General features: G+C 42.0%; 3 protein-coding genes across 3 annotated transcripts in view; 2 read left to right on the top strand and 1 right to left on the bottom strand.

Moving 5' to 3' along the window:
* Positions 1-2283, bottom strand: part of LOC101732922 — a 4970-nt gene extending 2687 nt beyond the window's left edge. Inside the window, exons 1-2 of the mRNA XM_031901828.1 lie at positions 702-2283; positions 1-359 (exon numbers count right to left, since the gene is read on the bottom strand). The exon at positions 1-359 is cut by the window's left edge and continues 2687 nt beyond it. Of these exons, the coding sequence (XP_031757688.1) occupies positions 1-359; positions 702-2196 (1854 nt within the window). The 5' untranslated portion in view covers positions 2197-2283. The remainder of the gene's footprint in view (positions 360-701) is intronic.
* An 8417-nt stretch (positions 2284-10700) lies between these two features.
* Positions 10701-13782, top strand: LOC116411010 (vomeronasal type-2 receptor 26-like; the record flags this gene model as incomplete). Its single annotated transcript, XM_031902773.1, has 2 exons — positions 10701-10746; positions 12884-13782. Coding segments are annotated over 2 exons (945 nt in total), but the record flags the coding sequence as incomplete, so codon positions are not given.
* A 33830-nt stretch (positions 13783-47612) lies between these two features.
* LOC116411009 (vomeronasal type-2 receptor 26-like) lies at positions 47613-104303 on the top strand. The gene is made up of 5 exons (XM_031902772.1): positions 47613-47897; positions 56705-56929; positions 99855-99935; positions 101092-101215; positions 103411-104303. Exons 1-5 carry the CDS (start codon positions 47613-47615, stop codon positions 104301-104303), a joined length of 1608 nt encoding a protein of 535 aa, XP_031758632.1.
* Positions 104304-144179: the final 39876 nt, after the last annotated feature.

The raw sequence follows: 144179 nt of genomic DNA, 5'->3' as shown, positions 1-144179 counted from the left end.
ACTGATTGCTGTCTCCTCAGAGGGTGATGATTTCAGACCATCATCTACATAAAAGTCTCTCTCAACAAATTGTGTGACATCTCTGCCATAGTCAACTTCTCCTTCCTGGGCAGACCGTCTGAGCCCATATATGGCCACTGCAGGGGAAGGGCTGTTTCCAAACACATGCACTTTCATGCGGTACTCTAGGACATCTTTCGCTGGATCATTGTCTCTGAACCAGAAGAATCTCAAGAAGTTCCTATGATCTTCTCTCACAAGAAAGCTGTGGAACATTTGCTGGATGTCTGCTATAAAGGCAATAGGGTCTTTGCGGAAACGTATGAGTACCCCCAAGAGTTTGTTGTTGAGGTCTGGACCTGTTAAAAGTACATCATTTAGGGAAACACCGTCATATTTGGAACTGGAATCAAACACAACTCTGATCTGACCTGGCTTCTTTGGGTGGTATACTCCAAAGATTGGCAAGTACCAGCATTCTTCTTTCCTTGTAATACTAGGAGCAGTTTCTGCATGACCATTCTCAAATATTTTTCCCATGAATGTAAAGAAATGTTCTCTCATCTCTGGTTTCCTTTGGAATGTGCGAGTGAGGGAAGTGAAACGTTTGAATGCCTCTTCTCTGTTATTAGGAAGGGAACGTCTATGTGGTTTGAAAGGAAGTGGGGCTACCCAGCTGTTAGCATTGTCTTTACACATACCTTGATCCATGATTTCCAGGAAGATTTTGTCCTCTATGGAAAGGGAAAGTTGATTGTCATTTTTGGATCTCTGGAACACGTTGCAACCCAAATGATCATCATCCTTAGCGCAGGGATAGCTCTCTCCTAAGAGGTTGGTTAGATAAGCGTTATTCTGAATCTCTTTAATCAGAAAGCGATTTGGACATGGTTGAAAAAGAGAAGGGCGGCCATTCTCTAATGTGTTAGTATACAGAGTGTTGATGTTGGTTGGTCTGTGTACATCTCCCAGGCATACATCACCTATGATGACCCATCCAAGGTCTAGCTTCTGAGCATAAGGTGCATTGTGAGGACCATTTATCTGGTCCCTTGCTTTGTGGACCCGTAGGATATCTCTTCCAAGAAGAAGCATTATCTGGGCCTTAGGGTCAAGTTCAGGGATTAAGTGCGTTATACATTTCAAGTGTGCATGGTGCAGTGCTGCATCTGGTGTAGGGATCTCAGTCCTATTATCTGGTATCCGACTGCACTCAGTTATAGGTGGCAAAGGCAAGCATATTTGTCCATCTATGGACTCTACTTGGTAGCCAGATGCCTTCCTCCCTGCTGTCTCAATAACTCCTGCACAAGTCTTTAAGGAGTAAGGAATGCTTGGGCCTTTGATATTGAATAAATCAAAGAAGGCTGGACAGGCTAGAGATCCATTACTCTGATCGTCCATGATTGCATAAAGTCTAATAGCTTTATCCCTTTGGCCTTTCGGGTATACTTTGACTAAGCAGATTTTGGAGCAGGATCTGCCACCTATGGCTCCTTTGCAGACTTCTGTACATTGTGAAGTGACCTCTGGTGTAGTTGTAGCAGTGTCACCTTCCTCCCCGCCATGCTCGCTAGTACCCTTGTTGTGAGGTAATGTCCACGGGGCTGGCCCAGGGTGTAATGCTGTGTTGTGGTGTGTGCTGTCACATTCTGTGCATTTTACACTGACCTTACAGTCCTTGGCAAGGTGAGATGTTGATGAGCAGCACTTGTAGCAGATGTGGTTTTCCTTTAGGAAGGCTTTGCGGTCATCTATGGACTTTCCTCTGAAGGCTCTGCATTTCAGAAGAGGGTGAGGCCTTTGGTGTAGGGGACACTGCTTACCAGGGTCTTTGTTGTTTGTCTCCTCCTGAGAGCTGTCAGCAGATCTGTGGAAAGAACCTGAAGAGGAAACATTAGTTTTGTGAACTGTTACTGCTTTGCGAGTATTAGGTACTGAATGGGTGGCATGTGGCAGAGTGAGATCAAAACTGGGGTCATTCCTCATCTTGGCTTGCTGGTATACAAAGTCCACAAACACAGTGAAGGGGGGAAATGTGACATTGTATGTTTGTTTGAATTTAGACCCATGTGCCATCCACCGTTCTTGCAAGTTGTAGGGTAGCTTTTGCACTATGGGGTTAACACCTCTGGCTGTGTCCAGGAATGCAAGTCCTGGTAAGTCTCCTTCGGCTTTAGAAACCTGAAGTTCCATTAACAGGTCACTTAGTTCCCTAAGTTTTTGGTAACCTTTATTGGATATTTTAGGGAAATCATCAATTCTTTTGAAGAGGGCATTCTCTACTACCTCTGCTGAGCCATAACACTCATTAAGTCTGTGCCAGATCATTTTGAGACCAGTCTCTGGGTGGTTTATGTTGATCACCCTGATCCTTTTGGCATGCTCTGCAGACTCAGTGCCTAAGTATTTGATAAGTAGGTCTATCTCCTCACTGTATGATAGGTCTAAGTCTCTGATCGTGTTTTGAAAGGAGGATCGCCAGGCTCTGAAGCCTTCTGGGCGGTCGTTAAACTTTACAAGTCCTTTGGTGATTAACTCACGCCGGGCAAAGAACTTGGCAAAGTCCATTGTGGCCTGGTTGGCACCATGGTAGGTAGGTGGATGAGTGTTATAGTGAGAAGGTGTTGTGTAATCATACCTGTCTGGAGGTTCTTCTTTAGGCTGACTTGTGACATACCGCCTTAACATATCAGAGGAAGTAGTTGTAGGGTTACCCGTAGGCTTGGGTACCCAGCTGATGTGGGTGCCATAAGCAGGATCATTTTGCTCTGCGTTACCTCTCTGGTGCACTTGTGACTTGCTGCTGACTTCTTGAGTCGTATAGCATTGTTGGTCTGGCTCTCTGGTAGCGCGTTGACCTGGTTCTTGTGCTGAAAGAGAATCTGTGTTTTGTTTGGAATGCTGCTGGACATACTCAGAGGTGCGCTGCAGTGGGTCTTGACCTTCAATCTCTAGATCTGGTGCCCTGCTGTGTCTTTCGCTGTCAGGGTATATGATTGCCTCTAGAGCTTCTGCTTCAGCTATGGCTGCTGCAGCTTCCCTCTCTATGGCCAGCTTTTCTAGAGACGCTTCTAAGCGTGCATTCTCTGCTTCTAGGCGTGCTTTTTCTGTTTTTGCCTCCATCTCCCTTTCTGCAAAGGAGACTCGGGCCTTGGCTGCTTCTGCCTTCGCGCGGGCAATTGCGGCCGCATTGATGACAGATGAGCGCTGGGAGGAACCCGAGACTTGGGACCTTGTTGTTAGTGAGGGTGTCCGTTTCTGTGACATTATACAATAATGGAGAAGTCTTCAGCCTGCTGTAGCTGCTGTGGCTTCTCTGGGCTACCGTGACTTAGTAGCAGTGGCTGAATTTAAAGATTGCCTGCACTTGCAGTGTAGCTCCTAGCTTGTCCTGCCTGCTGTGCAGCCGTTGTTTCACTGTTCTGTCCTCCCTACGTATTACCCTGGGGCAGTGTGTAGTTCGACATACAGTTAAACTCCTCCCTTCATCAAGTCAATGAGACGGGTTGGTAGGCTTCATTTTATTAACAAAGGGGAAGGTGTGAAACTGGGGAAACAGAAATATGACAGCATTTACTATACAGCATGATAAGTACAGTAAACAAACATTATGGTTTATACATGTACAAACACATAAAAGATGAGAGGCATCTGAGTGGGGGTTAAGGCCTAGATACCTGGGTAAGAACAGATGTGCCCTGAAGTGACTGCACATAAACAATTATAAACCACATTAAGGTATAAACATGGAAGATATATGTTTGTATTATTAACCTAGGGGTTGGGGATGGATGATACCTACCAACGATGCTTCCACGGGGCTGGATTGGGTAGGATTATGCAGGATTGCTATTGCACTGTTAATGCTGCTAAGATGGCAGCTATACTGAACCTTTTCCTGTATTACCCATGGTCACATGGTAAAGTACGGTAGGCTGAAAAGGACATTTCTTTAAACAATCAAAACATATACCTCAAGAAACCACAAGGTGGTGCAATAAAACAATAAAACAGTGCTGGAGGCATAACACCTGTCTTTATTTGTTTACACCAAGATCAGTTACGGCGCCATGGATCCAGTATTTAATGACAGAACCCAGTTCCCATCATTCTACAGAACTATCCCCAATGAGGAGGCAGAAATGGATGGGATTGTGCAGATACTGAAGCACTTTGGCTGGAAATGGGTCGGACTCATTATATCAGATGATGCCACAGGGTACAGAGCCCGGGAAAGGATAAGTAAGGAACTTGTCAGTAGGGGGGGCTGTTTGGCCTTCTCTGCTTTAATTACGTTTCCTTTTGATTTTCCTAAGGAGATTAAGAAGACCACTGTGATTGTCCTGTTTATTAGCCGGGAAACCAACCTTGTATACTTATCTTCTCTTTACGACCTCCCCCCAAAGTTATGGATCACCACTTCCTTTATATACAATGTTATAATGCTTAATGACCAGGAGATGGAATTCACATTAAATGGCTCTTTGTCCCTGTTGATCCAGGAAGGAGAGATCCCCGGCTTTAAGCAGTTCTTCTATACATTTTCTCCTAATAACTACCCCAACAATGCACTGATTGCATATACATGGCACTTGTTATTTGTATGCCCTTTCATAGACATCCCCATGTCTGTAACGAAGGAAACCTGCCCAGGGAATGCGACTTTCAGTGAGGCAGATGTATCAGTGTATGGGAATCACCATTACAGAGTGACTTATAGAGTTTACACTGCAGTCTATGCACTGGCGCGCGCCCTGCACAATCTCTACTCTGCTCAGCCACCGGCCAATCACTGGGGCAAGTTAGAAAGTCTGAAACATAAAGTAAAACCCTGGCAGGTAGGTGCACCTTCCAAGCTGTACATTTAAGTGTTTGTTTTGTATAGATTTGCTAAACCAACTATTAGATAACAACAATGTATATTTTGTATATTAATTTTAAAAAACTGTAGTTTGTATACATTTACTAAAAGACAGTTACTATATATATTTATACATATATATAAAATGTAGAGTAGGTCGGCACTCACCATAATTCAACAATGAACGCCTGGGTGCAGTCCTCAATACGTAGACAATCAATCAAAAGATGGGCCGCTCCACACAGGACTTATCACAAAACTCAATAGTTTATTGAAGAATAGTGAAGAACTGACGTTTCGGCTACTCCTGTAGCCTTTATCAAAGTTAACACACACATAAAAAACTAGACTTAAATACCCAGTGTGGCGGGAAACACAGGATTGTGACGTAAACATGATGTGCATTACACTGCTATATACGAGTTATATACATCAAAGTGAAGAACAACAAAGTGTCAAACGAAATCACCATGTATAAAATACAAATACATTAATATACAAGAAATATTCATTGTTGTTTCATTTATGTTCGTAGAATAAATACTGGTCATTATAAATGTCCGTAAGCAATGGTTAGCCATGTGCTTAATATTGTGTGTCCTTCGAGTTCATTTTCTGCTAAAAGAGTAATAAACAATTCATCAACATTTTATAACATTTCAGAAAAACCAAATAGATAGCGCCTTGTGCGTTAAAGAAGCAACAGAATAACCAGACAGCAAGGTTCCGTAAATACACATAACACTTGACAGAGAGTTAACGATGGTGCACATATCAACAAGACCAGGGTATGGATCATGAACATACATTAATCTTAATTGAAACAGTATGACAGAGAAGGTTTAGTTACCTTGTGGGTAGTGGTTCCTGCTGCCATAGTAGGTGCGCCCAATGTATACTTGGTAGGAAGGTAAATGAAACACCATCGGTGTCGCTGTCAAAAATTAGCGTGCCAGATGGGAGATAGGCAGAGAGGTGAATAAAGCCAGCTGTAGAGATCGTAAAAAATACATGCTGTGCACCAGAAACTTCATGTCAAAGGGTGCAGTGGTAACTGTTCGTAGCTATACGTCATCCCTGAGGCCTTTGGAGAGAGTCTGCTTACGATCACATAAGGCTCTATTGTGTTTAACATTTCACACAGCCATACGGGAGAGGTGTAGTACCTTATACAGCATCCCGGTGTGGCTCCTTTTACAGCACTGTGGCTGTGTAAGGCGCTCTGCCGGGCTGGCGCGTTCTCCTACTTTAGTTCGCGCCGGCCGGCAGATGCGCTCTGGTATGGGCCCACACTTCCGGGTTCGGCGGGGACGGCACGGCGGTACTGCGCATGCGCGATGATGCGCGGACATGCGCAGTTGCGCGCCTTGAAGCTTTGGGTGCCATCTTTGTACAGGTTTTTAGTTCTTCTGGTTCCTTTTTGTTTTGGCGCCAAAATACTGCTATTTAAACCCCTTCCTTCAGTGTTTCATTGCCCAAGCTGGCTTCTGGTTTATTGTCAGTACCTGCTTAAGCATTTTGGTTGTCGTTTCTGGTTTTGACCTTTGCCTGTACCCTGACCACAATTTCTGCCACCTGCCTCGACCTTTTGCCTGTGCCCGACTACGATTCTCACTACCTGCCTTGACTTGTGCCTGTACCCCGACTACGATTTTGCCTTGCCTTGCCGGTACCCCCGTTTTTGTCTGAACTCTGAAAGTTTGCAGGACCCCAGCTTGGACCGCAGCAGAAAGTTCCGGGGCCCCAAAAGGGCATCGGTGAAGACCGGGAAGGGCTGGGAGTTCCTGTTATACCGTAAGAGCCAGACTTTGCATCCAGCGCTCGCACACTGGTTCCTACCTAACTTGAATGTTACAGGCTGCTAGAAACAGGAGTTTAGCATGCCCATAATAAATCAAAATTAATCAAAATAAATCATATATATATATATATATATGGGGCAAATCATCTGACCATATCAGTAGAGTTTTGGATGCCTTTTCAGGGGGGAAGGTCATGTTAGATTTCATTTTTAGTATTAGAAAATTATTTTTTTTGACAAAGTTTGGAATCGGTTCCCTTTATCAATTAACTAATTGCCTCTGTTCTGATTCTATCTCTAACTTGGCATTAAAATGCTGTTTGGTTGCTGGGGCCAGCAATACATGACAACACAAAGCAGATTGTGTGTTGACATTATTGGATGTGGCACAATAAAACTATCTGATAAATTTCTATAAATTATAAATAGTGATGAACAAATCTGTCTAGTTTCCCTGAAAAATTCACAAAACACAACTTTTTTGACACGACCAAAACTGTTCCTCGCTCCAAAAAGTTGCATTTTGTGAGTTTTTTGCTGATTTGCAATCTTTTAGAAGTTTCATGAATTTTTCAGTGAAACGCTGAAAATTTCACAAAACGCATTATTTTCACGCAACTGTAACTTTTTTGGCTTGACTGTAACTTTTTTTGATGCAAACACAACTTTTTTTCTCACTCAAAAAAGTTGCGTTTTGTGATTTGTTTTTGCCATTTTGTAAATTTTACAGCAGTATTTGCAATCTTTTAGAAGTTTCATAAATTTTTCAGTGAAACACTGAAAATTTCACAAAACGCATTTTTTTCACGCAACTGTACCTTTTTTGGCGTGACTGTAACTTTTTTTTTACACAATCACAACTTTTTCTTCACTCAAAAAAGTTGCAATTTGTGAACTTTTTGACATTTTGCTAATTTTTCAGCAGTTCCATGAATTTTTCAGCAAAACGCTGAAAATTTCACAAAACGCAACTTTTTTGACGCAAGTATGACGCAACTGTAACTTTTTTTGACGCAACCACTTGACAATTTTTTTAAACAGCACATTTTGCAAAAAAAATTCTCCAATGGCGAAAAATTTTGCTCATCACTAATTCTAAACTAAGATTTTAGTTTTTACCCAAAATCTCATTTGTATGGTGTATGAAAACAATATTCCTTAGGCAGTTTCCATTGAAACTTTTTCTTGTCCACTATATAAATCATGCCCCCCCCAACAACAAAGCAAGAAGAGGGGGATTTCGGTGTGAGGTGTATAAACTCTTAGTTACGTCTCTGGCTAATCTGTATATACAGGTCACTTTGCTCCAGTTTAAAGGGAAACAAGATAGAAAAAGAGACTTGTGCTAAAATAGTTGTAAAAGCATAGTCTGATCTACTAAAGACATAAAATCTTATTTGAGCCTCAAACCAGACCAAGACCATTGGGTCTCCTGCCTCACTGGCTTCTTGGCAGGAGGAATCCAGGGCGCTACATCATCATAAACAGAAACAGGCCAACCGTATATTTAATCTCACCCGTATTACACTTTGTTATATTCTGATACACTTGGATAGCTGAACAACTGTCACTAAAATCCATGTGTTCTAGATTAATTTCTTATCTACTATGCCACCATTTGTATTGTTCAGTATTTGTGTTTCTGTTGAATAGTGATGACCGAATCTGTCCCGAAAAATTTGAGAATCTTTCAAGAGATTCGCGAAATGGATGAAAATGTATTAATTTTTTTTAATAATTATAACTATTTATTTTGACGCCCACGACAATTTTTGGACCTGCTGCAAATTTTTTCATCCGTTTTGCGAAACAATCCGCCAATGGTGAAATGCGTAAATTCATGCCTGGTGAAACATTTCGCCCATCACTACTCTTGAATATTTGTATACACCAACACTGTGAAAAATGTTTGAAGTCAGAACCACTCCCTACCTGTGCATCAAAACCTAGTTGTTAACTTGATGGGATAATAAGTAATAAAACAAATTTAATTCCCAGAATTCCTACTGCTTTGCATGCAAGTGAGGTGGAGCTTTAGTGACTGGCGGGGCTCTCCCCATTACTAATGTGCTTGTTCATTCACAAACAAAAACTTCTTTCTTTCCCAGATAAACCAGTTTGTGCGCAATGTGACCTTTACCACTTTTCCCAATGACACCCACTCCTTTGACAAATACGGGGACCCACCGGCACAGTTTAACATCATAAAGTTGCTTTTCTTACCGGGGGATCGTTCTGTTATAACAAAAGTTGGAAACTTTAATGTATCAGACCACGGCACGCAATTTTATATCAATAACAGCGCTGACTTGTGGGGCCCACACTTCAACATGGTAATGTCCTGATTCCCTACACTGGCAAAACTACTATACTACTATGATAGTTTATATAAATAAGCTTCTGTGTATCCAAGGGAGCAGCCATTTAGTATGAAACAGGAAAGGCCCAGGTTACCCAGCAGATAATGGCTTTGATCTGACTTCATTCCTATTCACTCCTGTTGAACTTTGGCCAAGCATTCCAGTGGTACTTAGGAATTCAATTACAGTATTGGCCAACTTGTATTATTCAGTCTGTTTTAATCAGTGTGGCAATAATCCTGTGAACCTCTACCTTGGACTTTGGGTGTGATTTTCCCCGTATGGGCCTGGGGGAGTGTTAGGTGGTTTGGGTATATGGTTAGGGATGACTGTAGCCTGGACACTGCCCTGTTCATCATTAAATGCACAAAACTTTGCACTTGGCATCACAATTGTAAATGAGCCCTATAGTAATTTATTTTGAGATGAATAAGATGATAAATATAATTTCACCCTTTCCAAAACACCTAATTGTAGTGTCTTTGCCACCAACTTATTTAGCCATCTTTTAACTGTTGTCTATAAAAAGCCACACCCTTGTCCTTTGGTTTACTGAATTTCCCTTTTTTTAAAAAAAATAATTACCGTATATACTCGAGTATAAGCCGAGTTTTTCAGCCCCAAAAATGTGCTAAAAAATGAACCCTCGGCTTATACTTGAGTCAGGAGGAATACACGCCGTTTTTTGTTTTTTTTAAAAAGCCTGACCTGCACAAGCCCCTCCGGCGATTGCAGCCCCCTTCAGCTTCGCCAGCACTGCTAGGCACCCTAGGCTACCTAACAGTATGCTCTTCTTCGAGCCTGGGCGGAAGTGGGCGGAAGTGGGCGGAAGTGACATAACGCTCCCCTTCTTGCCCACTTCTCTTTTGGGACCAGATGGCCAGTGATTCCCACCAACCCACCAGCCACTAATAGTGCCTTCTTTTGTGCCCCAGGGAGGGAGTGATGCCCCTGCAGTATCAAGGTACAGTTACAAGTATTTTTGGGAAACTGCAGCCAACAAAGAACTCTGTCTACCACCATCATCTTATCCATTACCTGCACATAAAAAGTAAAGTAAACATAAAGGGACATATGGCTAGCATGAAAATTATAATTGTGATGATAATTGTGTGTGACAATTAGACAGCTGAATTATTATTACTAGTTAGGCTTAAAGTTATGGTGATATTTACTGAGTCTCAATTAATGTCATTTTATTGGTATTTATTATTTATATTTATTTATATATTTATTGGTATTTATTATTTATATTTATTTATATATTTATTGGTATTTATTTTGGTTATTGAAACTTAGCAGTAGCTGCTGCATTTCCCACCCTAGACTTATACTCGAGTCAATAAGTTTTTCCAGTTTTCTTAGGTAAAATTAGGTACCTCGGCTTATATTCGGATGAGCTTATACTTGAGAATATACGGTATCATCTTTACATTCATATTTTATGTAATTTTCCATGTGGGTTGTTTCCCCATTAATGATATGGAAGTGACAAATGTAAAACAGCTTTCATTTCCTGAACAGCGATTTTGTATACTCAGCATGTTGTATATGTTCTGATCCATGACTTGCTGTGTCTTTGTATATTACAATACAGACACCTGAGCTGCTCTGCAATGCACCTTGTGCCCCGGGATATAGAAAGTCTAAAATAGAAGGGGCGCCATCTTGTTGTTATGACTGTGTCCCGTGTGTAGATGGGGAAATATCCAACACATCAGGTAGGAGACAAATCTGGATGCTGAAGATGGCAAATCATTAAAGAGAAGAAACATTGACCATCAGGGAGTGCAAATTGTCTTTATTGAGGGTAGACATCTCTAAAAGGCATGGGTAGCTACAAAATGAAAGCAGTTCTGCATGTAATACAGACTCATTGCTCTAGGGTGAAGCTGAGATGCCCAGAAGGAGGCAAAGTTATGGCACAATAAACATGGCTACTTGATTAGCAATCTGAGTACTGAAAGCTAAACATTTGTGGGGGTGCAAAAGCGTAAGAACTATATAGATGTATGCAAATAGGTGCTTGAAGTAGAAATCTGGAGTATTGGATATTGTTTAGAAACAGAATTTAAAAGTTACTTTTTTATTCAAGATTCAAGATTCAAAAAACTTTATTAATCCCAAAGGGAAATTGTTTATGCTTGGTTACAGGTGCTCCCAATTACCAAAGATAATAAATAAATTTAAACAAACCCTTCCAAAAACATATTACACGGATAATAAATACCTAAAAACCTTCATAAAACAATAAATACCAACCTACAAACAACCACTTATGGGTATTATATATGTGTATGAAATACAGAGAGAGAGGAATTATAAATTTTTATAGCCGTAGGGAGAAAAGATCTCCTGTGTCGCTCTGTAGAGCACCTAAAAGTAATTAGTCTCTGGCTAAAACTACTCTTCTGCTCAGCAAAAACACTATATAGCGGGTGAGAGGGATTATTCACAATGGATTGTACTTTACATAAAATCCTTCTCTTAGCTATTGCATCCACCGAGTCAAGCTCCATGCCTAGCACAGATTGTACCCATAAACATTCTACTGCAGCAACGATGCAAAGAAGTAGAAAGGAGATGGTCCGTAGAAAAGATTTCTATCCTCATTTATTAATTGCTCAGTGATTAACCTGAATGAAGTATAATTTATGAATAATTCCTGTTCTCTTATTGGAATATAAAAATAATACAAATACTGGGCACTGCGGTCAGATATTGGAATACACAGAAGAGCACATTGGAAAAATTTTATTACAAATTCATAAACTTAATGAAAATAGAACCATTGAGGCCAAGTGAGCGGATCTTCTCCCGATATCCCCACCTATAGGTGGGTGATATTACACTAATTTGGTTGTTTGCCTCTTGGGCCAGTTGTTGGTCGGGCAGGCCCATCATTAGTGCCCATACATGGGCCAATAAGCTGCCAAATCGGTCTAAAGGACTGATATTGGCACCTAGAATCATCCCGTGTATGGCCACTTTTCTTGGTTGGACATGTCCAGAAAGGTATTTCATGCTCCACATCTACAATCCCATCCATCTTGAATAAACTATTATGGGAGGGCAAAGGTTTTGCTCACCTTCACTTCAGGCAGATTCACAGTTGGGAAGAGTATTGGAATTGGGACTCCCTAGTCTTCATAAATGGGAGGCACCATATGTTTTGTCTCTTTAGATTTACACTTCCAAAGAAAGTTGATGTTTGTTAGAGGCAAGAAGCCTTAGTAAGGGCTGGGAGTGGAGAAAGGCATGAGATATGAAAAGTGTTAACCCTAAGGAAAAAGTAGTGGCTGCAGGAACCCTGTGCATGAGGACCTCTTAGTGATAGCCTAGCTCCTACTATAGTTAATCCCAGGGGAGTAAGATAGTCAGGTCTAGTGAGTAAGATCATTAAATACAAGGCTCCAGCTGGGAGAGAGTGTCCGATGTAACCAATGCTCTACATGTAACTGATGCTCTACGTGTAACTGATGCTCTACGTGTAACTGATGCTCTACGTGTAACTCATGCTCTACATCAGCTTAGTGGAGAGCTAGTTCTGGGCTGTTATTAGCATAACAACTATTGATTCCTGATTGTTTAACAGTTGTTAAAAATAATAAATCAGTGTAACCTGGTTGCATGTCTTGTCTTGCTTTTCGAAGATTTATAATTTATATCTATGTTGCTTTGCCCAGCCTTTGGCTGCTTACAAGAACATCACTCTAAGTCCAATACTAAAAAGCAAACAAAAAAAGAAAGAAGAGAAAAGGGAAGAAAGAATCATTTGGTTCTTGGTAAATGGAATTGGTTTTGAGATTTGTATTTAAATATAAAATATATGTCTTACCTTATATATGTTATTTTCAGATGCTCCAAGTTGCTTCAGATGCCCTGGGTATGAAATGTCCAATAAACAGAGAACTGCTTGTGTTCCCAAAATGATAAACTACCTTTCCTATGAGGAGACTCTGGGGGCCAGTTTGGCTTCCATTGCCTTGGTGCTCTTCCTCACAACTTCTGCAGTACAGGGAGTTTTTGTGAAATATTGGGAGACTCCTATAGTGAGAGCCAATAACCGAAATCTCAGCTGTCTCCTCCTCATCTCTCTCATGTTGTGTTTCCTCTGCACTTTATTATTCATTGGGCGCCCAACTCAGATATGTTGTCTCCTCCGACAAGTAACATTTGGGGTTGTATTTACTATTTCTGTTTCTTCTGTGTTGGCTAAAACTCTCACAGTTATTATTGCCTTCAATGCCACAAAGCCTGGGAGCAAGCTGAAGAAGTGCATCAGCTCTCAAGTGCCTATTGTATTTGTGACTATATGCTCTTTGGGCAAAATTGGAATCTGTTTAATCTGGATGGCCTTTGATCCCCCATTTCTGGAAGTTGATATATTTTCTGAGAGGAACACCATTATTTTACAGTGCAATGAGGGATCTGTTACTTTCTTCTTCTGTATAATTGGATATATAGGAACGTTGGCCCTACTAAGTTTCATTGCTGCATTTCTAGCCAAGGATTTCCCTGACCGATTTAATGAGGCTAAAAACATCACTTTCAGTATGTTGGGGTTCTGTAGCGTGTGGGGGGCATTTGTCCCTGCATACCTGAGCAGTAAGGGCAGTAGAATGGTGGCAGTTGAGATATTTGCCATCTTATCCTCCAGTGCTGGGTTATTGGGCTGTATATTTGCCCCAAAGTGTTACATTATATTTCTCAGGCCTCAACTGAACACAAAAGTAACTGTTTGCCGAATTCACTAAGCTTGTTGCTTTAAAAAAATTAATAGTTTTAAGTTAAAACCGTTATACTATTCATTTTAAATGAGGTTATGATGTCTACATTCAAATCAAATTTTTACAATCTCCCCAGAGCCAGTGGATGAATTGGTATTATAAATAATTAAAAAGTTTGGGTCATGATTTAAATAACTTTTGATTATTTACTTTATTTTTTCAACTGTGTTTTTATTTATTTTTCACGTTTAAAACACAAGTACAGGTATAGGACCACTTATCCAGAATGCTCGGGACCAAGGGTTTTCTGGATAAGAAGTCAACTAAAAAATCAATAAAATAATAATTAAACCCAATAGAATTATTTTGCATCCAGTAAGGATTGATTATATCTTAGTTGGGATCAAGTACAGGTACTGTTTTATTATTACAGAGAAAAGGGAATCATTTAACCATTAAATAAACCCAATAGGGCTGTTCTGCCCCCAATAAGGGGTAATTATATCTTAGTTGGGATCAAATACAGGTACTGTTTTATTATTACAGAGAAAAGGGAATCATTTAACCATGAAATAAACCCAATAGGGCTGTTCTGCCCCAATAAGGGGTAATTATATCTTAGTTGGGATCAAGTACAGGTACTGTTTTATTATTACAGAGAAAAGGGAATCATTTAACCATTAAATAAACCCAATAGGGCTGTTCTGCCCCCAATAAGGGGTAATTATATCTTAGTTGGGATCAAGTACAGGTACTGTTTTATTATTACAGAGAAAAGGGAATCATTTAACCATTAAATAAACCCAATAGGGCTGTTCTGCCCCCAATAAGGGGTAATTATATCTTAGTTGGGATCAAATACAGGTACTGTTTTATTATTACAGAGAAAAGGGAATCATTTAACCATGAAATAAACCCAATAGGGCTGTTCTGCCCCAATAAGGGGTAATTATATCTTAGTTGGGATCAAGTACAGGTACTGTTTTATTATTACAGAGAAAAGGGAATCATTTAACCATTAAATAAACCCAATAGGGCTGTTCTGCCCCCAATAAGGGGTAATTATATCTTAGTTGGGATCAAGTACAGATACTGTTTTATTATTCAATACAAAAGGGAATCATTTAACCATTAAATAAACCCAATAGGACTGTTCTGCCCCCAATAAGGGGTAATTATATCTTAGTTGGGATCAAGTACAGGTACTGTTTTATTATTACAGAGAAAAGGGAATCATTTAACCATTAAATAAACCCAATAGGGCTGTTCTGCCCCAATAAGGGGTAATTATATCTTAGTTGGGATCAAGTACAGGTACTGTTTTATTATTACAGAGAAAAGGGAATCATTTAACCATGAAATAAACCCAATAGGGCTGTTCTGCCCCAATAAGGGGTAATTATATCTTAGTTGGGATCAAGTACAGGTACTGTTTTATTATTACAGAGAAAAGGGAATCATTTAACCATTAAATAAACCCAATAGGGCTGTTCTGCCCCCAATAAGGGGTAATTATATCTTAGTTGGGATCAAATACAGGTACTGTTTTATTATTACAGAGAAAAGGGAATCATTTAACCATGAAATAAACCCAATAGGGCTGTTCTGCCCCAATAAGGGGTAATTATATCTTAGTTGGGATCAAGTACAGGTACTGTTTTATTATTACAGAGAAAAGGGAATCATTTAACCATTAAATAAACCCAATAGGGCTGTTCTGCCCCCAATAAGGGGTAATTATATCTTAGTTGGGATCAAGTACAGGTACTGTTTTATTATTACAGAGAAAAGGGAATCATTTAACCATTAAATAAACCCAATAGGGCTGTTCTGCCCCCAATAAGGGGTAATTATATCTTAGTTGGGATCAAATACAGGTACTGTTTTATTATTACAGAGAAAAGGGAATCATTTAACCATGAAATAAACCCAATAGGGCTGTTCTGCCCCAATAAGGGGTAATTATATCTTAGTTGGGATCAAGTACAGGTACTGTTTTATTATTACAGAGAAAAGGGAATCATTTAACCATTAAATAAACCCAATAGGGCTGTTCTGCCCCCAATAAGGGGTAATTATATCTTAGTTGGGATCAAGTACAGATACTGTTTTATTATTCAATACAAAAGGGAATCATTTAACCATTAAATAAACCCAATAGGACTGTTCTGCCCCCAATAAGGGGTAATTATATCTTAGTTGGGATCAAGTACAGGTACTGTTTTATTATTACAGAGAAAAGGGAATCATTTAACCATTAAATAAACCCAATAGGGCTGTTCTGCCCCAATAAGGGGTAATTATATCTTAGTTGGGATCAAGTACAGGTACTGTTTTATTATTACAGAGAAAAGGGAATCATTTAACCATGAAATAAACCCAATAGGGCTGTTCTGCCCCAATAAGGGGTAATTATATCTTAGTTGGGATCAAGTACAGGTACTGTTTTATTATTACAGAGAAAAGGGAATCATTTAACCATTAAATAAACCCAATAGGGCTGTTCTGCCCCCAATAAGGGGTAATTATATCTTAGTTGGGATCAAGTACAGATACTGTTTTATTATTCAATACAAAAGGGAATCATTTAACCATTAAATAAACCCAATAGGACTGTTCTGCCCCCAATAAGGGGTAATTATATCTTAGTTGGGATCAAGTACAGGTACTGTTTTATTATTACAGAGAAAAGGGAATCATTTAACCATTAAATAAACCCAATAGGGCTGTTCTGCCCCAATAAGGGGTAATTATATCTTAGTTGGGATCAAGTACAGGTACTGTTTTATTATTACAGAGAAAAGGGAATCATTTAACCATGAAATAAACCCAATAGGGCTGTTCTGCCCCAATAAGGGGTAATTATATCTTAGTTGGGATCAAGTACAGATACTGTTTTATTATTACAGAGAAAAGGGAATCATTTAACCATTAAATAAACCCAATAGGGCTGTTCTGCCCCCAATAAGGGGTAATTATATCTTAGTTGGGATCAAGTACAGGTACTGTTTTATTATTACAGAGAAAAGGGAATCATTTAACCATTAAATAAACCCAATAGGGCTGTTCTGCCCCCAATAAGGGGTAATTATATCTTAGTTGGGATCAAGTACAGGTACTGTTTTATTATTACAGAGAAAAGGGAATCATTTAACCATTAAATAAACCCAATAGGGCTGTTCTGCCCCCAATAAGGGGTAATTATATCTTAGTTGGGATCAAGTACAAAGCACTGTTTTATTTTTACAGAGAAAAAGGAAATCAATTTTAAAAATCTGAATGATTTGATTAAAATGGAGTCTATGGGAGACAGGCTTTCCATAAATCGAGGCTTTCTGGATATCGGGTTTCCGGATAAGGGATCCCTTACCTGTACAATGTTTACAGAAAATCAAGCATACATATACATGTTTAGCAAAATACAAAGTTATGCTTTCTAAGAGAAAGATAAACGGGTCGGCTTTCGCATCTTTTGAAAGAGTTGGTAACATTATGTGGTACAAGGTTGATAATGTATTTATTTTAGATGCACCATGGTATTCCCTCTTGGGAGTGATATAAGCTTAATTTCCCCTTTTTTACTTTTGACTTTATTTTGCACTTTTCCTCAAGACCTTTAGGCCCATCTACGGGAATGGCCACGTCAAGGGTTTCCTTACTGTTTCTATCGGTCTTGGCCCTGTAATTCAGCATAGTAAGCCTTCCCCATAAACCAGTCCTCTGCTACCATCAAGGTTATGCCATGAGATAGGGCTGGTAAAGATTATTTACTTTTTATGATTGAATTGTGGTTACTAGCATAGTTTGCATATTTAGATCCCATCATTCACAGCGTATTAGGATATTCTTAGTTGTAAATGTGTATTTATAACACAAATAAAAAAATCTTTTTCAGTATCTATTTCAATATATGAAAACTAAATTCAAGGGGCAGATTTTTCAAAGTCCGAGTTTCAGATTTTTAAAAGTACGATTGGCAAAAATTCGGATTAAATACGAAAATTTCTGATTTGCGTTAATTGCACGAAAAAACATCGTGGTACAATCCGAATGTCGTGGAAATTAACGAAAATATCATGGAAAATACGTACAGTACTATAAATTAGAAAAAAATACAAATTTTTCTTAATCATACACAATCGTGCTTTGATGAATGTGCCCCCAAGTGTTACACATTTTTCATTTAGATCACTGTTGAAACAGAGATTTTCTGTTTATAATTTGTTTTGTAATAATGTTTAAATATAAAAAAATTTTTAAAAAAATTCTAAAAATGCAGAGTCATTACCTCCTTTAAAGTATTCAGTTCATACCCCAGATTATATAAGTGCAACTCTACTATCATTTTATTTTTATTTTTCACCAATGAGAAAGAGGACAGGGAGCCAACACCCGATGTGACTAGACGTCTCCTAAAAGAGCTCCGTGCAGGGGAAGCTTCTAAACACTTGGGGCAAAGCCTAACATACGGGCAACCCATACCAAACAACCTCTAATCGACCCACAATATGGGCAAAGCAAAAAAGAAAGCGTCACCGATGAAAATGACAGCGTTTTACCCGAAAACAGGTTCGCAAGCAGACGCATACTCCTCATCCCAAGATGGCGCCGACTCTAACAGCAGCAGTCCGGTGTGCACCACAGAGGGTACAGGTATAGTAGCGCAAAGCTTAGCGACCACAAATACACAACCCAACATTACTCTGCCTATACTAAAAGACTTACTTACCTCACTTAGATCGGACATCCAGGCCGACTTTAAAAGTGCAATGGCGGAACTTAACCATGAGGTTAGGCAACTAGAGGGCCGCACCGACCACCTGGAAAATAAAATGGCGGAACTTGTAAGCTCCCATAACGAGCTCATAGACGCAAACAGCACATTAGAAAATGAAGTAAATAACCTAACAAATAAACTGGCTGATATAGAGGACAGAAACAGGAGAAATAACCTCAGAATAAGAGGTGTACCGGAGCAAATAAAAATGGAGGAGTTAAACCACTACCTCACAGAAATGCTCCAAACTTTACTGCCACAAGTAAAATCTGAACATATGCTAGAGGACAGAGCCCACAGACTACCCCGCAATAAAAATGCACCCCCCGGTGCACCCAGAGAAGTCATATTAAGACTTCACTTCTACCATGTAAAAGAATTAACGTTAAACGCCTTCCGCAATAAACCAGAACTGCCAGACAAATATGCTACACTCCAATGCTACCCTGATCTGTCTGCACACACTATGAAAAAACGCAAAGACTTTGCACAAGTAACAGCAATACTGAGAGAAGCAGACATACCATACAGATGGCTATTCCCAGTAAAGCTAAGAGTAGTGTATAAAGACACGCCATACATAATGGATACTCCACAGCAAGGGAAACATCTGCTAAAACAGTGGTCACTACTACCTCCACAAGAAACACCGCAAAAACAACCACCAAAAAAGCAAAGACTTCAACAGGAATGGCAAACTATTAAAAACAACCACAAGAGGGCCCCAAACATAGGCACAATACTAGAGCAAGCTGACCAGGAAAACAACGAAAATACCTGAGTCTCAACACAAACTTAGAATGCTCACAGAATAATGCTATGACCCCACAAGGATACCATTTACGCTATCCTCCCCTGCACCAGCGTTAATAAGACTATCAGTCGCACCCCCCACCTTGGCTTGAGAGAACCAGTGAATAACTTCAGACACAAAGCAAAAAAAATTAATGTCTGCAATCAGGAACTGGTTAAAATCGAGCCACACTATACGATACCGGAGAAGTATTGTTGTAAATATGTTTAAATGTGTTAATAATATGTTTTCTTTACTTTTAACCCCCTCTACTCTACTTACCCTACCTGCTCCTCCCACCCCCTCCCCCCATGCCTACACCAACGTCTCCAACTATGCCGACAACAAGGAGCTCAATGGCAGCGAGCACAAAGAAACCACCAACAGTCAACCGACCCCAGAACCGCGGCAGACCAACACTTCCAAGGCCGGTGAGTACAACCTATGCACCACAAACAATCCACAATCATGGCATTTACAATAACCACTCTAAACGTAAATGGCCTGAACAGCCCCAACAAGAGATCCCAACTCATACACTGGGCCAAACGAGAAAAACCGAAAATTCTATGCATACAAGAGACTCACTTAATAACAGGGCAACCAACCAGACTCACAAATAAAGAATATCCCAACCAAATCTATGCAAATAGTCCCATAAAGAAAAAGGGAGTAGCAATTTGGTTCCACAAGACATTGACTCCACAAATAACCAAAGAACATCCTGACCCGGAAGGCAGATACCTTATTATACTAACGCAAATTATTATACTAACACAATAGCTTCAGTATATGCCCCAACAACAAAACAGTCAACATTTTATCGGAAATTCTTTAAAGAACTAAACAAACTAAAGCAGGGACGCATAATAATAGGAGGTGACTTCAATATACCTCTACAACACCAAGTAGATACAAAATCAGAAAAACAAAAGAATGCGAGGCCAGAAACCTCTACCCATGCTTTAAATCTAAAGAAACACCTAAAAAACCAAGCCTTATACGACGCTTGGAGAGAATGCAACCCTAAAGAAAAAGACTTTACATATTTCTCCTATCCACATGCAAGATACTCGAGAATAGACTACATATTGGTCGACAAAACCACTCTCCAGCACTTAACCAAAGCACATATTGGAACAAGAACCTGGACAGACCACGCTCCAGTTACAATTTCCATTAAACTCAGCCAAACAAATCCTTCAACCTCACACTGGAGACTAAACGAATCCCTATTAAATAATAATACAATAGTACAAGAATGCAGCCAAATATTAAAAGAATACTTTTCACTGAACTCAACTCCAGACATCTCGCAACCTACTCTATGGTGTGCGCACAAAGCAGTCATTAGGGGTCAACTCATCAAAAGCGCATCCCTAAACAAGAAACAAAGGGAACAAACAATGCTAGACCTTACTAAACAATTAAATGAACTGGAAACACAAAATAAAGCACAACCCAGGCCTCAGACAACAAAACTAATCAGATCCACAAAGGGAAAAATCCACAAACTAGAACTAACCAAAATAAACTTCCAACTACGAAAACTGAAACTCAACTATTATACAAAAGGAAACAAAGCCTCCAAACTTCTAGCAAAAATTCTACAGCAAAAACAACAATCCCAATCCATAGACCACATACTGGATAACACAGGAGACAAAATCACAAACCCTAAAGCAATTGCAGACGCCTTTGCTACCTACTACTCAACTGTGTACAACTTGGAAAAAGACTCAAACACTCCACAACCACTACAACAAGAAATACAAACCTTTCTCCTCAAAGCCAAACTACCGCAAATATCCCAAGACCATCTTGACCTCCTAAATGCCCCTATACAACCAATGGAAATACAAACGGCAATACATACAACCCCACCAGGGAAAGCACCAGGCCCGGACGGACTCCCTACTATATACTACAAAACATTCCAAGCAATCCTACTCCCGCACCTGACCCAGCTTTTCAATCAAATCTTCCAACAAGGAAACTTCCCAGAAGAGATGCTAAAAGCCACTATAACCACCATACCTAAACCAGGGAAATCCCCCACACAATGTCCAAACTTCCGCCCTATATCTCTACTTAATTGTGACCTAAAGATCTACGCAAAAATACTAGCAAACAGAATAAAAGAGATACTACCCACAATAATTCACCAAGACCAATCAGGGTTCACAAAAGGCAGACAAGGTCCAGACAACACTAGAAAACTATTATCACTAATAGAAAAAGCCAACCACCAAAAAATGCCTGTAATACTGCTTGCCCTTGATGCCGAAAAGGCCTTCGATAGAGTCCACTGGCAATACATGACAAATACCCTTAAAGCCTTCGGACTCCAAGGAAATATACTACGCGCAATATCGACACTGTATTCCAAACCCACAGCACAAGTCACCAACATGGGATTCCTCTCCAATCCATTCCAGATAACCAACGGGACGAGACAAGGATGCCCTCTCTCCCCACTAATTTATAACATAGTCCTTGAACCTTTAGCCAAAACAATCAGAGACTCTACAGAAATAACAGGAATCAAAGCAGGAGCAACTGAACACAAACTAGCACTATTTGCTGACGACATCATCCTAACCCTGTCAAACCCAAAACAATCAGTTCAAAACGCCTTCAAAATTCTAGAAAACTACAGCCAAATCTCCTACTACAAACTGAACATAACTAAAACACAAGCCCTCCCACTAAACCTATCCAAACCAGAGCAAAACAACTTGAAAAAAGACTATTCCTTCCAATGGAAACAGGAAACCCTAACCTATCTGGGAATTGAACTAGCAAACAATATCCCCAATACGTACAGCAACAACTACCCAAAACTATTAAAGCAAATACAGTCACAACTGGAAAACTGGAAACCACTATACATATCATGGCTAGGTCGAATGGCAGCAATAAAAATGATGATTTTACCTAAATTACTTTACCTATTCAGAACCTTACCTATTATGCTACCCCAAACTTTCCTCCAGCAGACCCAAACAACAATAGACACATTCATATGGAGCGGAAAGAAACCAAGAATAAAACGCAAACACATGCAACAGCTCACAAAAGAAGGAGGTTTTGGAGTCCCCAGTATAGAGAATTACTACAAGGCTGCAATCTTAGAACAATTAGCTATGTGGAACCTCTCCCCTGACCACAAACACTGGCTACAAATAGAACAGGAAAATATACAACCACTCACACTACAACAACTAATGTGGTCCGAAAAACCTCTGCAATTAACAAAAGGCAAAACCATTTATCACACAACAATCACGGCACTAAAGATCTGGACCCAGCAAAAAAACAAAAAACACATCCACAACTTTCCAGGGAAACTCTCACCTCTTAACACTCTAGAAACAAGGATTCCCAATCTATCCATATCTAACTGGAACCACTTAGGCATCTTAAATCTGGAACAATTGATAACAAACAACACAATGAAATCATACGAAGAGCTACAAAAAGAATACCAACTACCGAAACATGACCTATACAAATATCTCCAAATCCGCCATCTACTCACCCCCTACCTAAAAAACATACCAGACCAACAAACCGAATATGAAAAGTGGTGCTTCACCAAAGCAGGCAAAAAGAAAGGACTATCTAAAATATACCGTATACTACTATCCAACGAAAGCGATGAAAAACCAATACACATCCAAAAATGGGAAAAAGACCTCAATGCAACATTTACCCAAGCACAGTGGCTCCAAGCAGCCAATGCAGCCTACAAACACTCCCAATGTACCAATCACATAGAAAACCAAAGGAAAATCCTCTACAGATGGTACAAAACACCCTCAATCCTTCACCAGATATACCCAACGACCTCCCCAAAATGTTGGAGATGCAATAATGAAAAAGGGACACTAATACACATTTGGTGGGAATGCCCCAACATTGCCCCCTTCTGGACAGCAGTCTCGCAACTTCTATATGACACAATGAACCTGCATATCCCATTAACTGCACCACTAGCACTCCTCAACCATGGAATCCAGGACTTACCCCAAGACCTACAAAAGCTCACATTTCACATCTTAACCTCAGCCAGACTACTAATTCCCAGACTTTGGAAAACAAGCACTATCCCAACCAAAGAGGACTTAATCCACCTTACGGACTCTAACCTCACATATGAGCAACAAGCACCTCGACACTCCGTAAAAACAACAAGCAAAGATAAAGCCACTCAACATATATGGCGAACCTGGACTAAAACAAACATGAGCATCACTTAACCCAACAACTAAAATAAACAAGAGACATGGAAATGCACACAGCGAACAGCACCCATGCTAACCTCCCCCCGCCAATAGAAAAAGGAAAAAAGGAAAAAAGAAAAGAACAGAAAAGCAAGAACCAAATCAGCAATAAAGAGACATCACTACCAGGCACGGAACCCCCCGCCTCTCCCTTCCTCCTCTCCTCCCCAAACTCACCTCTACTACCTCTCTCAATCCTTTCACCCCAAGTTCGTATTGATGTATATCACATGCAAAGAAAATGAATAAAAATCTTTAGTTAAAAAAAAGAGAAAGAGGACAAGTGGTCTAATTACCTTTGCAACATTTTAAATCAAGTAAAAAGACCCAAATTAACCAAGTTAATAAGGAATACTTAACATCTGTGACATAATCAACATTTGCTATGTAAATATATAGTGAATAAAGTTCCCCCTATTGTAACATATAGGGATATTATAAGCCCCCGAGGAGTTCCTTATAATATATAGTGAATAAAGTACCCCCAATTGTAACATATAGGGATATTATAAGTCCCCGAGGAGTTCCTTATAATATATAGTGAATAAAGTGCCCCCTATTGTAACATATAGGGATATTATAAGCCCCCGAGGAGTTCCTTATAATATATAGTGAATAAAGTACCCCCAATTGTAACATATAGGGATATTATAAGTCCCCGAGGAGTTCCTTATAATATATAGTGAATAAAGTACCCCCTATTGTAACATATAGGGATATTATAAGCCCCCGAGGGGTTCCTTATAATATATAGTGAATAAAGTACCCCCTATTGTAACATATAGGGATATTATAAGCCCCCGAGGAGTTCCTTATAATATATAGTGAATAAAGTACCCCCTATTGTAACATATAGGGATATTATAAGCCCCCGAGGGGTTCCTTATAATATATAGTGAATAAAGTACCCCCTATTGTAACATATAGGGATATTATAAGCCCCTGAGGGGTTCCTTATAATATATAGTGAATAAAGTACCCCCTATTGTAACATATAGGGATATTATAAGCCCCCGAGGGGTTCCTTATAATATATAGTGAATAAAGTTCCCCCTATTGTAACATATAGGGATATTATAAGCCCCCGAGGAGTTCCTTATAATATATAGTGAATAAAGTGCCCCCTATTGTAACATATAGGGATATTATAAGCCCCCGAGGAGTTCCTTATAATATATAGTGAATAAAGTACCCCCTATTGTAACATATAGGGATATTATAAGTCACAGAGGAGTTCCTTATAATATATAGTGAATAAAGTGCCCCCTATTGTAATATATAGGGATATTATAAGACCCCGAGGAGTTCCTTATAATATATAGTGAATAAAGTACCCCCTATTGTAAAATATAGGGATATTATAAGTCACCACAGTTCCATCACCACATAAAAGCACAAGGCCGAAGGCACAGAGGCGGGGCAGAGAATTGCTTTCACTTTCCATTCAGCACTTCGTAGGTGTCACTGCCCTCCTCACTTCCCCCTCCCTCCTCAACATCTTATTGTGTAGTCAGTGCATGGGCATTGGCATCAAATCCCCCATTTTGGCCCATAAACAAAATTTTGATGTATAGTGTAGTGCAGGGTTTTCTGATCAGCTTTGGTTGAGCCAGGGGTGTGGATTTACATACAAATCATTAGGGTTGAAGAAAACCCTGCACTACACTGATGAGCCCCAAGAAGGGTGAACCTGGTCTGTAGTTGGGAATCTGATCAGCTATTACCCTGGCTTCTGCTTTAAATACCCAGTGGGTGAGCTTTAGCCTATAGGATAAACCCATGTGCTTAAGGGTAAATGCCCATACCTGATGCACTCTTACCTTCCAATTTGTACCTGTATGTTACCCAACCACTTAGACTGTAAGCTCTACGGGGCAGGGACCTCCTTCCTACTGTGTCTCATACCACATGGCACTTATTCCATGTGCATTTATATATATATTTATTGTATTTATTTATTATAACACATATCCTCCCTGTGTGTAATTGTGTATATTGTAAGATTGTACAGCGCTGCGTACCCTTGTGGCCTTTTATAAATAAAGTTATACATACATACATACATACATACATACATACATACATGTAAATATAATTTTCTTGGAGCTCTTTGGGATTAGTTCCCAGAATTCCTTTTGTTAGTTATTTGTTAGACCGCTTCAAGTTTGTTTTAGGTTGGTTTTAATCCTTAAATTTACCTCTTATAGCCTGCCTAGTGTGTGTATGGAACTGGTAAATTGTGCCCTTTCTCAATGGTAGTCCCCTAGTTATTTGGACAGCTATAAAGGGTCCTTATTGTAATGTGAAGTAAGTCCCTGTTCCTGGGTCATAGCATGACCTTTTGCATTTCCACAGTTTGGCCATAAGGTGGCACTGTGTGGTATAAAAGGCTGAGCAGCCATGAGGCTCTCTACCTGAACAAGCAGGTGGGGAGATATTGTATAACCTGGATATAGGTAGGCCCAGAGAGATTAAGCAGCTTCTGTAATAGGTCACACTAGGGGGCCTATTTGATCGTAATGTGCATATTTTCTGTGACTTTTCCATATAATTGCGCGACTTTTTCGTATTTTGCGTGACTTTGCAAAAAAACTTATGCGAGTGCCATTGAGCCCTATGGGAGAGTTTCCTTGGGCCAAGTTGGAGCTGCAGAGTGCCATTGAGCCCTATGGCAGACTTTCCTTGGGCCGGGTTGGAGCTGCAGAGTGCCATTGAGCCCTATGGGAGACTTTCCTTGGGCCGGGTTGGAGCTGCAGAGTGCCATTGAGCACTATGGGAGACTTTCCTTGGGCCGGGTTGGAGCTGCAGAGTGCCATTGAGCCCTATGGGAGACTTTCCTTGGGCCAGGTTGGAGCTGCAGAGTGCCACTGAGCCCTATGGGAGACTTTCCTTGGGCCGGGTTGGAGCTGCAGAGTGCCATTGAGCCCTATGGGAGGCTTTCCTTGGGCCGGGTTGGAGCTGCAGAGTGCCATTGAGCACTATGGGAGACTTTCCTTGGGCCGGGTTGGAGCTGCAGAGTGCCATTGAGCCCTATGGGAGACTTTCCTTGGGCCAGGTTGGAGCTGCAGAGTGCCACTGAGCCCTATGGGAGACTTTCCTTGGGCCGGGTTGGAGCTGCAGAGTGCCATTGAGCCCTATGGGAGGCTTTCCTTGGGCCGGGTTGGAGCTGCAGAGTGCCATTGAGCCCTATGGGAGACTTTCCTTGGGCCGGGTTGGAGCTGCAGAGTGCCATTGAGCCCTATGGGAGACTTTCCTTGGGCCGGGTTGGAGCTGCAGAGTGCCATTGAGCCCTATGGGAGACTTTCCTTGGGCCGGGTTGGAGCTGCAGAGTGCCATTGAGCCCTATGGAAGGCTTTCCTTGGGCCAGGTTGGAGCTGCAGAGTGCCATTGAGCCCTATAGGAGACTTTCCTTGGGCCAGGTTGGAGCTGCAGAGTGCCATTGAGCCCTATGGGAGACTTTCCTTGGGCCGGGTTGGAGCTGCAGAGTGCCATTGAGCCCTATGGGAGACTTTCCTTGGGCCGGGTTGGAGCTGCAGAGTGCCATTGAGCCCTATGGGAGACTTTCCTTGGGCCGGGTTGGAGCTGCAGAGTGCCATTGAGCCCTATGGGAGACTTTCCTTGGGTCGGGTTGGAGCTGCAGAGTGCCATTGAGCCCTATGGGAGACTTTCCTTGGGCCGGGTTGGAGCTGCAGAGTGCCATTGAGCCCTATGGGAGACTTTCCTTGGGTCGGGTTGGAGCTGCAGAGTGCCATTGAGCCCTATGGGAGACTTTCCTTGGGCCGGGTTGGAGCTGCAGAGTGCCATTGAGCCCTATGGGAGACTTTCCTTGGGCCGGGTTGGAGCTGCAGAGTGCCATTGAGCCCTATTGGAGACTTTCCTTGGGCCGGGTTGGAGCTGCAGAGTGCCATTGAGCCCTATGGGAGACTTTCCTTGGGCCGGGTTGGAGCTGCAGAGTGCCATTGAGCCCTATGGGAGACTTTCCTTGGGCCGGTTTGTAGCTGCAGAGTGCCATTGAGCCCTATGGGAGACTTTCCTTGGGCCAGGTTGGAGCTGCAGAGTGCCATTGAGCCCTATGGGAGACTTTCCTTGGGCCGGGTTAGAGCTGCAGAGTGCAATTGAGCCCTATGGGAGACTTTCCTTGGGCCGGGTTGGAGCTGCAGAGTGCCATTGAGCCCTATGGGAGACTTTCCTTGGGCCGGGTTGGAGCTGCAGAGTGCAATTGAGCCCTATGGGAGACTTTCCTTGGGCCAGGTTGGAGCTGCAGAGTGCCATTGAGCCCTTTGTGAGACTTTCCTTGGGCCGGGTTGGAGCTGCAGAGTGCCATTGAGCCCTATGGGAGACTTTCCTTGGGCCGGGTTGGAGCTGCAGAGTGCCAATGAGCCCTATGGGAGGCTTTCCTTGGGCCGGGTTGGAGCTGCAGAGTGCCATTGAGCCCTATGGGAGACTTTCCTTGGGCCGGGTTGGAGCTGCAGAGTGCCATTGAGCCCTATGGGAGACTTTCCTTGGGCCGGGTTGGAGCTGCAGAGTGCCATTGAGCCCTATGGGAGACTTTCCTTGGGCCGGGTTGGAGCTGCAGAGTGCCATTGAGCCCTATGGGAGGCTTCCAAAATCTTGCACTGAAGGATCAAAGTCAGAAAGGTTTCAATTGTTCGATATGAAATTTTATGATTTCGGATCGCCAATACGATATTACCGTGACTATTCCGATTTTTTCGTAAACATTTTCATGATATTTGCGATCATTGGGATTTGAACTTGTACTTTGATGAATGGACCCCTAGGTGTGATAGACAGGCAGGGCTATCTAGTTACTCCCAAGTGGCTGTGTAAATAAACAGTTCATTGTTCAACATTAAGAACCACTGGCGCCCATTTCTTGAGAGGTACAGTAACACAACTACCTGGCCTCCATATCAAGTGAGGACTCACACCTAAGGGAATAAGTCTCATCCAGGTGAAATTGGGTGTGGTTTGTGGTAATAGGAAAAGCTAGTTTACCATAAGCGTACATGTGTAATTCCTCTTTTCCAAGGAATCATGGTCCGTTGATACTGCCTGGCATGCCATGGAGAATAAAAAATAAAGTAAAGGGGTCATTTATGACCCTAGGGTGACAAGTGCAAGAGAACTAATGATGGCAAGAGCTGGCAATGCTTTATTCAAGGCTTATATTGAAATGTGCAGAGGCCTGTCAAAATTCACAGAGGAAAAACAATGCATTGTCGCACATCAACAGAATTGTCTCGCTCGTCAAACGTATTGTCATGCGTCAAAAGAGAGATCTCTCACTTAAAAATGAACTGTCTCTCATAAAAAGAATTGTCTCTTGCGTCAAAAGAATTGTCTTTCTCATCAAAAGAATTTTCGTCATTTGGCAAATTTTCCGCCGTTTCGCTCATCTCTATCTATCACTTCACTGCTGATGTCATTGTTGTGGTGCCAAAGAAATCTGAGCAAATTTCTGTCTAATATCTGCTGAATATCAGCTGTGATCGCAACTGTTTCTATTCTGTACCTCCTTCAAGGTTGTTAGTTAGGTTGGGACCAGTAAGAAGAACATCATTGAGAGATATACCTTGATACTTGGCACTTGAGTCGAATACCACCCTAATTTGTTTTGGTTTGCAAGGGTGATACACACCAAAGGAAGGTAGGTACCAGCATTCATCATGTTCTTGTAGTGGTGGGGCTGGTTCCACGTGATCATTTTCAAATATTTTTTTCATGTCAGGCTTGTTCTTAAGGGTTCTCTTTAGTGAGGTAAATCTGGAAACGTCTTGCTCATGATTGTTAGGCAGTTTGGTTCTTGTAGTGCGGAATGGTAAAGGGTACAACCCAACTGTTGGAATTGTCTTTAAAGAATTCAGTGTGCATTAGTTTCTGGACAATCATCAAACCTTGAGAGACTGATGTTCATGAGCTCATGATGTATCATATACCTGGCAAGGTCAGATGTGTTGTATAAGCTTTCTGGCGTATAAGGTGAGATGAACCAGGATACAATGAAGTTGCTTTAGACTTATCTCCACTATCTTAGCACTTTCTTCATCATTATCTCCATGTTTGCTCTTTATTAATCATAATTCATTTAGATGCTCGATTATTTATAGTTATGCTCAAAAACTACAAGGTCACGGTCCAACCAGTTAAATTGGTTCTCAAACCAATTTTAATCAAACCAATTTGCACCGTAGAATCCTGCTGAAACGGTTACAATATTCTTCTTCTTCAACAGTCCTCTCTGCGGGGCGTTTTGTTTTGTTTTAGATCAGTAGATCTTTTTTAAAGCTCTTCTTAATCAGGAGAGAAAAAAATTACCGGTTCTGCCAAAATAACTTCTACAGGAAGGATAAATAGAAGCCGCTTTGGACTGAAGACGTTATTGAAGAATGTTCTACTAGATGCACCATCTCTGCCGCTCTGCATTTCCCTATAGGAAACATGTTAATTATAGTTGTATTACTGTATACCTGTATATTTCCAGTGGCTTCTGATGCTCATCTCCCTCCCGGCTCTGCTTGTGCGCTAAGAACCCAAACGTACACAAGTGATGAGAAACCAGGGGATTTGCTTATTGCTGCTTTCTTCAAGTTAAGTGAATTCTACAGGAGGCCTATGGTTGGTTTTACATCTGAACCACGTGAATCTTTTTGTTCTCTGTAAGTTCATGGCATTTTCTTTAATTATTAATGTGTAGCATCATTCTTACACAATAGATAAATCTATCTGTCTGTCTATCTATCTATCCATTATAAGTGCTTTTGGGTCTGGATGAATTTTCTAGTGTAGAAATTCTTTTTTTTTTCTATTTTTTGACCCTATCAATATACCAACTTTATTTCTTTTGCTGATCTTTGCAATCCAGCTGCACCTCTTACAATCTATCTGGACACCTGACTTGTTGCACTGATGGTAATGGATTCCCAATAGAGCAATTCATTTTCCCCATGTTTTGAAGTTGGAGTAGGAAACATGAATTTCACTGAAATTAACTAGTGAATATATAAGGAATAATGCACATTCTATTTATAAAGATATATAAAGATATTTCACCAAGGCTTCCATGACCCTATAAATGCACAAGACTAAAGGGTAACAGAGCTCCCATATAATATCACCATATTTTACAACAGGGGGTACATTATTTGGTATAATACATAAGTTTCAGCAAGTCATGTGACTCAAATTACATCCCTAAGAACCAATTGTAACTGATGACATGACTAACCTTCATATATAGGATATAGTTTGTGTGGTATTTATAGCTTTTGTGCACTATAACAAGATATTTTATATATTTTTCTTACTTATTACACCCTAAGGGCAATATTAATAAATTACCGCCATTACTTGGCCTTCATATTTGCAGTTGAGGAGATAAACAGGAGTCCCTGGATCCTGCCCAATATAACTCTGGGCTACCAGATATTTGATTCTTGCGGTGGTACAACAAAGTCTCTCTCTGGCGCACTGAGTGCAATTTCTGGAAAGCAACAAAATGTTCCCAATTTCAGCTGCTGGGGGAACAGTAAGATGGTGGGATTTGTGGGAGACTTGTCTGCCGATACAACATGCGCCATTGCCCAACTTGTAGGAATCTTTCGTTACCCACAGGCACGTGTTCATTTTTATTATTTAAACCACACAATTATTGCTGATTTCTGAAAAACAATATATATCAGTTTTTGCTGTAAATGAGACTGAATTCTTAATTTTCCTCTGTTCTTAGGATTTGGGACATTGACATCTTTTCTAAACGAATGCTCGATAAACTACCATATTATTTAAATAAAACTGTATTTAACTTAATTGCATTCTGCCTGTGTCTGTTCATAAGCACTTGCTTTGGTTTTAGTATGAAATCAGTTATCAGTTTTGGGGATCAGCAAAGCTGTCCCGTTTCGCTTTGCCAAAAAATTCTCGAAAAAATTAACAAAATGGTGATAATTCTCGAAACGTGGGTTCGACGTGACTTTTTCTATTTGACTACGCACTTTTTTTACGTGCCCACACCTTTTTCTGACGGGGACTCACCTTTTTCTGAGGGGGACTCACCTTTTTCTGATGGGGACTCACCTTTTTCTGAGGGGGACTCACCTTTTTCTGACGGGGACTCACCTTTTTCTGAGGGGGACTCACCTTTTTCTGACGGGGACTCACCTTTTTCTGACGGGGACTCACCTTTTTCTGAGGGGGACTCACCTTTTTCTGACGGGGACTCACCTTTTTCTGACGGGGACTCACCTTTTTCTGACGGGGACTCACCTTTTTCTGACGGGGACTCACCTTTTTCTGACGGGGACTCACCTTTTTCTGAGGGGGACTCACCTTTTTCTGATGGGGACTCACCTTTTTCTGACGGGACTCACCTTTTTCTGACGGGGACTCACCTTTTTCTGAGGGGGACTCACCTTTTTCTGACGGGGACTCACCTTTTTCTGACGGGGACTCACCTTTTTCTGAGGGGGACTCACCTTTTTCTGACGGGGACTCACCTTTTTCTGACGGGGACTCACCTTTTTCTGAGGGGGACTCACCTTTTTCTGACGGGACTCACCTTTTTCTGACGGGGACTCACCTTTTTCTGACGGGGACTCACCTTTTTCTGACGGGGACTCACCTTTTTCTGAGGGGGACTCACCTTTTTCTGATGGGGACTCACCTTTTTCTGAGGGGGACTCACCTTTTTCTGACGGGGACTCACCTTTTTCTGACGGGGACTCACCTTTTTCTGACGGGGACTCACCTTTTTCTGACGGGGACTCACCTTTTTCTGACGGGGACTCACCTTTTTCTGAGGGGGACTCACCTTTTTCTGACGGGGACTCACCTTTTTCTGAGGGGGACTCACCTTTTTCTGAGGGGGACTCACCTTTTTCTGACGGAACTCACCTTTTTCTGAGGGGGACTCACCTTTTTCTGACGGGGACTCACCTTTTTCTGACGGAACTCACCTTTTTCTGAGGGGGACTCACCTTTTTCTGAGGGGGACTCACCTTTTTCTGAGGGGGACTCACCTTTTTCTGACGGGGACTCACCTTTTTCTGAGGGGGACTCACCTTTTCTGACGGGACTCACCTTTTTCTGACAGGGACTCACCTTTTTCTGACGGGGACTCACCTTTTTCTGAGGGGGACTCACCTTTTTCTGACGGGGACTCACCTTTTTCTGACGGGGACTCACCTTTTTCTGACGGGGACTCACCTTTTTCTGACGGGGACTCACCTTTTTCTGACGGGGACTCACCTTTTTCTGACGGGGACTTACCTTTTTCTGACGGGGACTCACCTTTTTCTGACGGGGACTCACCTTTTTCTGACGGGGACTCACCTTTTTCTGAGGGGGACTCACCTTTTTCTGAGGGGGACTCACCTTTTTCTGACGGGACTCACCTTTTTCTGAGGGGGACTCACCTTTTTCTGACGGGGACTCACCTTTTTCTGACGGAACTCACCTTTTTCTGACGGGGACTCACCTTTTTCTGACGGGGACTCACCTTTTTCTGACGGAACTCACCTTTTTCTGAGGGGGACTCACCTTTTTCTGAGGGGGACTCACCTTTTTCTGAGGGGGACTCACCTTTTTCTGAGGGGGACTCACCTTTTTCTGAGGGGGACTCACCTTTTTCTGACGGGACTCACCTTTTTCTGAGGGGGACTCACCTTTTTCTGACGGGACTCACCTTTTTCTGACGGGGACTCACCTTTTTCTGACAGGGACTCACCTTTTTCTGACGGGGACTCACCTTTTTCTGATGGAACTCACCTTTTTCTGAGGGGGACTCACCTTTTTCTGATGGGGACTCACCTTTTTCTGAGGGGGACTCACGTTTTTCTGAGGGGGACTCACCTTTTTCTGAGGGGGACTCACCTTTTTCTGATGGGGACTCACCTTTTTCTGAGGGGGACTCACCTTTTTCTGAGGGGGACTCACCTTTTTCTGAGGGGGACTCACCTTTTTCTGAGGGGGACTCACCTTTTTCTGAGGGGGACTCACCTTTTTCTGATGGGACTCACCTTTTTCTGACGGGACTCACCTTTGTTTTACATGACCGTACCTTTTTTTGATGGTAAAATTCTATAGAAATTTTGTTAAACAATTCCCCGATGGCAAAATGAGGAGTTGCACTGCAAATCCATGCCTGTGGAAAAAATTTGCTTATCACTAGTCAGTATTAAAATGAAAACTGCTTTGAACATAATGATAATTCTAATTTATGGAAAAATATACTTGTCGTATGCGTTTTACAAATTTGTAATAATTCTCTATCACAAAAATAAAATGTAAATTAGAAAAAGGATCTCAGGAGCACAGGCTGATATCAGGAATCATATTTTGTGATTTTATCTCCTATCTCTCTAATTTTATACAATTAATTGTATTTGCTTGTAATGCACTTTTACAATCAGACCCCCTGTACTGGGCTGCCATTGCTTTGTTTGGGTGTTAGTGTACCAGAATGCTTTTGCTCAATGGGTTCAATGAAGTTGAGACTCTCAGGTGAGTTCATTAACAACTTACTGGGTTCACTACCATCAAACATGGAGTCCATTAGATACCTAGAGGTGGCACAGCTTATGTTTAAATGCACATTGCTTTTATTTTAAGAAAGTCAAACAGTATCTAGTAGAATTAAGTCTAAAGCAACTGGACTTTCTGAGTTTTTTTGAGAACATTTCACCCCTTCAGGTAACAATAGGTTACCTGAAAGCAGTTCTAATATGTAGTGTTGGCTCCTTCTGAAAGCTCAGACTCAGGCACACTTTACTGCTGTGCTGCAAGTTGGATTGATATCCCCCCCCTCCCCCCAGCAGCCAATCAGCACAACAATGGGAAGGGAGCAAGATAGCAGCTCCCAGTAGGTATCAGAATAGCACTCAATAGTAAGAAATCCAAGTCCGGCTTGGGACTCCTCCAGTTACATGGGAGTAGGAGAAACAATAGGTTAGCTGAAAGCAGTTCTAATGTGTAGCGCTGGCTGAAAGCTCAGACTCAGACACACTTTACTGCTGCGCTGCAAGTTGGAGTGATACCCCCCCCCCCAGCAGCCGATCAGCAGAACAATGGGAAGGGAGCAAGATAGCAGCTCCCAGTAGGTATCAGAATAGCACTCAATAGTAAGAAATCCAAGTCCGGCTTGGGACTCCTCCAGTTACATGGGAGTAGGAGAAACAATAGGTTAGCTGAAAGCAGTTCTAATGTGTAGCGCTGGCTGAAAGCTCAGACTCAGGCACAAGGCACTGAGATGGCGCCTACACACCAATATTACAGCTACAAATACATTTGTTGGTTCAAGAATAAAAGGTTAAATGGCAGAGGGAATTATTTGCTGTGTAACAGTCTCATTTAGAAATAAAAAGTACCCCATAAACATCATGGCAGTCCCTTTAATCCCTTTAAGGGAGAATTAAACCCTAGAGGGTGGGGGTGGAGGGGAAGCTGGTTGGGTATGTTCTCCTTTAAAGACTCACCTCGCTTTGTATTTAGCTCTGTATGTATTTATGCCTGGAGAATGGTTGGTAGGTGGGTGGTAAACCTGGAAGTCATTCAGATGGACAAGCAAGATGGAGTGCGTGTGGCCTCAAAGTGCTGAGGAGCACTGTACATACCACCAGACATTAAATACATGACTCCCTTGGCCAGGATAGATCTTAACCTAGCACAAGTGGTGAGCACCTTTTTGCATGCAGAGGTGCAATGGCAGTGGTACAAGTGATCCATGGATGAGCCCAAGGGGGCACAATTCTAGCTCTGTTTTATCTATACTTAGTAAATAAGCACTAATGTAGTTAAAATGATTTACCAATTGTAAATAAAGTACAAAGTAGATCTCTGGAGCAGAAGAAAACAAAATGTAATTAGAATCTGTAGGGGAATTTTTAAAAATGAAAAACATTTTTGGTAATATAAGGTTAAACTTTTTTGTACAAGTGGTAGGTGTCTTAAATTAATCTGGCAAATTGCAGTTTACACTCTGAACAGGAAAGACATCATTGTACTGTAGGGACCTATAGGGCTAACATGTCCCCATGGCTTTAAACCCTGCAGTTTCCTCGGTTTGTGCTGTTACTGGGCAAAGACCCCTTTATCAGTTAGGGACTTTAGGGCAGGTAGCGCTACCTGGGGAAAGAGCTCTGGGGGAGGGACTTTGGGGCAGGTAGCGCTACCGGGGAAAGAGCTCTGGGGGAGGGACTTTGGGGCAGGTAGCGCTACCTGGGGAAAGAGCTCTGGGGAAGGCACTTTGGGGCAGGTAGCGCTACCTGGGGAAAGAGCTCTGGGGAAGGGACTTTGGGGCAGGTAGCGCTACCTGGGGAAAGAGCTCTGGGGGAGGGACTTTGGGGCAGGTAGCGCTACCTGGGGAAAGAGCTCTGGGGAAGGGACTTTGGGGCAGGTAGTGCTACCTGGGGAAAGAGCTCTGGGGAAGGGACTTTGGGGCAGGTAGCGCTACCTGGGGAAAGAGCTCTGGGGAAGGGACTTTGGGGCAGGTAGCGCCACCGGGGAAAGAGCTCTGGGGAAGGGACTTTGGGGCAGGTAGCGCTACCTGGGGAAAGAGCTCTGGGGGAGGGACTTTGGGACAGGTAGCGCTACCGGGGAAAGAGCTCTGGGGGAGGGACTTTGGGGAAGGTAGCGCTACCTGGGGAAAGAGCTCTGGGGGAGGGACTTTGGGGCAGGTAGCGCTACCTGGGGAAAGAGCTCTGGGGAAGGGACTTTGGGGCAGGTAGCGCTACCTGGGGAAAGAGCTCTGGGGAAGGGACTTTGGGGCAGGTAGCGCTACCGGGGAAAGAGCTCTGGGGGAGGGACTTTGGGGCAGGTAGCGCTACCGGGGAAAGAGCTCTGGGGGAGGGACTTTGGGGCAGGTAGCGCTACCTGGGGAAAGAGCTCTGGGGAAGGGACTTTGGGGCAGGTAGCGCTACCTGGGGAAAGAGCTCTGGGGAAGGGACTTTGGGGCAGGTAGCGCTAGCTGGGGAAACTGAAAGAGCTCTGGGGAAGGGACTTTGGGGCAGGTAGCGCTACCTGGGGAAAGAGCTCTGGGGAAGGGACTTTGGGGCAGGTAGCGCTACCTGGGGAAAGAGCTCTGGGGAACGGACTTTGGGGCAGGTAGCGCTACCTGGGGAAAGAGCTCTGGGGAAGGGACTTTGGGGCAGGTAGTGCTACCTGGGGAAAGAGCTCTGGGGAAGGGACTTTGGGGCAGGTAGCGCTACCTGGGGAAAGAGCTCTGGGGAAGGGACTTTGGGGCAGGTAGCGCTACCTGGGGAAAGAGCTCTGGGGAAGGGACTTTGGGGCAGGTAGTGCTACCTGGGGAAAGAGCTCTGGGGAAGGGACTTTGGGGCAGGTAGCGCTACCTGGGGAAAGAGCTCTGGGGAAGGGACTTTGGGGCAGGTAGTGCTACCTGGGGAAAGAGCTCTGGGGGAGGGACTTTGGGGCAGGTAGTGCTACCTGGGGAAAGAGCTCTGGGGAAGGGACTTTGGGGCAGGTAGCGCTACCTGGGGAAAGAGCTCTGGGGAAGGGACTTTGGGGCAGGTAGTGCTACCTGGGGAAAGAGCTCTGGGGAAGGGACTTTGGGGCAGGTAGCGCTACCTGGGGAAAGAGCTCTGGGGAAGGGACTTTGGGGCAGTTAGCGCTACCTGAGGAAAGAGCTCTGGGGAAGGTACTTTGGGGCAGGTAGCGCTACCTGGGGAAAGAGCTCTGGGGAAGGGACTTTGGGGCAGGTAGTGCTACCTGGGGAAAGAGCTCTGGGGAAGGGACATTGGGGCAGGTAGCGCTACCTGGGGAAAGAGCTCTGGGGAAGGGACTTTGGGGCAGGTAGCGCTACCTGGGGAAAGAGCTCTGGGGAAGGGACTTTGGGGCACGTAGGGCTACCTGGGGAAAGAGCTCTGAGGAAGGGACATTGGGGCACGTAGGGCTACCTGGGGAAAGAGCTCTGGGGTAGGGACTTTGGGGCAGGTAGCCCTACCTGGGGAAAGAGCTCTGGGGGAGGGACTTTGGGGCAGGTAGGGCTACCTGGGGAAAGAGCTCTGGGGAAGGGACTTTGGGGCAGGTAGCCCTACCTAGGGAAAGAGCTCTGGGGAAGGGACTTTGGGGCACGTTGGGCTACCTGGGGAAAGAGCTCTGGGGGAGGGACTTTGGGGCACATTGGGCTACCTGGGGAAAGAGCTCTGGGGGAGGGACTTTGGGGCAGGTAGCACTACCTGGGGAAAGAGCTCTGGGGAAGGGACTTTGGGGCAGGTAGCGCTACCTGGGGAAAGAGCTCTGGGGAAGGGACTTTGGGGCAGGTAGCGCTACCTGGGGAAAGAGCTCTGGGGAAGGGACTTTGGGGCAGGTAGCGCTACCTGGGGAAAGAGCTCTGGGGAAGGGACTTTGGGGCAGTTAGCGCTACCTGAGGAAAGAGCTCTGGGGAAGGTACTTTGGGGCAGGTAGCGCTACCTGGGGAAAGAGCTCTGGGGAAGGGACTTTGGGGCAGGTAGTGCTACCTGGGGAAAGAGCTCTGGGGAAGGGACATTGGGGCAGGTAGCGCTACCTGGGGAAAGAGCTCTGGGGAAGGGACTTTGGGGCAGGTAGCGCTACCTGGGGAAAGAGCTCTGGGGAAGGGACTTTGGGGCAGGTAGCGCTACCTGGGGAAAGAGCTCTGGGGAAGGGACTTTGGGGCAGGTAGCGCTACCTGGGGAAAGAGCTCTGGGGAAGGGACTTTGGGGCACGTAGGGCTACCTGGGGAAAGAGCTCTGAGGAAGGGACATTGGGGCACGTAGGGCTACCTGGGGAAAGAGCTCTGGGGTAGGGACTTTGGGGCAGGTAGCCCTACCTGGGGAAAGAGCTCTGGGGGAGGGACTTTGGGGCAGGTAGGGCTACCTGGGGAAAGAGCTCTGGGGAAGGGACTTTGGGGCACGTTGGGCTACCTGGGGAAAGAGCTCTGGGGGAGGGACTTTGGGGCACATTGGGCTACCTGGGGAAAGAGCTCTGGGGGAGGGACTTTGGGGCAGGTAGCACTACCTGGGGAAAGAGCTCTGGGGAAGGAACTTTGGGGCAGGTAGCGCTACCTGGGGAAAGAGCTCTGGGGAAGGGACTTTGGGGCAGGTAGCGCTACCTGGGGAAAGAGCTCTGGGGAAGGGACTTTGGGGCAGGTAGCGCTACCTGGGGAAAGAGCTCTGGGGAAGGGACTTTGGGGCAGGTAGCGCTACCTGGGGAAAGAGTTCTGGGGAGGGACTTTGGGGCAGGTAGTGCTACCTGGGGAAAGAGCTCTGGGGAAGGGACTTTGGGGCAGGTAGCGCTACCTGGGGAAAGAGCTCTGGGGAAGGGACTTTGGGGCAGGTAGCCCTACCTGGGGAAAGAGCTCTGGGGAAGGGACTTTGCCAGGACTGAACTAGGAAAGGGTATTTCCTCCAGGAGGGGAGTGTGGGACTGTGTGCTGGAAGAGACTGAACAACAAAAAAGGCAGGCACTCCGGGACTTTGGTGAAAAAGTGGCAATGATTCACAAAATTGAGTGAAGTAAAATCACAAAATATTTATTCTACTAACACATGATACAAGCCTTACGCATTTTGTACCTTGCGGTACTTAATCATAGGCTGAATGAGAGGTTACATACAGGAGGTATTTAAAGCATGAAGAGCCAATAGCTTTGTAGATGTAATTAACCAATCCTCATATATCTGGATTAATTGGATAAAAGACACAGTGTCCAAAAAGAAAAAAAACAACAAGGAATAGCACGTGTTAGAAACAATATATACATAATAGGGCTGATTCACTAAAGTGCGATAAATTTTATTGCAATTCACAACAGCATTACCGCGTGTGTTAAGTCGCGTATCGCATGCATTAAATTTCGCGCTAAAAAGAATAAGATCGCATGATTCACAAACACTTAGGCGCGCTAAATATCGCATTGGTCTATGCGAAAATTAACACCTACTACAGGCAGGCGATAAATTATAGAAAAGTGCAGTAAATTAATTTTTGGCAATAAAATATGGGCTTACAGTGTTATTTATTCAAGTCTGTGTCTTTTTACTCAATTTTACTAAAGTCTTGGCATGTATGGAATTTCCCTACTAATATACAGTACTATAGCGGTAAATCTTTAGTCGCCATAATATACAGTACTATAGCGGTAAATCTTTAGTCGCCATAATATACAGTACTATAGCGGTAAATCTTTAGTCGCCATAATATACAGTACTATAGCGGTAAATCTTTAGTCGCCATAATATACAGTACTATAGCGGTAAATATTTAGTCGCCATAATATGCAGTACTATAGCGGTAAATATTTAGTTGCGCAAATCCAATACTAGGTATATTTTGGCGATTTTTTTTCTCGCGATTTTCTAATTAATGATTCACAAAAGTACCTAAAGCGTTAAATGCATTAATTAGCGCGCGAATGTAAATATGGCTGATTTCTCAATCGGCTACAGGCTCTTTGCCAGGGATGGGCTGCACCTCAATGATGATGGGGCAGCTGCTTTGGGGGAAAAGATGGCTAGAGGGTTGGAGGAGATTTTAAACTAGGAGTGGGGGGGGAGGGTGCAGCGGGAAATTCTGTGGTAGACAGGATAGATGAGGTAGTGGGCATAGTAAGGAAAATTGGGGGAGGAGACTTGCTTCGGGATACTGATAATGGCAGGGAGGCCCATAAGTTGTTTACACGTCATTCTCACGCCGGAACCAGTATTAAATGTATGTTTACCAATGCAAGGAGTCTGACTGGTAAAATGGGAGAGCTGGAGGTACTGGCGTTGGAGCGGAAATATGATGTGATTGGTGTTGCTGAAACTTGGTTGAATGAGTCTCATGACTGGGCTGTTAATATTGGGGGGTATACATTGTTTCGGAGGGACAGGGGCAATAGAAAAGGAGGAGGAATGTGTCTGTTCATTAAGCACGACTTAAAAGCAAATATTAAGGAGGAAGTGATGGGGTTAACAGAGGGAGCTGAATCCTTATGGGTTGAGCTTCTCACAGATAGTAAAGAATCTACCAAACTAATTGTAGGGGTATGCTATAGCCCCCCTAATGTAAGCGAAGAGGAGGAGGCCCAGCTCCTGTTGCAAATAGAAAAGGCTGCTAGTTTGGGACAAGTGATAATAATGGGGGATTTTAATTACCCTGATATTGACTGGGGCAATAGTACTGCCAGGACAGTAAATGGGAACAAGTTTATAAACTTGCTGCACGACAACTTTATGTCACAGGTTGTTGAGGAGCCAACCAGGAACAATGCTATACTGGATCTAGTGATCTCTAATGACCCAGAACGTATAGCAAATGTGCAAGTGGTTGAACCCCTGGGTAATAGTGACCATAATGTTATTTCATTTGATGTTTGGTGCAGGAAACAAATTTACACGGGGCAACAAAGACACTGAATTTTAGGAAGGCAAATTTTAGCTCCTTAAGGGCAGCGCTTCAGGGCATAGATTGGGGCATTATGTTTTCTGATAAAAATACAGAGCAGAAATGGTTGTCATTTAAAATGATATTAAATCATTACTGTTCTCAATTCATTCCATTAATAAGAAAAAGTAGAAGTGTTAAGAATCACCCCATGTGGCTTAACTCTGAGGTAAAGAAGTTAATAGGGAAAAAAAGGAAAGCTTTTAAGAAATATAAGTCAGAGGGGACAGTAGCTGCGTTTAATGAATATAAACACTATAACAAGTGTTGTAAAACAGCAATCCGGAAGGCAAAGATAGAAAATGAGGAGCGCATCGCGGCCGAGGCCAAGACTAACCCCAAAAAGTTTTTTAAGTATATTAATAGTAAAAAGATGCAGGTTGAGGGTGTGGCCCCATTGAGTTATAATAACAATATGGTTACAGCGGATACAGAAAAGGCAGATGTGCTTAACCAGTTCTTTTCTTCTGTGTATACAGTAGAGGAGCCAGTGGGCCAAGTCTCACCCAATAGCTTCACTGTTGCCTCAGCTCCAACTACACAGTGGTTGGCACAGGATATGGTGCTTAAAGGGTTACACACGATAAATGTAAACAAGGCACCTGGGCCAGATGGAATACACCCTCGGGTACTGAGAGAGCTAGGGGCAGAATTGCAGTGGCCCTTGTTTCTGATATTCTCAGACTCTCTTTCATCAGGTATGGTACCTAGGGATTGGAAGAAGGCGAATGTCACTCCCATATTTAAAAAGGGAATAAGATCTCAGCCTGGCAATTATAGGCCTGTAAGTTTGACATCCGTGGTGGGCAAGTTATTTGAAGGCCTGTTAAGGGATCACATTCAAAATTATGTAGTGGAGAATGGCATTATGAGCAGTAATCAGCATGGCTTTATGAAGGACAGGTCATGTCAGACCAATTTAATTGCTTTTTATGATGAGATAAGTAAGAAGCTGGACAGTGGGGATGCAGTAGATATAATCTATTTGGATTTTGCCAAAGCATTTGATACCGTTCCCCACAAACGACTGCTTTCTAAGCTAAGGTCTATTGGTCTTAGTGAAGTCGTTTGCACATGGATAGAAAACTGGCTACAGGATCGGGTACAGAGGGGGGTTGTTAATGGCACATTCTCTACTTGGAGTAAGGTTCTCAGTGGGGTCCCTCAGGGTTCTGTACTGGGTCCACTTTTGTTTAATTTGTTCATAAATGACTTAGGGGAGGGTATTATGAGTAATGTATCAGTGTTTGCAGATGACACAAAACTCTGCAGACCAGTCAATTCTATCCAGGATGTGACATCCCTGCAGCAGGATCTTGACCAACTGGCAATCTGGGCAGCTAAGTGGCAGATGAGATTTAATGTGGATAAATGTAAGGTCATGCACCTGGGATGTAAAAATATGCAAGCCCCGTATAACCTTAATGGGACTGCACTAGGCAAATCCATAATGGAGAAGGATCTTGGAGTCCTTGTAGATAATAAACTTGGCTGTAGCAAGCAATGCCAGGCAGCAGCTGCAAGGGCAAACAAGGTTCTGAGCTGTATTAAAAGGGGTATAGATTCACGGGAGGAGGGGGTTATTCTTCCCCTTTACAGAGCGCTGGTAAGGCCCCATCTAGAATATGCTGTTCAGTTTTGGTCTCCAGTGCTCAAACGGGACATTATTGAGCTAGAGAGGGTCCAGAGAAGGGCAACTAAGCTGGTAAAGGGTATGGAAAGTCTCGGTTATGAAGAAAGACTGGCCAAGTTGGGTCTGTTTACACTGGAGAAGAGGCGCTTAAGAGGTGACATGATAACTATGTATAAATATATAAGGGGATCATATAATAACCTCTCTAATGTTTTATTTACCAGTAGGTCCTTCCAACGGACACGAGGGCACCCACTCCGTTTAGAAGAAGGGAGGTTCCATTTAAATATTCGGAAAGGATTTTTTACAGTGAGAGCTGTGAAGTTGTGGAATTCCCTCCCCGAATCAGTCGTACTGGCTGATACATTATATAGCTTTAAGAAGGGGCTGGATGGATTCTTAGCAAGTGAGGGAATACAGGGTTATGGGAGATAGCTCTTAGTACAAGTTGATACAGGGACTGGTCCGATTGCCATCTTGGAGTCAGGAAGGAATTTTTTCCCCTCTGAGGCAAATTAGAGAGGCTTCAGATGGGGTTTTTTGCCTTCCTCTGGATCAACTTGTAGTTAGGCAGGTTAGGTATAGGCATTATGGTTGAACTTGATGGACGTATGTCTTTTTTCAACCCAACTTACTATGTTACTATGTTACTATGTAATGTGTGCGTATTTTAGCACCTGATTGGGGGAGGTGTTGGGCAGAGCACATTTTTGAATATGGAGTATTTGGTAGGGTTTTTGGCAGATTTGGAGGAGGAGGAGGTGCAGCAACACCCCCAGCCTTCCCGTGTAATGCGGCCATGGCTGTTCAGGGAGAGGGCCACGTTGGAGGGCTTAGGCGAGGATGAAGTGGTCAGGCAGTACAGGCTCAATAAGGCAGCAATCTCCAGCCTATACGAGCTGCTTGAGCCTGGCCTTGAACCACGGACTCACCAAAGCTGTGCTGTTCCCGGCCTAGTCAAACTGATGTGCTCCCTGCACTTTTTTGCCACTGGCAGCTTCCAGAGGGTTGGGGGGGTTTATGGGGGGGTGTCACAGCCCACCTTTTCACGGTGCCTTGGCCAGGTCCTGGGCACCATCCGCTCGGCGTCCAGGAATTTCATCTCGTTCCCACAACATCGGAACGAGTGGAACACAGTGAAGAGGGATTTTTATGGGGTAAGTGGCATCCCCAATGTGTTGGGTGCAATTGACTGCACCCATGTGGCGTTTAACCCCCCCCAAGGCAGGGAGCACATTTTAGAAATAGAAAGGGTTACCACTCCCTAAACGTTCAGGTGGTATGTGACGGCCGTATGAACATCTTGAGCATTGTGTCTGGATTCCCCGGCTCCTCTCACGATGCTTACATCCTGAGACAGACCAGGCTTTACCAAGCGTTTGAGACAGGACAAATGTCTCCCGGGTGGCTGTTAGGTAAGTATTTGTGTCACTTATCTAGCACAACTTGCCCACATTTGCTTTGTGTGTCCCACTGTAAAACCAGTCCCTGCCTGCCATAAGCTTGTAATGCAATGTGTAAAGTGCCCTCTTTTGCCGAGAGTCAAAGCAGCTGCTTGTAGTGTCACCTATCAGTCTCACACTGTCACATCTGGTGCAAAAGGGCCGTGTTCTGACACAGGGAGACTGGAAGCAGCTTATTTGTTTGCAGCATCTTATTCCATCTTATTTTATTTCAGGAGATGCTGGCTACCCATGCTGTTGGTGGCTCATAACACCAATTCACGGAGTGTGCTTTTAACCAAGCAGTCTGTGATTGAGTGGACGTTTGGGGTCCTGAAAAGCCGGTTCCGCTGCCTCAATAAGTCAGGAGGCAGCCTCATGTACAGCCCCACTAAAGTTGCCAACATCATCGGTGCGTGTTGCTGTACTGCACAACCTTGCGAACCGGCACGGATTGCTAGGTCATGTGGCAGATGACCTGAAGGACCCCATCCATCCACCAGATCCTGTCCAACGTGCGGATGCCCAAGGGAGTCAAGTCCGGGGACAAATTGTTACCAACTACTTTGCCTGTAAGTACCTACAATCTTTAATCCCATACACAAGAAATACCAAACAACTTTTCCCTAAAAAAAATATTTATTTTCAGGGAACACTTCCCAAATATTAATTTTTTTAACAGGTTTAACACCTGGCAAGAAAGAAAAAAAAAAAATAAAACAAAACAAAACAAAAAATAGGCCAAAGAAAAGATAGGTTCCACAAATCCTTAATCTGCGCTTACGAAGCTGCCTCGTTGAGCCTGCAGGAGGGGGAGCTCCGCTGGTAGAGCTTGTGGGCTCTGTTGGCTTTTGCCCTGTTGCTGTAGGGCAGCAATTTGTTGTTTTTGTAGAGCATTTTGTTCTGCCAACAGAGCCAGTTTTTGTCTTTTAAGCTCTACCATCTCCTCCTGCAGGCTCAACATGGCAGCCTCATGTTGCGCCCTTCGTGCCTCGCTGTCTTGATAGAGGCTTAGCATTGCCGATTCGTGTGCGGCTTGGCATGCCTGACCTGCATTGTAGGCGTTAGTGGCCACACACAAGTCAACATGCATTTGGTTCATTTTTTGCATTAGCGTTTTGTGGCGCCTGATTAGGGATTTGTGGAACCTATTTTTAGCCTGTTCCCGGGGGGCCACGTTCTCTCCGGTGGGCTGGGTTGGGAGCTGCTGCTGCTGCTGCTGGGGAATATTGGCCGGCTCCTCATCTGAGGAGAAGGCCACGTCGCTGCCACCGACATGGGACCCTCTATCTCGCTTGCCTCCCCACTAAATGTTTCTCCTTCAATTGCAGGATGGTGCCGTGGGAAGTAGAGCCCAGACGAGGAGCGTCCACCTTTGGAAAAAAATAAGAAAATACTTTATTTAATTTTGGATTATATTCATATGTTCATGATGCCAGACAAACTTTATGGACAATAATGTTTTCTGTTTTGTTAAAACATGACCAAGTTTATTTTGACAAAAATATTTGTGGACATGGATTCATTCCAAATGAGGCAAAAAGGTAAAATCGAGTTGAAAAGATTTACTGTCCAAAAGTCCAAGATGAACTGACTGCACCTAACCCAGCAAGGCACACTTGACAAATAACACCCCTATCTTATTAGCAATACACTGCACTCCTGGAACTGAAACAGCTGCAATATACACACACACAATTCATTATTACGCTACTGCACAAGCCTAACACAAAACAAACGTCAAACCAAAATTGTTAAGAATAATACCTGGAACGGGAGCAGATGCCGTTTGTCTGCGCCTGCTCGGCCCAGGTGGAGCTGAATCTGTTGGAGAAAAAGATTGTTTAACCTAAAAGAGATACAGACACCAGAAATGATTTTTACATCTGTCATAACATTGTCTTTGCATGCTATTTATAATTTTGCCATAAAAGTATTTGGCCAAGCTTTTACATTCCCTATCTGATCCCCCATGTTCCTCTATGAGGGGGGCGGACATATTTTTCCAGCAGGAGGCCGTTGGCATTAGAAGCTGTAACTGACAGGCTGAGAAGGGACAGTCAGGTTGGCAAAACAGTCAGGTTTTGGGACTTCAAGTAACAATTACTTACAAAAGCAGCCCTATCAGTAAAAAATGATCAACACGACCTATAGGTAATTTTTTATGTAGATTTAGATTTGAAAAAGTTGTTTTTATGTGTCAGTATCACTTTAATCTTAAGCTTCTCTGCAAGAGTAAATACACTTGTATTACTGTCATTACCCCTACCTTGGCCAACATTCCGGTCTGTATCGAACGTGCCGGAGACACCTTGCACGCTCTCCCGGTGTATATATGGCAGCAGCAGCTCCTCATACCGGGTGTAATGCACCCTCTTAGCGGGCCCTCCTCCAGTTCCAGATCTAAAGAAAATATAAAAAGGGTTTTATTGTGTTGTCTCCAATAGGCAAGCCATAACAAAGCAGTCACTTTTTGTTACTCATTGTTGCCCCAATCCATTCCCTTTACTTTCAAGTGTAACAATACTAAGGCTGTGACACAAACCCTACTAAACTGCTGCAAGTTGCTGCTAAGTGGCCTCGCTAACTCCCAGGGCTCTCCCTTATACTCTCTGTATAACCAATGCTTAAACAATAATCCTCCCTGATAAAGGACAGAGTACTTTGTAATCTCGTGTCACGCGCGACTTGCGGCCATTTTGTGTCATTGAGCCTGCAGTCACCACACTGAGAGCACCATGCCTGGGGTTTCAGAGCTGCTAATGGAGGAGAGGCGCTATATAATAGAGTTCCTCCTGCGCTCAGGGTATGACAGGCTGCCGCTGGGGCCAATAGGGGTCCATGAGAGGAAGAGGGCGATCCTGCGCAACCTAATAGCTGGGTTGGGCAGGGGCTTCAACATCGAAATGAACCTCCGCCAGCTCCAGCGGATTTGGTCAGACCTGAAGCGCAGGAACTTTCAGGAGATAGCTGACATAGCTGCAGGTAATTATTCTACTTTAAAATGGTTTTACACAATATGTTTCTTAAAAAATTTTGAACTAAAAGTACAAATGTAAGAAATGTATATTCTATATTTATATATATATGTATATATGCATGTTTTTTCAAAAACACACAATAAAGTTCACAATGAAGAGGGAATTTTAAATATGTTGTGGCATTTTGAAAAAATAATACATATACACACATATATATACACACACACACACACATTTTCAAATACATATGCATAAATGAGTTTAAAGCAGGGGGGGAAGCAGCAGGGAGCGGCCCATTTGGGGGAAGGGCCACGAATGCTTTAGGGGGCCCTGGCTAACAATGTCTGTGTGTCCTTTGTATTGATGTGAGGGTTCACAGGGGGAGGGGCCAGTGGGGGCGTGGGAGGAGGAGGGCCCAAAAAATTTTGTTGTGAGGGGCCCCGTTATTTATGATGGTGGCCCTCTGTGTATGAATGTATATATATATATATATATGTATAATAGATTGAAATAACATCTTGCAATACTATCTCACAGAACTCCAGATAGATGTGGCGCCTCTTCTCCCTCCAGAGGCCCAACCCCAGGCCCCCCCAGGCTCCCGAGGCCCCCGCAGCAGCACCCGAGGCCCCCGAGGCCCCAGCGGCAGCACCAGAGCCCCCCGAGCCTGAAGAGGCCCCAGAGGCCCCAGAGATTCCCCAGGCCCTAGACACTACCCCCCTGGAGTTCTCCAATGGAGAAAACCCTCCCCAGGCCCTGGCGTTCTCCCCCCAGGCCAAACGCTGGGCACCAGGTCCTCCTGCAGACGAGGGACCCTCAACAAGGATCGAAGATGTGGGGACCCAAACACCACCTGGGTGGACTGACCCCACACTTCAGTCAGTGCAGGAGGACCTGAACAACATCATGGCCCAGTTGGCCCAGCTCCGGGGGGACATCACAGAAATGAAGGGCAGCAAGCCCTAAGTTTTTTACATTTACTTTTTTCTAAAGATTTTATTATAAAAATAAAGTTTTTAGTTTTGTACTTTTGAACTGAGTAATGTCTAATTATTTTGCCTTCCTTGATATGGTATTCTATACTTTCATGTAGTTTCCCCTACACCCTTACATTTATCAGTAACACATCAATATGCTATTTGGGTTAAATGTTTGCAAATATTCTGCCAACAATTTTGCCTTTAGCCCATTTTGCTGAATAGTAAGACTTGCGCTAATTAGTACGTAGCGTATTTTCTGGCGAGTGGGATAACTGCCAATCCAATGTTTTGTTGCCAGAATAATTGCAATATTATATTTGTCCCCGTTTAATAAAGTGCCCATAACATATTTGCCATTTATTCTGTGTCTAAAATCTCCCACTTAATTTAAGCCACTTTAGCAAACGGACCCCTAAGTATTTGGCTAAATATTCTTAAATGCCCCCCCCCACCATTTTATTATCTTTAGCACTTCTTTTTTTTTCTTACTTAGATTTTTATTGTTTTTGGGCAAATAAACATTTATACAGCACCTCTCTAGCACTCTGTGCTCTCCCAGGGCAAAATGTTGCCAGTTTTATGCTGCCGATTGTCTCGTGCGTAATGTCGCGACAAATTAGCGCATGCGATAAATAGCGTGCATGTTTTCACCCCCTGCAGTGTTCACACCTCAGGCTCAGGCTGTAATCACCCATATTGTTCCCCTGTTCACACCTCAGGAGCAGTAGAAACCCACAAATAATCCCTGCACACAACAAAAAAGAACATATACTGAGGTGGTACTGCAATTAAAAAGTTTTTTAATATATAGTTATTGTGCAGACTGTAGGAGCAGTGCCAGCATTGTGTCACTGTATGCTGCCTGTGTGTGCCATACAGCATAGGGCAAGCAGTATGGCACACACAGGCAGGGTAGGGCAGGCAGAGTATGGCACACACAGGCAGGGTAGGGCAGGCAGAGTATGGCACACACAGGCAGGGTAAGGCAGGCAGAGTATGGTACACACAGGCAGGATAGGGCAGGCAGAGTATGGCACACACAGGCAGGGTAGGGAAGGTAGAGTATGGCACAAACAGGCAGGGTAGGGCAGGCAGAGTATGGCACACACAGGCAGGATAGGGCAGGCAGAGTATGGCACACACAGGCAGGGTAGGGAAGGCAGAGTATGGCACACACAGGCAGGGTAGGGCAGGCAGAGTATGGCACACACAGGCAGGGTAAGGCAGGCAGAGTATGGCACACACAGGCAGGATAGGGCAGGCAGAGTATGGCACACACAGGCAGGGTAGGGAAAGCAGAGTATGGCACACACAGGCAGGGTAGGGCAGGCAGAGTATTGCACACACAGGCAGGGTAAGGCAGGCAGAGTATGGTACACACAGGCAGGGTAGGGCAGGCAGAGTATGGTACACACAGACAGGGTAGGGCAAGCAGGGTATGGCACACACAGGCAGGGTAGGCCAAGCAGAGTATGGCACACACAGGCCAAGTATGGCGCAAACCAGCCAAGAATGGCACACACAGGCAGGGTAGGGAAGGCAGAGTATGGCACACACAGGCAGGGTAGGGAAGGCAGAGTATGGCACACACAGGCAGGGTAGGGCAGTCAGAGTATGGTACACACAGGCAGGGTAGGGCAGGCAGAGTATGGCACACACAGGCAGGATAGGGCAGGCAGAGTATGGCACACACAGGCAGGGTAGGGCAGGCAGAGTATGGCACACACAGGCAGGGTAGGGAAGGTAGAGTATGGCACACACAGGCAGGGTAGGGCAGGCAGAGTATGGCACACACAGGCAGGATAGGGCAGGCAGAGTATGGCACACACAGGCAGGGTAGGGCAGGCAGAGTATGGCACACACAGGCAGGGTAAGGCAGGCAGAGTATGGTACACACAGGCAGGATAGGGCAGGCAGAGTATGGCACACACAGGCAGGGTAGGGAAGGTAGAGTATGGCACACACAGGCAGGGTAGGGCAGGCAGAGTATGGCACACACAGGCAGGGTAAGGCAGGCAGAGTATGGTACACACAGGCAGGATAGGGCAGGCAGAGTATGACACACACAGGCAGGGTAGGGAAGGTAGAGTATGGCACACACAGGCAGGATAGGGCAGGCAGAGTATGGCACACACAGGCAGGGTAGGGCAGGCAGAGTATGGCACACACAGGCAGGGTAGGGCAGGCAGAGTATGGCACACACAGGCAGGGTAAGGCAGGCAGAGTATGGCACACACAGGCAGGATAGGGCAGGCAGAGTATGGCACACACAGGCAGGGTAGGGAAGGCAGAGTATGGCAAACACAGGCAGGGTAGGGCAGGCAGAGTATGGCACACACAGGCAGGGTAAGGCAGGCAGAGTATGGTACACACAGGCAGGATAGGGCAGGCAGAGTATGACACACACAGGCAGGGTAGGGAAGGTAGAGTATGGCACACACAGGCAGGATAGGGCAGGCAGAGTATGGCACACACAGGCAGGGTAGGGAAGGCAGAGTATGGCACACACAGGCAGGGTAGGGCAGGCAGAGTATGGCACACACAGGCAGGGTAAGGCAGGCAGAGTATGGCACACACAGGCAGGATAGGGCAGGCAGAGTATGGCACACACAGGCAGGGTAGGGAAGGCAGAGTATGGCACACACAGGCAGGGTAGGGCAGGCAGAGTATGGCACACACAGGCAGGGTAAGGCAGGCAGAGTATGGTACACACAGGCAGGGTAGGGCAGGCAGAGTATGGCACACACAGACAGGGTAGGGAAAGCAGGGTATGGCACACACAGGCAGGGTAGGCCAAGCAGAGTATGGCACACACAGGCCAAGTATGGCGCAAACCAGCCAAGAATGGCACACACAGGCAGGGTAGGGAAGGCAGAGTATGGCACACACAGGCAGGGTAGGGAAGGCAGAGTATGGCACACACAGGCAGGGTAGGGAAGGCAGAGTATGGCACACACAGGGAGGTTAGGGAAGGCAGAGTATGGCACACACAGGCAGGGTAGGGCAGTCAGAGTATGGTACACACAGGCAGGGTAGGGCAGGCAGAGTATGGCACACACAGGCAGGATAGGGCAGGCAGAGTATGGCACGCACAGGCAGGGTAGGGCAAGCAGAGTATAGCACACACAGGCAGGGTTGGGCAAGCAGAGTATGGCACACACAGGCAGGGTAGGGCAAGCAGAGTATTGCACACACAGGCCAAGTATGGCACAAACCAGCCAAGAATGGCATGCACAGTCAAAGTATGGCACACACAGGCAGGGTAGGGAAGGCAGAGTATGGCACACACAGGCAGGGTAGGGCAGGCAGAGTATGGCACACACAGGCAGGGTAGGGCAAGCAGATTTTGGCACACACAGGCAGGGTAGGGCAAGCAGAGTATGGCACACACAGGCATGGTAGGGCAAGCAGAGTATGGCACACACAGGCAGGGTAGGCCAAGCAGAGTATGACACACACAGTCAAAGTATGGAACATGCAGGCAGGGTAGGGAAGGCAGAGTATGGCACACACAGGCAGGGTAGGGAAGGCAGAGTATGGCAGGTTTTTGCTGTACTACAACCATTAATATGGGTATGGTCATGTGATAACACGGGTGTGGTTTCAAGTGGGTGCAGTTTAAAAAAGGGGAGTGGTCAAAACTGGCTTCCATTATTGGCCCTCCACCACGTAGGTCGGAAAAATTCCGGCCCTCGGTACCACAGAAGTTGGACAGCACTGTCCTAGTGGAAATCCCCTTGAGGTGTGCTCCTCAGTGTCCACTAGGGGAGGCACTGCGGTAAAATGCCAGTCCCAGTACATTTCATCTGCAAAGGGAACCCCTACCATCCAGGATAAAATTCAAACTAATGACTCTCACATTATAAGCAGTTCATAACTCTGCCCCACCCTACATCTCTGAACTCATCTCTAGGTACCATCCAACCCGCTTGTTACCCACCTACTGACCTGCCCCCCAACTCCTCTCTCATTCCCCCCTCACACGCTCATATTCAAGACTGTGCAAGGGCTGCCCCCCTTCTCTGGAATTCGCTCCCACAAACTGTCAGACTTTCTCCCAATCTCTCTGCCTTCAAGAGATCTCTAAAAACACATTTATTTAGAGAAGCTTACCCTAATCTAGCTTAGCAATACCCTGTGCCCCCCCTCTCACAACTCTGTCATGCCCATTCCCACACCTTGTGTCTCAACCCTTTCTCCTTGTAGAGTGTAAGCTCTTTTGGGCAGGGCTCTCTTCCCCTCTTGTATCGGTTATTGACTGCTTTATATGTTACTCCTTGTAGAGTGTAAGCTCTTTTGGGCAGGGCTCCCTTCCCCTCTTGTATCGGTTACTGATTGCTTTATATGTTACTCCTTGTAGAGTGTAAGCTCTTTTGGGCAGGGCTCTCTTCCCCTCCTGTATCGGTTACTGATTGCTGTATATGTTACTCCTTGTAGAGTGTAAGCTCTTTTGGGCAGGGCTCTCTTCCCCTCCTGTATCGGTTATTGATTGCTTTATATGTTACTCCTTGTAGAGTGTAAGCTCTTTTGGGCAGGGCTCCCTTCCCCTCTTGTATCGGTTATTGATTGCTTTATATGTTACTCCTTGTAGAGTGTAAGCTCTTTTGGGCAGGGCTCCCTTCCCCTCCTGTATCGGTTATTGATTGCTTTATATGTTACTCCTTGTAGAGTGTAAGCTCTTTTGGGCAGGGCTCCCTTCCCCTCTTGTATCGGTTATTGATTGCTTTATATGTTACTCCTTGTAGAGTGTAAGCTCTTTTGGGCAGGGTTCCCTTCCCCTCCTGTATCGGTTATTGGTTGCTTTATATGTTACTCCTTGTAGAGTGTAAGCTCTTTTGGGCAGGACCCTCTTCCCCTCTTGTATCGGTTACTGATTGCTTTATATGTTACTCCTTGTAGAGTGTAAGCTCTTTTGGGCAGGGCTCTCTTCCCCTCTTGTATCAGTTACTGATTGCTTTATATGTTACTCCTTGTAGAGTGTAAGCTCTTTTGGGCAGGGCTCTCTTCCCCTCCTGTATCGGTTATTGATTGCTTTATATGTTACTCCTTGTAGAGTGTAAGCTCTTTTGGGCAGGGCTCTCTTCCCCTCTTGTATCGGTTACTGATTGCTTTATATGTCACTCCTTGTAGAGTGTAAGCTCTTTTGGGCAGGACCCTCTTCCCCTCTTGTATCGGTTACTGATTGCTTTATATGTTACTCTGTATGCCCAATGTATGAAACCCACTTATTGTACAGCGCTGCGGGATATGTTGGCCCTTTATAAATAAATGTTAATAATAATAATAATAATAATAAAATCTCCTGCCTAAGCCAGTAATACAGGCCAAAATAAGTGAGTGTGCCAAGAAAGGGTTACAGTACTCTAATAAGGAATGGGAGCTCCCAATGCTTGCCACAGTTAACATGGAGGGATAACCACAACAAAGGTAACTTGCCCTAAACAATTTAGAAGTAATAAAACTGAAGGTTCATGTGACTTTGCAGATGAAATCCTTTATTAACCATCGCCAGTACCGCTTCTACAATGGTAACTGCCACAAAAATTCCTCAGATAATACTATAACCATTGCTACGTATCCCAGGCCACTGGGCCCTGCCTGCTGCCCACCTTCTCTACTTCTTCCTTCCCATCAGGGACACTGTACTTTCCCAGACTTTCAGCACAGAGTTCAGCTTTGCATTCCTTTCGGCCCCACTCAACCCAGTGCCTCTTCCACCGGGTTCCTATCTGCGCCAGAACACTGGCCATTCCTCACTCATTGTTGTAGCCTCTAACCTATAACTATCTAATTTAATTAACTACTCTCATTGGTACCTCTTTGAATTGGCAAGCCTCGGGCTCACTGGTGTCAATGACTTGTTCTTCTATCAGTCAAAAAGGAAGTAGTAACCTATTCTCCCCATTATATAGCTTCTCTGAGGGACTTTACCTACTCACCTGGTCCCTAAACTAAAAATAACAATATTTCCATAAAATTAACTATTCTACTCTTTACATTTTGGGGGTAGGAAATGAGTGTGGATAAAATCACAAGATTGGGGCTAAAACAACATGCCTAAAGCCCATATATTACAATAAAGGAAGGAAAGAGGGATGTGCTATTGCCAATGAGAGATCTTCAAAATGGTCTGAGAGTCTAATGAAGCCAAAGGATCAATGGGAGCTAAAGTCACAAATATCACCTGTATATAAATAATCTTGTGCAGACTGCAGTAATCCATAGAAAATTGAAATGTGTAATTACGACATTGGTGTAGCAAATCCAACCCGCAACACACCAAAGTAGTGAAAAGCAGTTTTTTTATTGTGCCAGGAACAGGCAACGTTTCAGCCTTACCACCAGCCCTTTATCAGGCCTCAAGGAGGCTTTCCCAGAATGGCTTCCCTGGCAGTGGGATTTCAGCCTGTACCCAACACTGCAATGAGTGTGAAGTATTTTCTACATTGTGTATAAAAGTAATATAACTTCGGGTACACAGGCCCGGATTTGTGGAGAGGCCACAAAGGCTCGGGCCAAGGGCGGCAGAAATGTAGGGGTGGCATGCCGCCCCACCGCAACAGAATTTTTAAAGTTTTTTTCAATACGGAACAGTGGGAACTTCTCCCCACTGCTCCGTATGGGGCTTTAAATGTATGCGCATGCGCGCAGGGGGCGGGGTAGGGGGGACGAGCGGTTGTTCGCTCGTTCACACATGTCCATTGAGGGGCGGGCCGGGCCGTTCAACGGGGTGGCCTAGGGGCGCCCAGAAAACAAATCCGGCCCTGTGAGTACATCCAGAGTACTAAAAAGTTGAAGTGACTGGGGGCCTCATTTACAAGCCATACAGTTGAGTACAATTGGAAACATCTTAATTAAGCCCTTGCACCTACGTCTTCTACCTCTAATGTTTCTATTAGCGTCAGAGAGCCAGAGCCTTGTTTATATTATAATACATTTATTAATATTACAACACACACGAGGCCACTCTGTAGAGTGACTGAAACAGTGTAGAGTGCAGGAAACGTTTCCCACAGTGCTAGTTGGTGTGTGTCCTGTACTTTTAGAGAATTACCTTTCTCCTGTCTTTATTTGTTTACACCAAGATCAGTTACGGCTCCATGGATCCAATTTTTAATGACAGAACCCAGTTCCCATCATTCTACAGAACTATCCCCAATAAGGAGGCAGAACTTGATGGGATTGTGCAGATACTGAAGCACTTTGGCTGGAAATGGGTCGGACTCATTATATCAGATGATGATACTGGATATAGAGCCTGGGAAAGGATAAGTACAGAACTGGCCAGTAGGGGGGGCTGTTTGGCCTTCTCTGCTGTAATTAACTTTCTTGAGGAGATTGAGAAGACCACTGCTAATGTGATTGTCCTGTTTATTAGCCCAGAAACCAGCCTCGCACACTTATTTCCTCTTTATGACCTCCCCCCAAAGTTATGGATCACTTCTTCCTTTATATACAATGTTTTAAAGCTTAATGTCCAGAAGATAGAAACCACATTAAATGGCTCTTTGTCCCTAATGATCCAGGAAGGAGAGATCCCCGGCTTTGAGCAGTTCTTCTATAGATTTTCTCCCAATAACTACCCCAACAATGCACTAATTGCATCTACATGGCAATCTTTATTTTTATGTGCTTCCATAGACATTTCCAGCTCGGTAACGGAAATACCGGGTGAAATAGTTAAACCCTGCACAGGGAACGAGACTCTGAGTCAGGCAGATGTATCAGTGTATGGGAATCACAATTACAGAGTGACTTATAGAGTTTACACTGCAGTCTATGCACTGGCGCGCGCCCTGCACAATCTCTACTCTGCTCAGCCACCGGCCAATCACTGGGGCAAGTTAGAAAGCCTGAAAAGAAACATCAAACCCTGGCAGGTAGGTGCACCTGTAAATGTAGGTGGCACATTTACTAAAACTTGTTTTTTCTTTGACCTTGAAAGTCGGACAAACTCGACATGGTATGGATTCGAATTGTTGTATTTATAAAATGTCATGATAATGCTTGAATCGTTTGTACAAAATTTTGAAAATCTTGAATTTTTTGAGCTGAAAGTACTGTTAAAACTCGAAAAATTCAAATTTAAACAGGTGCTCGTTTCCATGAATCCTCTTTATTTTTCCCAAAGAGGAATTGCTCCAGCAGCCATTTTAGGAGAATTGGCGCTCATTCTTGAAACTGGGTAAAATAGAAAACAGTGGTGGGATCAACTCCCCCTTGAAAATGTGTGAAATAGAAAACAGTGAGGGGATTAATTTATCCTTGAAACTGGCTGAAACAGAAAACAATGAGGGGATTAACTTCTCCTTGAAAATATGTGAAGGACAGGCTGTCACTGACTATTCTATTCTTCTACTATTCTAAGCCTCCATAGGAATCAATGGTACTCGACAGAAAAAGTACTAGACAAAAAAAAGTTAACTAAACATTAATAAATTTCGAAATACGGAAGTTATTTTTGAAAAACATTTTTTGGGGAAAATTTCTGAAAAACTGGAATTTTTCCAGAACCAATATCAGAAAAATTGAGTACAAATTAAAATCCCAGAATTCCTACTGCTTTGCATGCAAGTGAGGTGGAGCTTTAGTCACTGGCGGGGCTCTCCCCATTACTAATGTGCTTGTTCATTCACAAAGCAAAACTTCTTTCTTTCCCAGATAAACCAGTTTGTGCGCAATGTGACCTTTACCACTTTTTCCAATGACACCCACTCCTTCGACAAATACGGGGACCCGCCGGCACGGTTTGACATTATAAAGTTGCTTTTCTTACCGGGGGATCGTTCTGTTATAACAAAAGTTGGAAACTTCAATGTATCAGACCACGGCACACAATTTTATATCAATAACAGCGCTGACTTGTGGGGCCCACACTTCAACATGGTAAGGGTAAAAGCTGTATTCACAATTATCAAAACATGTCAGTGCAGTGTTTTTGCCATCAACTTATTTAGCCATCTTTTAACTGTTGTCTATAAAAACCCACACCCATGTCCTTTGGATTACTGAATTTTCTGTTTTAACCCTTTCCCTGCCAAGCACGTAGCTTCTACGTGCTGGCATAAAAAGGCGTTGTATGCCAAGCACGTAGAAGCTACGTTTCCCAAAAAGACAGCGCGTTCTCTGCACTCGCGATCGATCCGAGTGCAGAGACGCGCTGCCAGGCCCAAAACCCCCTAGGCAACGAGCTTACTGGCGCTGCTCCCTCCTGGGCCCCCTCCGATCGCCTCTGTGTGACCCCAAGTCGCAGCGACGTCATCAGGACGTGCCTGCTGCTTGGGGTATTTAATCCTGCCCCTGGTGCCACCCCCTTCACTCGTGCAGCATCGTGGAGCCTCTTGGAGCCTGCCTGCATCCCCCTGCGGTCTTCCAGCACCAGTGATCTGCCTGCCTGCCTTTGAGATCTGCCTTGCCTGCCCCAGGTACCAATTTTGCACCATTTACACATCACACTAATTGTAATTTTTTTTTGCTGATTTTATTTTTTTTGCAGTTTCCACTTTTTTTTTTTTTTTACTATTTTTTGCACAGGCATACACTTACACACACATATACACCCCTATACACACACTCACACACATACACACACTCCTTTTGCAAGTGTACACACATACATATTTTTTACTTTGCCTTTATTTTATTTTCCATTTTTAGCCTTTACACACTGTTTCATCAGTTTTATTTTCTATTATTGATTTTACTTGTTTCATTGCTTTTTCAGTTCTGCATTGTGCTTTATTTCTGTTTTATTACTTGTTTTTCTCTATTACTCTGATTTCTAAGTTCTGTGTTATACTTTTATTTCTGTTATATTATATATATATATATACTGTTGTTACTGTTACCTTGATTTTGCAGTGTGACAAGTGATCAGGTAGCCTGAACGCAAGTCACACGGCATAATCACATTTTTCTTGTGTTTTTCAGTGGTTTTGTGAGTTTTCAATTTTGTGTTATACTTTGATTAGTTATATTGCTTGTGTTACCTTGATTTTGCTGTGTGACAAGTGATCAGGTTGCGTGAACACAAGTCACACAGCATAATCACATTTTTCTTGCATTGTTCAGTGATTTTGTGAGTTTTCAGTTCTGCGTTGTACTTTGATTAGTTATATTGCTTGTGTTTGCATTTTTCAGTGGTTTCATTGCATTTTCGATTTGTGTTGCTGTTCATTTACTGTTCTTGCTTATTGATCTTGGTTGTATTTACAGAACTTTGCTCGTGTTTTATTTCAATAGTAATTAGGTCATAATCACTTTTTTGTATATTCAGTGATTTTATTGCATCTTTATTTGTGTGTTGCTTTTTTTATTTGTGTGTTGCATCTACTGGCTTTTGCTTTTTTTTTGCTTGTTCTGGATTGTTCCTGATTGTTCTTGGTTGTATTTTTTTTAGGGAGTTCAGAAGTTCAGGGGAGTTTAGAGGGGGGGGGGGGTCTGAAACCAAAGCTGCTTTTTTTCTTAGCCAGATCTTACCTGTTTTTTTTTCTAGTGTCTGCCTTGCCTGTGTTGCAGTAGTTTATCTTTGCGTAGCTGTTACATTTTTCTGGCTTCTGATCATATTCTGATTTACTTGATTTTTTGTGTGACTGATTGGGGGCATTTTGCACTAGGGTGTATTAGTGAAAATATTTTGTTGGCAACATGGCCAGAAAGTTGTTCTCAGTTGAAGAGGCTGCTGCACTGTGCATGGCCTCTAGCTCGGAGGAGTTCAGTGACTCTGATTCCGAGTATGTGCCCCCTGGTTCAGAGAGTGACTCCTCTACTGAGGAGTCATGGTGAAGTAGTAGCACGGTTAGTGCTCTTGAGGAGCCCATGGAGGTAGAGGAGAGTGTGCAAAATGAGGGAGAGGGTGATAGGGCTGATGCTGCAGCTGGAGGAGAGCCTGCGTGGAGGCCTCCTTGTAATTTTCCCCCTGAGATCCCCCTTTTTACTGCAGTCGCTGGTGTTAAGGTGGACACCAGGAATTTTGAGCCTATTGATTTTTTTCAATTGTATATCACCATCCTACAGGATATGGTCCTCTATACAAATTTATACGCCGAGCAATACCTTGTTCATAATCCCCTACCTAGGTATGCTCGAGCGCAGGCATGGCATCCCACTGACATTGCCGAAATGAAAAAGTTCTTGGGACTCACTTTAGCTATGGGTCTCATACCACTACTGTGTTGTCTATCCCTGTTTTTTCTGCCACCATGCCGAGAAACCGGTATCAGCTACTGCTCCGGTTTCTGCATTTCAATAACAATGCAACGGATGTACCTGGCCATGACAGGCTGCATAAATTGAGGCCCCTTATAGATAGCCTGTCTGAGCGGTGTGGAGAAGTGTATACCCCTTCCCAAAACATTTGTATAGATGGGTCACTTCACTTCAAGCGTGCCCGCTATGGGATCAAATTTTACAAACTGTGCGAAAGCAGCTCGGGGTACACCAGCTATTTCATGATTTATGAAGGCAAGGACTCCCAATTAGACCCCCCTGGTTGTCCCGTTGATTTGACTGTCAGTGGCAAAATTGTATGGGAGCTCATCTCTCCACTTTTGGGCCAAGGTTACCACTTATATGTGGATAACTTTTACACTAGTATCCCCTTGTTCACTGCCCTATTTTGCTTAGATACCCCAGCCTGTGGCACATTAAATCGTACCCGAAAGGGATTGCCCAGGGATCTGGTCTGCAAAAAACTTAATCGTGGAGAAGTTTATGCCCTACGAAATGGCTCCTTGCCATAAATTATTATGACACAAAAAATGTATTCATGCTGACAACAATCCACGATGAGTCAGTAACTGTGGTACGGAGAGTTGGTAGGTCCCCTAAAACAAAACCTCTCTGTAGCAGGGAATACATCAGGTACATGGGTGGTGTTGACAAAACTGATCAACTCCAACATTACTACAACGCCACCCAAAAAACTAAGGCCTGGTACAAAAAAGTTGGTATATACTTAATTCAAATGGCCCTTCAAAATTCATATGTTGTATATAAGGCAGCAGTACCAGGCCCCAAATTATCCTATTATAAATACCAGCTGCAGATACTCCCTGCCCTGTTGTTTGGTGACGTAGAGGAGAAAGTGCCTGAGATGCCCCCTAGTGACAATGTGGCCCGATTGATTGGGAAGCACTTTATTGATACGCTTCCACCCACACCTGGAAAAGTGTTTGCCCAGAAAGCTTGCAGAGTGTGCCGCAAAAGGGGTATAAGACGAGATACACGGTACTAATGCCCTAAGTGCCCTCGCAACCCCGGGTTATGTTTCAAACCATGTTTTGAGATATACCATACTCGGCTGCACTATTGAAAGGGTAATAAATTGTTGTGCACTGATGGAATTTATAATAATTATTGGCATCCCGCTTTGTGCAAAATTTATATAATAGCCTTATGGTTTATGTATTCAGGTCAGAATTTTATGTTGTGGTTAGTTTGGGTGTTTCCTTACCTAAAATGTTATGTTAAGTTATGTATATCCAACTGAGGTGTTGCGTGACGGACTGGGCCCCTAAAAATTTGTGGTGCGTGATGATCATGATGTTTCATCTCCCCTGCTGATGCCACAAGGTTTTTTTTTTACTGACACCTCATAAGCGACCCTTTCAGGGCAGTTGCTATGGCTATATGTATTTCACAGTAGGGTCTTTGTTTGCAGTTGGGAAAAGAAAGTTATAGTTTGTTGGTAGATAGTTACATAGTTACATAGTTACATGGGGTTGAAAAAAGACCAGTGTCCATCAAGTTCAACCCATCCAAGTAAACCCAGCACACCTAACCCACACCTACCAATCTATACACTCACATACATAAACTATAAATACAACCACTAGTACTAACTGTAGATATTAGTATCACAATAGCCTTGGATATTCTGATTGATCAAGAACTCATCCAGGCGCCTCTTATAGGCATTAACAGAATCTGCCATTACCCCATCACTAGGAAGGGCATTCCATAACCTCACTGCCCTCACCGTGAAAAACCACCTACGCTGCTTCAAATGGAAGCTCCTTTCCTCTAATCTAAAGGGGGGACCTCTGGTGCGTTGATTGTTTTTATGGGAAAAAAGAACATCCCCCAACTGCCTATAATCCCCTCTAATGTACTTGTACAGAGTAATCATGTCCCCTCGCAAGCGCCTCTTTTCCAGAGAAAACAACCCCAACCTCGACAGTCTCACCTCATAGTTTAAATCTTCCATCCCCTTTACCAGTTTAGTTGCAGTCTCTGCACTCTCTCCAGCTCATTAATATCCTTCTTAAGGACTGGAGCCCAAAACTGCACTGCATACTCAAGGTGAGGCCTTACCAGGGACCTATAAAGGGGCAAAATTATGTTTCATCCCTTGAGTCAATGCCCTTTTTATACAAGATAGCACTTTATTTGCTGTAGTAGCCACAGAATGACACTGCCTGGAATTAGACAACTTGTTATCAACAAAAACCCCTAGATCCTTCTCCATTAAGGATCCCCCCAACACACTACCATTCAGTAGATAGTTTGCGTTTATATTATTTCTACCAAAGTGCATAACTTTGCACTTATCAACATTGAACCTCATTTCCCAGTTTGCTGCCCAGTTTTCCAATTTTGTCAAATCGCTCTGCAAAGCGGCACATCCTGCATGGAACTTATAGTTTTGCACAATTTAGTGTCCTCAGCAAAAATAGAAACAGTACTGTCTATGCCCACCTCCAGGTCATTAATAAACAAGTTAAAAAGCAAAGGACCAAGGACTGACCCCTGCGGTACTCCACTAACCACACTGGCCCAATTAGAAAATGTTCCATTTACAACCACTCTTTGTACTCTATCCTTCAGCCAGTTCTCTATCCAATTACAAATATTATGTTCTAGGCCAATATTCCTTAATTTGATCATTAACCTTCTGTGAGGTACTGTATCAAACGCTTTAGCAAAGTCCAAGTAGATGACATCAACTGCCATTCCAGCATCAAGGTTCCTGCTCACCTCCTCATAAAAGGCAACTAAATTAGTCTGGCAAGATCTGTTACGCATAAAACCATGTGGCACAAACTAATAGTATTGTGAACTGCAATGTATTCAAGTACCCTATCCCTTATTACCCCTTCCAAAAGTTTTCCTACTACTGATGTCAGACTAACAGGCCTATAGTTTTCAGGCTGAGAACGGGATCCCTTTTTAAATAACGGCACCACATTAGCAATCCGCCAGTCTCTCGGCACCATGCCAGACCTCAATGAATCCTGAAAAATTAAGTGAAGAGGTTTTGGCAATCACAGCGCTCAGCTCATTTAATACCCTGGGATGAATCCCATCCGGCCCTGGACCTTTGTTTACCTTTACATGTTCAAGTCTCTTTTGAATTTCCTCCCGAGTGACCCACGCGTCAGTAGCTAAATTACTAGAACTGGGTATATTACAAGGGAAGCCTTCATTATCTGGCTCCTCAGATGTATAGACAGATGAAAAATAAGAGTTCAAAATTTCTGCTTTTTCCCCGTTCTCATCAACCAACTTACCCCCCCGTGATAATAAAGTTCCCACCCCTTCTTGCTTCATTTTTTTACTATTCACATAATTAAAAAATAATTTTGGATTCTTTTTACTTCTAGCTGCAATATCCCTTTCCATCTCTATTTTAGCTGCCTGATAGCTTTTTTGCTGCTTTATTTGCCCCCTTGTACCTGATGAAAGCCCCCGCTGTCCCAGCTAACTTGAATGCCCTAAAAGCACGTTTTTTCTTACCAACCTCGACAATAACACTTTTATTCAGCCATAAAGGTTTTGCTTTGCGATGCCTCTCCTTGCTTACAAGGGGGATATACTGTTGTGTATACTTGCAAAGCAATGTTTTAAAGATGTTCCATTTTCCTTCTGTGTTTAACCCCATGAAAAGCCTTTCCCAGTTGACACATTGCAGAGATGCCCTTATACTGGCAAAGTCTGCACGTCTAAAATTGAGTGTTTTAGTTACTCCCTTATAGCGCTGTCTCTGTAGCATTATCTCAAAGGAGACCATGTTGTGATCACTGTTCCCCAAATGCTCACCCACACAAATGTTAGAGATAAGTTCATTATTATTAGATATTACCAGGTCCAAAATAGCGTCATTCCTAGTGGGTTCTTGAACTGCCTGAAATAAAAAGTTGTCATTTAGCATAGTTACAAACCTACTAGCTTTTTCTGTCTTAGCCCCCCCATTACTCCAGTCAATGCCGGATAATTAAAGTCCCCCATAACAACAACTTGACCCAGTTTTGAAGCCTCCTCCATTTGCAACAATAGCTGGGCCTCATCCCCCTCATCTATACGGGGTGGTTTATAGCATACACCAATGATCATTTTCTTTGTGACCTTCAGCCCTACTGAAATTTCTACCCAAAGAGATTCGACGTTTTCATTGGTAATGTCTTTATTACATGGCTTTAAATCTGACTTTACGTAAAGACAAACCCCTCCACCCTTTTTAATCTCTCTGTCCCTCCTAAAAAGTGTATAACCATTTAAATTCACTGCCCAGTCGCATTTATCATCCCACCAGGTCTCAGTGATACCTATTAAATCATAATTTTCAATACATGCAATAGCCTGCAGCTCCCCTAATTTACCCGACAAGCTACGCGCATTACCCAGCATGCAGCGGAGATTATTACTTCTCCCTCTGATGTTTACATTAGCTAAGGGAGAATTAGAATTATGAGACTGCTTTCCTTGTAACGGAAGCTCCTTATCTGATAAACTATATGCCCCCCTCACTCCTCCCCCACAACCCTTTGCTAGTCCCCCTACCCCGTCTACACTAATTTTCCCATAGAATTCTAGCTCACCCACCCCCCCCTTGTCTAGTTTAAACACTCCTCCAACCTCTTAACCATTCTCTCCCCTAGCACAGCAGACCCCCTTCCATTGAGGTGCAATCCGTCAGGGCTGTATAGATTGTACCCCAAGGAAAAGTCAGCCCAGTGCTCTAGGAACCCAAACCCTTCCTTCCTACACCAAGACTTTAGCCACGCATTTAGCTCCCTAAGCTCCCGCTGTCTCCCTAAACTTGCATGTGGCACCGGCAAAATTTCCGAAAAAATGACATTGGAGGACCTTTGCCTAATCTTAGAGCCTAGATCCCTGAACTCACTCTTTAAGGTCCCCCACCTACCATTCATTTTGTCGTTAGTACCGATATGTACCAAGACAGCCAGCTCATGCCCAGCCCCTCCCAATAATGTGTCAACCCGATCAACCACATGCCGAACCCTGGCACCAGGAAGACAGCAAACTGTCCGGTTGAAGCGATCCGCTCGACAGATTACCCTGTCCACTTTCCTAATGATCGAATCCCCTATAACCACCATCTGTTTAGGCCTAGCTCTGCTCTCCTCCCCACCACTACTAGTGAAACTGGTCTCCCGGCTGTTAGAGAGATCAGCCTCATCTAGAACCGCCAGTCCAGAGTTCACACTCCCATCTTCTTCACACAATCTGGCAAATCTGTTGGGATGCGCAAACCCTGGAGCAGCCTCCCTTTTCCTTTTCCCCACACTAGATTTTCTAACTGTCACCCAGCTTACTGCCCTATCATCCTTTCCTTGCTCCCCTCCCCCCATACTATCTGACCCCACTAGTTCTTGTTCAGTTAACAAGAGACCCCTCTCAAGATTGTTGATTGAACGCAGTGTTGCGACGTGTTCCTCTAGGACTCTAACGCGAGCCTCTAAAGTGGCAATTCGCTCACATCCACAACAGAGGTAAGTACCTGGGAACTGTTGTTCCACAACTGCATACATGTGGCAGGCTGTGCACTGTGTCAGACCTTCAATGTTGCTACCACTCATTCTCCCAGTTACAAGAACAGTTAAACAAAAATAGGTGTAAGGACTTGTAGTAAATACCTTGTTTTACCTTGTTTTTAACTCCCTTAGTGTTTAACTCCCTGAGTTTATAACTCCACTTACAGAGCCCCACTTCAAGAGCAATCACTTACAGAGCACCTACCACCAGAGCAAGCTCCACTGGACTGCCTGTGGTTCTATTTATGCAGTCTGTAAAGGTGAACTAATCAAACCCCACCCCCTCAAACTGAGGGTAATTACAAGGGAATGTAACCTGCTGTAAGCCTATGGATCCCACAAACTTTGTAAATTAGCTCCAAAAACAACAATTACTTATGAAAAAAAAAAAATAAAACCCAACAGTTAAAAAAACACAATGGTTTTGATAAAGTTAGTAAAGAATACTTATCCCTTTTTAGTTGAAATGAAAACAAGTTGATTCAACCAGCCACCAGCCTGTTAGTGGGAGTTAACATTTCAATACTTATGCTAATTGTAGTCTTTCTCCCTATTATGAGTAATAGTATTGTTCTGATGGCATAGCTCTTTTGGTTGGAGAGAAACTGGCGAATTCACAGCTCATTAGCTCAGCTTTCAATGCAGATATTGAGGCCTTTATTTTGGGCAATATATATTTTGTTCTTGGTGCAGGCATTCAGCTTTTTTCAGAACTGTGGTGCTATGCAACTTATGCAATAATTCATTATTTCACGTCACCTCTTTAGCCATACCCCCCAACTGTCCCGCTTTTTATAGCGCATCCCGCTGTTCAATGAATGTCCCGCATTTCCATAATAGATTACGGCACTGTGTATGGGGGGCACTGTGTATGGGGGCAATTGGGGGCACTGTGTATGGGGCAATTGGGGGCACTGTGTATGGGGGGTACTGTGTATGGGGGCAATTGGGGGCACTGTGTATGGGGGGTACTGTGTATGGGGGAAATTGGGGGTACTGTGTATGGGGGAAATTGGGGGAACTGTGTATGGGGGTACTGTGTATGGGGGCAATTGGGGGCACTGTGTATGGGGGGTACTGTCTTTGGGGGCACTGTGTATGGGGGTATTGACTATGGGGACAATGTGTATGGGGGGGTACTGTCTATGGGTGCCCTTTCTAAGGGTGCATTGTGTATGGGGGGGGCAAAACTGATACATAGTTATAACTCACTTATAACTGACTGCCTTATCTTATTTTTATTAGATAGTACAGTATGAGGGTATAGCACATTTGCATCTGATCCCGCCATTTCAACTATATATAAGGAGTATTTTTTTTTTTTTTTTAAATGGGGTGTGGAAATTGGGGCCACAAAAGTGGGCACGCACAAAAAATTGCTGCGCTGCGCACCAAATCTTCTTGTCCCTCTTTTCATTTTTGAAATGTTGAGAGGTATGCTTTAGCTAATGCCAGGGCCAAAACTAGGGGTAGGCAGAAGAGGCACCTGCCTAGGGTGCAACAATTGGGGGGGTGCCAGGCAGCAGCCTCTCCTGCCTAACCCTAGCCTGCGCTCCCTTCTCTTGCCCCCGCCGGTTGTCATTACTCGGTGGGGGCAATGACTCCCTTTCACCACCTCCCCGCATCACCCGAAGATTTGCAGGAATACAGATGAAGCTATACAGTCAAAAGATGTTCAACTAAACAGATAAAGGTAAATAGAATATATTTTGAGGCTAAATTGGGCAGTTTTTTTAGTTGTTATTGCAATTTCGGGGAGAAATCTAACTTTGGATAATTTTTTTTCTTTATTTCAGGCCAAACTGCAAACTTCTATGTAGAACTGCATCCACAATTCTGCATGCAGAAAAGCAAGAATGGCGCTGCTGAATAGCTACAGGTGTGCACTTTCAGAAAACATATAGTTTGTGGGGGTATTTCACAGGTAAGGGGGTGTTTAGACTGAAAAGCTGCATGGTGTGCACTTAGAGCGCAGCTCCAAACTTTCGAGCTGAAATTGCTCTTATGTATTGCCCCTGTTTTGGGCTGTTTGGAGGCCGTGTCTTTAGGTGCACCCATGCATGTGGGGTATCGTTTTGTTCAGGACAAGTTGCAGATTGATATTTTAGTGGTTTTATTTCATTGTTATGGCAATTTCGGGGAGAAATCTAACTTTGGATCATTTTTTTTCTTTATTTCAGGCCAAACTGCAAACTTCTATGGAGAACTGCGTCCACAATTCTGCATGCAGGAAAGCAAGAATGGCGCTGCTGAATAGCTACAGGTGTGCACTTTCAGGAAACATATAGTTTGTGGGGGTATTTCACAGATAAAGGGGTGTTTAGATGGTAAAACTGCGTGGTGTGCACTTAGAGCGCAGCTTCAAACTTTCGGGATGAAATTGCTCTTATGTATTGCCCCTGTTTTGGGCTGTTTGGAGGCCGTGTCTTTAGGTGCACCCATGCATGTGGGGTATCGTTTTGTTCAGGACAAGTTGCAGATTGATATTTTAGTGGTTTTTTTTGTTGTTATGGCAATTTCGAGGAGAAATCTAACTTTTGATCTTTTTTTTTCTTTATTTCAGGCCAAACTGCAAACTTCTACGGAGAACTGCGTCCACAATTCTGCATGCAGGAAAGCAAGAATGGCGCTGCTGATTAGCTACAGATGTGCACTTTCAGAAAACATATAGTTTGTGGGGGTATTTAACAAGTAAGGGGGTGTTTAGACTGAAAAACTGCAAGGTGTGCACTTAGAGCGCAGCTCCAAATTTTCCAGCTGAAATTGCTCATTTGTATTGCCCCTGTTTTGGGCTGTTTGGAGGCTGTGTCTTTAGGTGCACCCATGCATGTGGGGTATCATTTTACTCGGGATAACTTGTTCTTTTATAACCTGCCTTCATTTGAAAATTTTCATTGGTTTTTTATTCTCAAATTTACTTTGGACTTTGTGACTGTGATAGTGTTTCAGAATTTTTTTTTTTTTTTAAATATGGCATATGTTTTTACGCTATCTGTATGACAGGAGCTACATTTAGAGCAAAAACTACACCACAATTAAAAATAAAGAGGTTTGCAGTTTTCTAAAAATATGTGACTTATGGGGGTATTCCATTTCTGTCATAAGATATGCCATGTTAAAATAGAGATGGCCTTTTCACTTTTTTTTCAATGTAAAATTGCACAAAATGCTGTTTTATTATTGTGGTGTCTTCTGGACAAGAAAAGTGGGTTACCAATACATATTTGGTATTGTTGGATTCAGCAGAATCGGGGCTTTTACAAACAGTAAAATTTGTGTAAGTTAATGTAATCGTTCTTGGAAAAAAAACACAAAATAAAAATACCTTTTTCTTTATTTCACTTTTTTTTTAACATATTTCACTCGAAAAATGTGTTAAATCTCCAGAAAAAGTACAAAATGTTATTACAATGTTCAAGCCCAATTTGTTCCAGAAAAAACGATATATAACATGCTTTATTTCATGTAGGTTTTCTTGTCAAGAAACCGAAGCAAATGTAATGAGTGCAAAATGTCTAAAAACGGCTTGGCAGTAGATGTTCACTTTTGGGACAAATCGGCTGGCAGTGAAAGGGTTAAAAAAGATAATTATCATGTTTACATTCATATTTTATGAATTTTCCCATGTGGATCACATCCCCTTTAATGATATGGAAGTGACAAATATAAAACAGCTTTAATTTCCTTAAGAACTATTTGTATACTCAGCATTGTGAATATGTTCTGATCTGTTATACTATGTCTTTGTATATTACAATACAGACCCCTGAGCTTCTCTGCAATGCACCTTGTTCCCCAGGACACAGAAAGTCTAAAAGAGAAGGGGCGCCATCTTGTTGTTATGACTGTGTCCCTTGTGTAGATGGGGAAATGTCCAACACATCAGGTAAGAGACAAATCTTGATGCTGAAGGAAATGGCAAATACAGGTATTCTGGATAAGGGGTCTTTCCGTAATTTGGATCTCCATACCTTAAGTCTACTAAAAAATCAATAAAACATTAATTAAACCCAATAGGGCTGTTCTGCTCCATTAAGGATTATTTATATCTTAGTTGGGATCAATTACAAGATACTGTTTTATTATTACAGAGAAAAGGGAATCATTTAACCATTAAATAAACCCAATAGGGCTGTTCTGCCCCAATAAGGGGTAATTATATCTTAGTTGGGATCAAGTACAGGTACTGTTTTATTATTACAGAGAAAAGGGAATCATTTAACCATTAAATAAACCCAATAGGGCTGTTCTGCCCCCAATAAGGGGTAATTATATCTTAGTTGGGATCAAGTACAGGTACTGTTTTATTATTACAGAGAAAAGGGAATCATTTAACCATGAAATAAACCCAATAGGGCTGTTCTGCCCCCAATAAGGGGTAATTATATCTTAGTTGGGATCAAGTACAGGTACTGTTTTATTATTACAGAGAAAAGGGAATCATTTAACCATGAAATAAACCCAATAGGGCTGTTCTGCCCCCAATAAGGGGTAATTATATCTTAGTTGGGATCAGTTACAAGGTACTGTTTTATTACATTACTGTTTTTTTGTTGCTGTTTGAATATGTTTTGGGGAATCTTAAAAAGTCCTGTGGAAGACCCTGCTGTGAGTAAATTAAGGTACTTTGGAGTGAGCCCCAAAGCCATAGAGAATTGGTCACATAATGACATAATTAAAGCAAAGGGAAAACATTCAGCATAATATGGTGGCATTGTGGCTCAAGCATATATAAAAACAACAACTAGAATAAAATAATAAATCAGTGTAACCTGGTTGCAAGTCTTGTCTTGCTTTTCGTAGATTTATATTTATATCTGGCTTTGCCCAGCCTTTGGCTGCTTACAAGAACATTACTCTAACTCCGAAAGCAAATGTGAAAAGAAAATTGAAAGAAAGAATCATTTTTTTCTTGGTAAATGTTATTTAAAGTTTTGAGATTTGTATTTAAATATAAAATATATGTCTAACCTTATGTATGTTATTTTCAGATTCTTCAACTTGTTTGAAATGCCCTGGGTATGAAATGTCCAATAAACAGAGAACTGCTTGTGTTCCCAAAATGATAAACTACCTTTCCTATGAGGAGACTCTGGGGGCCAGTTTGGCTTCCATTGCCTTGGTGCTCTTCCTCACAACTTCTGCAGTTTTGGGAATCTTTGTGAAATATTGGGAGACTCCTATAGTGAGAGCCAATAACCAAAATCTCAGCTGTCTCCTCCTCATCTCTCTCATGTTGTGTTTCCTCTGCACTTTATTATTCATTGGGCGCCCAACTCAGATATGTTGTCTCCTCCGACAAGTAACATTTGGGATTGTATTTACTATTTCTGTTTCTTCTGTGTTGGCTAAAACTCTCACAGTTATTATTGCCTTCAATGCCACAAAGCCTGGGAGCAAGCTGAAGAAGTGCATCGGCTCTCAAGTGCCTATTGTATTTGTGACTATATGCTCTTTGGGCAAAATTGGAATCTGTTTAATCTGGATGATGTTTCATCCCCCATTTCTGGAAGTTGATATATTGTCTGAGAGGGACACTATTATTTTACAGTGCAATGAAGGATCTGTAACTTTCTTCTTCTGTATAATTGGATATATAGGAACGTTGGCCCTACTAAGTTTCATTGCTGCATTTCTAGCCAAGGATTTCCCTGACCGATTTAATGAGGCTAAAAACATCACTTTCAGTATGTTGGGGTTCTGTAGCGTGTGGGGGGCATTTGTCCCTGCATACCTGAGCAGTAAGGGCAGTAGAATGGTGGCAGTTGAGATATTTGCCATCTTATTCTCCAGTGCTGGGTTATTGGGCTGTATATTCATTCCCAAGTGCTATATCATATTTCTAAGGCCTGAACTGAACACAAGAGTAGCAGTAAATCAGAATCACTAAATGTGTTTCTATATGAAGTAAATGAAATTAAAACTGCTATACTATCAATTTTAAATGAGATTAATTTATAAATAGGTTTTTAGCACAGACCAATGTGTTTCTAACCAGAGTGCTCCTGACACCGATTCCCTAATCTGGATTATAGGTTTCATGACTAGGTCAAATACCCACAGGTGTGGTACAATAGAAGGGCATGAAAGCACTGAGAAAGAAATGGTCAACTGATGAATTTGCTGGGACTATGAGAAAAAGGGCAGGAAACAGTGCTGTATAAGGATACCCGTCTAATTGTACCATGGAGACTAATATATATTATTGTAAAAATGGTTTATTTAGATGAAGCAGGGTTTTACATGTGAGCTGTTTATGCAATATATTTTTATAGAGACCTACATTGTTTTGGGGGGAAACCTATGATTAAGTGTTAGATAAACACAAAACGCGTCAGGCTTTATGATATAAGTGTATAATAAAGATTTTTTCTTTTTAACTTTTTAAATAGCCTTTTGGATTTTCAGAGTGCTCCCCCTTTTTTTTCTTTTTGTGTTAATGTCCAGTCTGCTCCTTTGAGCTGAGGGTTTGGGCTGGAGCACCTGGATTATCCTTTTCACCTTGGTGAGTACTCAACGGGTCATGAATACTAAATTGCCAGACATGAGTGTGTGTTTCTGTTATCCAGAATACTCATGACCTGGGGTTTTCCAAATAAGGGATCTTTGTCTAACTTGGATGATAATACCTTAAGTCTACTAAAGACTCATTTAAACATTATATAAACTCAACATGATTGTTTTGTCTCTAATAAAGATTCATTATATCTTAGTTGGGATCAAGAAAAAAAATATGTAATTATTTGATTAAAATAGAGTCTATGGGAAATGGCCTTCTCATAATTTGGAGCTTGCTGGATAATGTGGTTCCGGATAAAGGATCCTTTACCTGTATGTTATATTTCTGGTTTTAGCAAGAGCTGAGGAATGGATTCAGTTCATCTGTACTTGCTTAGCCATCACTAGAATGAAAAGAGCAATTAAAAAGTGTACAAAATGAGACTCGAATAAGGATGACTAAATAGAGTACCTACCATAACTGCCCCCGTTGTATTAACAAAACAACATCGTCAGTCACTTCCTTCAGGCCTTCATAATTTAGCATGGGAAAACAAAAATTCTCATTATTATTTTATTTTAAGAATAGAAATACAAATTACAGGTTTGGACAAAATCATTTCTTCAGGAAGGATAAATAGAAGCCGCTCTGTGATGGGGAACTATATTGGAGAACATTCTGCCAGATGCCCGATCTCTGCTGAGCTGCATTCCACTAAAGGAAACATGTTTATCCTGACTGTATTTCTGTGTGTGTATTCAGTGGCAATGGACTCTCATCTCTCCCCGAGCGCTGGATGTGCTCTAAAGACTGAGAGATACACAACCAACGTTAAACAAGGGGACTTGATTATTGCCGCTTTCCTACAGTTGAATGACATCTTCATTTCTGCTGGACTTAATTATAGATCCCATTCAGATAAAGTTTTATGTTCAGTGTAAGTTCAAGACTTTACTTACTTTGCACTTTTTGCAAAAAAATTAATATTTAATGCATCTATCTAACACCCATAATATACCAGAAATGTCTATTACCATTAATGGTTCTACTATCATCCTCTCTGGGTCTTGCAGTTGTCTTTGATTCTGCCCTCTCCTACACTCCTCATATCTAATCAATAACAAAATCATATAACTTTCACCAATGGAATATTTCTGTTTATCACACAAGATGCTATCAAAATCCCAGATCACTCTCTCATCATATCAGGTATTGACTACTTCATAAGAATATGAAGAAATGCAAGTGCCAGGGCCTCGCACACCTTTTTCTCTGCCATCTCATTGACCATCCCCACTTGTTTCCGATATATTTTAGGTTGAAATTTAAACCATTGCCCCGACATTCAAAGCAGGACACAACTCTGTGACAACCATAATCTCTTAACTCTCCAAGCACTCAACAACCCACTTGTAATGCTCTTAGTCAACCCCTCAACCCCTCACTCATTATCTCTTCACAGGGACACATTCAAGACCCCAGTAGAGCTGCCCAACTGCTCAAGAACATTCTTCCATGTTCCATCAACTTTTTTTCCAATCTCTGTGCCTTCAAACTATTTCTTTAAACACATATAATCTATCCTGACATTCCTTCAGTTGGAGCTTTATAAGTATGTGTTCACAGGGACACATTCAAGACCCCAGTAGAGCTGCCCAACTGCTCGAGAATGCTCTTCCATGTTCCATCAACTTTTTTTCCAATCTCTGTGCCTTCAAACAATTTCTCAAAAGACATATAATCTAGCCTGGCATTCCTTCAGTTGGAGCTTTATTAGTATGTGTTCACAGGGACACATTCAAGACCCCAGTAGAGCTGCCCAACTGCTCAAGAACATTCTTCCATGTTCCATCAACTTTTTTTTCCAATCTCTGTGCCTTCAAACTATTTCTTTAAACACATATCATCTATCCTGACATTCCTTCAGTTGGAGCTTTATAAGTATGTGTTCACAGGGACACATTCAAGACCACAGTAGAGCTGCCCAACTGCTCAAGAAACCCTCTTCCATGTTCCATCAACTTTTTTTCAAATCTCTGTGCCTTCAAACAATTTCTCTAAACACATATCGTCTATCCTGACATTCCTTCAGTTGGAGCTTTATAAGTAGGTGTTAATTACATTTCATTTAGAGCAATTCTTGAAACATAAGAACTTTTTTTGTGTTCCAAACTATTTCTCCTCAAGAATTCTATGCTGTAGACTATCTAGCATTGTATAATAAAATAATGTTGCCATTCAAAGAATACAAAATATTTATCAATATATGCTTTATATTTGGGAGATAACTTCAATTGTTTCCATATTCATTTCTGCCTTAGACACAACAAAGCAGTGTTTCAATATTACCGCCATTACTTGGCCTTCATATTTGCAGTTGAGGAGATAAACAGGAGTTCCTGGATCCTGCCCAATATAACTCTGGGCTACCAGACATTTGATTCCTGTGGTTCTACAACAAAGTCTCTCTCTGGCGCATTGAGTGCAATTTCTGGAAAACAACATAATATTCCAAATTTCAGCTGCTGGGGGAACAGTAAGGTGGTGGGATTTGTGGGAGACTTGTCTACCGGTACATCGTATACCATTGCCCAACTTGTAGGAGTCCTTAGTTACCCACAGGCATGTTTTCTTTTTTCTTACATACACACAATTCATGAAATGTTAATGTCCATTTCCTCTATGTATGGTGGTAATTTTTTCTTTAATTCAGAGGGTAAAAGATATTACCAACATGTAGACTGAGACTGTAGCAAAGATAATGGAACAAGCAAAACTAACGCTCCTAAAATTTCCTGGATAAAAATAATCACATGGAGTTTAAGTAACCCCCCCCAATGTCAGTGAGGCAATAGACGAAGGGCATAAGGCTGCCCAATAATTTACACCTTCCTTTAGGAAGTACAGGACTGTGACAGGTTGTACACTTTAGACAGTGGGGTTCATTCATAAAAACTGGGCAAATTTGTTTCTGGGCATTTACCCATGGCAACCAATCAGATATTTGATTTTATTGTTCTACTTGCAGCTGGCTCAAAAAAAAGCTAATCACTGATTGGTTGTTATGGGTTACTGCTCAGGTGCAAAGTTGTCCAGTGTTTATAAATGAGCCCCAATGTGTTTTTTAATGCATTTCTTTTTCTTTCTTTTTTTTACACCAAGATCAGTTACGGTGCCAAGGATCCAATTTTTAATGATCGAACCCAGTTTCCATCATTCTACAGAACTATCCCCAATGAGGAGGCAGAAATGGGTGGGATTGTGCAGATACTGAAGCACTTTGGCTGGAAATGGGTCGGACTCATTATATCCGATGATGATACTGGGTACAGAGCCCGGGAAAGGATAAGTAAAGGACTTCTCAGTAATGGGGGCTGTTTGGCCTTCACTGCTGTACTTGAACATAATTCCTATATCACTGAAGGTCATGAGAATAGGATTACTGGTGAGATTGAGAAGACCACTGCTAATGTGATTGTCCTGTTTATTAGCACAAAATTCACTTACAGCTTGGCACACTTAATATCATTTAACAAAATGCCCCCAAAGTTATGGATCACCTCTTCTTTTATCACCAATATAATGACATTTAAACAAGAGGAGATGGAAACCACATTAAATGGCTCTTTGTCCATAATGATCCAGGCAGGAGAGATCCCCGGCTTTGAGCAGTTCTTGTATACATTTTCTCCCAACAACTACCCCAACGATGCACTGATTGCATCTACATGGCAAAAGTTATTTGTCTGCTACTTTATAGACTCTCCCAGCTTTATCTGGGGAATACCAGGTAAAGTAGTAAAAACGTGCACAGGGAACGAGACTATGAGTGAGGCAGATGTATCAGTGTATGGGAATCACAATTACAGAGTCACTTATAGAGTTTACACTGCAGTCTATGCCCTGGCGCACGCCCTGCACAATCTCTACTCTGCTCAGCCACCAGCCAATCACTGGGGCAAGTTAGAAAGTCTTCTAAAAGAATTTGAACCTTGGCAGGTAGGTACATATTTGAACCTTCAGTTAACATATTAAGTGAAAGAACTGAACCCTAACTTCTTGATTTTTTTTAAAGTTAATGTCTTTATTTGTTATTAATGTGCTTTAGCTAGTTGCTTCTCCTTCTGCCTCTTCATTCTTCATGCCCACAGAAATTTAGTTATAACATTTTTTTTTCATTCACATACCTGGTGATCTTCATTACCTGGCCACTGTATACAATTAAGCAATTTTCCTTGCCCCCCTTTCCCTAGTTTATACTCTAAGCCCCTTTCTTACATGGACCAACGAGAAGTCACCAAAAAAAACGAATTGAAGAAAAATGTAAGCACCACGTTTAAATGCAGCAAGAAAAAGCCAAATAAGATTGTACTAAAGGCTTTCAACTTGTTAAACTCATGTCTACAATATAGTCAAATGGGAGGTCTTTACAAAAGATTGGTGTCAAAAGACCAGGAACCAACTTAAAAAACATGTGACAATACATGAGCTTCCAAACTTCTCTGTGCCTGGTATAGTTTTTGAGAGGCACAACCTACTAATGATGGAACTAGCAGCTACCTTAGTCTGACCTTTATCCCTTTAGAAAGTGCAATGAATGACCAACTGGACTTTATCCCTTTAGAAAGTACAATGAATGACCAACTGGACTTTATCCCTTTAGAAAGTGCAATGAATGACCAACTGGACTTTATCCCTTTAGAAAGTACAATGAATGACCAACTGGACTTTATCCCTTTAGAAAGTGCAATGAATGACCAACTGGACTTTATCCCTTTAGAAAGTACAATGAATGACTAACTGGACTTAATCCCTTTAGAAAGTACAATGAATGACCAACTGGACTTTATCCCTTTAGAAAGTACAATGAATGACCAACTGGACTTTATCCCTTTAGAAAGTACAATGAATGACTAACTGGACTTTATCCCTTTAGAAAGTACAATGAATGACCAACTGGACTTTATCCCTTTAGAAAGTACAATGAATGACCAACTGGACTTTATCCCTTTAGAAAGTACAATGAATGACTAACTGGACTTTATCCCTTTAGAAAGTACAATGAATGACCAACTGGACTTTATCCCTTTAGAAAGTACAATGAATGACTAACTGGACTTAATCCCTTTAGAAAGTACAATGAATGACTAACTGGACTTTATCCCTTTAGAAAGTACAATGAATGACCAACTGGACTTTATCCCTTTAGAAAGTACAATGAATGACTAACTGGACTTTATCCCTTTAGAAAGTACAATGAATGACCAACTGGACTTTATCCCTTTAGAAAGTACAATGAATGACCAACTGGACTTTATCCCTTTAGAAAGTACAATGAATGACTAACTGGACTTTATCCCTTTAGAAAGTACAATGAATGACCAACTGGACTTTATCCCTTTAGAAAGTACAATGAATGACCAACTGGACTTTATCCCTTTAGAAAGTACAATGAATGACCAACTGGACTTTATCCCTTTGTAAAGTACAATGAATGACCAACTGGACTTTATCCCTTTAGAAAGTACAATGAATGACTAACTGGACTTTATCCCTTTAGAAAGTACAATGAATGACCAACTGGACTTTATCCCTTTAGAAAGTACAATGAATGACCAACTGGACTTTATCCCTTTAGAAAGTACAATGAATGACTAACTGGACTTTATCCCTTTAGAAAGTACAATGAATGACTAACTGGACTTTATCCCTTTAGAAAGTACAATGAATGACCAACTGGACTTTATCCCTTTAGAAGGTGCAATGAATGACCAACTGGACTTTATCCCTTTAGAAAGTGCAATGAATGACCAACTGGACTTTATCCCTTTAGAAAGTACAATGAATGACTAACTGGACTTTATCCCTTTAGAAAGTACAATGAATGACTAACTGGACTTTATCCCTTTAGAAAGTACAATGAATGACCAACTGGACTTTATCCCTTTAGAAAGTGCAATGAATGACCAACTGGACTTTATCCCTTTAGAAAGTGCAATGAATGACCAACTGGACTTTATCCCTTTAGAAAGTGCAATGAATAACCAACTGGACTTTATCCCTTTAGAAAGTGCAATGAATGACCAACTGGACTTTATCCCTTTAGAAAGTGCAATGAATGACCAACTGGACTTTATCCCTTTAGAAAGTGCAATGAATGACCAACTGGACTTTCTGAAGTGTTACACTATTTTTAGATACTTCCAGAGGAGACTGGGTAATTTTTTTTTACAATCCTTTGAAAACTAAAATGAGAACCAGAAAAATAAGTTCTTATTAAATAGTATGAAGTATCAAGAAGCATTTTCAGTGCAAAGGAGTGCAGATGCTTCTTGATCATTGTATTATGAAGTACAGCATGGATTTCTGATTGCTTGATATTGATTTTTAGTGATGAGCCAGGCATGGATTCGCAGTGAATTTTGGCATTTCACCATTTCGCAAAACTTCTGTGAAAATTCTCAGGGGAAAAAGTCTCTGCACGTCAAATTGGGCGCGGTCGCATAAAAATGGACCCAACCGCGTAAAAAAGGCAGCGGTCGCATAAAAAAGCTCTGGCGACAAAAAAAAAGACACAGGTGACAAAAAAAGAACAAAAAAATTGCGCAACAAATGCGTAATGCGAATTTGTTGCCATTTCGCAAATTTTCAGATTCGCTCATTACTATTGATTTCCATTCACTTGTTCTTTTACAAAGGTGACATAGATTTGAAGGTGAGCAGCAAATGCACGATTGGAGAAGACATACTCAGTGTAGGACAAATTTTGAGGTTTCAGATTTTTTTTTACCCAGTAGACTGCAGACAAAACCAAAAATGTCAAACCTCCGTATTAAAGACCCTTATGAAGAAATATAGTGAAATAAGGAACACATTTGGGAAAATAGAAGTAAAGCTGTAAAATTAGACTGTAGCAGTACAAACATATACACTGTATAGATAATTTGACATAAAAAATTATAACCAGCCGCAGGCCATGGCCAATGACCAGGGGTTTAAAGGAGAGATGTTAAAAGAGATTCTAGTGCCAGTGTTGGACACACGCTATTGAATATTTTCATCTGCTCATGTCAATGTCTGGGGGTTTTAAAAATGAAGAGAAATACCGGTATGTATGTTGCTGCCTTTGTTCCACCTCTGGAGCTATAATTGAGGAATAGGGTGGAAGTGCGAAAGACAGAATTTTGGATGAGGCATTAAAAAAAGGTAAAAAGCTCCACTGGTCTGAGCCCCACCATAATGATACTGCAGGCATCAGAGAAAGAAGTTGCTACCCCCAACAATACAAAGAAAAAGGGACTGGGCTCTATGAAAAAGACTCCAAAAATGGATGACAACAAATAGACTGTAGGCCTCCAAGATGGCACACCACATTCTAGACCGCCAGCATGATACACATAAACCCATTATAATACCGGAGTTGTCACTTTTCCAGTTGTTCAGAACATAAGATATAAGTATAGAACATAAGATAAGTATAGACAAAGAAGCTTACAATCTTAGGACTGGAAGAGGAAAAACAAAACACAGTCAGGTAAGCCACCAAAGAAAATGCACTTTCTGAAGAGAAGGAAAATAAAAAACAAAGACAAGGGTTCCTAATCCCTTCTATGTCCCTGGTGTTGCCAGTTATGCCCAGTATTTTATTAACAGGGGAATAAAGCTCACAACAGACATTGCCCGTATATAACCTAATCCTGAACCCTCACCTATTCATTGACCAATCTTTGATCTTTAAATTCCTGAGGCGCCTAGGAGTAGAGGAGGCTCAGCTGGGCCCTGAACCAAGCCTCCTACAATCGTAACAATATTGCTTATACCTTGTCAGCTGCCTTATGATGATTTTTTTTTCCAGATGTGGAAGGGACTAATTGCGCTTAAATTTGGTCAAAACCAAAGCCTGTTTCATAATCCTGTTTTATTGTCCTAAAATAAGAATGTGAACCACTCCATTATTACATGTGGTGGAATGTACTTTAATCAGTTCTTTTTCTTTTTTTCCTAGCTAAATAAATTTGTTCGTAATGTGACCTTTAACACTTTTACTGGTGAACCCCACTCCTTCAACAAATATGGGGACCCGCCAGTACATTTTGACATTATAAAGTGGTTATTGTTCCCAAGACATCATATTGTTACAACAAAAGTTGGAACTGTTAATGAATCAGATGACAAGACACAATTATATATCAATAGCAGCGCAGACTTGTGGGGCCCATACTTTAAAATGGTAAGGGTAAGCATGACTCTATGCTTGTATTACAGGGGGTAACAACATAATTGGGGTCTGTCATGATTACTGCATTAGAATTGCCTCATCCAGTGATTCACCGGTGAACTTAAGGCAATGTCCTCAGATATCCCTGAACACTTCTTTGAGATCATTTAAATGAGAAGGAATAGGATCCTCCCCCTCACATCTCTCCTCTCCCAACTGAAGAAGAGAGAGAAGATACTGAGATCTAGCTAAAATGGCAGCTGCTATCTTAAACAACCAGGAGCTTCTAGGGCTGTTTACCCAGGTATGGTAAAGCTTTCTGCAGAATAAATATAGCGTTCTAGAGCACTTCTGCCCAGGGTCTAGCTGTGCTTTACTGTACTGTACTTTAGGCTAAAAAAATAAACAAACAAACAAAAAACCAGCACAATAAGTAAAGACCTAATTAAATGAAGCCTAAGTGCCTCTCCCAATCTGCCCCTCAGGAATTCAGCGATTACAAATTTAGATTACTATGTATTCATAGTCTCTGTGCTCTCAAATGGACTAAAAGATCTTTCACAATTCAACTAGACTAGAAGGCATGTTTGTTCTTTGCCTTCCATATTGTAAATGAGCTCTATTGTCTTCTGTGCTATTTTTCAGACACGTAGAAGGTGATGCAATCTAGATCTAGGATAATATACTCACCACAATTTTGCAAGAATGTTCTTTGAAACAATCCCACTGAAAAGTACTTTCGACTCCTGAAGACCAAGGCTTCAAAACATGGCCTGTCCTTGAGTAACAGGAACAGGTTAAACCCTTATTCTTATTCTTTACTTGCTTTGTCTTTGTATATTACAATACAGATCCCTCAGTCTCTCTGCAATGAACCTTGTAATCCCGGATATAGAAAGTCTAAAAGAGAAGAGGTGCCATCTTGTTACCACTGCATTCAATGTGTTAATGGGGAAATGTCCAACACATCAGGTAGGAGATAAATCTGGTTGGAATGACTGATACTCATTACACATTGTCTTTTGTTGAGAATAGACATCCCTGCAAGGTTAATGCCACTTCAGAGTGTTGTGATGGGAAAAAAACTGACTTACATCAAAGTGCTTGGGCGGAGCTAATCAGGTGAAAATGATGGTTAAGAAAAGAGGGGGTAGATGGGATGTTCCAAAATACTCATAACCTTATAAACTAATGCAGCTTAGCTACAACAGTGTGACCTGGTTGGATGTCTTACAGAAATGACATTCTTATTGTAGATATAGAGTTTATGGCCATAGGGTTATGTCCCTGTGACAGCGATTGGATCAGACTGGAAAGAAGTATCATTTTAGTTTGTCTTTGTAAATGTTGCTACACAATTTTAGTTTTGCATTTGAAAATGAAATATAAGCAGTATTAAATAATGAATCTTTAAAAATAAATATTTCAGATGCTCCAAAGTGTTTCAAATGCTCTGAATACCAAATGTCCAACATAAGGAGAACTGGTTGTATTTCAAAAACCATGAACTACCTTTCTTACAAAGATGCTCTGGGGGCCAGTTTAGCTTCTATTGCCTTGGTGCTCTTCCTCACAACTTCTGCCGTTCAGGGAATTTTTGTGAAATATTGGGAGACTCCTATAGTGAGAGCCAATAACCAAAATCTCAGTTGTCTCCTCCTCATCTCTCTCAAGTTATGTTTTCTCTGTTCTTTACTATTCATTGGGCACCCAACACAGATATCCTGTTGTTTACGACAAGTAACATTTGGAATTGTATTTACTATTTCTGTTTCTTCTGTGTTGGCTAAAACTCTCACAGTTATTATTGCCTTCAATGCCACAAAGCCTGGGAGCAAACTCACAAAGTATGTAGGAACCCAACTGTCCATCCTATTCGTCATTATGTGCACTCTGGGTACAACTGGAATCTCTACTGTGTGGGTAGCCTCTTATCCCCCATTCCTGGAAGCTGATATGTTTTCTGAAATGGAAACAATTATTCTGCTGTGCAATGAAGGATCAGTCACTTTCTTCTTCTGTATAATTGGATATATAGGAACGTTGGCCCTACTAAGTTTCATTGCTGCATTTCTAGCCAAGGATTTCCCTGACCGATTTAATGAGGCTAAAAACATCACTTTCAGTATGTTGGGGTTCTGTAGCGTGTGTGGGGCATTTGTCCCTGCATACCTGAGCAGTAAGGGCAGTAGAATGGTGGCAGTTGAGATATTTGCCATCTTATCCTCCAGTGCTGGGTTATTGGGCTGTATATTTGGCCCCAAGTGTTACATTATATTTTTTAGACATGAACAAAACACAAGAGCAACTGTTGTCCTAAAGTTGTAAATTAGACAGTGTGCTTGATAATGTAAGATATCACAAAGAAGATCAGAAAACTTGGGTTTATTATACAACCCAGAAGGATATTTTACAGTCTTCTAAAATAGAAAAAAAAAAATAAAAAAATTATAGACAAAATGCACAAAAAAGCATGACTCGATTCACTTGTTTTATCTTCTCAAAGGTTTACATATTAAGTTACTTTAAAAAAAGACACATGTCCATCAAGTTCAACCTTTTATACCTATGAATAACTTGCCTAACTTCTAGTTGATCCAGAGGAAGGCGAAAAACCCCATCTGTACCCTCTCTAATTTGCCTCAGAGGGGGGAAAAAAATCCATCCTGACTCCAAGATGGCAATCGGACCCGTCCCTGGATCAACTTGTACTGAGAGCTATCTCCCCTACCCCTGTATTCCCTCACTTGTACTGAGAGCTATCTCCCATACCCCTGTATTCCCTCACTTGTACTGAGAGCTATCCCCCCTACCTCTGTATTCCCTCACTTGTACTGAGAGCTATCTCCCCTACCCCTGTATTCCCTCACTTGTACTGAGAGCTATCTCCCTACCCCTGTATTCCCTCACTTGTACTGAGAGCTATCCCCCCTACCCCTGTATTCCCTCACTTGTACTGAGAGCTATCTCCCATACCCCTGTATTCCCTCACTTGTACTGAGAGCTATCTCCCATAACCCTGTATTCCCTCACTTGTACTGAGAGCTATCCCCCCTACCCCTGTATTCCCTCACTTGTACTGAGAGCTATCCCCCATACCCCTGTATTCCCTCACTTGTACTGAGAACTATCCCCCCTACCCCTGTATTCCCTCACTTGTACTGAGAGCTATCTCCCATACCCCTGTATTCCCTCACTTGTACTGAGAACTATCCCCCCTACCCCTGTATTCCCTCACTTGTACTGAGAGCTATCCCCCCTACCCCTGTATTCCCTCACTTGTACTGAGAGCTATCTCCCCTACCCCTGTATTCCCTCACTTGTACTGAGAGCTATCCCCCCTACCCCTGTATTCCCTCACTTGTACTGAGAGCTATCTCCCCTACCCCTGTATTCCCTCACTTGTACTGAGAGCTATCTCCCCTACCCCTGTATTCCCTCACTTGTACTGAGAGCTATCTCCCCTACCCCTGTATTTCCTCACTTGTACTGAGAGCTATCGCCCCTACCCCTGTATTCCCTCACTTGTACTGAGAGCTATCCCCCCTACCCCTGTATTCCCTCACTTGTACTGAGAGCTATCTCCCATACCCCTGTATTCCCTCACTTGTACTGAGAGCTATCCCCCCTACCCCTGTATTCCCTCACTTGTACTGAGAGCTATCTCCCATACCCCTGTATTCCCTCACTTGTACTGAGAGCTATCCCCCCTACCCCTGTATTCCCTCACTTGTACTGAGAGCTATCGCCCCTACCCCTGTATTCCCTCACTTGTACTGAGAGCTATCCCCCCTACCCCTGTATTCCCTCACTTGTACTGAGAGCTATCTCCCCTACCCCTGTATTCCCTCACTTGTACTGAGAGCTATCTCCCCTACCCCTGTATTCCCTCACTTGTACTGAGAGCTATCCCCCCTACCCCTGTATTCCCTCACTTGTACTGAGAGCTATCCCCCCTACCCCTGTATTCCCTCACTTGTACTGAGAGCTATCTCCCCTACCCCTGTATTCCCTCACTTGTACTGAGAGCTATCGCCCCTACCCCTGTATTCCCTCACTTGTACTGAGAGCTATCCCCCCTACCCCTGTATTCCCTCACTTGTACTGAGAGCTATCTCCCCTACCCCTGTATTCCCTCACTTGTACTGAGAGCTATCTCCCCTACCCCTGTATTCCCTCACTTGTACTGAGAGCTATCTCCCCTACCCCTGTATTCCCTCACTTGTACTGAGAGCTATCCCCCCTACCCCTGTATTCCCTCACTTGTACTGAGAGCTATCTCCCCTACCCCTGTATTCCCTCACTTGTACTGAGAGCTATCTCCCCTACCCCTGTATTCCCTCACTTGTACTGAGAGCTATCCCCCTACCCCTGTATTCCCTCACTTGTACAGAGAGCTATCTCCCCTACCCCTGTATTCCCTCACTTGTACTGAGAGCTATCCCCCCTACCCCTGTATTCCCTCACTTGTACTGAGAGCTATCCCCCCTACCCCTGTATTCCCTCACTTGTACTCAGAGCTATCTCCCCTACCCCTGTATTCCCTCACTTGTACTGAGAGCTATCTCCCCTACCCCTGTATTCCCTCACTTGTACTCAGAGCTATCTCCCCTACCCCTGTATTCCCTCACTTGTACTCAGAGCTATCTCCCCTACCCCTGTATTCCCTCACTTGTACTGAGAGCTATCTCCCCTACCCCTGTATTCCCTCACTTGTACTGAGAGCTATCCCCCTACCCCTGTATTCCCTCACTTGTACTGAGAGCTATCTCCCATACCCCTGTATTCCCTCACTTGTACTGAGAGCTATCCCCCCTACCCCTGTATTCCCTCACTTGTACTGAGAGCTATCTCCCCTACCCCTGTATTCCCTCACTTGTACTGAGAGCTATCCCCCCTACCCCTGTATTCCCTCACTTGTACTGAGAGCTATCTCCCCTACCCCTGTATTCCCTCACTTGTACTGAGAGCTATCTCCCCTACCCCTGTATTCCCTCACTTGTACTGAGAGCTATCTCCCCTACCCCTGTATTCCCTCACTTGTACTGAGAGCTATCTCCCCTACCCCTGTATTCCCTCACTTGTACTGAGAGCTATCTCCCCTACCCCTGTATTCCCTCACTTGTACTGAGAGCTATCTCCCCTACCCCTGTATTCCCTCACTTGTACTGAGAGCTATCCCCCCTACCCCTGTATTCCCTCACTTGTACAGAGAGCTATCTCCCATACACCTGTATTCCCTCACTTGCTAAGAATCCATCCAGCCCCTTCAAGCTAATCTATATTCCACAGGAAAGAATTCCACAGCTTCACAACTCTCATTGTAAAAAACTTCTATAGAATATTTAGCTGTGAGCTCCTATGTTCTTATGTGTCCGTTGGAAGACCCTACTGGTAAATAAAGAATTAGAGAGGTTATTATATGATCCCCTTATATATTTATACATTTATACATATACCCTAAAAATAAATATAGCTACAAATGCCATATTTTATAAACTGTACATACTGCCCCAGGCTAAAGTTTTAGCATCTTAATAGCAGCAATGATCAAGGACTTCTCCTTTCTCCTTCTCCTTTACGTGCACCTTCTCCAGCATAAACAGACCCAACTGGGCCAACCTTTCCCCATAAATGGGACTTTCCATACCCTTTACCAGCTTAGTTGCCCTTCTCTGGACCCTCTCTAACTCAATAATATCCCATTTGACACTGGAGACCAAAACTGAACAGCATATTCTAGATGGGGCCTTACCAGCACTCTGTAAAGGGGAAGTATAATCCCCTTCTCCCACAAATCTATACCCCTTTTAATACAGCTCAAAGCCTTGTTTGCTTCTTGCAGACTGGCATTGCTTGCTACAGCCAAGTTTACTATCTACAAGATCTCCTTTTCCAATATGGATGTGCCTAGTAGTGATGAGCGAATCTGTCCCATTTCGCTTTGCCATGAAATTTGCGAAACAGCAAGAAAATTTGGAAAACGGCGAAAAAAACGCATTTGTGGCACAATTTTTTTTGTCACCCGTGTCTATATTTTGTCGTCCTCGTATATCCTTTTTGTCGCCTGTGTTTTTTGCTGCGACCGCGCCCAAATTTCCCGCAGCCACACCCTTTTTTGACGTGACCATGCCCTTTTTTGAAACAACCGCGCCCGATTTGACACAACCGCGCCCAATTTTGTTGTGACCACACACTTTTTGATGCAGCCATGCCCAATTTGACGCGACTGTGCCCTTTTTTGATGCAACCACGCCTGATTTGACGTGATCACGTCCAATTTGACGGGTGACAAAAAAATTTTGCTGCTGCGAATTTTCACGGAAGTTTCGAAAAACAATTTGCCAATGGCGAAATGCGGGAATTCGCTGCGAATCCATGCCTGGCGAAAAAATTTGATCATCACTAGTGTCTAGTGCAGTCCTATTAAGGGACCTTACATTTATTGAATCTCATCCGCCATTTAGCTGCACAGAGTGCCAGTTTGTCTATTGTATACACTGACAAAAAGAACTCATTTAGCACATCTGCCTCTCCTGTATCAGTCATAACCATATTGTTACCATATTTCAATGGGGCCACACTTTCAACCTGCATCTTTTTACTATTACAATACTGTAGAAACTTTTTGGGCTTAGTCTTTGCCTTTGCCGCAATGTGCTCCTTATTTTTTATCTTTGCCTTACAGATTGTTGTTTTACAACACTTTTTATAAAGTTTATATTCTTTAAATGCAGATTCTGTCCTCTCTGATTCGTATTGCTTAAATGCTTTCTTTCCCCCCCCCCTAATAATGTCTTCACTTCCAAATTATGCCACATAGTGTGGTTCTTTTATAGGTTCTACATTTACTTTTTTTTTTTCAAATTACTTTTTATTAGTTTTTACAATACATGTAAACCATAATAATTACACTGCTTACTTTATCAATAAACATTCACTTTTTAAGGGAATACATTGAGAATTTAATTTTCAATGGGAACCATTTCTGTTCTGGGTTTGTAGCTCTGAGCACTTGAGTTAAAATTGGATTCTCTAAAATTCAGGGTCTTTGTTACAGAAAGTCCATCTCCCATAGACTCCATTTTAATTAAATCATTAAAATGTTTTTAAAATGATTTCAATTGTGATAATAAAATACACCTTTTACTTGATTCCAACTATGATATAATAAATTATTACTGGAGGCAAAAAAAATCTTTTTGGGTTCAATTAATTAAAATTTGCTTTTCTAAAATTCAGGGTCGTTACGGGAAGCCCATCTCCCATAGACTCCATTTTATTCAAATAATTTAGATTTTCAAAATGATTTCTGATTTCTTTATAGTAATAAACAACAAATTCTACACATTGTTTTCTTTCATTAACCCAGAATGACTTAATGTTGAGAAAGTCAATAAAGATTTTAATTTTATTGAAAGTAAATTCTATGGATAGTTCTTAGAAAGAAAGGAAACAACAGATCAGAAAAGTTCTGCTAGCTGAGTATACACTCTTTCTATTTAGCCTTTGGTATTTTTATTTTCAAGAGCTCTGTTGGCTTACAGGCTGAAGGGATAGTCCACATAACTTTTTTTTTTTAGAAGACTGAACCTCTCTTTTAAAGGCATAACTTTGTTCTACTCTGTGTCTTTATAATAAATACAAAGATCCATCTGTATGAGTATGTTGTGTTTATTTATGTATGTGTTTCCTGATATTTATATAGCACCAACACATTTTCCTGGCACCTAACATCAGTCCCTGCCCCAGTGGAGCTTACAATCTAAGGTCCCTTTCACATTCCCATAAGTCCCTGCCCTAGTGAGGTTACAATCTAAGGTCCCTATCCCATTCCCATCAGTCCCTGCCCCAGTGAGCTTACAATCTAAGGTCCCTATCCCATTCTCATCAGTCCCTGCCCCAGTGAGCTTACAATCTAAGGTCCCTATCCCATTCCCATCAGTCCCTGCCCCAGTGAGCTTACAATCTAAGGTCCCTATCACATTCCCATCAGTCCCTGCCCCAATGAGCTTACAATCTAAGGTCCCTATCCCATTCCCATCAGCCCCTGCCCCAGTGAGCTTACAATCTAAGGTCCCTATCACATTCCCATCAGTCCCTGCCCCAGTGAGCTTACAATGTAAGGTCCCTATCCCATTCCCATCAGCCCCTGCCCCAGTGAGCTTACAATCTAAGGTCCCTATCACATTCCCATCAGTCCCTGCCCCAGTGAGCTTACAATGTAAGGTCCCTAACCCATTCCCATCAGTCCCTGCCCCAGTGGAGCTTACATTCTAAGGTCCCTATCCCATTCCCATCAGTCCCTGCCCCAGTGAGCTTACAATCTAAGGTCCCTATCCCATTCCCATCAGCCCCTGCCCCAGTGAGCTTACAATCTAAGGTCCCTATCACATTCCCATCAGTCCCTGCCCCAGTGGAGCTTACAATCTAAGGTCCCTATCACATTCCCATAAGTCCCTGCCCCAGTGAGCTTACAATCTAAGGTCCCTATCCCATTCCCATCAGTCCCTGCCCCTGTGAGCTTACAATCTAAGGTCCCTATCACATTCCTGGGTGAAAGGAGGAGAATTCTGGCAGCAGTGTTTAATATAGACTGTAGGGGGGAAAGATGGGAGTTAAGGAGGCTGGTTAGTAACAGGTTACAGTAGTCCAGTCGGGATAGGATGAAAGCATGCATGAGCAGCCTAGCTGTTGCAGTAGAAAGAAAGGGACGAATTTTGGCAATATTGCGTAAGAAAAAGTGGCAGGTTTGGACAGTGGTGTTAGTATGGTCAGAGAAGGAGAGACTGGAGTCAAAGATCCCCCCAGACAATCCATGGAATCGACAGGGTTGATGAGGGTGCAATCAATAGAGATAGAAAAGGGGGGGTAGGACCAGGCTTAGGTGGAAAGATCATTAGTTCAGTTTTTGTTAGGTTCAGTTTGAGGTGGCGTTGGTTCATCCAATTAGAGATATCTAGGGGGCAGTTAGAGATTTGAGTCTCAGTTTCAACTGTTAACGAGGGGGTTGAAAAGTAAATTTGGATATCATCAGCATACAGATGGGATTTAAAGCCAAATGAACGGAAAAGATCTCCCAAAGACAGCGTTCAAAGGGAGAACAACAATGGCCCAAGTACAGAGCCTTGGGGTACCCCCACATTAAGTACAGAGCCTTGGGGTACCCCCACATTAAGTACAGAGCCTTGGGGTACCCCCACATTAGGTACAGAGCCTTGGGGCACCCCCACATTAAGTACAAAGCCTTGGAGTACTCTCACATTAAGAGGAACTGGAGATGAGGTTTGAAGAGACCCAGGATGCAGCCTGACTACGGAGACCAATCGAATGCAGAATTTGCATCAGGAGGGAGTGGTCAACCGTATCAAACACAGCCGATAGATCTAGGAGGATTAGTATAGAAAAGTGACCTTTGGCACCTGAAGATCGTTTGTAACTCTGCACAACGCGTCTCAGTAGTTGCAGCGGGTCCAAAATATTATGGGCGTTAAGAAAGTTAGTAATACGGGAGAAGACAATACGCTCTAAGATTTTGTAGGCAAGCGGTAGAAGCGAGACAGGACGGTAGTTAGAGAGACAGGACAGGTCCAGTGTGGCCTTTTTAAGGATGGGCTTGACACAGGCCTGTTTGAAGGAAGAAGGGAAACTTCCATAGGACAGAGAAGAGTTGAAGATGTGAGTAAGAGCCGAAGTAAGTTCAGCAGCACAGTGTTTGAGCATAGAAGAAGGCATGGGGTCTAGAGAGCAAGTGGTGAGCGGAGCAGACAATAGAAGCCGGGAGACTTCGGGAACAGTTACGGGACCAAATGAGCTAAGACATGCAGAGGGGGGCTGAGGAAGGAGGAGCTGGTTAGTATTAATAGAGCAGGGAATCTGATTGCGAATGGACTCTACTTTGTTCATGAAGAAATCAGTCAAAGTCCTGGGGAGAGTGCATAGAGTGAGGTAATGGGGTCTGTGAGGGATACAGAAGGGTATTGAATATAGAAAACAGGTGCTGAGGGTTGGATTTATTATTGTTTATAAGGGTATTGTAGTAGTCCTGTACCTGTACTTGATCCCAACTAAGATATAATTACCCCTTATTGGGGGCAGAACAGCCCTATTGGGTTTATTTCATGGTTAAATGATTCCCTTTTCTCTGTAATAATAAAACAGTACCTGTACTTGATCCCAACTAAGATATAATTACCCCTTATTGGGGCAGAACAGCCCTATTGGGTTTATTTCATGGTTAAACGATTCCCTTTTCTCTGTAATAATAAAACAGTACCTGTACTTGATCCCAACTAAGATATAATTACCCCTTATTGGGGGCAGAACAGCCCTATTGGGTTTATTTAATGGTTAAATGATTCCCTTTTCATTGTAATAATAAAACAGTACCGGTACTTGATCCCAACTAAGATATAATTACCCCTTATTGGGGCAGAACAGTCCTATTGGGTTTATTTCATGGTTAAATGATTCCCTTTTCTCTGTAATAATAAAACAGTACCTGTACTTGATCCCAACTAAGATATAATTACCCCTTATTGGGGCAGAACAGCCCTATTGGGTTTATTTAATGGTTAAATGATTCCCTTTTCTCTGTAATAATAAAACAGTACCTGTACTTGATCCCAACTAAGATATAATTACCCCTTATTGGGGGCAGAACAGCCCTATTGGGTTTATTTAATGGTTAAATGATTCCCTTTTCTCTGTAATAATAAAACAGTACCTGTACTTGATCCCAACTAAGATATAATTACCCCTTATTGGATGCAAACCAATTAATTGGGTTTAATTAATGTTTTATTGATTTTTTGGTAGACTTAAGGTATGGAGATCCAAATTACGGGAAGACCCCTTATCAGGAATATCCTTGGTCCAAAGTATTCTGGATAAGGGGTCCTATACTTGTACTTGCCAAGGAATTGCTGGGTCAAACTTTTGCTAAGGAATAGTGATGAGCGAAAATGTCCTGTTTAGTTTTGTCGGAAAATTACGAATAAAATTTGTGAAATGGTGAAAAATTCACGAAACGCGGACACCACCTGTTTTTGATGCAACCATGCCTTTTTATCATGTGACCGCGCCTTTTTTGGACGCCACCACCAATTTTTCATGCTAAATTTTGTGCACAATTTTGCAAAACAGTTTTCCAATGCCAAAATGCGAAATTTGCTCCCCACTACTAAGGAAAGTTAAAAGGTTGCATCATAACTGTTTCTCTTCTCTAGGCTGGGCTAACAAAGGGCTGTTGTTTTATTTCAGTAGATCCCATGTTAGGCCTTCTTAATCAAGAAAGAAAGAAAATATCTTCCCTGCGGTTAATATTAAAATAGAATTAGAATTAGAGATTTTGACCAGAATAAGTCCAACTGGAAGGATAAATAGAAGCCGCTCTGTGCTGATGACATTGTAGGAGAATGTTCTGCCAGATGCTCCGTCCCTGCTGCTCTGTATTTCCCTAAAGGAAGCATGTTACTGCTGGCTGTATTACTGTATATATTTCCTGCGGCTTCTGATGCTCATCTCCCCCCCGGCTCTGCTTGTGCCCTCAGGCCCCCCAGACACACAACCAACGTTAAACCGGGGGACTTGGTTATTGCTGCTTTCCTGCAGTTGAATGACGTCTTCATAATCAATAAAGTGGATTTTGTAGGAGAGTCATTTATTATTTCATGTACTCGGTAAGTCCATGACTTTAACCTTTATTCCCATTTATAAATATTATAAAATGTAATGCTGCCTTAAAGGACAAGTCAACCCAAAACCCAACCTTTGCAACATTGTTTAACACGTAACAACCAGGAGTTCAGCAAATGCTGGTTTCTATAGCAATTACACTTACACGTAACTTTTAAAGCACCAAAATGATGCCTTTCTTGATCCAACTAAGATATAATGAATCACTATTGGAGGGAAAACAATCCTTAATGTTTAATTGAGGTATTGAGATCCAAATTACTAAAGGTCTTGAAAAAAATGCGGCTTTTGTGACTTTTCCTCAACTTTTTTTTTTATTCTTCTTTTTCAATTAAGATCTTTTGATAAATAACCATAAATGCCATTCGCTACAATGATTTTTTTTTCATTTCATAAAAAAATAAAAATGAGAAATTTGCAACTTTTTGTAAATCTGCCTGTATGTGAACGTTCCCCTGGATCCCCAACTTGGCCATAGATCTGCAATGTGATGGTCTTTGTTAACAAGAATTTTAGGGGCCTAAAGTACAAAGGGATTGAAGTCCTTTCATGATTATAAGAAAAAGAGGGGAATTCACAGTTAGCGCACTTTGCCTACTTTGTGTACATACAACTGGTGCATTGATTATTTCTATAGGAACAAAGATCTTCTGCTATCTGTCTATAATTCTAATGTGCTTGTAAAGAGTAATCATGTCTAGTGATGAGCGAATCTGTCCAGTTTAGCCAAAAAATTTGCAAAACTTTATAATTCCAAGATGCTTGATTATCAAAGCTCCTGACCCTGATCTAGCGTGGTATTCTGTGATTTCTGGTTTCTGTGTCCCTACCTGGTTCTTGTGTCCCTGCCTGATTTCTAACTGGCTCCTTGTTCCCTGCCCGGTTCCTGTTCCTGTTCAATCCCCATCTGGGTCCCGATTCTGGTTGCTGTGGATTTCCTGCTTTGACCTCCAGCATGTGTCTTGGCTCTGCTTGCCTGCTGCCTGTCCAGACCTCAACTTGCCTCTTGGACCTCACCTGTCTTCTGCCAGCCATGACCTTCCAGCTTGTTACCGGACTCTGCCTTTACCTGCCACTTGCCTCAACTGCAGGCCTGTGTTTGGACTATTGTTCTTGGTTTACACTTCTTTCCCTTTTTGTTATTTTTCTTATTTGCTCATGAAATCTGTTTTCACCAAATAATGGCTTCCAGTTGTTATCCAGCCATTAATGGTTGTATCCTGAGTTAAGCAGCACACAGTCTCCTACCTGCCAGTCACTCACTAGTGGCCAGACCTTACACTTCTAGTCCAATAATAATTGTTTGCATTGTTGTGGTTCTAAAAACCTTACCCATAATAACCATGTTTGTACTAATGCCTCTTGCTTACCCTGTACACTGTTTAATAATTTTCCCATATACATAATTTCCCCCATTTCTTTAGCCTGTTCTTTAACAGTAGGAGGATTAATGGATCTCCAGTGCTGGGGTATCACAGTTCTAGCAACCCCTAGGCAAAATCCTATTAGAGATCTTTTATATTTGGGGGCTGATCCTGGGAGCACAGAATATATCTATAATGGGACCTGTTGGTAAGTCCATCCAGTGAGCAAATTGATTATTTTAAATATTGATTTCAAAAATTATACATGACATAGTCAACAAATATGCAGAAGTGATCCCACTTCTTGATTACACTTCCACTCAAGCACACATTGGTGACATTGGGATATATTTATGTAAGACAATTTTGTCATTGTTTCTTGAGCTTTACAAGCAATAGAGAAGTTATGAGTAAGATAGAAACTAATACTTCATTGCTCTTCTGAATATTTGCAAGTTTTTTTCCCCATTTTCCTGCATATTTAGGTAACAAAAATTTCCCTTTAGGGTCTTAGGGTATCGTGTAAAATGAAAAGATGATGTGTCTGGTAGGGACCTGTTGTGTACAAAGTTCTTCTGGGTTTGGCTCGATGATGAAATGTTAAGTGTCTCTGACTTATCTAAATTAATCTTGAAATGATTATACTTTCCATATTTCCTGAATTCTAGCATTAATGAGGGTACAGATATATGAGATTGGGTAATAAAAGTTAACAGGCCATTGATATATAAGGTGATTTTATGACTCTTACCCTTAATTTCTATACCCTTAATATAATGATTATTCCATTAGCCAGATGTTCCATAGCTAGTGTATACAATATTGGAGATCAAGGGCACCCTTGTCTAGTTCCATTGCAAATCTGGACAAAGTCAGAAAAAAATATGTTAGTTTCTGTTAGCTTGTGGTTTGTAGATTTGCATTTTCTAATAAATTAGCAATCATTTGAGTTTGGTAAAATTATGAGAAATTACAAGAAAACCTCTAAAATTCCCAAACTCAAATTTAAATAAATAGACCTCCATGTAAATCACATTCACTGCCATCCGAGAGTCTAGGTTCCTGTTCACCTTCTTATTAAAGGCAATTAAATTAGTCTGGAAAGATCTATTACACATAAAACCAAGCTGGCACAAATTCATTGTATAGTGATTTTCAATGTATTCCAGTATCTTATCAATTATTACCCCTTCCAAAAGCTTTCCTACCACTCAAACTAACAGGCCTAGACCTGGGATGAATATATCCCGGTCATGAGTCACCAATGCATCAATGGTAAGATTGTGTTCTCTGATATGTATATCATTCAGCCAATGACCCACAAGGATAACTGTATGTGAGGTGTTAACAAGGTCATATTCAAGGGGACATAAATGGGGCAAACAGATACAAGGTACAAGGCAACGTAGATCAACGTAGAGTGTAAATTAGGACTAAATTAATGAAAACATCACACAGGAAACCTTTATTTGCTGTTTCCTTAGTTTTGCAGCAAGACAAAAAATAACATTTCAGGATCTCTGCTTTTTTCCCTGCTCTCATCAACCAATTGACCTGCTTCTGATAATAAGGGTCTCATTTCTAGTGATGAGCAAATTTTTTCGCCAGGCATGGATTCGCAGCGAATTTCCACATTTCGCCATTGGCAAATTGTTTCAAGAAACCTCCGTGAAAATTTGCCCCGGAAAATTCCGCACGTCAAATTGGGCGTGGTCACATCAAATCAGGCACAGACGCATCAAAAAAAGGCGCGGTCGACAAAAACATTAGATGTGGGCGACAAAAAAAATTGTGCAACAAATGCGTTTCGCAAATTTTTTGCCGTTTCACAGATTTTATGGCGAAGCGAAACGTGACCGATTCGCTTATCACTACTCATTTCTCAATTCTCAATTTCTTCCTGTTGACAGTGCACTGATTTATTGCACTTCATGCACAATAATCCTTGCCGCTAATCGCTAATGTTTTATTTTCAGTAAATTATTTAGAATTTTCAAAATATAAAAAAAAAAGAGAAAAACAACATTTTCATAAAAAATACAGGTCAGAGCAAGTGAATGTAAATTTTACTAAAATGATGACAAGAATATAACTTCAGATGTTTTTATGTTGTTTCTTACTCATTAAACGTTACAGGGCAACTTTCCGATATTACCGCCATTACTTGGCCTTCATATTTGCAGTTGAGGAGATAAACAGGAGTTCCTGGATCCTGCCCAATATAACTCTGGGCTACCAGATATTTGACTCCTGTGCTGCAGTACCAAAGTCTCTCTCTGGCGCACTGGGTGCAATTTCTGGAAAACAACAACATGTTCCAAATTTCAGCTGCTGGGGGAAGAGTAAGATGGTGGGATTTGTGGGAGACTTGTCTACCGATACAACATACGCCATTGCCCAACTTGTAGGAGTCCTTAGTTACCCACAGGTATGTATTCATTGTTCTTACATGAACACAATTAATGTTTGTTTTGCAAGTTATGTATTTAAATGTTAATGCCCATCTTCTCTAAATGTAGGAGGCTAATTTCCATTTACCCCCACTCAACGTAATATATGTCTCTATCCAAGTACCGATATTATGGTCAAGGCCAATGTTCCTTAGTTTAATTAGTAACCTTCGGTGTGGTACTGTACTAAATACTTTAGTAAATTCTAAGTACTGTAGATCACATCCACTGCCATTCCAGTGTCTCATCTGTTTGAAGAAGGCAATTCGATTAGTCTGGTATGATCTGTTTAATCTATGTAGAATAAGTAAAACGCCTTGGCAACCACAAAGCTTGGGGACTGGCAGTAAACAAAGGGTAATAGGATATACTGTAGCCAATTAGGGATCTCCAACATGTAGACATAGTGACTATTAATGTCAGTGAGGCAATAGACAGAGAGGTGCAAGGCTGTTTTGTAATTTACACCTTCCTTTAGGCAGTACTGGACTCCAACTGGTTGTACATTTAAAACAATGTGTTTTTGTTTTTCTTTTAACACCAAGATCAGTTACGGCTCCATGGATCCAGTATTTAATGACAGAACCCAGTTCCCATCATTCTACAGAACTATCCCCAATGAGGAGGCAGAAATGGATGGGATTGTGCAGATACTGAAGCACTTTGGCTGGAAATGGGTCGGACTCATTATATCAGATGATGATACTGGGAACAGAGGCCGGGAAAGGATAAGTAAAGGACTTTTCAGTAATGGGGGCTGTTTGGCCTTCACAGTTGTTTTACAAGATACTAATAAAATACGTGTCTTTCATGAGAATATGATTGTTGGTGAGATTGAGAAGACCACTGCTAATGTGATTGTCCTATTTATTAGCACAAAATTCACTTACAGCTTGGCCCACTTGTTTAGATTTCACAAAATGCCCCCAAAGTTATGGATCACCTCTTCTTTTATCACCAATATAATGACATTTAAACAAGAGGAGATGGAAACCACATTAACTGGCTCTTTGTCCCTGATGATCCAGGAAGGAGAGATCCCTGGCTTTGAGCAGTTCTTCTATACATTTTCTCCCAACAACTACCCCAACGATGCACTGATTGTATCTACATGGCAAAAGTTATTTGACTGCTATTTTATAGACTCTCCCAGCTTTATCTGGGGAATACCAGGTACAGTAGTTAAGACCTGCACAGGGAATGAGACTATGAGTGAGGCAGATGTATCAGTGTATGGGAATCAAAATTACAGAGTGACTTATAGAGTTTACACTGCAGTCTATGCACTGGCGCGCGCCCTGCACAATCTCTACTCTGCTCAGCCACCGGCCAATCACTGGGGCAAGTTAGAAAGTCTTCAAAAAGAATTTAAACCTTGGCAGGTAGGTACATATTTGAACCTTCAGAATGAAACTGTTGAATATATACAGTTGGGACCCGTTATCCAGAATTCTCGGGACCAAGGGTATTCTGGATAAGGGGTCTTCCCGTAATTTGGATCTCCATACCTTAAGTCTACTAAACAATAAATAAAACATTAATTAAACCCAATAGGATTGTTTTGCATCCAATAAGGGGTAATTATATCTTAGTTGGGATCAAGTACAGGTACTGTTTTATTATTACAGAGAAAAGGGAATCATTTAACCATTAAATAAACCCAATAGGGCTGTTCTGCCCCAATAAGGGGTAATTATATCTTAGTTGGGATCAAGTACAGGTACTGTTTTATTATTACAGAGAAAAGGGAATCATTTAACCATGAAATAAACCCAATAGGGCTGTTCTGCCCCCAATCAGGGGTAATTATATCTTAGTTGGGATCAAGTACAGGTACTGTTTTATTATTACAGAGAAAAGGGAATCATTTAACCATGAAATAAACCCAATAGGGCTGTTCTGCCCCAATAAGGGGTAATTATATCTTAGTTGGGATCAAGTACAGGTACTGTTTTATTATTACAGAGAAAAGGGAATCATTTAACCATGAAATAAACCCAATAGGGCTGTTCTGCCCCCAATAAGGGGTAATTATATCTTAGTTGGGATCAAGTACAGGTACTGTTTTATTATTACAGAGAAAAGGGAATCATTTAACCATGAAATAAACCCAATAGGGCTGTTCTGCCCCCAATAAGGGGTAATTATATCTTAGTTGGGATCAAGTACAGGTACTGTTTTATTATTACAGAGAAAAGGGAATCATTTAACCATTAAATAAACCCAATAGGGCTGTTCTGCCCCAATAAGGAGTAATTATATCTTAGTTGGGATCAAGTACAGGTACTGTTTTATTATTACAGAGAAAAGGGAATCATTTGCTTTTAATGGAGTCTAAGGGAGATGGTCTTTCCATAGTTTGGAACTTTCTGGATAACGGGTTTCCGGATAAGGGATCCCATACCTGTACTAAAATCCTACTTGTTATACCCATATCTAGAATATAGTCAAATTGGAGGTCTCTACTAGTGATGAGCAAATTTTTTGCCTGACATAGATTTGCAGCAAATTTCCGCATTTCACCATTGGCAAACTTCAGAGAAAATTCGCTGCTGAAAAAATTTGTTGCGCGTCAAAAAAAGTCACACTATTTCGGAACAAAGGAGTGCAGAGGCCTCAGGGTCACTGTATCATCAACTGAAGCAATTTATTCCTGATTACTTGATATTGCTTGCTATTCAGTTATTCTGTTAGCCTAGGCAATCACCTGAAGTGTCAGTTCAAGACACCAAAAAGAGGTATTTCCTCCAAAAGCACGAAGGTGATGTTGACATAGATTTGAAGGTGAGCGCCAAATGCCCGAATGGAGAAGACATACTCAGTGTAGGACAAATTTTGAGGTTTCAGGGTTTTTTTTCTGAGCAAACTACAGACAAAACGAAACATTTCAAACTTCTGTATTGGAGACCCTTATGAAGCAAAATAGTGAAATAAGGAACACATTCGAGAACATAGAAGAAAATTAGTTTCAGCATCTTCTGATGAAGTGGTGTGAAGCCATGAAACGCGTTAAGCTTCTTACATAGAATGGCCATGTTTTTAATGTTGGAAATAAAAGTGATTTTTTTAACGGAGAAGTGGTCCCGGTGCTCCGTCTATACATTTGTCTCGGACTACTGGATTGTGCCTGGATCGGGGTTGCCGAGACGTGATAGCACGGGAACCAGATACAGCTGGAAATGTCCGGTGAGTGCTCCCCTTGATATGTACTACTACGTGTAAAATTAGTTTAGAGTACAGAGAAACAAACATATACATAAATTTTTTTTAACCGGCCGCAGCCCTTGACCAGTGACCAGGGGCTTAAAGAAGATAAGTTAAAGGGCATTCTAGTGTCAGTGTTGGACACATGCTCCCCAATGGTAAAGTTTTTACATCTGCTACATGTCAGTGTCTGGAGTTTAAGAAACGTAATAAACATACCAGGATACATGCTGCTGCTATTGTCCCACCTCTGAAGCTATGATGGAGGAGTAGGGTGCTGCTTTCAGAAACCAGTGAAGGCGATGAAGACAGAATACTGACATTTTGGATGGGGCATAGGAAAACCATGAAAGCTCCACTGGTCAGAGCCCCACCATATTTATATTACTAGGCTTTAGAGAAAGATATTGCCAGCCCAAACTATACAAAGAAAAAGGGAAGAAGAAGACCCCAAGAAGCAGGACCACAAAAAGTCTGTAGGCAGGACACACATGAACCCAATTTAATACCAGAAGAGTCGCTCATCCAGTCTTTCTGTGCAGAACATAAGAAAGTAGAGAGAGAAGCTTACAATCTTAGTACTGGAAGAGGAAAAACAAAACACAAGTCAGGTAAGCCACCAAAGAAAATGCACTTTCTGAAGACATGTTGCTATCTTCTGTTTGGTCATTTTTATTTTGGGAGGGGGAGAATTTTAGTAAGTCTATGGCTTTGTTAAAGTAATTGTCCCCTGTTTTGCTGTCATTTGCTGGGTTTGAATTTATAAGCTTGTACTCTGCCACATATACACTTTATATATACCTCTACTCTACAGAGGCCGACAGCAAGTAACAGGATTCTTGTATTGAAGTCTCCCTAATCCAGTTTATGTCAAAGGTGCTGCCAATTATGCCCAGCACCTCTGTAATAATTAACAGGGGGAAAAAAACACACAGCAAACATAGCCTGTATATAACCTAATCCTGAGCCCCCACCTATTCATTGACCAACCTTTGATCTTTAAATTCCTGAGGCACCTAGGAGTACAGAAAGCTCAGCTGGGCCCTCAACCAACAAGTGTAAAGGTGGCCATACACGGGCCGACTGCAGCTGCCGATATAGGTCCCTTGGACCGATTCAGCAGCTTATCAGCCAATGTAGGGGCAGAAACGAGGGGCCTGCCCGACCAATATCAGGCCTGAAATTGGCCAAATATCGATCGGGCAGGTTAAAAAATTCAGTCGAATAGGGGACCGCATCAGCTCATTGATGCGGTCCCCGATGCGGACCCCAGGGTATATTGGGATATCTGGTGAAGATCCGTTCGCTTGGCGATCTCGCCAAGTGAGCGAATCTCAGCATGTATGGGGACCTTAACTTTCATTGTAACTTTAATTGAATCCGCAATAAGCCAAATATCTTATAGTAAAATATCAATTCCTTCCCAGAATTCCTAATGTTTTGCATACAAATTCTTTGATATGTGCTTTGCTCTTACCAATGAAAAAAGCAGTAACCCATGGAAACCAATCAGCAGGTAGCATTCAGCACTTGCTCAAATGTAGTGCCTTTTATTACAAATGATGGAATGTACTTTAATCAGTTATTTTTACTTTCTTGTCTAGCTAAATAAATTTGTTCGTAATGTGAACTTTACCACTTTTTCTGGTAACACCCACTCCTTCAACAAATACGGGGACCCGCCAGTACGTTTTGACATTATAAAGTGTTTTTTCTTCCCAAGACATCATATTACAACAAAAGTTGGAACTTTTAATAAATCAGATAACAAGACACAATTATATATCAATATCAACGCAGACTTGTGGGGCCCCTACTTTATAATGGTAAGGGCCAATGTAACTCTATGCTTGTATTATGGGGGAAAAAACTTAGTTAGAAGTAAGATGGGGCTGTCATATTTATTACAGCATTAGAATTGCCTCATCCAATGATATACAGATGATTTTATGGCAATGCCAAAATGTATGTTCTCAGATATCCATGAACAATTTTTTGGGATCATTTAAGACCCTGGACAAAAGTGCAAGATGACTAAAGGGCGGAAATGTATGCCGTAAGAGTACTGTTGGTATAGTGTTGGTAGGTACAGATTACCCCAATCCCTACTGCCTGCCATAGGGCAGACAATAATTACAAAACCTTGTTGAATAAAGCCTAAGGGCCTTTCCCAACCTGCCACCTGCAGATTACCATGTATTCATGGTGATGAAGGTCTTTCAAATGGACCCAAAAGATCTTCCATGTTGTAAATGGCCTCTATTGTCTTCTGTGCTATTTGTCAGATACACAGAGGGTGATGCAATCTAGATGGATCATATACTCACCACAATTTAGCAAGAACGCTCTCTGATACAATCCCACTGAAAAGTGTGTTTGACCACTGAAGACCAAGGCTCCAAAACATGGCCTTGAGTAATGGGAACAGGTTAGACCCTTATGTTAAACTCAGAGTAAGCCATCTGCATTTTAAGCCTTCACTGAGATAAAAACCCCTTCTAAATACTATTTTGATACCAAATAACTCATTTCTTAAAGTTTAAATCACTTGGCCTCCATTTTCAGAGGAACGGTAACACCAACTCCAAGATGTAAAATCATAAATTTGACTGTACATATATGTTATTTCTATCCTGTAAACAGAAACACTTGTTTCAGCTTTGTTTAGCCCTTGACCTTCTATAAAGTTTGATCGTATTCCCTATAATGCTGTGGAAGTGAAGATATAAATGCAGCTTCAATTTTGTTGAAGGCCATTGCAGAGTAAAATTAGACTTATATCCTCAACATGCTGGATACATTCCTATTCTTTACTTGCTGTCTTTGTATATTTCAATACAGACCCCTCAGTCTCTCTGCAATGAACCTTGTGCCCCGGGATATAGAAAGGCTAAAAGAGAAGGGGCACCATCTTGTTGTTATGACTGTGTCTGGTGTGTAGATGGGGAAATATCCAACACATCAGGTAGGAGATAAATCAGGTTGAAGTTAATGTGTACCCACACATTGTCTTTTGTTGAGAATATACATCTCTGGTAGGGTACATAGTTACATAGTTACATAGTTACATAGTTAAATTGGGTTGAAAAAGACCAAAGTCCATCAAATTCAACCCCAACAAAGTGAACCCGCCACACACAAACCTGACCTATCTATCCACTCACATACAGACCCACACTGACCTATCTATCCACTCACATACAGACCCATACTGACCTATCCACTCACATACAGACCCATACTGACCTATCCACTCACATACAGACCCACACTGACCTATCCACTCACATACAGACCCACACTGACCTATCCACTCACATACAGACCCATACTGACCTATCTATCCACTCACATAAATACCTACACTGACCTATCCACTCACATACAGACCCATACTGACCTATCTATCCACTCACATACAGACCCACACTGACCTATCCACTCACATACAGACCCACACTGACCTATCCACTCACATACAGACCCATACTGAACTATCTATCCACTCACATACAGACCCATACTGACCTATCTATATACTCACATACAGACCCATACTGACCTATCTATCCACTCACATACAGACCCATACTGACCTATCCACTCACATACAGACCCACACTGACCTATCCACTCACATACAGACCCACACTGACCTATCCACTCACATACAGACCCACACTGACCTATCTATACACTCACATACAGACCCATACTGACCTATCCACTCACATACAGACCCATACTGACCTATCTATCCACTCACATACAGACCCATACTGACCTATCTATCCACTCACATACAGACCCATACTGACCTATCCACTCACATACAGACCCACACTGACCTATCTATCCACTCACATACAGACCCACACTGACCTATCTATCCACTCACATACAGACCCACACTGACCTATCTATCCACTCACATACAGACCCACACTGACCTATCTATCCACTCACATACAGACCCATACTGACCTATCCACTCACATACAGACCCACACTGACCTATCTATCCACTCCCATACAGACCCACACTGACCTATCTATCCACTTACATACAGACCCATACTGACCTATCTATCCACTCACATACAGACCCATACTGACCTATCTATCCACTCACATACAGACCCACACTGACCTATCCACTCACATACAGACCCACACTGACCTATCCACTCACATACAGACCCACACTGACCTATCCACTCACATACAGACCCATACTGACCCATCTATCCACTCACATACAGACCCACACCCCCTCACTGCCCTCACCGTGAGGAACCCCCTACCTAACATCCCCCGGCAGGGCATTCCCCAACCCCACTGCCCTCACCGTGAGGAACCCCATACCCAACATCCCCCGGCAGGGCATTCCCCAACCCCCTCACTGCCCTCACCATGAGGAACCCCCTATGCTGCTTCAAATGGAAGCTCCGTTCCTCTAATCTAAAGGGGGGGCCTCTAGTGTGCTGATTGTTTATATGGGAATAAAGACCCCCCCCCCATCTGCCTATAATCCCCTCTAATGTACTTGTAGAGAGTAATCATGTCCCCTCGCAAGCGCCTCTTTTCCAGAGAAATCAACCCCAACCCTGACAGTCTCACCTCATAGTTTAAATCTTCCATCCCCTTTACCAGTTTAGTTGCAGTCTCTGCACTCTCTCCAGCTCATTAATATCCTCCTTAATGACTGGAGCCCAAAACTGCCCCCCATACTCAGGGTGAGGCCTTACCAGGGACCTATAAAGGGGCAAAATTATGTTTCATCCCTTGAGTAATGTGAGTTGTGGGTGTTGTGATAGAAAAAAAACTTACATCAAAGTTATTGGGCAGAGCTAGTCAGGTGAAAATGATGGTTAAAAAGGGGTAGATGGAATATTCCTAAATGCTCAGAATCTTATAAATCAATTAATCATAAAGACAACAGTGTGATCTGGTTGGATGTCTTTCAGAAATCTCAGCATTCTCATTGTAGATATAGAGTTTATGGCCATAGGGTTATGTCCCTGTGACAGTGATTGGAAGAGACTTGAAAGTATCATTTTATTTTGTCTTTGTGAATGTTACTGCTAAATTTCAGGTTTGCATTTAAAAATGAAATATAATCAGTATTAAATAATTAATCTTTAAAATTAAATATTTCAGATGCTCCAAAGTGTTTCAAATGCTCTGAATACCAAATGTCCAACATAAGGAGAACTGGTTGTATTTCAAAAACTGTAAACTTCCTTTCTTACAAAGACACCCTGGGGGCCAGTTTGGCTTCCATTGCCTTGGTGCTCTTCCTCACAACTTCTGCCGTTCAGGGAATTTTCGTGAAATATTGGGAGACTCCTATAGTGAGAGCCAATAACCAAAATCTCAGCTGTCTCCTCCTCATCTCTCTCATGTTGTGTTTCCTCTGCACTTTATTATTCATTGGGCGCCCAACTCAGATATGTTGTCTCCTCCGACAAGTAACATTTGGGATTGTATTTACTATTTCTGTTTCTTCTGTGTTGGCTAAAACTCTCACAGTTATTATTGCCTTCAATGCCACAAAGCCTGGGAGCAAGCTGAAGAAGTATGTAGGAACCCAACTGGCCATCTTATTAGTCCTTATGTGTACTTTGGGTAAAATTGGAATCTCAGTTGTGTGGATGGTCTCAAATCCACCATTCCTGGAAGCTGATACGTTTTCTGAAATGGACACCATTATTCTACTGTGCAATGAAGGATCAGTCACTTTCTTCTTCTGTATAATTGGATATATAGGAACGTTGGCCCTACTGAGTTTCATTGCTGCATTTCTAGCCAAGGATTTCCCTGACCGATTTAATGAGGCTAAAAACATCACTTTCAGTATGTTGGGGTTCTGTAGCGTGTGGGGGGCATTTGTCCCTGCATACCTGAGCAGTAAGGGCAGTAGAATGGTGGCAGTTGAGATATTTGCCATCTTGGCCTCCAGTGCTGGATTATTGGCCTGTATATTTGTTCCTAAATGCTTTATTATTTTTTTTAGACCTAAACTAAACAAAAGAGCAAATGTCCTAAAGTAGTAAATTAGGCTATAAGTGTTCAATAACGTAAGATCACAAATAGTGATGAGTGAATCTGCCCCATTTCGCTTCAGCACAAAATTTGCGAAACTGCAGAAAAATTCACAAAACACAGTAACCGCCTGACTGCGGTATGCAACCGCAGTTTATTTGACACAACCGTGACTTTTTTTTAATAATTAAAGCTGAAGATTACAGATAAAAATCCGTGAAAAAGACACAACTAAATTCACTTGCTTTATGTTCTTCTGAATGAAGGGCTTGTACTCTTGACTTCTGAAAAGTCAAACAATTTGCGGTCGCATCAAAAAAGGCGCGGTCTTGTTAAAACAGCAAGGTCACATAAAAAATGGCACAATCATGTGAAAGAAGGGCGCGGTTGCATCAAAAAACTCATGTGGTACTCGAATTTCGTAAACTTTTTTGCCGTTTCACATATTTTTCTGCAGTTTCACAAATTTTTTGCAGACGTGAAATAGGACACATTTGCTCATCCCTATTTATTCTTTTTGATTTGTTATTAATGATAAACTGCAATGGAGACCAACCTGGGATTTAGGTACTATTTATTATATTGCACTGGCTTTAAAAGCCTCCCCCCCCCCCCCACTAGAGTTAGGGAAAAATCTACATTATTATTTTATTAGATCCAATTCAGATTTTTTTCCAGATTTACTATGTGACAAAATAGCTGAAAATCTTAAAACAAAAATACTCCAGCTAAAATGTGTCCAGATCATGTAGAAGTCAATGGCAGATGTCCCTTCCCTTTCCTGGAAGATCTTTCTTTGCTTCAAAACTTTAGAGGGTTTCAGATTTTTTGATGCTGGTTTTTGTACGACAGTTTGAAAAAGCAGATGTTTTTGTGCGACTATTTGAAAATTTCGCAGTTTAGCGATGACTCTGGCACTTTTCCTTCACATACTTTTTCAGTTCAAACTTTGGGCCTGATTCACTAAAGGGCGATAAAAATTATCGCACGCTTTTTCGCGCTAAAAAACGCAAAATAATTTGCGCGCGATTCACCATAGTATTATCGCGTGCGAAAAATCGCCATTTTCGCATGCGGTATTTCTCGCACTAGTTTTACCGTTTTGCATTAATTTGCGCGCTGAAAAGAATACGATCGCATGATTCACTATAACTTTTGCGCGCTAAATATCGCAGTCGGCTATGCGAAAATTAACACCTACTACAGGCAGGCGAAAAATTATCCAAAAGTACAGTAAATGATTTTTTGCAATAAAATATGGACTTACAGTGTTATTTATTCAAGTATGTGTTTCCCCCAGAGTGACGCAGCCGCCAGTTTGCAGCGAAATGGTCATTTTTAATACAGTAATTTTCTGCAAGTATTGGCGTGTATGGCTAACATGGCGTGCGTTCATTTGCGCGACTATTTCTATTTGGCTACAAGTGATGAAATGTTTCGCCAGGCATGGATTCGCAGCAAATTTTTGGACGTGCGTTGAATTTTTTTCGCTGCGGATTTTTTCATGCGTTTCGCAAAACAATCCGCCAATGGCAAAACGCATGAAAAAATTTGCCACGCAAAAATTCACCGCACATCCAAAAATTGATACAAGTGTGAAAAAATAATAGTCACAGCAACAATTTTTTTGCCCGCACAACATTTTTGCCGTTTCGGGGATCTTTCGAAAGATTTGCTAATTTTTCACTAAAGAAACCAGAACACATTCGCTCATCACTAGTGGCTACTATTTATATGCTACTATTTATATGCTACCATTTACTGTATATGTGGCTAATATTTATATACCATTTATATGCAGCGACAATTTTAATACACTATTTCTATGCTACCATTCATATGCGGCGATTATTCGCGTAATTTAGCGCATGTACAGGCAAATACCGCATTGAAATAGTCTTTCGCGAGTTAAATAACGCATGCAATATCGCGCGTAAAAAAACGCAAGTATGCTTAAAGTGAATCGTGCGAAAAATCGCCAAAATTAAGCCGCGGTAAAAAATTTAGCGCACAATAAAAATAGCGCACGTTTTATCGCCCTTTAGTGAATCAGGCCCTTTTTAGTTAATGTCAGACTTCATGGAAATGAGTTTATTTGAATTTTTAAAACATCAACAAAAGTAAAAAAAAAAATAGAAAAGTTAGATTTTTATTAAATCTGCCCCATGGTGTATTGATAAATGAAACTGCCTATAATTACAAACCGGCCTATTTATAAAGTTTTTTTCCATTAATAATAATAGCCGAGCTACATATTAGATCGAGTTGTTTAAAACATGTTCTAAATGGGCATCTACACTTGCCTTGGTGCTATTTTTGGGAATATGTTTAGTGTATAGTGATGAGCGAATCTGTCCTGTTTCGCTTCGCCATAAAATTTGTGAAATGGCAAAAAAATTTGCGAAATGACGAAAAATTAGCAAAATGCAATTGTTTTTTTTTTTGTCGCAATTGGTTTTTTTTGTCACCCACATCTTTTTTGTCGCCCGCATCTATTTTTTTGTCACCTGCATTGTTTTTTTTTGTTGCCCGCGTCTATTTTTTTGTCGCACACACTTTTTTCGACATGACCGTGCCCCTTTTTGACGCAGCCACGCCCAATTTGACGCAGAACAAAAACATACCCAACCACCTTCAATCATTTTGTCTCGCCTAAAGGAAGAGGGGTTTAAATTCACATACTTCATTCCAACAGGTCTTTGTAATATCAAGTACAGGTATCGAGTCTGTTATCTGGAAGCCTGTTATCCAGAATGTTCTGAATTACAGAAAGGCCATCTCCCATAGTCTCCAATTTAATCAAATCATTTCAACTTTAATTATTTCATTTTTCTTTGTAATCATAAAACAAGATCTTTTATTTGATCCCAACTAAGAAATAATAAATCCTTACTGGAGGAAAACCAATCCCTTTGGGTTCAATAAATGTTAAAATTTTGTAGCAGACTTAAGGTTTGGAGATCCAAATTAGAGAAAGACCACTTATCCGGAAAACCCCAAGTCCTGAGAATTCTGGATAAGAAGTAAAAAGTAAAATGTGAGTTTCAAAACTATGCTAATAGGGCCCATTTACTAAGCTATTTTGAGATTTTTTTTACTTACTTTAGGACTTAGATTTACTAATGAATTTTTGCCAGTATTCGATTTTTCTGATATGGTTTCTTGAGTTTGAAAATATGGCTTGACTTTGCCCAGGACAACTCCCATTGACCCATTGTTTGTGGATTTTTTTTGCACTAAAATACCAGACATTTGAGTTTTGAAGCCATAATCTGAATTGTACAATTGTTAGCGCTAAAAACTCTAATTGTGGGAAAAAAAATCAAACATGAATGTTGATAAATCACCCCAGAAGCTTCCATAGTAAATGTGGTGTCCCTTGGTTTATCTCTCTCATGTAGAGTTTAGGCTGGTTAAGACAACCAACAGAGTGACAGCAGGTAAGTTCAATGGTTTATCCCTCTCTTGTAGAGTTAGGGCAGGGTGAAGACTGGCCTAGTCCCTGGCATTTCTGTGTCCCTAGTCTAAGGCAAGTAAGCCTGTAGGAGACTACTACTATATTAAAGTGTGGTAGGGTGTGGTCTAGCCTTGGGCCAATAACAGGGTATATGTAAATACCAACTAGATACATTCATCCTGCCTAGTGACAAGGAGAAAAGGAAAGGTAGGGTTTAAAGCCATAGGGGCACATTAACCCTAGGTGTCCCTACATTTATGTAGAGTGAAAAGTAAGTGCTAATATTCATGGAACTGAATTAATTCATGAGTTACACAGTATAAAAACAGTAAGTCATATGCTTTGCCAAGTGTCAGACTGGCCCACCAGGATACCAGCAAAACTCCCGGTGGGCCCAGGTGTCAGTGGGCCCTCCTGCTCCTGACCATTTGGCTTGTTTCTTGGTCATTCCCTATTTCTGAATGGGAACAAAGAGGAGAAATAGATGGAAGGATAGATGCTAGCATGTAAATAAAAGATTAGGAGAATAAAGAGGTTGAGTGAGGAAAGGAGGAAAAATAGTTTGTAGAGTGGGCCTGTGGTCTAAGGATTTCTGGTGGCCCCTGGGGTCCCAGTCCGACACTGGCTTTGCCTCTATGTGGACATACAGTCACGACTGGTATCCCAAAACCCAGAACAGACGTTAAGGGTCCAGTCATGGCTCAATCTTCTGCCTGTAACAGACGCCTTTCACGGTGGGAGGAGCCCTTCACTACTCGGATGCTGCCAGGACTTATAGTGGGAGACCCAAGGCGAGAGTTCTGAGCAGGCAGGGGAACCAAATCATGTGACATGAGGAACGGGGAATGGGTTAGTGTGGTCGAAGGACAGACCGAGGTCATCAATAATCAGTTAGCACCATACAATTTGGTTTTAAAGAATTATTTGGGAGCGCTAGTAATGAGCAAATATCTCAATGGGTGTTTTTTTTTTGTTCAAAATACATTGGGGTCTATGGGGGTTTTTTCCTGCATTGTTTTGCAAAAAATTTTGCTCATTTCTAGGGAAGACCCCACACACTTCTTTAGCTTTATCTACACACATACATGCAGGGCAGCTGGATTCCCATGACACTGACTGTAGTGGTGCTGGTGATGGAAAATATTCAAGGTTCTCTCTGAATTATCAAGACAAAGTCCAAAGCTGGCTTCTGCTTTAAATACCCAGTGGGTGAGCTTTAGCCAACAGGATAAACCCATGTAAATGGCATTATTTTAGGAGCTTTAAGGAATTTGTTCCCAGAATCCCTTTGGTCTATTTGCATATGTATTAGGCAGTCTCCTCAAGCTTGTTCATGAATCCCCACTCCTGGCTCTCCCTAAGCTGATCAGAAAACCCTGCACTACACTGATGAGCCCCAAGAAGGGCGAAATTGGTCTGTAATTGGGAATCTGATCAGCTATTATCCCGACTTTTGCTTCAAAGACCCAGTGGGTGAAGCTTTAGCCTATAGGATAAACCCATGTAAATGGGTTTTTTTAGGAGCCTTAAGGAATCTCTTCCCAGAATTACTAAGACCTAAACACAGAAAGTCATCCAAATAGTGGGTCATCACATTTGAACCTGATTGAAGTGAATGGATAGCGTTCAATTCAATGCAATTACATTTTATCCAGATGGGTTTTTTATCCCCTCCCCAAATATTTGCAGTGGCTTTTTGAATAATAATGCATCCATATCACATTATTATCATAATTAGTGATGGGCGAAATATTTTGCGGGAAACTTCCATTTTTCGCCATTGGCAGATTGTTTCTCGAAACGGATGAAAAAATTTGCCGTGGAAAAATTTGCCGCACATCCAAAAATTGTCGCCGGTGTCAAAAAAGAATAGTCGCGGGCGTCAAAAGAATAGCCGTGCGATGAAATAATGGCCGCGGGCGACAAAAGAATAGCGGCGAGCGACAAAAGAATAGCGGCGAGCGACAAAAGAATAGCTGCATGACGAAATAATAGCCACTGGCGACAAAAGAATAGCCGCGAGACAAAAGAATAGCCGCGAGACAAAAAAATAGCCGCGCGCGACAAAAGAATAGCCATGGGCGACAAAACAATAGCCGCGCGACGAAATAAAAGCCGTGGGCAACAAAATAATAGCCGCGGGTGACAATTTTTTTTTAGATGTGGGCGACAAAAGAATAGTCGTGCGACAAGATAATAGCTGCGGGCGACAAAATAATAGGCGCGGGTGACAATATTTTTTTCCACACAACATTTTCGCCGTTTTGTGGATCTTTTGAAAGATTCGCTAATTTTTCAAATAATAATAGCCGTGGGCGACAAAACAATAGCCGCGCGACGAAATAAAAGCCGCGGGCGACAAAATAATAGCCGGGCGACAATTTTTTTTCCCACACAACATTTTCGTCGTTTTGTGGATCTTTTGAAAGATACGCAAATTTTTCGGCAAAGCGAAACGGAACAGATTCACTAATCATAATCATAAAACCTTTTTGACAAGACCTAATAGTACGCTCTCACGATCTACACAAAAACATATTGCCACGCTCAATAAGATGAAGAAATGTTTAGCAGAATGCATTTGGAAGGCCCAAGAGTTGAGGTACCAATATGGATGCCTATATTTGTTATGTACAAGAGATCAAACCCCTTGAGTTTCAATTTCTTCTTCTGAAAAAGACAAAAATAAATAAATGATTCGTCGCCTAAATTTGTTTCGCGTTGGACTCGCTACTGGTGGAGCTGAAAGTAATTTCTCTGGGAAGGATAAATAGAAGCCACTCTGTGATTGTGGGAGAAGGTTCTACCAGATGCCCCGTCCCTTCTCTTGAAGAAACATGTTACTGCTGGCTGTATTACTGTATCTAATTCCTGTGGCTTCTGACTCCCATCTCCCCCCCGGCTCTGCTTGTGCCCTCAGGACTCACACATACACATCCGACATGAAACCGGGGGACTGGGTTATTGGCGCTTTCCTGCAGTTGAGCGAAGTCTACTTGAAAGTGACCCCTCATTTTAATGTTAATCCAAGTGAAATTATTTGTTCAGTGTAAGTTCTTATCTTTATTATGGTGATTATTTTACTGTTTAATGAACGGTACAGCCGAAGGAACATCATTCTAACCACTTGGTTGATATTATCTAGCTACAGAATATAGATATAGCTTTCTGTCTGTATATCGGTTATCTCTGGCTCTCTCTCAATATGTATTTATATGTGTTGGGTTCATAGTGGAGATGTGCAGGACTCAATGGTAATGCTTTAACAACATACATGGCAAACTATATACAGACATTTGCAAGTAGGAAGTGTATCTCACCATAGAGAACAAGCAGAAAGTCAAGCTAGATAACACATTGTAGTTGAGCTCCCTCTAGTGGTACACAACACTCCTCCTCCCTGGCTAACGTAATCGTCCATCCACTTTGGAGGCACCCTGTTGCGTTGCGGCCGTTCATAACCAGATGTCTGACCACAAGAGACACCTTGGGAGGAGTTATCACAGTTCTCTATAGGAGCAGAGTCATTCTCTGGTGGAATACTGGTTTCATTGGTCCCTTGGCTGTATGGGGTAGCCACTTCATCTGGGAGAGAGTCACTAGGAACCACCTTGGGACAACCCATGCTCTCCTTTAAGGTAATGGCTGAACACTCATCCGCAACTGATCAACATGATGGTGTCCACTCTTGCCCGTCATCACAATGTACCTTGTATGACACAGGTCCAGTAACTTCAGTTATAACTGCAGGGACCCACTTTGGACCAAGCAGCTCCCTCTAGTGGTACACAACAATACAAATATACTGTATATCATCTTTTTTGGCTTTATGACACTGACAATATTAACCACGTATTCCCTTCAAATTTAAGCAAGCAAAGTATTGCTTTATAACAGAACAATCTGTTCCTATAGGGCGACACAGTTTCAACTCTTGTCCTTAGGAGGCATATTATTTGTCTCAGTGATATTTACTTACATACTATAGTATTTTTTTTTCTTGAATTATGCACTGGGTATTTTAGTTATACGGGTTTGGGATCTGTTATCCAGCTTTCCTAGCGTTCCACTGCCCACTGCATCCTCCAGCTCCCCCTGCATCCTCTGGCTCCCCCTGCGTCCTCCGGCTCCCCCTGCATCCTCCGGCTCCCCCTGCGTCCTCCGGCTCCCCCTGCATCCTCCCGCTCCCCATTTATCACCATTTATGAAATGGTGTACTCTAACTTACACCCATTGATAAATATGCTTCTAAAAATCATATAGGAAAAGAGAGCTGATGTACAACAGTGGAGGAAGATTGCAAGCTCTTGTGAGCAGAGCCCTCTTGTTTATTGTAAAGCACTGCACACTGCTGGACTATATATAAATGATAATGATTTTAAAGATGGAGAGAGAAAGAAGCATCTAAAGGCCCATTTCACGCAATATATTTAGACATTTTCTCCGGTAGAGTAATCTTTTGTAGTGGTTCTTAAAGGGGTGGTTCATCTTTAAGCTAACTTTTAGTATTATGGAATGAACTATTCTAAGTAGGGATGCACCAAACCCAGTTTTTGGGTTCAACCGAACCCCCGAATCCATGTTAAGGGATTCGGCCGAACACCAAACCGTTAGGGTCAAATGTAAAAATTTTACACTTTTGTGTCCAAATCCTAATTAGCATGTGCTAATTAGGATTGGGATTTGGTTCGGCCAGGACCGTGGAATCGGCCAAATCTGAACCCTGACAAAAAAGGATGAATCCTGGCCAAATACTGAACCGAATCCTGGATTCACTGCATCCCTAATTCTAAGCAACTTTTTAATTGGTCTTTATTATTTATATGTTATAGTTTTTTTTAATTATTTGCTTCTCCCAACTCTTTCCAGCTTTCAAATGGGGGTCACTGACCCCGGCAGCCAAACCCTATTGCTCTGTGAGGCTCCAGTTTTATTGTTACTTTTTGTAACTTTCTTTTCTGTTCACAGTCTCTCATCCAAACCTCTCCCTGGTTGCTAAGGTAACTTTGACCCTAGCAACCAATTCGCTGCTGAAGTTCCAAACTGGGAAGCTCCTGAACTGAAAATGAAATAACTAAAAAAAGCCACAAATAATAAAAAATAAAGAACAACTGCAAACTGTCTCAGAATATTACTCTCTACATCATACTAAACGTTAACTCAATGTAAACAACCCCTTTAACACTTGGACTGTCACTGGTTCATTGAAAAACCAATTTACATAATTTTCCTAATTTTTTCATACTGATGCCTGGGTGGCACTTATGTACAATTCATTATTCTCTTTTATTTTTAACGCTGTGCAGGAAAATGATTCGCTATTACCGCCATTACTTGGCCTTCATATTTGCAGTTGAGGAGATAAACAAAAGTTCTCAGATTTTACCCAATATTACACTTGGCTTCCACCTACTGGACCCCTGCTCTGCTGAACCCAAGGCTCTGTCTGGCGCTTTTGCCGCGATGTCTGGGACACAACATAAAGTCCCAAATTTTAATTGTTGGGGGAACAGTAAGGTGGTGGGATTTTTAGGAGACTTTTCTACCAGTACAACATACGCCATTGCCCAACTTGTAGGAGTTTTAAGGTATCCCCAGGTATGTGTTCATTTTTATTGCATAAACACCAACAACTGGTCATTTTGTTTTTAAATTCTATAGATTTATTTGACATATCTAGATAAACTGATCTACTCATTTGCGACACCCTACTGGATGCCTGGAGTCCTACCTAAAGCTCATTTCATTCCATCGTCTTCCCAAGTCTCAGATTTCCCTTTTCACCCTTTGTTGAACAACTGGATCATCTCTTTTGCTCCTGGCATATAATAGGAACAACCCTGCTATCACCTCAGATTAGAAAAAGCCAACACAACAATTCCTTATTGTTTCCCACCTAGACTACTGCAACCTACTTGTCATGAGATAGGCCTGTAAGGGTTAATCAAGCAGGCCAAGGTATCACAAAAATCTTTCCCCTGTGACAGAAACAGATGTATAACAGGTCTCTGGTCACTAGGGTCTGGAACCAGCCATGTGTAAAGGCCTCACATCCTGGAATGCCCCACTCTAATCCCTGGCTGATAAGAGCCATGCCACGTGGGGGAGTGAAAGCCCACATGGGGGTGAATTAGAGTTCACACTGACCCATCATAGGTGATGTGGAGGTCACACCATAACCCAACCTCACAAACATTTATTGTCCCAGAACCCATACCATTTATACTAGAGGTACCAAAACCTGAGTATATGTGTAATTTACTACGGCCGTTCATACAAGTCCAAACATGACTAGATTTGGGTACTCGGTTTGTCAGATAGGAGTATCTGGGCAGGGGCAGGTCACACAGTAGGGATGTTTAGTCTGTATGGGACCGGTGGGATCATTTAGAATTGATGAATCTAATTTCATCTTTCTATTATGTTCCCACAAGGAGTTATGGACATTGGTATCATTGGACCAGTCCCATACACTCAGTCCATACACAGGAGGCCATAAAACTCACACTGTGTCCTGCTAATGGTGACACCCCTTGCATTCCTGAGGGAGGGGGGAGTGTCCAGTTACCTGATCCCCTGCAAACTGGGATAAATAGTCAGCTCTTCTGACTATACTCTGATATTCTGTGGAGGACCAATTTCTATTGGAAGTTTATCCTGTGGTTTCCCCTTGCCTCCAGGACTAGAAGGCCTTTGCTTGGTATAGTAAAGGACCTCTATATTTTTCCCTTTTATTTTAAAACTGTTTGTACTTGTTTTATCGTATGTCCTTTTGTGTAACATCTTGTTTTAAACTTGCACTGTTATACTTTTTATAATATTAAATATAAAATTTAATAAGTTTGTCCTTGATGCTCTAAAATGTACCTAACCTCCGAGTGTGTAACTGTGTGGTGTGCCTTAGCCCTCTGTATGCTGTGTGCTGATTAACCCTTTGACTGCTGGTAAGGAGAGTGTGTGTGTGTGTGTCGGTTCTTTACATTAACCCTTTCTCTACCAGTGTGCTTGGCATCTCTCATCGCCAGTATAAGAAGTATGAGAGTGGTGGCAGCAAGTTGTGTTTGAGTTTGTGAGCGTCGGTTGGTCTTTGGGGTGCTGTGATGCTAGTCTGACCTGTGTGTCAGGTGTGTGAGACTGAGCAGGGGACTCTCTAGACAGCCACGCCTAAAGTCACGTGCGTCTGAAGTGCCGTAATCGTGACACTACTCCATACAGACATCCCAATCTCCCATATTTTATAACTTCAGTTGTTTTTAAACGCTGCCTATAGACTCATTTACTTGCTCCCATATGAGAACACCTTTAGTTGGCCCCCGTTCCTCCTGAATTTAATTGAAACCACTCCTTATAACTTAACTCTGTTTATAAATTTCTGACTTTTCACCTCTTATCATCTCATTTCATTTCATATTTCTCTCAAGTTTTTGACTCTGGCATGAACATCTAGACTTTCCCCGTCCCTCCAGACTTTAAATGTCCCATAAAAGCCAATTTGATGCACAAAGCTGAAGGATGCTTCTGGTGGCCTACGTTCAGCAAAGGGAGTACTAGATACATAGGTTCCTATGCTTAAAAATTGTAGGTCTACAGGATTACTTTGGACATTTAATGTGCCAAGGAGGGTATGTGTCTGTGATTTTCATTTCTGAACTTTTACTCTCCCCAGGATAACTACTAGCTTGGTCTATGTGAACTTAACATAGCACTTCATCCTGGAGCTGCACCTTGGGAGACAGTGTCTGACTGGAAACTCAGGGGCCCACCAGAAAAGCTTAGACTCTAGGCCCGCTTTCCAAACTATTTTTCCTCCTTTCCTCACCCAACCTCACCTATTCTTCCATCCATTTCTCCTCTTTCTTACCATTGAGAAATAGGGAATGACCAAATGGTCAGAAGCAGGAGGGCCCTCTTACACCTGGGCCCAACAGGGAGTTTTCCTGGTATCCTGGTGGGCCAGTCCGACACTGTTGAGAGAGGACAAAGTCGGGGCACTCACTATTTTGCTGCTTGGTTCTGTTTACATATATGTGGGTTTATGCACCTATGGGCAAGTGGACTGGTCCAATGTTCATTTATTATAAATTTTGATTTGCACACACATTGGTCTTATTGTCACAGTATTTTTCTATACTTGATTTATCCTTTGGGACATAGGTAATAGACTGACCACTCTGAACTATACTGGTGCCCATTATCATCCACAGGTAAAAATAGTGTTAGTGAAGCTGAAATTTGCAGGCAGGTACTGTTTATGTGTGGAGTGGGAAATGTGTATGTGCCTAGAACAGGCGAAAAGAAAGGGCACAAGAAGATGACAATTTCCTCAATGCTTTTACACAGATCTGGCAAACTAAGCAGGGCTGGCCCTGGTTAGTACTTGGAAGGGAGACAACTCTTAACTCTTTGAATTTTATCATGGCCCTTTTGACTTTAGCTTGCCGCCTTTCTCAACTTTGATTATTTTTCCGGACTTTTACACTTTGCCAAAGTATTTCAATATTTTTCAACCAAGTCACCTGTGGCCCAAATGAACCTGATCTTGATTGATCTGGAAAATTAAGCAGGGCTGGCCCTGGCTAGAACTTGGAAGGGGGACCGCCTGCGTATAGCAGGTCTCTTAACTCTTTGAATTTTGTCACTACCCTTATTGACTTTAGCTTGCCGCCTTTCTCATCTTCGGCAAAATGTAAAAGTCTGGAGAAAAAGTCAAAGATGAGAAAGGCGGCAAGCTAAAGTCAAAAGGTCCATTACAAAATTCAAAGATTTAAGAGACCTTCTATATGCAGTGTTCTCCCTTCCAAGTACTAACCAGGTCCAACCCTGCTTAGCTTTTCAGATCAATCAAGATCAGGTTTATTTGGGACACAAATGATTTTTTAAAATACTTTGGCAAAATGTAAAAGTCTGGAGAAAAAGTCAAAGTATTTTAAAAAATCATTTATGTCCCAAATAAACCTGATCTTGATTGATCTGAAAATTTAAGCAGGGTTGGACCTGGTTAGTACTTGGAAGGGAGAACACTGCATATAGCAGGTCTCTTAGGTCTTTGAATTTTGTCATGGCCCTTTTGACTTTAGCTTGCCGCCTTTGACATCTTTGATTCTTTCTCCGGACTTTTACACTTTAACAAAGTATTTCAACATTTTTAAACCAAGTTACCTGCGGACCAAATGTACCTGATCTTGATGGATCTGGAAAGCTAAATAGGGCGACCCTGGTTTGTACTTGGAAGGGAGATTGCTGCGTATAGTAGGTTTCTTAACTCTTTGAATTTTGTATGGCCCTTTTGACTTTAGCTTGCCGCAATTCTCATCTTTGATTCATTCTCCGGACTTTTACACTTTGCCAAAGTATTTCAATTTTTTTTAACCAAGTTATCTGTGGCCCAAATGAACCTCATCTTGATTGATCTGAAAAGCTAAGCAGGGTTGGCCCTGGTTAGTACTTGGAAGGGAGACCACCAACATATAGCAGGTCTCTTAACTCTTTGAATGTTGTCATGGCCCTTTTGACTTTAGCTTGCCACCTTTCTCTTCTTTGATTCTTTCTTCGGACTTTTAGACTTTGCCAAAGTATTTCAAAAATTTTCAACCAAGTCACCTGCGGCCCAAGAGAACCTGATCTTTATTGATTTGGAAAGCTAAGCAGGGCTTGCCCTGGTTAATTCTTGGAAGGGAGACCACTGTGTATAGCAGGTCTTAACTCTTTGAATTTTGTCATGACCCTTTTGACTTTAGCTTGCCGCCTTTCTCATCTTTTATTCTTTCTCCTGACTTTTACATTTTGCCAAAGTTTATTTGAAATAAAAGGTCCCATTGCACAAAACACACCAGGTAGATTTTAGAATAGAAGATGGCAGAACCCAACAAAGCTGATAGCAAACTCGGAGCATTTATATGTATAGGCATGTAAAGAATGGGAAGCTAAGCTGTAAGAGTAAACAATAAGATGCAGACAAATAGAAATTTCCTTGTGTAGTAAAAAAAGTTAAATATCATAGTGCAACTAATTTCCAATCAAATTATGAAGCTAAGGAAGAGATGTAATGTATGAGTGATTGGATTCTCTAATTCACCTCAGAGGGTGGAACATTTCCTACCTGACTCCAAGATTGAACCAGTCTCTGCATCAATGTGTATGGTGCCAGTGTGCTGCCCATGGCCAGACAGTCACGTTTGTGTATTTATAAAATACCCTTGCTGGCATTCTATTTTCTCTAATAACACTTTGTCCCTTAAGATCAGTTATGGTGCCATGGACCCCATTCTTAATGATAGAATCCAATTTCCATCATTCTACAGAACTATTCCTGATGAAGAATCAGAAATTGATGGGATTGTGGAGATACTGAAACACTTTGGCTGGAAATGGGTCGGACTCATTGTATCAGATGATGAGACTGGATACAGAGGCCGGGAAAGGATAAGTAAGGAACTTGCTAGGATTGGGGGCTGTTTGGCCTTCTCTGCTGTACTTAAACATAATTCTTACATCAGAATCAGTCATGAAAATAAGATTGTTCAGGAGCTGGAGAAGACCACTGCCAATGTGATTGTCCTGTTTGTTAGCACAAAATACACATTCGGTTTTTCTCACTTTTTCTTAAACTACAAATTGCCAACAAAACTGTGGATTGCCTCCTCTTTTTTCCCCAATATTATGAGATTTATTGAATCTGGAAACGGGGAGATGGAAACGACATTAAATGGTTCTTTATTATTGTTAGTAAAGGAAGGGGAGATCCCCGGCTTTCACAAATTCTTCCATAGATTTTCTCCCAACAACTACCCCAACAATGTATTCGCTGCATCTCTATGGGAAGAGCTATTTGACTGTTCGTTTTCAGAATCCCCTGTCTATAAAAGAGAAGGTGAAACGATTAATCTGTGTATAGGAAATGAAAACTTCAGTGATGTGGATTTATCAGTGTATGGGAATCACAATTACAGAGTCACTTATAGAGTTTACACTGCAGTCTATGCACTGGCGCGCACCCTGCACAATCTCTACTCTGCTCAGCCACCGGCCAATCACTGGGGCCGATTGAAGACTCTAAAAGTAAAGCCCTGGCAGGTAGGTACATTTTTAAAGTTGTAGGTAAAAGTTGCTAATTAGTTTTGCTAATCATCTAAAATTGTTGTTAAAAAGATTATTAGATATATGTAACCAAGTCAGTCAACTGAACATTGCAAACATTTTTTACATTTATGATTTCATATTAATTGAAGATTATTATGTAGTGACTTTATTACATTGGAGAAATCGATTCTGGTTACAGTTAATTTAGCAATGGAATTTGTGGTGTAAGAACAGAGGTCCATTCTTTTTAAATAACAAGGAAATTTTGTGAAATAAAACCAATACAATAAGGGGCAGATTTACTGAAAATCAGATTTTTTTGGTTTTAGAAACTCACATAAACTTATGTTTTTTTTTTTTAAAAAAAGATCAATGATATATTTAATTTATTAATAGTCACGATAATGTGTAAGACTCTTATTTCTATATCAAATAAATTGATATAAATACATATAGTATTTATATAAACTGCATCTTGCAACAAATTTGTTTGCACTAATGATGAGCGAATTTGCCCCATTTTGCTTTGTCGAAAAATTCGCGAAACAACAGGAAAATTTGTGAAACAGCGAAAAATCCTTGAAATGCGTTTGTCACCTGCATTTTTTTTGTCACCAGCGTCTTTTTTTCGCGACTGCGCCTATTTTGCCGTGACCGCACCCATTTTTTCCGCAACCGCGGTCATATGGGCACAACTTTTTTGACATGTGAAGTTAAAACAATTTTCGCCAATGGTGAAAATTCGCTGCAAATCCCTGCCTGGCGAAAAAATATGCTCATCAGTTTGCAATTGTCCAATGAGTTGATTGCAAAATAGTGTGGACTATTTATCCTCATATTTTCCAACAGAGGGTACTTTATTTGTTATAATATACAGGTTCTAGGGAGTCTGTGAAGATGAAGATGGAATTTTGAGAAATAGAAATGCATTTTCTGTTAGAAAAAATATTCCAGATGTACCTTATCTGTACTGGGGTTTTTTTTTTTAAGTTTTCTGTTTTCAAATGTAATTGAGGGTCCAAGCTCTCTGCACACAGAGCTAACAATGACTTTCCCTTTGTTATAATACCGAAATGTCACCCTTTTCTTTTCTAGCTCAATAAGTTTGTTTATGATGTTACTACATTACTGGGTGATGCCAACTCCTTCAACGAACATGGAGATCCACTTGGCAATTTCGATATTATAAAGTGGTTTTTCTTACCAAACCATTATGTTGCGAGACCAAAAGTTGGAAATATTCATGCATCAAGCAACAAAACAAGTATTTTTATCAACAGCAGCTCTGATGTCTGGGGTCCATATTTCCAAACGGTAAACATAGGCAAATGGAAGAATTGAAATGAAACAACTTAACCAAGTCATGGGATTAATATGTATTTATGTATGATGTCTATATTGTGAGAGAGTGACCAAAGAAATGTTTCAAAAGGTAAAGGTGCTGCTAAGTGGAGAATGGTTTGGCTTTTCAATGACTTTAGCTTCAAGGTGCTGGAGTGTTCTGGAAGGAACAGGTGGGTTAACTAGTCCATTTCAGCTTACATGTTGGTGCTCAACTTACATAGGAAGGTTGTCCCATAGAAAGGTAATTTATTGTAGTGAAAATGGAAGGAAGGTCTCTGTGAGCAGGACACAGGGCAGGAACTGTGTTAGGAACTCCCAGAGGGGCTGGGGGTGCTAACTGCCTCTGCAAGGAGCAGAAGAAGCCTTTGACCAAGTTGCCTAAGAGTCTGAGGAACTGCCTGTGTGACTGAGAAAAGCCAGGAGGCTAAACCACCCCCAAAAAAGTATCAGTAGTACAGAGGTGGCCCCAATATATGTGTTTTCACAAGTGTGTAGTAAGGGAACTCACCAAATATGTGAAGTTAGTGGCCAGAGAGACTTTAAGAAGGCCCGTGCCTGTGTTTTATTTGCAGCAGGATTTTTCACAGAACATGGCATTTTTCTATTCCCTACACCAAAGTATTAAATCTAAAACTCCAGGAAACATGCTATTTTAACATTTTGCCCCCCCCCAGTCATTGTACCTTTCCTTCTCCTTTAAAGCTAATTGTATGGGGGGGGTGCCCAAAGGTTAGGTAACACCATAATGAAATGTATCATTGTTTTTTTTCCCCAGGTCAGTGCCCCGGTTAGTAGAAAATTGCATCCCTAGCACAGATTCCTGTATACACATGTGCACTAGAGTCTGAAACGTTTCCTTCAATGTGATCACCAAAGGACTGAAGATTTAAAAGAAAATCCAGCAGTGATTAGAACATTTTTCCATGGGGTGGTTCAGGTTCAGGAGCACTGGCTTGAGGAAAAACTCAGTGACCTATTTCAATGGAGTGTCATTGAAGGGTACCTAACATTTTGGCACCACCCAGTGAAATAGGTTTCAAAGTTTAGGCAAACATAAAAAGTTACATAGTTACATAGTTACATAGGGTTGAAAAAAGACCATTGTCCATCAAGTTCAACCCATCCGAGTAAACCCAGCACACAACCTATACTAACCAATCTATACACTCACATACATAAACTATATATATACAACCAGTAATACTAACTGTAGATATTAGTATCACAATAGCCTTGGATATTCTGCTTGTTCAAAAACTCATCCAGGCCCCTCTTAAAGGCATTAACAGAGTCTGCCATTACCACATCACTAGGAAGGGCATTCCACAGCCTCACTGCCCTCACCGTGAAAAACCACCTACGCTGCTTCAAATGGAAGCTCTGTTCCTCTAAGTTCAATAGCTTGTGTAAACCAGGTCAAAATTAAGTAAACTATTACAATGGCTTTATTAGGACAGCCTAAATGCTTTGAAGACACTGTCATATGAAAAATTCATTTGTGCCTTAACATGCTGGTCACATTGTGCTTCTTCACTTGGATATTTTTCTATTACATTATAGACCCCACAGTCTCTGTGCAATGAGCCATGCCCTCCAGGATATAGGAAGTCTAAAAGACAAGGGGCGCCATCTTGTTGTTATGACTGTGTCCATTGTGCTGATGGGGAAATGTCTAACACTTCAGGTAAGAAGGTTGAAAACCTCAAATTGGAGACCAATTTGCCTAAGGAGGGGATCCTTCCTAACTTCGACTGGACGAGTCCGTGGATTAACTGTATTAATTTCAATATTTTTTCGATATTTTCTCTCACTAAAAGGAAACCCACCCTTTTCAATCCAATGTAGACCTACAGGTCGTTTTATTTCATAACAAAACAGATTTTGCAAATGTTGTACCCAAAGAAAGAATATCATTACTGGCTCATTTCTTCAGAAAGGAGATAGAGGTCCTAACCCACAAGAAGACCAAGGAAAAGAGCCTTATTCATGGTCATTACTGGTCATTCCCCAGTCTGATGGATTCTTTTGCATTCTTATTACTATGACATATACTTTTATGTTGCTTTTTTCTTGATTTATTTTGCTTATAAATCAAGGATAAAGTTGTTGAATGTCAATGGAAACCTATTCTTCCGAACAAGTCAAAGACGTGTAATGAATGTATTCATAGATGTATACATTCTAGGGATGCACTGAACCCACTTTTTTGGGTTTGGCTGAACCCCCGAACCCCCCCAAATCCCAAACCGAATCCAAGTCCTAATTAGCATATGCTAATTAGGATTGGGAAGGGTTAAAAATGGTTGCATGGGAACCGAACAAAATCTAGGATTTGGAGCATCCCTAATACATTCTAGTAAACATTCAATGGTAAACATTCAATGGCCACTGGTGTATATCAGCAAACAGATCTGCATCACTTTTCAAGGTAAAGGTTCAAGATTTCCAGGTTGTACGTGGTCGGCAGTTACAACCTGATGGTTTTCAATCCAAGGAAGATGGAGCAAACCATTTGATGTGGAAAACTGGGACAACAGAGACTGTGATACCATGACTCTTATATCTATCTCTTTTCATATTATACATCTGAATGGTCAACTTTACTCCTTGGATCTGACCACACTTTGCACTTTTGGACTCTAGTTCTTGTTCCCTGGCAAACTCCCTAACTTAAAAATTGACTTGTTGACAGCGCTATAGTAAGGTAATTTGTATTTAGGCTTTATTTTTGTGGTCTTTAAAATATTGACATTTATTTGTCTGCAATACTCTGGCTTGGGATTTCACCCGCTCTGGTCCCTAGGGATAACTTATCCTAGCAACAGGCCTCTGGTTTAGAATAGAAGATCACTAGAAGAGGGCCTCAAACAATAGCCTGCCAATTAAAAATATGAATAACAAGATAATTACGCCTTCATCGTCAATGTGTGTGGTCTTTTTTTCATTTACAGGTCCATGACCCTGACAACCAGATAGTCTTTCTTACTTAAAGCCTGGAAAGAAGCAGGCTATTAGTGGAAATCATTCAGTAACTATACTAAACAAATAATGAAAGTAGCTTAGAATAGGTCTGTCTGTTTATATAGTGAATAATGTACCCCCTATTGTAAAATATAGGGATATAAGTCCCCGAGGAGTTCCTTATAATATATAGTGAATAAAGTGCCCCCTATTGTAACATATAGGGATATTATAAGTCCCCGAGGAGTTCCTTATAATATATAGTGAATAAAGTGCCCCCTATTGTAATATATAGGGATATTATAAGTCCTTGAGGAGTTCCTTATAATATATAGTGAATAAAGTACCCCCTATTGTAACATATAGGGATATTATAAGCCCCGAGGGGTTCCTTATAATATATAGTGAATAAAGTACCCCCTATTGTAACATATAGGGATATTATAAGTACCCGAGGAGTTCCTTATACTATATAGTGAATAAAGTGCCCCCTATTGTAACATATAGGGATATTATAAGCCCCCGAGGAGTTCCTTATAATATATAGTGAATAAAGTGCCCCCTATTGTAAAATAGAAGGATATCATAAGTCACCAAGGAATTCCATGGCCAGGTACGAGGCTGAAGGCCGAGTGCTTTTATACAGGTCAGGGAACTCCAAGGTGACTTCTAATAGCCTCATATTTTTCAACAGGGGGTACTTTATTTATTAAAATACACAGGTTCTAGGGTGTCTCTGACAGTAAATGAATGGTCAACTTTACTCCTTGAATCTGACCACACCTTGCACTTTTGGACTCTATTTCTTGGTCCCTGGCAAACTCCCTAACTAAGTTTGGATAATAACTGATGACATCATTAAGCTCTGATTATAACTGATGACATCACTAAGCACCGTTTATAAGGATATAATTTATTTCAAAAATCGGTTGCACATTTTTGGACACATTTTTGGAATGCAATGAAACATATCTAGTGCACCCTGTTGGCTTGCTACCTAATGGGAAATGTTTGGTTAAACCCTAAGAAGGCTGGGACACGTTGTTATGAATGGACAACCTTTGTTACTGCCAGGGGGATATATCAGAACTAGGTACAACATTTAGAGCCTAGATGAAGGGACCATAGGCCAAATGAGATGTAAATGACAATAAGACCAGATAAACAAAGGCTTGGGTATATACTGTAGTTTCTTCTGCCTAAAACCAAAATTGATAGAGTTTAGTGCCTGGTTCCATAAACTATACCTTGGTCTTATACCCCTCGGTAGTTAATATCACACATTCTAGTTGACCATGTCTACTACCCCAATTCTACCTTGGGGTGCTTTCCCTCAGAAATCATCTCAACTCAATTGAGAGGTGAAAGGAACCTGCCTACTACTAGTCATTTCAGTAGCTTCAGCATGTCCCTATGAGATAAAAAAATTTATGGAGTGGTACTACATAGTGATGAACGAATTTTTTCACCAGGCATAGATTTGCAGCAAATTTTTGCCGCTGGCGAATTGTTTCGCGAAACTTCTGCAAAAATTTGGTGCAAAAAAACTTGTTGCGCACCCAAAAAAGGTGCAGTTGCATCAAGATAGGCACGGTCACGTCAACAAAACGACGCGAGCAACAAAAAAGTTGAGCGACAAATGCGTTTCGCAGATTTTTTGCTGTTTCACAAATTTTCTTGTTGTTTTACAAATTTTATGGCGAAGTGAAATGGGACAGATTCGCTCAGCGCTAGTACAGGTATGGGATCCCTTATCCGGAAACCAGAAAGCTCCAACTAAGATATAATTACCCCTTATTAGGGCAGAACAGCCCTATTGGGTTTATTTAATGGTTAAATGATACCCTTTTCTCTGAAATAATAAAACAGTACCTGTACTTGATCCCAACTAAGATATAATTACCCCTTAGTGGGGCAGAACAGCCCTATTGGGTTTATTTAATGGTTAAATAATTCCCTTTTCTCTGTAATAATAAAACAGTACCTGTACTTGATCCCAACTAAGATATAATTACCCCTTATTGGGGCAGAACAGCCCTATTGGGTTTATTTAATGGTTAAATGATTCCCTTTTCTCTGTAATAATAAAACAGTACCTGTACTTGATCCCAACTAAGATATAATTACCCCTTATTGGGGCAGAACAGCCCTATTGGGTTTATTTCATGGTTAAATGATTCCCTTTTCTCTGTAATAATAAAACTGTACCTGTACTTGATCCCAACTAAGATATAATTACCCCTTATTGGGGCAGAACAGCCCTATTGGGTTTATTTCATGGTTAAATGATTCCCTTTTCTCTGTAATAATAAAACAGTACCTGTACTTGATCCCAACTAAGATATAATTACCCCTTATTGGGGCAGAACAGCCCTATTGGGTTTATTTAATGGTTAAATGATTCCCTTTTCTCTGTAATAATAAAACAGTACCTGTACTTGATCCCAACTAAGATATAATTACCCCTTATTGGGGGCAGAACAGCCCTATTGGGTTTATTTAATGGTTAAATGATTCCCTTTTCTCTGTAATAATAAAACAGTACCTGTACTTGATCCCAACTAAGATATAATTACCCCTTATTGGGGCAGAACAGCCCTATTGGGTTTATTTAATGGTTAAATGATTCCCTTTTCTCTGTAATAATAAAACAGTACCTGTACTTGATCCCAACTAAGATATACTGTAATTACCCCTTATTGGGGGCAGAACAGCCCTATTGGGTTTAATTAATGTTTTATTGATTTTTTTAGTAGACTTTAGTAGACTTTAGTAGACTGATTAAAAACTCGTATTTCTTGTACAACTAAATTTTTACATTTACATTTTTTTTACATTTATAGATGCACCGAGCTGTTTTAAGTGCTCAGAATATCAAATGTCTAATAAACAGAGGACTGTGTGTATCCCAAAATCTGTGAACTACCTTTCTTTTGAAGATACTCTGGGGGCCAGTTTGGCTTCCATTGCCTTGGTGCTCTTCCTCACAACTTCTGTAGTTCAGGGAACTTTTATCAAATATTGGGAGACTCCTATAGTGAGAGCCAATAACCAACATCTCAGCTGTCTCCTCCTCATCTCTCTCATGTTGTGTTTCCTCTGCACTTTATTATTCATTGGGCGCCCAACTCAGATATGTTGTCTCCTCCGACAAGTAACATTTGGGATTGTATTTACTATTTCTGTTTCTTCTGTGTTGGCTAAAACTCTCACCGTTATTATTGCCTTCAATGCCACAAAGCCTGGGAGCAAGCTGAAGAAGTATGTAGGAACCCAACTGGCCATCTTATTAGTCCTTATGTGTACTTTGGGTAAAATTGGAATCTCAGTTGTGTGGATGGCCTCTAATCCACCATTCCTGGAAGCTGATACGTTTTCTGAAATGGACACAATTATTTTACTGTGCAATGAAGGATCAGTCGCTTTCTTCTTCTGTATAATTGGATATATGGGAACCTTGGCCCTACTAAGTTTCATTGCTGCATTTCTAGCCAAGGATTTCCCTGACCGATTTAATGAGGCTAAAAACATCACTTTCAGTATGTTGGGGTTCTGTAGCGTGTGGGGGGCATTTGTCCCTGCATACCTGAGCAGTAAGGGCAGTAGAATGGTGGCAGTTGAGATATTTGCCATCTTATCCTCCAGTGCTGGGTTATTGGCCTGTATATTTCTTCCCAAATGTTTTATTATTTTTTTTAGACCTGAAATAAACACAAGAGAAACTGTTGTCCTAAAGAGGTAAATTTGCCAATAAAATGTCCTTAAAACTCTGAAAAATTGGTTGTATTATTCAGTAATGGTAGAAGGCAGAAGAGCATTTTAATGTCTTCCAAAACAGCAAAAAATTTGTATTGATGAGTGAATCTGTCCAGTTTTACTTCGCCAAATTATTTGTGAATCTTTTTTTATATTTTTTTGCTGATATGATTGCATTTATGTGGTTTATGTTTTCTGGAATCAAGAGCTCACCTTCTGTTGTCTGAACAATTCAATGTTTCATTAAGGAGTAGGGATGTAGCGAACCTAACAAAAAAGTTTGCGAACCCGTTCGCGAACTTCTGCCAAAAAGTGCGAACTTTTGCGAACTTTGCAAACCCCATAGACTTCAATGGGAAGGCGAACTTTAAAACCTAGAAAAGCCATTTCTGGCCAGAAAACTGATTTTAAAGTTGTTTAAAGGGTGCCACGACCTGGACAGTGGCATGCAGGAGGGGGATCAAGGGCAAAAATTTCTCTGAAAAATACATTGTTGACACAGCGTTGCGTTTTGTGCTGTAAAGGGCAGAAATCACACTACATTTCTAAACTTGTGTAATAAACTGCTTTTACAAGGACTATTGGGTTACAGCAGATGAGATCAGCAGGACAGCTGCCCACAGCAGCTACATACAGAGCAGTAGAAAGTAGATTACTAGTCAGCAAAGCTACCTAAACTGTCCCTCAAACCCCTGCACAGCTCTCTCCCTATGCTAACTCATCAAGCACACACAGGCAGAATGTAAAATGGCTGCTGGGCTTCGGTTTATATATGGAAGGGGGTGGTCCGGGGGTGGTCCAGGAGGGAGAGCTGCCTGATTGGCTGCCATGTATCTGCTGGCTCTGGGGTGAGAGGTCAAAATTTGGCTCCAGCTAAGGCGAACCCAAAATTGCGAACATCACTAAAAGTTCGCGAACTTGCGAACACCCGATTTTCATGCGAATTAGTTCACCGGCGAACAGTTCGCTACATCTCTATTAAGGAGTTGTTACCATGATAACATTTGTTATACTATATACGTATATATGTTTCCCTCTGTGTTCTTCCATATCATGCAATGGATTGAAAAATTAAAGTTCAAAAAGTAAAACTAAAGTAGGAACATATCAGGCACAATAATACCAATATCTTATATAGGAAATTGTCCATTTATTAATGCAATAGGCTTGGCGAATATCCCCCACTATAAAACATATACGCCAGATATCATACAAAACATTAAAACTAAAGTGAGATTCTTTCCCATAAAAACATCTACCATAACTAGTGATGAGCGAATTTTTTCGCCAGGCATGGATTTGCAGTCGGCCATTGGCAAATTGTTTCACAAAACTGCTGTGAAAATTTGCTGCTGAAAAAGTCGTTGCGCGTAAAAAAATGTTGCCACTCGTCAAATTGGTCACAGATGCGGTGAAATTGGGTGCGGCTGCGTTGAAATTGGGCACGGTTGTGGGGAAAAAAGGTCACAGTCTCTCCAAATTGGGCGTGGTCATGTGAAAAAAGGGCAAAGGAGAGTCAAATGGTGGTTATGGGAAAAAATGACACAGTAGTGCCAAATTGGGCGTGGTCATGTGAAAAAATGGCAAAGGCGTGTTAAATTGGGCGTGGTCACGGGGGAAAAGGGCACAGTCACGTCAAATTGGGAGCGGTTGCATTAAAATTGGGCGCGATCACGGGAAAAAGGGCACAGTCACGTCAAATTGGGTGTGGTCACGGGGAAAAAGGGCACAGTCGCATCAAACTGGGCTCGGTAACGGAAAAAAAGGGCACAGTCACGTCAAATTGTGTGCGGTTGCATCAAAAAAGGGCATGGTTGTGTTAAAATTGGGTGTGGTCGTGGGAAAAAGGGCGTGGTGACACAAAAAAAGATGCAGTCGTGTAAAAGGGCACGTTCGCGTCAAAAAAGTGTGGGTGACAAACAAACAAAAAACGAGCCCAAGATGCGGGCAACAAAAAATGTGTTTCACAATTTTTTTGCCGTTAATTTTTAAGGCGAAGGGAAACGAAACACATTTGCTCATCACTAACCATAACTACAAAAAGGAGAAACAAATTAACTGTTTGCGTGTGCAACCACATGTCACATGTTCTTTATAACACCGACTGCTCTCAGCCACTTTCCTCACTTTTGGCAACCCAGAAGAAGCAAAGCTTGCAAAGCATGTATTGGTTGGTGACAGGGAGAGACAATAACCAAAGGGGCACTAACATACTGTACAGCTTTTGACGTTTCATATAATCAATTTTTTTTAGGGATCAGTTCACCAAATAAATTGGGAGCCCGTAATTACTGGTGCCAATTATAAAAAGAAAGAATTGAAATGTATTGGAATTCAATTTCTTATTTCTTAAGAGCTGCATATTACTATTTTTTTCTGGGATTTAGTTAAGTGCAATGAAACTTTGGGGCAGATTTATTTTCAAACTCGACTAAACTCGTTTCCCGAATGTTCAATATTTACTAAAGAAAACCGATAGGAAAAGTAAAAAAAACGAAACTTTTTTAATTGTTGCCACGAAAATCCCGAATTATCAAAACTCAGCATAAAAAAAAACGAAATCTCAAAAGTTTTGATTCAAGAAAAGGAACTTCAAGGAAAGGAAAAGGACCTTCGTCATGACTTCTACATGAACTCGGCAAGTTTAACCTGGTGCATTGTCGCATAGTAAATCTTGGAAAAGTTGCAGGGGGGGCACATTTACTAACCCACGAACGGGCCGAATGCGTCCGATTGCGGTTTTTTCGTAATGATCGGTATTTTGCGATTTTTTCGGAAAATTATCGCGACTTTTTCGTTACCAATACGATTTTTGCGAAAAAACGCGAGTTTTTCGTAGCCATTCCGAAAGTTGCGATTTTTTCGTAGCGTTAAAACTTGCGCAAAAAGTTGCGATTTTTTCGTACTATTAAAACTTCGCGAAACGTTGCGCCTTTTAAGTTTTAACGCTACGAAAAAAGCGCAACTTTTCGCGCAAGTTTTAATGCTACGGAAAACTCGCGTTTTTTCGCGCAAATCGTATTGGTAACGAAAAAGTCGCGATAATTTCCGAAAAGTCGTAAAGGCGCCCGAAAAAATCGCAAAAAATACGAAAAAGTCGCAAAATGTTCGTTTTACAATCGGAATTTTTCCAATTCGGTCGGAATTCGTGTCTTAGTAAATCAGCCCCTAGCTGTATTTATATAATGAAACCCTTTATAAAGTACAATTCTCCTACACTTGTGTAGGCAAATAAATCAATGTAATTAGAGACTGAAAGAACCAAAAGACCATCATTCTGAAAGAATTTCTTGTTGACCTGAGACAAAAGTTGGCAATTAGTATATTCACAAACCTGTGTGCTCTTTCTGATCCCTTTACGCTATTTAGGTAACTGAAACCTCCAATATTTACAAACCAACATATCTATGACGCTTTGTCATGTCGAGCTACAACAGCTGAGGGTGCTAGCAGTTTAATTTCAATATGAAAAAGCGATTTGGGTCTATAAAAGAAACAGGGGGTTGGGTCTTTGCCAGGGTTGGGAAGAATAATGATAGTTGCCTCAGAAGGAATTTAGGGGGAGAGAAATTCTCATAGGCATACATAAGGATATTTAGCAGGATGGGAACAGCTTGTCTAATGTGTAGCTTCTACCAGTCTATTACATACCCGTCTAGGCCTGTAGAGTTCCCTGTAGCCACAATGGCTTCCATAAGTTTAATCTGAGAAAATGGGAAACTCGAATGTTTTGCCTGCAGTTTAGAGAAACATAGAAATGCAATAGTAATCAGATAGGTCTGTGTCTGTGTTCTATATCTTGGAAGTATTTACCAAATTTTAAGGCAATGTCTGGTGGGGAGGTAGGTTCAGTGCCCTGCGACATAGTTACATAGGGTTGAAAAAAGACCAGAGTCCATCAAGTTTAACCCTTCCAAGTAAACCCAGCACCCACACCCTATACTTACCAATCTATACACTCACAAACTATATATACAACCACTAATACTAACTGTAGATATTAGTATCACAATAGCCTTGGATATTCTGCTTGTTCAAGAACTCATCCAGGCCCCTCTTATAGGCATTAACAGAATCTGCCATTACCCCATCACTAGGAAGGGCATTCCCCAACCTCACTGCCCTCACCGTGAGGAACCCCCTACCCAACATCCCCCGGCAGGGCATTCCCCAACCCCCTCACTGCCCTCACCGTGAAAAACCCCCTACCCAACATCCCCCGGCAGGGCATTCCCCAACCCCCTCACTGCCCTCACCGTGAGGAACCCCCTACCCAACATCCCCCGGCAGGGCATTTCCCAACCCCCTCACTGCCCTCACCGTGAGGAACCCCCTACCCAACATCCCCCGGCAGGGCATTCCCCAACCCCCTCACTGCCCTCACCGTGAGGAACCCCCTACCCAACATCCCCCGGCAGGGCATTTCCCAACCCCCTCACTGCCCTCACCGTGAGGAACCCCCTACGCTGCTTCAAATGGAAGCTCCGTTCCTCTAATCTAAAGGGGGGGCCTCTGGTGCATTGAACCCCTCCTATCTGCCTATAATCCCCTCTAATGTACTTGTACAGAGTAATCATGTCCCCTCGCAAGCGCCTCTTTTCCCGAGAAACAACCCCAACCCTGACAGACTAACCTCATAGTTTAACCCTTCCATCCCCTTAACCAGTTTAGTTGCAGTCTCTGCACTCTCTCCAGCTCATTAATATCCTTCTTAAGGACTGGAGCCCAAAACTGCCCCCCATACTCAAGGTGAGGCCTTACCAGGGACCTATAAAGAAGCAAAATTATGTTTTCATCCTTTGAGTCAATGCCCTTTTTTATACATGACAAATTTGGGAAAATTTTTGTAGTGTGTTCTATGATTTTAAGCCAGAAAAGCCAGTGGTTTGCCATTTATATCTCCTAACTCAAAAGTTTAACTGGGATTCCAAGTAGCTCATATAGTGGAAAGGAGAAAGTATGACATAAAACACACCAAAGGAAAAAGGTAAAACAGAGTAACATAATAACTCCTCAAACAAACCCAATTTCTTACCCATAACAGAACTATTACGAGAAAGAGTGGTTTCCAAGAAACCCAAGTCACATAAGAGTAGGGGGAAGCTCCGTGGACATGGAAAGCAACCCCAAATCAAAGGTGGTATAGATAAACCACTGAAAAATTACTCTCCTGGCAGAGTGCAAAGTACAAGGTTAAAGAAGTAGTAACTGGTGGTCCAAATCAGGGGGATTCCAGAAAGCAAATGAGTTCTTTGAATCCCAACCATTAAAGAGTGGCTGAAACTTGGTAACTGGTCTCTGTGTTTTTGCTATGAACAACCTTGACACCCAGAACAGACCATCTGGTGAAGCTTATCGAAGATCCAGGGTTAAAAGTAGTAGCTGCATAGAACCTACCCTTAGGGGCTGATTTACTAATCCAGGAATCCGAATGGGAAAAAATCGGATTGGAAACGAACATTTTGCGACTTTTTCATATTCTTTGCGATTTTTTCGTCTCCGGCGCGACTTTTTTGTGAATTGTTGCGACTTTTTCGTAGCCTTTACGACTTGTGTGAATTGTCGCGACTTTTTCGTAGCCGTTACGACTTGCGACTTTTTCGTATTGAGCACTAGTAAACGGCGGCCAAACCTTTGGGATGTTTTCACGACGGCTACAAAAAAGTCACGACAATTCGCACAAGTCGTAGCGCCTACGAAAAAAGCCGCGACAATTTACGAAAAAGTCGTGACGGCGACGAAAAAATCGCAAAATACCGATCATTATAAAAAAATGCATTCGGAAACTTTCGATCTGTTCGTGGATTAGTAAATCGGCCCCCTAGTGTATCACGTCGAGATAAAAAAGTTGCATGCGACAAATTTTTCTGTTTTTTCGCAAATTTTTCTGTCAAAGCAAAACGGTAAAAATTCGCTCATCACTACACGGGACTAGTTATTTAAAGAAGAGTTGTGAGCTGCCCCAAAGAGGTGGGTATACTGTATGAAAGTTAGGTTGGTGAACAAAGCTTCCACTAATTTTCTGAGAATTTTCCCTGATAAAAACATGGTGGTGGAAATCAAATAGGTGCCATTTGCCTTTGTAGAGGTGCAAATCTGTATCATAAATTTACTTTTTTTTAATCTCTTTTCATTTTCTTCTGCCCTTGTGTGCGCACCACTGAGAACAATTATATTAGAACCTGCTTCACCTTTCTCACCGTTTCTGTCCTGTGTTACCAGTCATTAAATCAGACTATAGATCGACTATTTATTCTAAACTAATGGGGGCACTCTAGAAAAATGAAAATTCTCCAACAACCAGGTGAAGAGCAAAGTTTATATTGTCAGTCCCAGTTTGGAAGATTGCAGTAAATCTCTTCCCACAGAGTAATGTCACAGTCCCAGGTGATGTTGGTAACCACAGGCGCTGCCACTTCAGAGGTAAGTCAATCCCAATCCAATCTATAGAAAAAACAGAGGGAAGGGCGTGCTCTCTGGTGTAGTAAAAAGTTTAATAAAGATAAAATAATGCACTTACAATTTGCAGTGCATTAGACACGCTCATCAAACCAATGCACCGCTCAACCCAACGCGTTCTGTCCAGGATAGGACTTCTTCAGGGGTACACATCTTCAAGCTTGCATTGTGTTCGATGAGCGTGTCTAATAAACTGCTAATTTCTAGATCAACAATGACAAATCTCTGCAGCAATCGGTGTACGGTCCATCCAGATAAACAGGGGTATCTGCCCTACACTGTGCAAAGAAGAGTTTTTGGGTTGTCTCTTTAATCAAGACTATATGCATCCTAGAGTAGAGTTCTGCAGGAAGGGTTACTTCATTGGGTTACTTCATTGTTGTTTTTGTTAAAATAAAATTGTTACTTTTTATTTCAGATTATTCCCTTTAGGTCTTCTTAACTTAAAGAGAAACATATTACAGGTTCTGCCATAAATACTTTCCTACAGGAAGGATAAATAGAAGCCGCTCTGTGCTGATGACATTGTGGGAGAATGTTCTGCCAGATGCTCCGTCCCTGCTGCTCTGCATTTCCCTATAGGAAACATGTTACTGCTGGCTGTATTACTGTATATCTCCTCAATGGCTTCTGATGCTCATCTCCCCCCCGGCTCTGCTTGTGCCCTCAGGCCCCACACACAAACAGTCAATGTGAAACCGGGGGACTTGGTTATTGCTGCTTTCCTGCAGTTGAATCAAGGCTTGGACATTGATATATTTAATTTTACGTGTGAACCATGGGAATTTCTTTGTACAATGTAAGTTCATGGCTTAAATAATGGTTATTAAAACTGCATCTACAGTAACATCACTCCAACGGCAATAGTATAACAATTCTATCTATCTATCTATCTATCTATCTATTCTCTAGTGTTGAGAGTATAACATATAATGTTAGAAATGTTTGACTTTAACAAGATATTTTATAATATTTTTCTTACACCCTACAGGCCAGCGCGCCGATATTACCGCCATTACTTGGCCTTCATATTCGCAGTTGAGGAGATAAACAGGAGTTCCTGGATCCTGCCCAATATAACTCTGGGCTACCAGATATTTGACCCCTGTGGTTCTATAGCAAAGTCTCTCTCTGGTGCATTGAGTGCAATTTCTGGAAAGCAACAAAATGTTCCCAATTTCAGCTGCTGGGGGAACAGTAAGATGGTGGGATTTGTGGGAGACTTGTCTCCCTATACAACATATTCCATTGCCCAACTTGTAGGAGTCCTTAGTTACCCACAGGTACGTGTTCATTTTTATTATACAAATAACAATGGTGATTTCTACTAATTATGCCTTCATATTTCTATGTTCATCTCCTGTAAAAGATTTCTTTATTTTCCTCTGTTCTTAGGGTTTATGTGTGTGCCGGAGGTGGTTTCTGGACTAAGGCACTTCAAAGGGATAGTGATACATGTTAGGTATTAACTGAACATATAAACGCTAGTGTTCCTTATCTTTTCTACTGGAGGTGCCCCCCTGCCTCCCCCAGCTCATCACTTAATAATCTGTGTCCCATTCTGACTTGGTTTAAAGGAGAGCAGCTTCCTTTCTTGGCACACTCCCATGGAAGTTGGATTACACTCAATCTTCTTCGCAATCCAGCAGACCCTGAACATCCCTTTGCTTATTTGAAAGATACTGTGGGACTGGGATTTACAGTGCAGTGCCTCCACCTAGTGAGCAGTGGAGAGCACATCTCAGGGGGGTTCCACTAGATGATAAATCACTTAAAGTTTTGCAGCAACTATAATCTTTATATAAAAGTTTAGAAATGGCCATAAAATCCAGCTCTGGGAAACCCAACTCCCGGCTCAGTCTCTTTCAGGACTCCTGGAGAAAATTCCCTCTCCCAGTTCAGTCCTGGCAAAGTCCCTTCCCCAGAGCTCTATAGTTCCCCAGGTAGCGCTACCTGCCCCAAAGTACCTCTCCCTTTGGATAGGCAGTTGCCCCCATGTACTTCTCCCTCAGATGGATCACTTATTGAGGACTCACACAGAGATAGAGGCATCCAACAACAGCTAAACAAATCTCTTTCTTTATATGGCTGGAGCTCAATGCTAAGCAGAGCACACTCAGCCTTTTGCTCTCTCTTTCTGCTCTCTGGATCAGGTAGCTACAGCAGGATTCCTTTATAACGTCTCATGGTTCACCCCCTGGTTTTGGCTTCAAAGCAAGGCACTCCCTGGGTCTTCTCCTTTTCCCAGAAGTGCCCTGGGGCTTCCAGTGATTTCTCCCCAGTTGGTAGCCGGGCTGGATGATGCCACAGGGAAAAGAGTTCTGTGATCCCCTACACTAACAATGTACTTGGGTGTGGGCCAATGGTACTGCACTGTACATTTCTTCTCCAGCCTATCAGAACATTCCCCCACCTCCAAGTGCACCATCACTTATAAAGCTTCTCTTCTTTAAGTCATAAAAGAGAAGTCATATAAGAGAGCAATACATGTTAGTTAGTAGTGATGAGAAAATTTTTACGGCAGGCATGGATTTGCAGCGAATTTCTGCATTTCACCATTGGCGAATTGTTTCACGAAATTTCCATGAAAACTCGCTGTTCATCAAATTGGGCATGTTCGCATCAAAAAAAGGGCAGGCGACAAAAAAAAAGACGCGGGCGAGCAAAAAATACACGGGTGACAAAAATATTGCACAACAAATGTGTTTCACAAATTTTTTTTGCCATTTTGGGAATTTTTCTCTGTTTCACAAATTTTCTTGCCATTTCGTGAATTTTTCATGGTTTCGCAAATTTTCTTGCTGTTTTGAGGAATTTTTCCTTGTTTCGCGAATTTTCTTGCCATTTTGTGAATTTTATGGCAAAACGGGACAGATTTGCTCATCACTATTAGTAAGGGATGAGATGAGGGTGGCAGGGGACACTAGGGTTCTTATAGGCATAGTGAGTCCTTCCTAAACCCAAGACGTGTAACCAACCTTTTTAAGTGCCATCACCTGATATTGGACTAATGCAATGTCACATAGTAACATAGAAAGTTAGGTTGAAAAATTGTTTTTTCGATTTGTATTTTTCTTTTATTGCATTTTGTCATTTTTAATGTAATGTTTATAAAGCACTTGCTTTGACTTCAGTATAAAGTTGGTTTTCAGTTATTAAAATGAAAAAATATCGAACATCATATTTCTAAGGAGAAGAAGGATACTGATGGTATATATAATAATATTTCCAAGTTCTTGTCATGTATGTATTTTTTTATTAAGTCACTAATTTATCCCCAGAGGGTAGAGGGTTCCATCCAGAGGGTTGGTGAGGCCTGTGTTGGAATCCTGGACATGATCCCATCCAATCGTACTTATGTTATGGTGGGAACAGGTAGCGCAGTATCAGTGGTTGGGAATGGGTCAAGGTCAGGGCAGGCAGCAAAAAATCAGTTGTGCTTGTTACCCAATGCCAAAGCCCAGCAGTGACTGCTGAGGACAAGCAGGTAGGTGAGAATCATTACATGGGGTATGTACTTTTTTAGACAATGATATTTGTCCTTTTTTCACCAAGATCAGTTATGGCGCCATGGATCCAGCGCTCAACGACAGAACCCAGTTCCCATCATTCTACAGAACTATCCCCAATGCGGAGGTAGAAATTGATGGGATTGTGCAGGTACTGAAGCACTTTGGCTGGAAATGGGTCGGACTCATTGTATCAGGTGATGACATTGGGTACAGAGGCCGGGAAAGGATAAGTAAGGAACTTGAAAGCATTGGCAGCTGTTTGGCTTTTGTTGCTCACTCTGTGACCCTGAGTTTAAATATTGTTGAGGAGATTGTGAAGACCACTGCTAATGTAATTGTCATGTTTATCAACCCAGAAATGAACTTTATACCTTGGTTTTTATTTTACAAGCTCTCCCCAAAGTTATGGATCACCTCCTTTAACTACAATGTTATATCATTTAACCTAAATGAGATGAAAACCACATTAAATGGCTCTTTGTCCCTAATGATCCAGGAAGGAGAGATCCCTGGCTTTGGGCAGTTCTTGTATACATTTTCTCCCAACAACTACCCCAACGATGCACTGATTGCATATACATGGCAGTTGATATTTAACTGCTACTTTACAGACACTTCCAGCTCTATATGGAAAATTATAAATAAACCAGTTAAACCCTGCACAGGGAATGAGACTTTCAGTGAGGCAGATGTATTAGTGTATGGGAATCACAATTACAGAGTGACTTATAGAGTTTACACTGCAGTCTATGCACTGGCGCGCGCCCTGCACAATCTCTACTCTGCTCAGCCACCGGCCAATCACTGGGGCCGATTGGAGACTCTGAAAAGGAAAGTGAAGCCCTGGCAGGTAGGTGCAGTGTTAATTTGACTTGTGCTCAAGTAACATACTTGTGTAGATTTACTAAAACACAGTTACCAACCAAATTTATTTCCTGAGACAGTTTGGAATTGATCTGTTTAATCCAATTAACTAGTTGCTTTCTGTTCAGTCTCTCTCTCATTAATCTGAAACTGAACTAATAAAAGAGATGGAAGATTTAAGCTATGAGGTGAGACTGTCAGGGTTGGGGTTGTTTTCTCTGCAAAAGAGGCGCTTGCGAGGGGACATGATTACTCTGTACAAGTACATTAGAGGGGATTATAGGCAGATGGGGGGGTTCTTTTTTCCCATAAAAATGATCAGCGCACCAGAGGCCCCCCCTTTAGATTAGAGGAACAGAACGTTAATTTGTAGCAGCCTAGGGGGTTCCGCACGGTGAGGGCAGTGAGGTTGGGGAATGCCCTGCCGGGGGATGTTGGGTAGGGGGTTCCTCACGGTGAGGGCAGTGAGACTGGGGAATGCCCTGCCGGGGGATGTTGGGTAGGGGGTTCCTCACGGTGAGGGCAGTGAGACTGGGGAATGCCCTGCCGGGGGATGTTGGGTAGGGGGTTCCTCATGGTGAGGGCAGTGAGGGGGTTGGGGAATGCCCTGCCGGGGGATGTTGGGTAGGGGGTTCCTCACGGTGAGGGTAGTGAGACTGGGGAATGCCCTGCCGGGGGATGTTGGGTAGGGGGTTCCTCATGGTGAGGGCAGTGAGGGGGTTGGGGAATGCCCTGCCGGGGGATGTTGGGTAGGGGGTTCCTCACAGTGAGGGTAGTGAGACTGGGGAATGCCCTGCCGGGGGATGTTGGGTAGGGGGTTCCTCACGGTGAGGGCAGTGAGGGGGTTGGGGAATGCCCTGCCGGGGGATGTTGGGTAGGGGGTTCCTCACGGTGAGGGCAGTGAGATTGCAGAATGCCCTGCCGGGGGATGTTGGGTAGGGGGTTCCTCACGGTGAGGGCAGTGAGGAGGTTGGGGAATGCCCTGCCGGGGGATGTTGGGTAGGGGGTTCCTCACAGTGAGGGCAGTGAGGGGGTTGGGGAATGCCCTGCCGGGGGATGTTGGGTAGGGGGTTCCTCGCGGTGAGGGCAGTGAGGGGGTTGGGGAATGCCCTGCCGGGGGATGTTGGGTAGGGGGTTCCTCACAGTGAGGCAATGAGGTTGGGTAATGCCCTGCTGGGGGATGTTGGGTAGGGGGTTCCTCACGGTGAGGGCAGTGAGGTTATGAAATGCCTTGCCGGGGGATGTTGGGTAGGGGTTTCCTCATGGTGAGGGCAGTGAGGTTGGGGAATGCCCTGCCGGGGGATGTTGGGTAGGGGTTTCCTCATGGTGGGGGCAGTGAGGTTGGGGAATGCCCTGCCGGGGGATGTTGGGTAGGGTTTCCTCATGGTGAGGGCAGTGAGGTTGGGGAATTCCCTGCCGGGGGATGTTGGGTAGGGGCATATGCTAATTAGCATTCTGAAAGGGTTAAAATGTAGGGGGGGAATGCAACTTTTAACCCTTCATGATCCTAATTAGAATATGCTAATTAGGATTTGGATTCGGTTCCGGATTCGGCAGAATCCATCAGGGTGGGTTCGAGGGTTTGGCAGAACCCAAAAAAGTGGGTTCGGTGCATCCCTTACAACTAGTTATGAGCAAAATTTTTTGCCAGACATAGATTTTAGATCAACTCGTATTATGTTGCTTCAGTGAGAAATCACCAAATAAAAGATTAGTCTGTAGTTGGGATCTAGTTAGCATTACCCCCTATGTGTGCTGCAAAGCCAAGTCTAAGGGGTTAATAAGTAATGAAACATAAGTCGACTTCCCAGAATTCCTGCTACTTTGCATGCAAATGAGGTGGAGTTTAGGCCAATGGTAAGGCTTTCCTCATTACCAATGATCATGATCATTCACAAAATAAATTGACTTTTTCCTAGATAAACCAGTTTGTACGCAATGTGACCTTTACCACCTTTCCCAATGACACCCACTCCTTCGACAAATATGGAGACCCACCGGGACAATTCGACATTATAAAGTTGCTTTTCTTACCGGGACATCGTATTCTTAAGACAAAAGTTGGAACTTTTAATGGATCAGACCACAATGCAACGTTTTATATCAATAACAGCGCTGACTTGTGGGGCCCATACTTTAACACGGTATGGGTGAACATAATTACATAATAGTATTAAATTAAATGTGTTAAACACCCAATCCAATGGCTAAAATACTCATCTTTAACTGTAGGCCAATTGTTCTTTAAAACATAATCTGACCCTGAGAACATTTGTCCTTATTCATGAGGGGTGGGAGGCATGTAAGCATTCCTTCTCCTGTCCCTTGACTGGTGGGGCCCATTTTGGATGCTGCACCTTTTTCTCCATTTTAGAGCAGGGGGAATTAGCAGCAAAAAAGCTCAAGAAAGTTCTTTTTTTTAGTTTTGTCGCAGACTAGGGATCTGGCAGGATAATACTTTACAGAGTTAGGAAGGGGGTTGCTCTGCCCTAATATATTTTTTCTTAGTAGATTCCATGTTGATACCTCCTTGGGTATTTGTCCCGAGGCAAATGTTTTGAGTGACATCACCTTGCTTTTGTTTGCCCACCGGGATGCATTGCTGAGTGTCTGGCATGATGAATGCCTTCTTCACTCCTGTTAAGTATTGGGAGAGCATTCCAAGGATGCTGATACAGGTATAGGACCCATTATCCAGAATGCTCGGGACCAAGGGTATTCTGGATAAGGGGTCTTTCCTTAATTTGGCTCTCCATACCTTAAGTCTACTAAAAAATTAATAAGGCATTATTTAAACCCAAAAGGATTGTCTTGCATTCAATAAGGATTAGTTATATCTTAGTTGGGATCAAGTACAGGTACTGTTTTATTATTACAGAGAAAAGGGAATCATTTAACCATGAAATAAACCCAATAGGGCTGTTCTGCCCCCAATAAGGGGTAATTATATCTTAGTTGGGATCAAGTACAGGTACTGTTTTATTATTACAGAGAAAAGGGAATCATTTAACCATTAAATAAACCCAATAGGGCTGTTCTGCCCCAATAAGGGGTAATTATATCTTAGTTGGGATCAAGTACAGGTACTGTTTTATTATTACAGAGAAAAGGGAATCATTTAACCATTAAATAAACCCAATAGGACTGTTCTGCCCCAATAAGGGGTAATTATATCTTAGTTGGGATCAAGTACAGGTACTGTTTTATTATTACAGAGAAAAGGGAATCATTTAACCATTAAATAAACCCAATAGGGCTGTTCTGCCCCAATAAGGGGTAATTATATCTTAGTTGGAATCAAGTACAGGTACTGTTTTATTATTACAGAGAAAAGGGAATCATTTAACCATTAAATAAACCCAATAGGGCTGTTCTGCCCCAATAAGGGGTAATTATATCTTAGTTGGGATCAAGTACAGGTACTGTTTTATTATTACAGAGAAAAGGGAATCATTTAACCATTAAATAAACCCAATAAGGCTGTTCTGCCCCAATAAGGGGTAATTATATCTTAGTTGGGATCAAGTACAGGTACTGTTTTATTATTACAGAGAAAAGGGAATCATTTAACCATTAAATAAACCCAATAGGGCTGTTCTGCCCCCAATAAGGGCTAATTATATATTATTACAGAGAAAAAGTAAACCAGTTTTAAAATTCTGAATTATTTGATTAAAATGGAGTCTATGGGAGATGGGCTTTCCGTAACTCGGAGCTTTCTACCTTTACCATGTCTATGAAGATTTTCATTCATCCAGGTCATGGTATATCTAGTATAAATAAATTTAAAGCAACTGGACTTGTTAAGTAATCATTGAAGACGTTTCACTACTCATCCGAGCAGCTTCTTCAGTTCAACTGACTGGTATGGGAAGTCCTCAGCATATATACTCTTCCACTAATCCAATCACAGTGGCACTATGTAACTCTTCAGAAAGGTGACACCTGAAACTCACAGAGGTGTGAATGCTGTGGAGTTACTTTGAAAGGATTACCAAAGTATCATGCAACTCTTCAAAGCAGGTGTTACTTGTTAGAGTTGCATGAATGGATGTGTGAAGAGTTCTGAAACTGCCGGGGTACAGATGTTAGAACAGCATTGTATGTGGCAAACAGATGGTGTCTATAGCCCCAACAGGAGAGAGAGGGGTTAAGACCCCCCAGCATTCATGGATGGAGTAAAGGACCTGTAGTGTGCAGTAAGAGGAGCCAAGTCAGCACCTGGGAGTGTTCCCAGTTAAGGGGCCCTACGCGTGGACCGGGGTGAGTTCCTAGGTGGAATCATCCGGCGGGAGTACTGGGGGTAGCCCAAAGAGAGAGTGTGACTTGAGCCGTCTGTGTGACATCCTCTGAAGTGTTCTGCCTGCATCAATAAACAAGTTCATCTGGTTGACCTTTTTAACCAGTGACTTGGCTGTTCATATACTGAGGATCCTCAACTGCCTGGTAAGCAGCTACCCCAAGGGAGGGGCAAGGAACCGGGAGTTGCAGGGAGTCCGGGTCCAAGGAGGACCTCATAGAGTTTTCCCAGGGAGGAGACATATAGTTCTACCTATAGCTACCCTGGGTGGAGGCACGCCATTCATTTATATCATACCTGTCCCCCATAAATAAGCGGGGGCTCAGGGCTCCTGTAGCACCACACGCAGGGAGTTGCGTGTTAAAAGTAGAACCGTAGCCAACACAACATAAAGCAACTTTTATTACCTGAGCAAAATAGATTTATATCCTCAACATGCTGGATACATCCTGGTACTTTACTTATTAAGACTTTGTATATTACAATACAGATCCCTCAGTCTCTCTGCAATGAACCTTGTGCCCCCGGATATAGAAAGTCTAAAAGAGAAGGGGAGCCATCTTGTTGTTATGACTGTGTCCCGTGTGTAGATGGGGAAATGTCCAACACATCAGGTAAGAGATAAATCTGGTTGCAGAAGACAATGCTATAGTATTATATTAAAGAAACTGAAAGGTTCCAGATGGGGAAGATGTCTAAAAGTGGATAGGAAGATGATAGTTGAAGCCCACAACTTACAGTAGTTTTTATTTGGCAAGAGCCTAATCAACACATACATCATCATGCCCTCCCAATAATTTGTCAACCTGATCAACCACATGCCGTACTCTGGCACCAGGAAGACGGCAAACTGTTCGGTTGTAGCGATCCACATGACATATTATCCCATCAACTTTTCTAATGATCGAATCCCCTATAACCACCATCTGTTTAGGCCTAGCTCTGCTCTCCTCCCCACCACTGCTCTAAACCCAGCATTAAAAAAAAATAAACAAAATAAAAGGTTTAAAATAAAAAAAGTAAAATTTTATTCTTTGAAAATGCAACAGAATAGTTTTAGAGCTTTCATTTAAACACAGAATCTAAATATAAACCTAAATGTTTTACATTTCAGATGCTCCAAGTTGCTTCAGATGCCCTGGGTATGAAAAGTCCAATAAACAGAGAACTGCTTGTGTTCCCAAAATGATAAACTACCTTTCCTATGGGGAGACTCTGGGGGCCAGTTTGGCTTCCATTGCCTTGGTGCTCTTCCTCACAACTTCTGCTGTACAGGGAGTTTTTGTGAAATATTGGGAGACTCCTATAGTGAGAGCCAATAACCGATATCTCAGCTGTCTCCTCCTCATCTCTCTCATGTTGTGTTTCCTCTGCACTTTATTATTCATTGGGCGCCCAACTCAGATATGTTGTCTCCTCCGACAAGTAACATTTGGGGTTGTATTTACTATTTCTGTTTCTTCTGTGTTGGCTAAAACTCTCACAGTTATTATTGCCTTCAATGCCACAAAGCCTGGGAGCAAGCTGAAGAAGTATGTAGGAACCCAACTGCCTATTGTATTAGTGACTTTCTGCTCTCTGGGTAAAATTGGAATCTGTATAGTCTGGATGACCTATGATCCTCCCTTCCTGGAAGCTGATATATTGTCTGAGAGGGACACCATTACTTTACAGTGCAATGAAGGATCTGGTTATTTTTTCTTCTGTATAATTGGATATATAGGAACCTTGGCCCTACTAAGTTTCATTGCTGCATTTCTAGCCAAGGATTTCCCTGACCGATTTAATGAGGCTAAAAACATCACTTTCAGTATGTTGGGGTTCTGTAGCGTGTGGGGGGCATTTGTCCCTGCATACCTGAGCAGTAAGGGCAGTAGAATGGTGGCAGTTGAGATATTTGCCATCTTATCCTCCAGTGCTGGGTTATTGGGCTGTATATTTGCCCCTAAGTGTTACATTATATTTCTTAAGCCTGGGCTGAACACAAGAGTAGCTGCTGCTCGAAACTATTAAACTTTTCACTATGTAAAAGAAATCTTTAACCGTTAAAACCGATAAACTATTTATTGTGGTGTTTTCAATGTCTCTGAGGGGTCCAATGAAAACAGTGTTAACTCCTATTTATACGCTATTTATATTAAATGGTTAAATT

This window comes from Xenopus tropicalis, chromosome 5 (assembly GCF_000004195.4).
Source record: "Xenopus tropicalis strain Nigerian chromosome 5, UCB_Xtro_10.0, whole genome shotgun sequence".
Taxonomy (NCBI): domain Eukaryota; kingdom Metazoa; phylum Chordata; class Amphibia; order Anura; family Pipidae; genus Xenopus; species Xenopus tropicalis.
Note: the sequence above shows the minus strand (reverse complement) of the source record. Positions and strands in the feature narration are given on the sequence as shown.

Bases quoted from the DNA above. Each gene is read 5' to 3' on its own strand.
- LOC116411009 (XM_031902772.1), top strand. From the start codon at position 47,613: ATGTGGCGCCTCTTCTCCCTCCAGAGGCCCAACCCCAGGCCCCCCCAG. The intron at 56,930-99,854 runs GTAAGGGTAAAA...TTTCTTGTCTAG, and splicing joins GGGGCCCACACTTCAACATG to CTAAATAAATTTGTTCGTAA. The intron at 99,936-101,091 runs GTACGTTTTGAC...ATTTCAATACAG, and splicing joins ACAAATACGGGGACCCGCCA to ACCCCTCAGTCTCTCTGCAA.